The sequence below is a fragment of the Gymnoscopelus microlampas genome (assembly GCF_963454915.1).
Source record: "Gymnoscopelus microlampas genome assembly, chromosome: 5".
In the NCBI taxonomy this organism is placed as follows: domain Eukaryota; kingdom Metazoa; phylum Chordata; class Actinopteri; order Myctophiformes; family Myctophidae; genus Gymnoscopelus; species Gymnoscopelus microlampas.
Window position 1 is genome coordinate 17,872,197 of NC_139942.1, and position 141,441 is coordinate 18,013,637.

Here is a 141,441-nt window from a genome sequence, read left to right on the forward strand (position 1 = left end):
GTCAGAACCGAGTATCTACTGGGTGCCTAGACAGAGGGGAGTATGGGGGGTGGGTCTGGTCTAGAGTATAGTGGGCCTAGGGTTCCCCTCAGGTGGGTAGAGGGGAGTATGGGGGTTACTGTATTGCTCCCGAGGCACTTGGAGAGCGTAGATGAGCAAAGTTAGGAGGCAAGGAGACCGTGAGCTTCTGATCTCCCCCATGTCCCACGTGCAAAACCTCCAACCTCCATTGTGTCCCTATGTATGCTGGTCCCAAATGGACCTCCTGGCGGGTCGGGATATGTCCGAGATAGGCGCTCGTGAGTTGGCACAGGTAGTGAGGAGGGTCGCCCCCTCCCATAGTGGTGGTTGTAAGACCTCCACGTGGTGGTGCATGACTGTGTGTCAGGCAGACAAGGGTGTCTATGTCGGACTGGCTCACAGGAGAGTCGGTGGTAGCTGACCATTAATATTCCCAGGGGCTCCCAGTGACTTATCATTATGGCTCAGAGCGTCCTCTCCCCTCTCCAGAACAGCTCCAGAACAAAAAAAATGGTGTATGCCGAAAGCAATGCTTGTTTGTTGGCCCCTTATGGGCGTGGAGGTCGGTTAGATTGGGATTCTATGGGGAGACTGGAGCCCAGGGCGTGATGGGCTGTCCCCTATACGTACTTTCTTGCTTTTAAAATTATCCAGAAAAAGAGATCAGGGTTCAAGCTTATTGCCAGCAGTACCAATCACAAAATAAGGACATGTGAAATTAATTTTGCACTAAAACCTCACACAACTACTAGTCTCAGGAATAAGGAGATCTGGCAAATCTGAACCTTATCCATGCGACACTCCTCCACCACCCCTGCCCAGACACCCACTAGATACATGTTGTGATAGCTATGTGATGACTTGTACACCCTCTCTTGGCCCATAAGGGGCAATTTCTCTCCACTGTAGAGTCCATCTTCCCCATAGACCAGACAAGTGGCCATTTCTTTCCTACTGAGTGTAGTGTTCTCAGCTTGTACTATTTTCACAATGTTTTCCTCTTTCTTACCTAATATTTGAGATAATATTGAGTCTTAAGAGTATTTAAATTGTAACTTTAGAAATGTGCAGATACCCTGTATACACTTATACTGTATGTTGGTTTGTTTACTGTTGAGTGAGAAAACCATGTTGCACATAAAGCTATCTATCTGGGGACCCCCAAAATCATTTGGGGGACCCCGGTTTGGGAACGGGACACCTTTACAAACACATTGGTGAAGACATTTCTCTGTAAGGAATGTCTTCCAAGATTTGTGTAATATTCCCAGTCAATCACTTGGCAGCCATGTTTTTACAAATGTCACAGTACCACCCAGTAATAATGAATTTATTCCTTATTGGTATCCAAATACATTTTTAAAGTTTCAACAGATGTGAATTACATATAGGTATAGGTATAGGTGATTAATTCACCAATCCCGGGCATTATAGTATGTAGAAAAGGGAGAAATGTCCAATAACATTGCTAAATATGCTTATAACCAATTGCTTTGATATATAATTGTACTTATAATCACTTGCCCATTTATATATGCTAATTGGATTCCTAGATCACCAAAACATGGGGCTAGGCACCAAAATGACTTTTGTAGGGCAAATATTGAAGGAGTAATGGTCTTTTAAGGAACTGGTGGCGGCCATATTGGAAATTTGACATTTCTAATGATCAGATTTTGGTAAACTTTTGATATGTTATTGGGTACACCTGATACTACAATAAACCATTGAGAAACCTTTTGTTCAAATTAATTTTGGGTCAAACCATATTTTCAGCCGCCTATAGCTAGAACTAGCTTTTGAATCTTGCATGGTACAAAGTCTATGGAGCTCTCTCTGGTTAAGCGGAACCTATGGCAAGTTCACACTTGTTGCGTGTGACGTGCGTGATAGACGTGATAGTTATAATCGGATATCACACCCACATACTGTACATATTTGCAAACGCTGATGAATTGACTTCCTATGTTTGTGCCTTTTGCCTTGGAACCCAGCACCCAATACTCTGCAGACTTTTGAGTTCCTTTTGTTTCTTGCTAAAAACTAGATCAGATCAGGAGAGATACAGAGATAAAAGAAAGAATAAAAAAGACACTTTCTTCTATGGCAATCAGGCAGGTGCTCAGGCACCATGTGTGCACTATATATGCACACATGCCTGCTTAAAGAGCTGGAGAGACCCCTGTTGCTGAACAAACACATTCTAATAGCAATCCTTACTATCAGAAGATAGTGCTTTAACCTTTTAACTAAATGCGTTTATTTGTCTTTCTTTCTTTCTTTCTTTCTTTCTTTCTTTCTTTCTTTCTGTCTTTCTTTCTTTCTTTCTGTTTTTCTTTCTTTCTTTCTGTCTTTCTTTCAGTCAAGACAACCTGTGATGGGTTACAGCCCTTTTCAAAGGCGGGGTCATGCTTATGTTCCCTCAGCCCTATGTTCCCTCAGTCCTGTGTTCCCCAATCCCAAATTAGACCCTATGTTCCCTCAGCTTTATGTTCCCTCAGCCCTATGTTCCTTCAGGATCACATATAGCCCTTTATTGATCATGAAATAAAACATATGTCACATGTAACATACATCTGAACCACCATAATCTGTGGTCATAGAAGTGGTAAATTTCATCATCAACTTTATGTAGACATTTGTGGACCAGTAAATCATATCTCACACTAGATATACCGTAAATGGTACTACATAGCAGTACAAGTGGTTGTGTGTGTGTGTGTGTGTGTGTGTGTGTGTGTGTGTGTGTGTGTGTGTGTGTGTGTGTGTGTGTGTGTGTGTGTGTGTGTGTGTGTGTGTGTGTGTGTGTGTGTGTGTGTGTGTGTGTGTGTGTGTGTGCGCGCGCGTATGCAGAAACAGGAAGATACGTACAGTAGAAGGAGGCATGGCTGGTACAGTATTAAAAGTGCAGCAAATGTGTTGCAAATATTCAGATGTATTAAGTATTTGTGACAACAACTGCAGACTAGAAACAAATGTATGAACATTTTCCACTGTAAAAAGAATACATTCATATTCTTTTTATGATTATTATTGTATGATAAATGGACTGCATTTAAAGGTTTGTTTTTGTCTGTCTGGCCATTCAAATGTGCCTTATAATGTAACATTATAACTACAACAACCGTGTAACCTGTGTAGCATGCAGTGTAACCTGTGTGGCATGCAGTGTAACCTGTGTGGCATGCAGTGTAACCTGTGTGGCATGCAGTGTAACCTGTGTGGCATGCAGTGTAACCTGTGTAGCATGCAGTGTAACCTGTGTGGCATGCAGTGTAACCTGTGTAGCATGCAGTGTAACCTGTGTGGCATGCAGTGTAACCTGTGTAGCATGCAGTGTAACCTGTGTGGCATGCAGTGTAACCTGTGTGGCATGCAGTGTAACCTGTGTGGCATGCAGTGTAACCTGTGTGGCATGCAGTGTAACCTGTGTAGCATGCAGTGTAACCTGTGTGGCATGCAGTGTAACCTGTGTAGCATGCAGTGTAACCTGTGTGGCATGCAGTGTAACCTGTGTAGCATGCAGTGTAACCTGTGTGGCATGCAGTGTAACCTGTGTAGCATGCAGTGTAACCTGTGTAGCATGCAGTGTAACCTGTGTGGCATGCAGTGTAACCTGTGTGGCATACAGTGTAACCTGTGTAGCATGCAGTGTAACCTGTGTGGCATGCAGTGAAACATGGGGGTTACGGGACGTCAGAATAATGGGCTGTCTGAATAATGACATGGCACCGTCAGCACTCGCTATGCAACACTTTTAATAACACACAGCAGCAGAAGGAAATGGACACATGTATCAGACATGTGGGTGTGAACTTTGGTTTACAATATAGGACATTATTCGAGTCACGCTCAAAAGTGTGGACTTGGTACTGCAGTAGGTTCTGCTGACAGGCTTTTTAATGGATTAAACTGTAAAAAAAATGCTTAGGGCTTATCAATAAATCATTATCATTCATTTTTGTAACTTATAAAGTATGTAATGGACTGGGTATATTGTTTAACTTTTCTGTTTTCAAAATGTTGTACTTTTTGTGACATGACATTGCCACACCCTCTTTTAATCCTATCCTATTATATTATTTATTAAGGAAACCTCGGTCAGTCAATCAGTCAGTCAGTCGATCTGTTCTGCATGTTTCTCCTCAGTGGGTTGAGCCATTGATCTGAACTTGCACACAGGCATTGATCATTAGTGTATGCTCACAAAACGCATCGCATTGTGAGCTTGTAGATCTGCTATTTTCAAACATTTTAGTACTTTTACTTATGGTACTTTAATTTGATACCAATATTTTTGTACTTTTACTCAAGTCAATTTTGAATTCCGGACTTCTGCTTGTAACGGAGTACTTCTACATTGCAGTATTGATACTTTTACTTAAGTAAAACATTTTAGTACTTTTTCCACCACTGGTTGTTGCAAGCAGTGGCATTGGTGCGGTCTGGCCTTCAGGCGGCCCCCACTGAATAATTCACAGGAAATGATTTACAATGTTGGAAAATGGGGACGTGGCGTGCTGCCCACGTCTGCTTTCTAAACCGTCACAGAGTGGGAGAGGGTTAGAGGGGGGGAAAACACTAGATGATTTTGTGTCAAAACAAAATGTCATGTTAAGGATCAAAGAGTACATGTCAGTTTGAAACTGATATGTGTAAGATGCAAAAATGTAACTGCTTTGTAGTATGTGTGTGGGGGGTCTACAGGCTACAAGCTTGTACATCTAGACCAGTTCTATATGTCCAAAAAAGAAGGTTCGTTAAAATTTTCGGGGGATTATGAAAACTATACATTTTTGGAAACTTCAGAGTATAACAAATCAGAAAATACATGATTCCATTTGCGCAGAAGCCAATATGGTGGCCATCTTGGATTTTGAAAAATGGCGACCTTTGAATATTCGTTTTTCAATATCTCGACTTCTAGATTACATAGGATCTGGATTCTAGTGGCTAAATCTACATTTGTAAGGTCAGGAAATCCAATGGTGCTAATTAAAAATATTTACAAATGATCAATGGCACAGATGTGGGTCATAATCCTTGATTTTGGGGTAGTAGAGGCCCTAGGAGGGGTCCACGCGCGACTGCTTATTTTTTTTTCTAGTTTTGATTTTTGGCATCCATAGGACCTCTAATATTGGGATTTTGATGATCCCAAGAAAAAAAGTGGTCCCAAGGGTGTTTTTTTCAATGTTTTATTAACCCTATGAGACCTGCGGGATGGCTGGCTGGAACGCCGGCGAGACTGTCTTTCGGAGACTGTGGAACACTCAAATTTAGACGCAGCCCAAAGATAGAGATACCATTTGATTCCAGACAACCTCAGGTTTCCAATGGGACCAACCTTGTCATGCTACCGTGTCGGGAAGGGGGCTAAATACCTAATGATTCAAAGTTAAGACAACATTTTGGCCTACAGATGCAGTAGAGGGGTCTACAGATGCACTAGAGTGGTCTACAGATGCACTCGAGTGATCTACAGATGCACTCGAGTGGTCTACAGATGCACTAGAGTGGTCTACAGATGCACTAGAGTGGTCTACAGATGCACTAGAGTGGTCTACAGATGCACTAGAGTGATCTACAGATGCACTAGAGGGGTCTACAGATGCACTAGAGTGGTCTACAGATGCACTAGAGGGGTCTACAGATGCACTAGAGGGGTCTACAGATGCACTAGAGTGGTCTACAGATGCAGTAGAGGGGTCTACAGATGCACTAGAGTGGTCTACAGATGCAGTAGAGGGGTCTACAGATGCACTAGAGTGGTCTACAGATGCACTAGAGTGATCTACAGATGCACTCGAGTGGTCTACAGATGCACTAGAGTGGTCTACAGATGCACTAGAGTGGTCTACAGATGCACTAGAGTGGTCTACAGATGCACTAGAGTGATCTACAGATGCACTAGAGGGGTCTACAGATGCACTAGAGGGGTCTACAGATGCACTAGAGGGGTCTACAGATGCACTAGAGTGGTCTACAGATGCACTAGAGTGGTCTACAGATGCACTAGAGTGGTCTACAGATGCACTAGAGTGATCTACAGATGCACTAGAGTGGTCTACAGACACACTATAGGGGTCTACAGATCACGACAGTGGTCTACAGATGCACTACATGGTCTACAGATGCACTACAGTGGTCTATCGATACAGTACAGCAGTCTATAGATACAGTAGCTAGTCTATAGATGCAGTACAGTGGTCTTTAGAGGCAGTACAATGGTCTATATATGCAGTACAGTGGTTTATAGATTCAGTACAGTGGGATATAGATGCAGCGCAGTGGTCTAGGTGCAATACAGTGGTCTCATACAGCTATACTGTAGATGCAGTACAGTAGTCTCATGTAGCAATAGATGCAGTACAGTGGTATATATACAATACAGTGGTCTCTAGATACAGTAAAGTGGTCTCATATAGCAATAGATACAGTATGGTGGTCTAGATACAGTACAGTGGTTTCTAGATACAGTACAGTGGTCTCATACAGCTATAGATGCAGTCTCCTCTCCTAGAAGTGGTCTACTTTTTACAATAGGCAAAAATTACATATTTGTACTGCATGCAAAACACTGCATGGTTCTTGCCCAAAACTGCATGAGATAGGCATAAATGTGGCATGTCTGTACAGGGGAGGCTTGTAGGTATCCATGTAACCCATTTCCATTCACATATATTGAGGTGACAGCTCAAGGGACCATTTGGAAAATGGTGATGGTCGTTTTTCCCTGGCCAAAATGTTGTCTTAACTTTGAATCATTAGGTATTTAGCCCCCTTCCCGACACGGTAGCATGACAAGGTTGGTCCCATTGGAAACCTGAGGTTGTCTGGAATCAAATGGTATCTCTATCTTTGAGCTACGTCTAAATTTGAGCGTTCCACAGTCTCCGAAAGACAGTCTCGCCGGCGTTCCAGCCAGCCATCCCGCAGGTCTCATAGGGTTAATAGAACATTGAAAAAAACACACTTGGGACCACTTTTTTTCTTGGGATCATCAAAATCCCAATATTAGAGGTCCTATGGATGCCAAAAATCAAAACTAAAAAAAAAAATAAGCAGTCGCGCGTGGACCCCTCCTAGGGCCTCTACTACCCCAAAATCAAGGATTATGACCCACATCTGTGCCATTGATCATTTGTAAATATTTTTAATTAGCACCATTGGATTTCCTGACCTTACAAATGTAGATTTAGCCACTAGAATCCAGATCCTATGTAATCTATTTATTTATTTATTTATTTATTTATTTAACAGGGACAATGCACATTGATCAACATGTCAGTTATTCACGTCCATGTAAATGAGCCAGAGTTAGCCAGAGTTGGCTAATTTTCATCTGTAGTCCCTGAGCAGGCTATTAAAGTGGCATAGTTATCTATACAAAAAGAGACATCATCGTCGACAATACAAAACAAGTAGACATAGTATAGAAGACAAAACAAATACAGTAAAATATGAGAAGACACAGTGATTAATGGAGCTGATATTTACCCGTGATTACAAATTTGGTTAGCTTTAAGCCATCTTTTAAGGTTGAATTTAAAGGTTAGATAGTTGGTAGTCTCTCTTACTTCGGTAGGGAGACTGTTCCAGTGATGGGAGGCTCTAACAGAGAAGACTGTTTTACCAAAGACACTCTGTCTGAATGGCACCTCACAGTCTCCTCTGGTAGTTGCCCTTGTTGTTCTGTCACCACTTTCTCTTCGCTCTATGAACTGTTTTAGTGGTGGAGGTGCAAGCCCATTTAAAACCTTAAAAATGAGACAAGCGTCTGCAAAATGTTTAAAGCCATCAAAATTAAATAAGTTATACTTTTGAACTATATGGCAATGGTGGTACCGGTTGGGTTTTTGATCAAGTGTTTTTAATGCCTGTTTGTAAAGTGATTCTATGGGTTTGGATTCTAGAAGTCGAGATATTGAAAAACGAATATTCAAAGGTCGCCATTTTGCAAAATCCAAGATAGCCACCATATTGGCTTCTGCGCAAATGGAATCATGGATTTTCTGATTTGTTATACTCTGAAGTTTCCAAAAATGTATAGTTTTCATAATCCCCCGAAAATTAGAACGAAATTACATATAGAACTGGACTAATCTGCTATTTTTGAAATAATTTGGAAAATGTTTGGAAAATCTTTTTGTTTTTACACATATCTTCTCTTCTGGGGGTCCCTGGCACAAAACGTTTTTCAGATGGGGCTCCGCGGCCAAAACACACATCAATTTGGGGGTCCTTGACACGAAAACGTTTCTGAACCACTGCCCTGAACGGACCCCTGGGCTTCCCTAGACCCCACTTTGAGAACCAGTGCTCTGTATATTTGGGCCTGTGTGAAGGAGAGCACACAGAAACACACATCTATTCTATATGATTTCACAGCTTCAGAGTGAAGTGTAGTTATTCATAGATTATGTACAGAGATAAAGATGTGGGTCAAGCATCATGCATATCGTTGCTGTCGGGCAGAAACCTCTTATCTCCATATTTTTTTTCTTCGTAAATTAATGACTTGTGATGATCATACTGCAGCGTCACACAAAACCATCAATAGTAGCAGATATACAAGCTGGAAACGCGGCTCGAAAACGTGGCGCGAAGCTGCGCGTTTTGAGCCTGTAGATCTGCTACTTTTGCTATTTTTGAATTTGAATCCTGAAAAGTAACAGTTTTGGACATATTTCCACCCGACAGAGACAATATTGTACTTTTGACTCCACCACCCAACCACAAAAACACACAAAAAGTGACAATATACAATAACATAATCTAAAAAAAACTAACTATAGTGTGTTAAACTTGTCTCTTTTCCTTCTGCACATGGAGACATGTTTTCTTAAATTTAGCTTTTGGATGATGAGTCTTCATGAGGGAAGAGTTCCAGGGAGAATCAAATCATCCCGACTATCCAATGAGTTAATTGATTTTGCTCCTCCGTTTGCTCCCCAGACGTGGCCTGCTGAAATAATTGCATTGACTTCTACGAACATGGGAGTCAGGGAACAAATTTGGCCTGCTAAATATAATTCCACATTCTATACCATGGCCAATCACACGTCAACCTAGCACTTGTGCCCACGAGGCAGGCTATAATTGTAACTTAACCCAGAGGCAAGGCAAGTTTATTTGTATAGCATATTTCACACAACCAGGCAAGTACTTTACACAAAACGTTAAGGAGTATTAAGAAAAGGTGCAAGAGAAACACATTATAAAAGGACTTATTGAATACAGAACAGTAAAGAGGATTTTTTTTTTAACTTTTAACTTAACAACTATTGTGTATATGGTAAGCTTATAAATGTATATCACACACCATAATACTGTAACTTACCAGCAAAAATCATAATCATAATCATAATAAAATCACGGCAGTTATTGTCCCCAACCCCAGGTGTTGATGCAGGCGTTGTTCTGCAGGTCGGGCCAGTACTTGAGCAGCTCACTGGGTTGAAACCCGTGGGACGTGATCAGGTTGCTGTACATGCACCTGGAGTAGGGCAGCGGTTGAACAGGAACTTTTTGGGCGGCAGTGTGGGCTCGATCCATAGCTCGGCCAGGCAGATCCCCACGTACACATCCTCCAAATGCAGGCGGCGAATGCTCAGAGAGGCTCGGTAGATTTTCGCTGCCAAGTCTCCAGAGAACACGTAACCCATCCCGGAGCAGAAGGTGGGGTACTTCTCATCTGGGTACAGCTCCGGGGACACGTACCACTTATTGTTTTTGTCTCGGATCGGTACTTTGAACATGGTATTTCCTGTGAAGTAGTTTTTCTTGGGATTCAGTTCGGGTTTGAGTAGCTTGTGGATGAGGTAATCGGTGTTGACAAACATGTCACTGTCAGTTTTCATTACATAGCTGGCTTGTGGACAATGCATGGCCACCCAGTTCATCCCCATCAGTGTCTTTATAGTCAGGTTGTTGTATGTAGGTATCCAAGAAGTCCTGCTGAAGGATATCGTGGTGCCTCTGGCTCTCGGACTCCAAGTTCATCTGATGTAGGCGCCCCAGCTCGCCTTTAATCTTCCCCAGCAGGAACAACCGGATGATTCCTAGGCCTGGAGCGAGGCTCTCATTACCCCACGTCTGCCGTATGGCGTCCCGTGCCTCTACCTCAGAGACACGGGTGGTTATCAGCAACACCAGGAATGGTTGAGCTTTTCCCTCTGGGCATTTCTTTGCCTTGTTAATGATGTAGGGGTACGGCCCGGGGGACAGCATGCCACTTGGACCGCCCTCTTCACTTTGGCTGGCTTTAGCTGCCAGAGAGTTCTCCAGACCTGCTGTTGCTGGTGGACCAGAAAGACCACGACCCCCAGGAGCGAGAGGATATACAGGAGTCCAGCGATGCGCGGACGGCAGTGGCGTGTCCTCCACTGCATGGCGTCCAGCGGCTCCGTGGGACCTTTAATCCACTTGGACCGCAGTCACATTGGTCAGGGAAGTCGCAAGCAGCTTCTCACAGCATAAAGCGTGGAGGTAATGTGACGGTAGTTCTCCCGATGGACTCTCGGAGCCAGTGTTTGTTCTCTGGGTGCTATCAGAAAATACAAAGCACTGGCAGGATTTCCTTATTGAATTATAAATTAACACCATAATTGATCATACTACATCACCAGACCTGAGGGAGCGGGAGGGGGCCTGGTTGTTGAGGGCCTTGTAGGTGGCGATCAGTATCCTGAAACCACACCACACGCTTCTGAAGAAACTAGCTAAAGCCTGTAGAATCAAGGTGGCAAAACACACTGGAACTTTAGTTCCAACCATTTCAGTCATGTAAATCAGTGGTGTTCAAACCTTTTCATGTCAAGGACCCCTAAGGGAGCAGTCGAAATTTACAGAAGGGGTCCCCTGGAGGAAAATAGGGGAGGGTCATGCCTTTCTAATTTTAGTCCAAGGGAGGGTCAGCTAATTTTACTTTGAATCCAAGGGAGGGTCATGCAATTTTGAATTGATAAAATAGTCAGTTTTTTATATACCTTTTTAGTACAGCAGAACAGTGGTCAATGACCAAGGATTCAAATCAAGTAACACCTTGGTCTATTTAGAATCAATGACGGTCGTTAACAAGCCATCAACGCACAGCGAATGTGAACGACCCAGTCAAATCTATTCAGCGTCTTTAGGCTGGGGGCCGCCCACCAAGCCAAGATTTAAGTTTTTTTTATTAATAGAAAAATATACATATTTGGGCCTGATTCACTAAGTTGTGCCTAAATAAAGTGACTAAAAGGGTGCGTATTTTCGATAAACACAAACGGACATGCGTGCCAACCACGTGTAAATATCTTATATGTGTGTATCGCCGGTCTTCCTCATTTTTGTCTGACAGTCAGAGGCGCGCTCACGTGGAGATTCATTTGCATTGCTCTGCTCCATGTCCCATTTAAGACCATAAAAGGCAACCGGAAACTGACGGAATACATCACCACTCTTCAAAAGGGACAGATCTACAAGCTGACAAAGCGGCGTGACACACTGCATGACAAATTGTAGATCAGCGCAAGCGAGTCCCTCACGCGACGATTAAACGTTTATAAAGTAAATAGCCGACTCTCACGTGTAATGAAGAGGATAATAATTTTGTTTACAGTTTAACCTCACGAGATAAAACTTGGAATAGATATTATATTGTTACGTCCCCGTCTAGGGGAAAAAGAGATGCAAAATTAGGTGGGAGTGAAACCCGTTTTTATTTAGAACTTAATATATATTTACATGAACTTAAATTGACTTTAACGCGTGTGTGCGGGCAAGGGTGATGGCCTCCATAAGATGAATTTGAGGGAGGAACACACACGTGTTGCATGATGAACTACATGTAAAAACGTCAGAGGCTTGACATGTTTTAGCTGCATACATCCCTAGGTATGTGCAGAAACCGGTTTATAATTTCATGGTACAGAAAGTATATGACGAGAACATATGTGCAAAATGTACATGCAACGGCCACGTAAATGGCAATGACGTGCCATACAACACGTTAAGTTAGATTTCTTTGATAAGACTTTCAGAGGTCCTCTCTCTCTCTCTCTCTCTCTCTCTCTCTCTCTCTCTCTCTCTCTCTCTCTCTCTCTCTCTCTCTCTCTCTCTCTTCCAGGAGATAATAAAACACCTTTCTATCTACTCAGATAACGCCCAATACAAATTCATTAATATAAATATATAATAGTTTTGTTTTAAATGTTCTAGCCTTGACGACCATGCAGTGTTATGCAAAGGTAAAATGTAAATTAGATGTGTATAGTTTCAATGTACATAATGCATTTATTTTTTTGATATTATTATGTTTAGACTGATGATAGGTTATTGATTTATCTATGATCCTAGATTACTGAGTTTATCTTGCTTACTGTAAATCAAGTCTGCTAAATGCCAAAATTGTAAATTGTAATTTGGCTTTTGTAATGTACACGGTGTCCTAGTTATTTGTGTTTATGAAATAGACTTATTTATTATTAAATAATAGGCTCTTCAATCTGACCAGGATTCAATGGGTTTCCCATATCTAAGTTGAGAACACTATCCATTCTGCTACCACTACTACAGATACTACACTGTGCATTTAGCAAGACTGACTAGAGTAATGTTCTAATCAATGTGGAAAGCAAAACATCGGACAGGGATGATGGGGAGGGTTAGGGGTGTCAAGATACACTAATTTCACAATACAATACATGCTGTTGGGCATATGATATCGATATGATACATTATTAATGTTCTTTTCTCATGTATCATCAACATTGGCCATCATCTTTAGTTTAAACTAACTTTATAAAGCACTTTAAAAAACAATTACAAAGTACTTTGTACACACAAATAAATACATTTGTGCAAGCTTAAGGGAGAAGTGAAGTTCTCACTAACTATAAGCCCATTGTTTCAGAGGACAGATAGACACTAATATAACAAATATAATATAATATAACACTGCATGACTATAAATTCCACAAACCTCATATTTTTGTCATCTGGACTTTACCAACCAAGTGCAGCCTAGTTATTTCCAACAGCTCAAAAAAATCTATAATATCAGATACAGTATAATACCATGTAAAGTAAACCATCTTAGATTAGATGTAGGCCTATTTGAGAGTGCAGGGGCATAATTGCTCTGATGCATGTCACATTAACGAGCGTCAACGAGCATCAGCTGACACACAACACCTCTCTGCAGTGCTTTAAACTGAAAGTGACTGGAGTCTGTTTCATTTCTCTCCAAAATACCTTGAATATGATGGAAGACATGATTAATAATTACTGTGATTATGATAAGCTTTACATTTCATATCATACACCATACAGTAAGAACTCCTATAACTTTCACCGGCAAAAAAGAAAAGGTTTATTAAAATGATTTAAAAAATCACACCAGTGTGAAGAGAGTGGTGCCTTTGATGAGCCCCATATTGATGTTGTCATCAATGTTTGTTTATTGGACAGACATACATACATACATACGGACGGACACACGGACAGAGTCAGATATAGGAGTGGTTGGCACCACTCAAAAATATTACGATACAGTATGACATCATGACAATACCTGTAGTCACATTTTAATACCATGATAGGCTATATCGTGGGACAATATATCGTGACACTCTAGGCGGGGAGGGTTCATCTTTTTTTTTTAATCACTTGGGGAGGGTCATTAATTTTTTTTTTTAGTCAAAGGGAGGGTCATGGCATTTTAGATCAGGGCACATACATTTTCTCCAGGGGTACCCTTCTTTAAAAATCGACCTGTCGCAGTGTCACAATAATTTTAACCATATTTTATACTTATAGCATAAGTATATGATGTATGATGTATATATGATGTATGATGTATATGATGTAGCACAAGATCAGAAATGTATTTGGGCCCTAAACCATTCCATGCTACTGATACTGACATGATACTAACCATGATACTGACCATGATACTAACCATGATACTGACCATGATACTGACCATGATACTGACCATGATACTGACCATGATACTGACCATGATACTGACATGATACTAACCATGATACTGACCATGATACTGACCATGATACTGACATGATAGCCTACAAGTCATCAACAAATACAAAACACTGGAAACCGGTTCAAATCCAAAGTAGAAGAGGAAAGTTACATAGTGATGCTTTAACTAAACAACAACTATTGTGTATATGGTAAGCTTAGAAATGTATATCACACACCATATCCTGTAACTTACCCTCAAAAGTCATAATCATAATCATAATACAATCACGGGGTGAAGCAGTTATTGTCCCCAACCCTAGGTGTTGATGCAGGTGTTGTTCTGCAGGTCGTGCCAGTACTTGAGCAGCTTACTGGGTTGAAACCCGTGGGACGTGATCAGGTTGCTGTACATGCACCTGGAGTAGGGCACTGTCCAGCGGTTGAACAGGAACTCTCTGGGCGGCAGTGTGGGCTCGATCCATAGCTCGGCCAGGCAGATCCCCACGTAAACATCCTCCAAATGCAGGAGGCGAATGCTCAGAGAGGCTCGGTAGATTTTCGCCGCCAAGTCTCCGGAGAACACGTAACCCGTCCCGGAGCAGAAGGTGGGGTACTTCTCATCTGGGTACAGCTCCGGGGACACGTACCACTTACTGTTTTTTTCTCGGATCGGTTCTTTGAACATGGTATCTCCTGTGAAGTAGTTTTTCTTGGGATTCAGTTCGGGTCTGAGCAGCTTGTGGATGAGGTAATCGGTGTTGACAAACATGTCACTGTCAGTTTTCATTACATAGCTGGCCTGTGGACAATGCATGGCCACCCAGTTCATCCCCATCAGTGTCTTTATAGTCAGGTTGTTGTAGGTATCCAAGAAGTCCTGCTGAAGGATATCGTGGTGCCTCTGTCTCTCGGACTCCAAGTTCATCTGATGTAGGCGCCCCAGCTCGCCTTTAATCTTCCCCAGCAGGAACAGCCGGATGATTCCTAGGCCTGGAGCGAGGCTCTCATTGCCCCACGTCTGCCGTATGGCGTCCCGTGCCTCTACTTGACGAGCCTCGGTGGCTATCAGCAACACCAGGAATGGTTGAGCTTTTCCCTCTGGGCATTTGTTTGCCTCGTTAATGATGTAGCGATATGGCCCGGGGGACAGCATTCCACTTGGGCCGCCCTCTTCACTTTGACTGGCTCTAGCTGTCAGAGAGTTCTCCAGACCTGCCTCCCCCGGAGGAGAGGAGTCATCTGCATCTTTCCAGAATCTGATGTTATTATGCTGTTGCTGGTGGTTCTGGTTTCCTGTTGCCTTATTGGTGGAGTGTGGCCCGCTGCCTCCATAGCCCACGGGAAGCTTTCTCCACCAGGGCGAAGCCGCGAGGCCCGGCAACCAGTCCCGATAGACCAGAAAGACCACGACCCCCAGGAGCGAGAGGAGATACAGGAGTCCAGCGATGCGCGGACGACAGAGGCGTGTCCTCCACTGCATGGTGTCCAGCGGCTCCGTGGGACCTTTAATCCACTTGGACCGCAGTCACATTGGTCAGGGAAGTCGCAAGCAGCTTCTCACAGCATACAGCGTGGAGGTAACGTGACAGCAGTTCTCCCGATGGACTCTCTTATCGTACAGTACCGTACTGGTTCAACCTGCTTTCCAACCCTACAGGCACAAACCACTTAAGCCTATAGAATCAATCAACACACTGGAACTTTAGTTCCAACCATTTCAGTCATGTACATCAGTGGTGTTCAAACCTTTTCATGTCAAGGACCCATAAATTAAAATCTATTTGGACCCCCATACAAGATTTGTGTTGTTAAAATGATTAAAAATGTTTAACATTTTGTCAAGATTTTTTTTTTAATAACTTTTGATGCAACTGTATATTAACACATTTTTTGTGTGGGCCCCCGGGAAGTCCCTCAGAGACCCCTGGGGGTCCCCGGGACCCCACTTTGAGAACCACTGATGTGAATAATTAGACTTATCGTATCCCTGGGCCTCATCCACTTGTGAAAAAACATTTGCATGCATAGCCTATATACCATACATATGAACATATTATGTACGGTATCGGTATGTGTGTACTCCACTACATCTCAGAGGCAAATATTGTACTTTTACTTCACTACAATTATTTGAAAACTTTAGTTACTAGTTACTTTGTATATTTTGATTATTATTACAAAACATTATCCACTTCAGCCCTATATACATTTTGGTGTGAGCTTGTAGATCTGCTATTTTCAAAAGATGTTTATACATTTGAAAACTTGAAATGGGACATTCTGCATAATGAGTACTTCTACTTTTGGTACTTTTAGTACATTTTGATGCCCAATACTTTTGTACTTTTACTGAAGTACATTTTGAATTCCGGACTTTTACTTGTATACAGAGTATTTCTACATTAGTAAGTATTGATACTTTTACTTAAGTAACAAATGTGAGTACTTTTTCCACTACTGATTGTATGTAGTATAGTATTACTATACTTATGGGGGCCAAATGTCCCTAAAAAGTATAGTAGAATTTGATAAGTATACATTGTGAGGACAATTTCCCTAGTCCTCAGAATAGAAATGGTTGTTTTATGGTTATAAAAAAAGTTAGATTTAGGCTTGATTTGTACTTGTTGTGCAATGCTGTCACATCACACCCAAAATAGCAGATCTACAAGCTCACAACACGTTGTGCTCTGCTTGGGTCCAAGACACTGGCGTGTAATTAAACTCAGGCTTTAGGGCATTGCTTATCAAAGTGGGGTCACTATCATTTTAACCACTTTAACCTTAAAATCCTACAATTAACCCTAACATTTTGTGCAAATCTTTGAATATAGGCCTATATATATATATATATATATATATATATATATATATATATATATATAATTATTTTATTTTTTTGCTTCGCACCAAATTATTTTTGAGAGGGTGGTCCGCAGCCAAATAAATATCATTTTGGTGGTCCTTTACATGAAAAGGTCAAGGACCCCCACTGCTTTAGGGTTAGTATTAAAAATGGCAAAAAATGGGTATGAATCAAATGAGTTAATGTATGTAGGCTACTAAGGCTAGTTACTTTACACCACTGATGGCTCATCAGGGCCTTGTACTGTAAAGTACTTTTTCTTCTTTTATTTCCCAAATTTCATACTTTTAATGTCCCAACTTTCTCACAGAATACAATCTTAAAGTGGAAAATGCAGAAATTGTAAAAAAAAAAAAAAGAAGTCAAAAGCTGACAAAACTAAAAGGAAACTCCCCAGATACGCAAACAATACAATTGTTTGCAACTGTCTTTTTGTTTGCAAATGGACATCCTGTTTGAAGAACTGTCCACCACATCCTGCACATTTAATAAGTCACATATATCTTCCCTGCAAATAAAGCAAGAACATGAGTGCATCACTATGTATGTATACTAAATACTCGGGCCATGTATGTTATGAACGATGCAAAATGCCTTTTCAGGTCTGGATACCAATTTTATCCAATCAGGAGAGAGAACTTACAGGATAAACAAGTGAAGTTGGAAGTGATGACAAAAATGTATCAGACAAAATTGGAATTGGAACAAAATCAAATTGAAACTGATTAATGGGCACTTTTCTCCTGATTAGCTGCAACCCACACAAATATATTTTCTGTTTATTAAAGAGCTGGAAAGACGCCGCTGTTTTTTCAACAATCACTCTGCAAAAATGAAGCATATGGCATTTCTATAGAGGAGCCACTAGGGGGTGATGTGCACCCAAGTAAATCCTTTCAAATGCAGGGTTTACCAAACCTTAACCCAAAGTTATAAAAATACATGAATTAGGGCCAATCTACAAGCTCATGTGTCGTCTTGTGTGATCTAATATTTTCAACATTTAAACATTGAAAATGTTGACATTTATATCTTTTCAAATGACCAATCTAGGCAACAAACTTATGACCCATGAAAAGCGGTCCACAACCCATAATTTGGGAAACTACGATACAGGGTAGTTGTGCATCTTTCTACTAGGTCTAATGCCTTCCCAGTGCATAACCATGCTTAGATCATAAGCTAGGATAACACATCAAAATGGTGCTTTGTGGAATTAAGGTATCAGTTTATAGGGCCTCACGTTAACCAAAGGGAACCCAGGAGATGTATAAGGCAAAGACTTAGTGCAGCAGCTCGCCACTGCAATTAAAAGCAGTGGTGGACAGTAACGGAGTAAATGTACTTGAGTACTGTACTTGAGTACAGATTCTGAGGATCTGTACTTTACTTGAGCATTAGATTTTTTTGATACTTATTACTCTTACTTGAGTACATTTCCAAGACAAATATTTTACTTTTACTCGAGTACATTTCTAGGAAGGCTATAAAGTACTGAGTACTTTTAAGAACACTCCATATCCACAACAATGTTTCGCCATGCAAATCCTTGCAACATGACTTGCAACTACTTGCAACCATTAACCCTAATGGCAGTTGCAAGGAGTTGCATTGGTGTGGTTGACCTTAAAACAGTTTTGTTGCAAGGAGTTGCGACTAGTTGCATTGGTGTGATTTGGCCTTTAGGTTGGCAGTTTTTTTTTCTTCCCTAAAATGCAATTGGCGTAACTTCTGCTCTCACACTAGCCATGTTTCTGGCTTCCCCCTCCGCTCGCCACTTTTTTTTACATCTTGTATGGGTGTATAGGAGTAAAAGCATTTAGTTCTGGTTCCTCAGTAATTTCTATGTTTTTATAGGTGTTTCTGAAGGCTTTGTATAACGTCTACAAGCAAGCACATCAGTGCATGCAGTGCAGGTGGTTACAGAGAGTTACAGTACTTTTCTGAAATGAGTTACAAGGTCCTATAAATTCATTGTGAAAACATTACAGCAATTCATTGATATCAAAATTAAGAAGGAATGTACTTGTACTTTTACTTTTACTTGTACTTGTACTTTAAGTATTTTTCAAAGCATGTACTTTGGAATACTTAAGTATATTTAAAAGCAATAACTTTTTTACTCTTACTTGAGTAACATTTTGACTGAGCTACTATTACTTATAGTGGAGTAAATCTGACCAAGGATTATCTGTACTTGACTTGAGACTTCCAACAGCAATTTTGTTTTTTATTAAGACAGTCATACAATTCTGGGAGGAGTACATCTGAATAGAATGGGAGATAGCAATATACTTTTGATGGAGGTGGGGGGGGGGGGGGGTAAAACCACATCAGAAAAACAGGGGCAAACCAGCAAGTAAACTCTTTGAGAAAGCAAGTGGGAGAAAAGAAAATCATGGTACATTTAAAATTGGTTTGAAGCAGTTATTGTCCCCAACCCTAGGTGTTGATGCAGGTGTTGTTCTGCAGATCGTGCCAGTACTTGAGCAGCTCACTGGGTTGAAACCCGTGGGACGTGATCAGGTTGCTGTACTCGCACCTGGAGTAGGGCACTGGCCAGCGGTTGAACAGGAACTCTCTGGGCGGCGGTGTGGGCTCGATCCGTAGCTTGGCCAGGCAGATCCCCACGTACACATCCTCCAAATGCAGGCGGCGAATGCTCAGAGAGGCTCGGTAGATTTTCGCCGCCAAGTCTCCGGAGAACACGTAACCCGTCCCGGAGCAGAAGGTGGGGTACTTCTCATCTGGGTACAGCTCCGGGGACATGTACCACTTACTGTTTTTGTCTCGGATCGGTTCTTTGAACATGGTATCTCCTGTGAAGTAGTTTTTCTTGGGATTCAGTTCGGGTCTGAGCAGCTTGTGGATGAGGTAATCGGTGTTGACAAACATGTCACTGTCAGTTTTCATTACATAGCTGGCCTGTGGACAATGCATGGCCACCCAGTTCATCCCCATCAGTGTCTTTATAGTCAGGTTGTTGTAGGTATCCAAGAAGTCCTGCTGAAGGATATCGTGGTGCCTCTGGCTCTCGGACTCCAAGTTCATCTGATGTAGGCGCCCCAGCTCGCCTTCACTCGCCCCCAGCAGGAACAGCCGGATGATTCCTAGGCCTGGAGCGAGGCTCTCATTGCCCCACGTCTGCCGTATGGCGTCCCGTGCCTCTACTTGACGAGCCTCGGTGGTTATCAGCAACACCAGGAATGGTTGTACTTTTCCCTCTGGACATTTGTTTGCCTCGTTAATGATGTAGGGGTACGGCCCGGGGGACAGCATGCCACTTGGGCCGCCCTCTTCACTTTGGCTGGCTTTAGCTGCCAGAGAGTTCTCCAGACCTGCCTCCCCCCGACGAGAGGAGTCATCTGCATCTTTCCAGAATCTGATATTATTATGCTGTTGCTGGTGGTTCTGGTTTCCTGTTGCCTTATTGGTGGAGTGTGGCCCGCTGCCTCCATAGCCCACGGGAAGTTTTCTCCACCAGGGCGAAGCCACGAGGCCCGGCAACCAGTCCCGATAGACCAGAAAGACCACGACCCCCAGGAGCGAGAGGAGATACAGGAGTCCAGCGATGTGCGGACGGCAGTGGCGTGTCCTCCACTGCATGGCGTCCAGCGGCTCCGTGGAACCTTTAATCCACTTGGACCGCAGTCACATTGGTCAGGGAAGTCGCAAGCAGCTTCTCACAGCATACAGCGTGGAGGTAACGTGACGGGAGTTCTCCCGATGGACTCTCGGAGCCAGTGTTTGAAATCTATGATGAATTTATGTACATACAGTACCGTACTGGTTCAACCTGCTTTCCAACCCTACAGGCACAAACCACAGCACACGCTTCTGAAGAAACTGAAACTTTTTGTTTGAAGAACTGTCACCTTCCACCACATCCTTCACATCCACCACATCCTGCACAAGTCACATATACTTATGGTACAGTCACTGCTATAGTCCCTGCAAATAAAGCAAGAACATGAGTGCATCACTATGTATGTATACTAAATACTCGGAACGATGCAAAATGCCTTTTCAGGTCTAGATACCAATTTTATCCAATCAGGAGAGAGAACTTACAGGATAAACAAGTGAAGTTGGAAGTGATGACAAGAATTGATCAGACAAAATTGGAATTGGAACAAAATCAAATTGAAACTGATTAATGGGCTCTTTTCTCCTGATTAGCTGCAACCCACACAAATATATTTTCGGTTTATTGAAGAGCTGGAAAGACAGCGGTTTCTCAACAATCACTCTTTAGCAATGACTATAACAACTATCTTTTCAACCAAGAAGTTGAACCCCCAAAAATATCACATTAACAGAAAAAAACTGATTCATTGTCATACGGTGTCATGCACCAAAAATAGCCAACCTACAAGCTCACAATGCATTGGAAGCATTCTGAGTGTTTATCTCCAACTAAATGTTGTACCTACAAGGAGCAAAAATGAAGCATATGGCATTTCTATATAGGAGCCACTAGGGGGTGCTGTGCACCCAAGTAAATCCTTTCAAATGAAGGGTTTACCAAACCTTAACCCAAAGTTATAAAAATACATGAATTAGGGCCAATCTACAAGCTCATGTGACGTCTTGTGTGAGATCTAATATTTTCAATATTTGAACATGTTGACATTTATATCTTTTGAAATGACCTAGGGAACAAACTTGTGACCCATGAAAAGCGGTCCACAACCCATAACTTCGGAAACTACGATACAGGGTAGTTGTGCATCTTTCTACTAGGTCTAATGCCTTCCCAGTGCATAACCATGCTTGGATCATAAGCTAGGATAACACATCAAAATGGTGCTTTGTGGAATTAAGGTATCAGTTTATAAGGCCTCACGTTAACAAAGGGAACCCAGGAGATGTATAAGGCATAGACTTAGTGCAGCAGCTCGCCACTGCAATTAAAATAAACAAGACTTGACTTCCAACAGCAATTTTGGTTTTTATTAAGACAGTCATACAATTCTGGGAGGAGTACATCTGAATAGAAGGGGAGATAGCAATATACTCTTGATAGGGGGGGGGGGGTAAAACCACATCAGAAAAACAGGGGCAAACCAGCGAGTAAACTCTTTGAGAAAGCAAGTGGGATACAAGAAAATCATGGTACATTTAAATGAACACATTCATAATATAAGAAAAGCAAAGTGAATACAGTTATTACAATGACAAGTGCCTCTAGCAGACTCACGATACAATCGCACATATGTTAGCATAACATAATTTGCAGACTTTATACAGCACTTATACTTTTTAGTCCACAAGTAAATGACCAAACGGTGAAGAACATCTAATACACGCATCATGACTGAACGCTGAAAGAAACGCCTGATGAGGACCTTATGAATGTCTACAGACCCCATGGCTTTGTAGCTCCAACCAAGACGATTTGTCACGAGGTTAGAATCTACAACTGTCCGAGAGGGACCAGCATTTGAGTCGCCTCAATTTTTTTTTAACACATACCGGATAATTCTGATCCAAGATTTTAGCATTTGAGAAGAGACTTTTTTTTCCTCTCTCCCCCTCGTATAATATAAGCACGATGCAAAGTGAACGATCGCTATCAAAAAAATATATCTCGAAATATCTCTCAAATCAGGTCAGCCACATTCATGGGCATCTCCTCCACGGTCGTATTGTAAAACGTCTCGATGTCCCGAAGAATCCTCTTGTCCTCCTCGGTGACAAAGTTGATAGCAACTCCTTTTCTGCCAAATCGGCCACCACGGCCGATTCTAAAAAAAAAAAAGAAAAGTTATTAACCACTTAAAAAAAACTAAAAGTTTACATTTTGAAATATTTTTCAATTATGACATGCCCAAAATAGGGATGCCAGGGTTAAATTGCTTAAATCTGCAATCCATTAAGAATACAACATTTTGTCCCATCTGTATGGTAGTTTGTTAATACAATATCATTGCCGTCGGGTAGAAACCTCATGTCCAAAACTGATAGTTTTCAGGATTCAATAATGGCAAAAGTAGCAAGCTCAAAACGCATTTCAACTTGTGGATCCGCTACTTTTGAGTGATGCTGTAGCATGATCAAGTAGGGCATTCATTTATCCCAAAAAAAAAGATGTAGTTGGTCTCCCCATTCTTCTATTTAGACATTTTGATTGTATGGTTAGGTAGCACCACTACTGGTTGACAAGTGGTATTGCATGAGGGTCAAATAACAATTTATCCACTGCCAAAATGGCCTTTCTGTCATAGCTCAACAGTAGCAATGTCAGCAGCAGCCACACAAAGGACCTGGTGTTCAAATCCTGGGTAGGCCGTTAAGATTATGGATGGCAGCTTTCAAGATTGGATATTCACGATCAATATACTATCCAATAGCTGCTGTCTGACCTCTGTCTCCATACTTTGATCATGAATAACGACCTATAATATACATCAAAGCAGCAGATCCACAAGCTTGAAACGCAATGCGTTTAGAGCTTGTAGATCTGGTACTTTTGAGATAGATAGATCTATCCATCTAAGCAATAGTCGACACATAACTCACCTATGAATATAATTCTCTCTGTTTGTAGGCAAGTCATAGTTTATGACCAGAGAAACCTGCTGCACGTCAATCCCACGAGCCTGGATGGGGCAGAGAGAAAAAAAAAAGGCATTAAGTTTAATACCGAGCACCGACTGAAAATGTCCTTTATGTCACTCGAGAATGCAAAAAACGATTTCTAGAAACCCCAAAATGTGCTGTGCTTCTGAGAAGTTGCAACACCAGCCATTTGACCTCCCATTAATACAACTTGAAATTTAAGTTGCGACAGTCATGCAAAGGAGCATAATGTCTGTCGGGTTAATATGTTTAAAACCGTGAGCGAACATGTGATCAGCAAAAAGAAAGTTTATCAGCACTGCAAAATCAGTCCCGAAAGATGGTATGCCATCATTTCACATGTTCCTCTAACAATGGCTATAAGGGAGAAAACCAGTGGTGTGCATAGTATCTGGTGCTTTATATTACAGTGATCATACCGTCTGTCGGGTGGAAACCTCATACTCTTAAAATTCAAAAATGGTATAAGTAGCAGATCTTTAAAGTTCAAAACGCAGCACAAAGCTTGTGGATCTGCTACTTTTGAGTAGGGCGTTAATTTACGAGAGAAAAAAAACACAGAATATGGAGATAGAGGTTTTCTGCCCGACAGCAACGATAAATTAGGCTTTATACAGCTGAATGATTATTTGATAACGGAACATCACCACCAAATACTAACCAGAAGGTCGGTGGTGATCAACACTCTGCTAGAACCAGATCGGAACTCTCTCATAATCACATCACGTTCTTTTTGGTCCATATCACCGTGCTGGGGGGGATAACACAACAACTTCAGAGTGGGAATAATATGAGGCATTTGCCAAGAACAGCTGATCTACAAATTCGCAGAACAGCCGTTTTTGGAGAAGAGATTTAGTGTAGAAATTATTACTTCATAATGGATACGACAGCCAGTCAGGGATTCCATGTGTCAAGGAGAGCAGAAGATGTGATCAGCAATAATAAAGCTGTCAGCATTGCTATAGCTCAGCCGAAAGATGGTAAATGAAACATCATGTCACATCACACGCTTCCTTGACAAGTTATGTGTAACTTTCTATTCCTGCAATTCATTTAGGCTTCAATTATTAGGTTGTAAGTGGGAGATCAAGTGGTACCAGAGCGGAGACGGTGAAGTCCCTGCCGTGCATCTTCTCAGTCAACCAGTCTACTTTTCTCCTGGTGTTGAGGAAGATCACAGCCTGGGTGATGGTCAGAGTTTCATAAAGGTCACACAGCGTGTCCAGTTTCCACTCCTGGAGAGAAAAAAAAAGACAAGGCAGTTTCCGTTTAAAGGTGTCCTGCATGTAGGGATGGAGCTCGAAAACCGGGTCCATTATATACCCGGGCATGAATTTATCGAGACCCGGTTTTCGATAAGCTTTAGGCTTGTCGAGCCTGTTATCGAGTGTAGCGGCCCATGACGTCATGTCTAAACTATCAAAACAAGAGGCGATCAAGAAATAAATCTAATCACCCACGCTGGCACAAACATGTTGGTCTAAAAGTGTATTGATAGCTGCAAGTGGTGCCAAACAGCGCTGTCCGTCCCTCAGTCTATCGTTGCCGAAAATGGCAGATCTACAAGCTCACAACGTGGTGCGAACAGACGCAGTGTGAGCTTGGAGATCGGCCATGTTTGGTGCGTGACACCGTCGTACGATGAAGTATACATTGCGCTTTTAAAGTGACAGTACACACATTAACCGTTTCTTCAATATTATTTTCCAAAAGTAAAAAGGTCACTTGCCTTCTGTCTGTTAGAAAAGTACTGTATTTGAATGCCCTAGTAAAATGTAGTGCACGTGATATATTTTGGTTAAAACAAAGAAAAAAGAATAGAAAAAATAACTATGCATTTTTTGTTTATAAAACGTTGAAGAGACATGGAGATTTTATAGTAATTATTACAGTACTATTCATAATATAAAGCCATTTAACACTTATTGCACATTATATGAATGGTTGTTTTAATGATAGGCAAAAATATTTTTTACTTTTGTCATCTTCATTTAATTTTAGATAGTGGTCAGCCACAAACTCACTGTCACAACTGGCCAATAAAAAAAGATACCGGTTCTGTTCAGAATTTTTCGCCTCACGTCTTTTTTCTTAATAATAGAAAAAGATCGATAGTGGGCTCGATAAAAGCTCGGTTCGATAAGCAGGTTCGATAAGGTGCTCATTATCAATAAAAATTAACGAGCTCCATCCCTACCTGCATGACGAAAAAATATCTTGAACTTGAAGCATATGTTAATACAGAGAGTAAAGGACTGCTGGTGTGTCACTACATGCACTAAAAATGAAATACAGCACTAGCGGAATCCTACAATAAGTCATGATGATGTCAAAGAAGCAATTAGGTTGTATATTGTAGGATATGCTGCCCTATGTTCTGGTCATTAAACAGTCATCAGTACAAAATAGGTCAACTTCTCCATTTTTCCATTATCTAGAGTAGGCAATTATTTTCTTTAATAACTTCTTTTCTCACAATTTAGTCCTCCCCACCTTTCAACACGGCTACAGAGAACCCGTAGAATAAGATGTAACACAGGATCTTGAGACGAAGGACACTGGACATTAAGAAAGAGGTCCCTCCTGGTCTCGTTTCCGACACAGTGTCTTATGATCTGCCTTCTTTGGTGGACCCATGCTTACACGGCCGCACAAGCTGAGCCCTAAGGCTCGGCTGATGCAGTTTCAACAGGGTTCTTTAGAAAGAAGGGGCATTTGTGGCGCTACAACAGCAGAGTTAGCGCTATTAGAAATAGCAGAGTTCTCAATCTAAGATTGGGCAGTTTGTTAGAATGAGGAGTTTGTTTAATAGAAAGAGCAGAGTTTTGCTCTACCTTGCAGAATTGTCAATTAGCTAGTCCCAGAACTGTGAGCATGCAGACAGAGCAGCATGTCTTGATAAGCGCTGCACCCACCTCACGCTCCACGTTTATGTAAAACTGCTTGATACCCTCCAGGGTAAGCTCCTCCTTCTTAACCAGGATGCGAATGGGTTCTCGCATGAACTTTTTGGTCACCTCCAGCACGTCTGCAGGCATGGTGGCAGAGAGCAGGACCACCTGAGGGGAGAAAGAGAGGAAACCATGAGACCCCTGAGAAGCAGTTATAACATTCGTTCGCTGTCGGACAGAAACTTCTTAATCTCCATATTTTAACTTTTTTTTTCTTAAATGAATGCCCTACTTGATCATACTACAGCATCACACAAAAGTATTAAGAGTAGATACGCAAGCTCGAAATGGCGCATTTTGAGCTTGTAGATCTGCTACTTTTGAATTTGATACGTTTCCACCCAAAGATACAAACACATCATACTTCAAGTGGTATATCGAAATAAGAACTGTGGCAATGGGCCTCGAGACGGAGGCCACCGAACATTAAGAAAGAGGTTCGACCTCATCTCATTTGCGGCACATTGCCCGATAATCTCCTTCTGCTGGCATACTCTGCTGGCATTATTGTATGAAACAAGAAAACCTGGATCAAACAATTTTAGCAGAGTTCTTTTAAAGCAGAAGTGGATTTTAAAGACACTGAAAAACATTTCACCTTCCAACAGATTAAATCCTTCCCATCGGGGAAAGGTAGGGGAAAAAAATGCTTACTTGAATGTTTGTGCTCAACTTCTGGAAGATTTCGTAGATCTGATCTTTGAACCCTCTGCTCAACATCTCGTCAGCTTCATCCAGAACAAACATCTTGATAAACTTTGGGGCTAAAATGAAGTCATATGTCATCGAGTGTCACAGACCACCACATATACACACGATAGATCCAAAGCACAAAAGCCTGCTCACTAGGGCTATAACCATATATGATTTTCTTAGCAGATGATGTGATCAGCAATAATAAAGCGATCAGCATTGCTATAGCTCAGCCGAAAGATGGTATGTATGTGACATCATGTCACATCACCTGCTTCCTTGACAAGTTGGTGTCACTTTCTGTTACGGAATCCATTTAGGCTTAATAAAACTTTATAATGCATCTACATTTTATAAAACAAATCGATTAACCACTTGAGCTTTATTTTATAGTTCCATAATGGTGTCGGGTACCAATAGTGAAAATAGCCGATCTACAGGCCAATAGAGCTTGTAGATCGGGACTGATCATTTCATACATTTCTTATAATTTCATAAATCGATCAGTTGAATCAACTGTTGCAGCACTTCTACTGTACATACAGTACTTACACAGGTATCTCCTGTTGAGCATGTCAAACACGCGCCCCGGGGTGCCCACCACTATGTGAGGCGCCTCCGCTTGGAGCTTCTGCATCTCATTACGGACGTTGGTCCCCCCGATGCAGGCATGGCAGGCTGCCCCCATGTAGTCGCCCAGAGCCAGGATCACTTTCTGGATCTAAAAAGGGAGGAGGAGGTGACAACGAAAACCACAACGTGTCATTTAGACATGGCAGAGGTTAAGACTAACAATCCCAACACTCGTGCATAGAAGATAAATCAGTGGTTCTCAAACTAAACCAAATTTATATGCATTTTCGCACGGACCCTCATTTGAAAATGTCTGTCCAGGGACCTCCAGAAGAAGATTTTTTTGGGGGAACGAAATGTCAATATTTTAAAAAAAATGTTCCAAAATGGCAATGTACAAGCATTTTTGAATAGCCAACATAAAATACGGATAAGGGGTTGAAATTAACACATTTTGCTGTGGAACCCCTTCAAGGACCCCCGGACCCCATTTTGAGAACCACTGAGATAAATGACGTAAGGGTTGTGAGTGATCAGTGAAAATTGTATAAAACTTTCTCCATTGCAGGGTCAGTCCCGAAAGATGGTATGCCATCATGTCACTCAGTTTTGCACAGAATAGAAATCATGAAATCAAAGCATTAATAAAAAGAACATTTGGTATTGAATAAAGCCAGTTCACCTTTCAGACCAATGCAGTCATGGACAGGGACTACACCAATCCTACGAGGGTCAATCACTGTTCTTTAGACTTTTTTTGTTTCTACAGATAGAAGTGGAAATAGTACCTTTTTGTATTTGAGCCACTGTCCCAATATGCCGCCTTGGTCTGAGACACAGTTAAGTTTAAGGTTGACCACAGGAACAGCATACCTGCTGAGCCAGTTCTCTGGTGGGGGCCAGAACCAGAGCTTGCGTCTCCTTCTGCTCTATATCCAGCTGCTGCAAGATAGAGATGGCAAAAGTGGCCGTCTTACCAGTGCCAGACTGGGCCTGGGCAATGACATCATAACCTGGTGGAGAGTAGAGAGATTGGGATCAAAACGGGAGCTCGTCCAACTCAGTTTTTGGGGCCAGACTAATCGATTCAACACAAGATTGGCATCCATAAAGCTAGCTCAGCATATCACAAGAGGTCCGAGGGGTCCCGGACCCCCGTTGAAGACTAGAGTTGTTCCGTTACCAGTATCGGAAAAGCTGTCGAGACTACCTAAAATGGCGACTATGCCAAGACCACGTAATTTAGCAACTTGTAGCTGCACTTTTAATTATTAATGTATACGTTTACATTTCAAGGACCCCCATAACTCAAGAGTACAAATGTAACTATAGGGTCCATTTGGAACCCCCTCAAGGAACCCTGAGAGTCCCTGGACCCCACTTTGAGAACCAATGTTCTAGACTTTTTTTTAAATTACACACTGGTATCAGATTGGTACTATGCATCGACTGATGCGCAAGTTATGGCTATTAGTATTGGAAAGGAAAGAAAGGGTATACAGCTATATTGAAGACCCCTGACATAGGGCATATTTTACCCACTATATTACTGATCGTCACACCAGAATAGGCTCTATGCACAGCAGCCATTTTGGAGAAAGATTGGGCCTCTTCTGACTTCCTTCACAGGTGTTACCAATGATACTAATGAAGGCTCTGTTCCATTCTGGTCAAACAGAGTCACGGTGCTGATATTGTGCATGTTGGCTCACTAGAAATACTAATGGGTCTCAAAGTGTGGTCCAAGGACCCTCACGGTTCCTTGAGAGGGTGTAACTCTGAGAGTGTACAAATGGAACCAAATGGACCCGGGAATGGACCCTCCCGGGTCCATTTGGTTCCATTTGTACACTCTCAGAGTTATGGGGGTCCTTGAAATTAAAAAAAGTTTGAGAACCACTGTGCTACACTAAATGGAACAGAGCCTTCATTAGTGTCATTGGTAACACCTGTGAAGGAAGCAAGGAAGGGGCCCAATTTCTGTCCAATATGGCTGCTGTGCATAAAGCCTATTGGATTTCAGTTGACGTTTGGTTACGTTTCCCTTTAACACAGTTACTGCTCGTGTGCCAAAGGCCGGCTTCATTTCCCCCACATAAATACAAAAACACAGATCCCCATCACGTGAGCGAACATGTGATCAGCAAAAAGAAAGTTTATCAGCACTGCAAAATCAGTCCCGAAAGATGGTATGCCATCATTTCACATGTGCTCCGTCTACGCAAAGCATGCTCAGCAAATGTGCCAGAGAAAGAACCCTACCAACCACCCCTGCAGAGGGAAATGTTACTTTTCTCACCTTTGATGCAAGGAATGATTGCCCTCTGCTGAATGGCAGATGGCTTTTCAAAACCATATGCGTAGATTCCCCTCAGAAGGGTTTCTTTCAGGGCCATGTCATCAAAGTTATCTGTAATCTCGGTCCAGTTGCTCTGCAAGAGAGACGGGCACTAGTGATTAACCAGACGTGTACAGTGGTAGTTCCCAAACATTTTCAAGTCAAGGACCCCTAAATTGATAACCCATTTGGCAACAGACCAGTCGTCCCCCAACTAAATACAAGAACACATCCCTATCATGTGAGCGAACATGTGATCAGCAAAAAGAAAGTTTATCAGCACTGCAAAATCAGTCCCGAAAGATGGTATGCCATCATTTCACATGCATCTCTAAAGTGCCCAATGGCTATAAGGGAGAAAACCAGTGGTGTGCACAGCATCTGGTGCTTTGGATTACAGTGATCATATCGTGTTGTCTGTCCGACAGCAACATCATGTATGGGTTAAACAGTTATTCAAATGTACTACTATCTTAATAAAAATCATAATCACCTCGATGACACCATCAGGCTCCATTCCCTCTGGCCCCCCATGGTCCCCATGGTCTCTCTCTCTTGAGCTAGGAAATAAAGAAAGGCAAGCTTGTCAACATGGCAACTGCCTTAGTTTTTCTGCCTGAAAAAAATATGAGAAACAAATACGCTGACTAATCACTCAGTAATTCCATGTGTCAAGAAGAGCAGATGATGTGATCAGTAATATTAAAGCTGTCAGCATTGCTATAGCTCAGCCGAAAGATGGTATAAAGAACATCATGTCACATCACATGCTTCCTTGACAAGTTTAAAACCTAGAGTCACGTACCATTCCGCATCCATGTAGCATTAGTTTACAGGGAGGAAATACATTTATTTAAGGGCATTTCTTTTTGGCTACGCCCCAGACATGGATGGGTCTCCTGTTTTTAGAGGGGCCACACGTGTCAAATAAATTCCACACACACACAGCCAAGCCTTAGCGACTCCCCTTAAGAATGTTATGCAACCACGGCATGGGTCTTAATTCAACCCTCCTGCTTTTATCCGATCATACGGATAATTAGCCGTTATTAAAACGGCATCATCTTTCCGGACTGGAATGATCTCAACATGGAGAGCAGACAGCGTTGCCATGTCGGCTTATTATAAGCGACTTTGGGCTTGTTTTTCTGTAAAGTTGATTGTAAATATTGGTGTTACGGACCCGTAGTAGTGTTTTTTCAAGGCGTTTTATTGTTGAAGGTTTCCTGCCCAATTGGCAGGTCCTTTTAGACTTTTTGACTCTGTAAATGTGTTGTGCCAGGGACCCCTGTACCAGATTTGTGTTAAATGTTTAATAAAATCAAAAGATGTTCTTTTGAATACAGGTCTGCAAAACTACAACGCGCTTGTAGATCTGCCATTTTTAAATTGCCGATGCACGTTGGTTTAAAGTGCTCATGCGGCTTTATTTTGGCCTCGGTTTTCACAAACCAGGTTGATCATTTCTATCGCAGAATCTGGCAACGCTGCATGGAGATCTGCAGCAAAAAGGCAGCCAACATGTCCGACCACCAGAGGAAAAAAACACTCCAGGCCGCAAACAGATGCAAGCCTTAACCAAGGACCTGCTGCAGGGCCTTGGGACGTGCAATACATCCTGCAGGGCCTTTTAAAACAGACACAGAACAGCCATCAGCGGATACAACAGGATTTTAAAAACGAATAAATAAGTGCCACATGATCAAATTGGCCGTTAAAGCTTTTAAAAGGTACGTTTCGGGTCCGTTTTAATCACGGGGTATGCTAGCTAGCTCGCAGCGTGGCTAACGTCAAAAAAAAAAAAAAAAAAGCTAATGAAGAGCAGATCTACAAGACCACCACGCGTCTCGGACGAGACGCGTGGTGGTCTTGTAGCTCTGCTCTTCTCACTAGCCTCCCCACAGCCACGGGCCTTCCTTTCGTGGCTTTGGAGTAAAACCTAAAAACGCGCCCAAAACCGATCAAACAACGCGCGCTACGAGTCCGTAAACACACACCGGGTCGTTTTAAACGTCATAAGGTGTTAATTACGTACATTATATAGATTAAATTGACTTTATATCACTTGTTTACCTGTTGTAATCAGCAGAATCGCTAGACATGATCCGTTCCCACCTTCGACATGCGACTAAAAAGATGGTTGATGACGAGCCGTGTGCCTTTATGATGATGAGGCCGCCCAGGACTACTTTCTTACACACACACTGGATCAATGCTCTCTGCAGTGGTGGGAAAAGTACTCACATGTTTTTACTTTAAGTAAAAGTATCAATTCTGCAATGTAGAACACTCTGTTACACTTTTCTTGAGTTAAAGTGCAAAAGTATTGGTATCAGAATGTACTTAAAGTACCCAAAGTAAAAGTACTCATTATGCAGAATGTCCCATTTCACAAGTGTTCAAAATGTATACAAATCTTTTGAAAATAGCAGGCCTACAAGCTCGCAATGCGCGTGCGGACTACTTTCTTTGGCGGAAGGATATTGCAGTATGCCCAGTGGGTGATTAGGCCCCTACGGGGACTCGGACGGGTCAGACCCCAGACCAGAAGCACTACATTTTCATACAAACTTTGGGGGTAAATGTAGTTCTAGAAACATTCCATCACTTGCCCCCAAATTCCAACAAGGTGCAACAGTATTAGAAGTAAAATTGTTATTGTAATGTCATTAAAGATGCAATTTATTCACAAAGAATGCAGTAGCATAATTTGTTTATTGAAGTGGTTCTCAACTTGGGGGCAGGGGGGGGGGCTCTAGCTAGATGATTTAAAGTTAAACTTCACCATTAATATAAATACATAGAGAACGTACACGAATGACTATTTACATTTCAGGTTAATTCGCTGTTATGTAGCATAGATTAGACAGTAAAGGACAAAAAGTAACATTTTCAGATGGGGGTCTGTGGCCAAATATGGTCCTTGACATGAAAAAGTTTGAGAACCACTAATTTAGAATATGCAGCCTATGACGTATAACAGTTGTGCATGTCTTCTAAATAGTTGTTAAATGTTGTTTGATGTCCTAATTCATGAGTCTTCAACAGGGGGTCCGTGACCCCTCGGGCTGGAGGTCCTCAGAGTTACTACAGTGGGGCCGCCAAATCCAAGTGTGATTTTCACATTAACCACTTCAACCGGTGGTGAGCTTGCAGATCGGCTATTTTCTGTGAAGAGGTGTAGACTGTAGAGGGACAAAAGAGCAGACCAGTCAGTCACCAAGTAGAGCCAAAGTTCAAGTTTACTAATTATTATTGAGGGTTTAAGTGGTTAAATGTCTGAAAATACACATTAACATGAATATATAACATATTAACAGGAAAGATGATGAGTAAACAAACATTAATTGACACAACACTGACGATAACTGTCAAACAAGTCTATGAAGCTATCTATGAAATCTGTGAAAAAGTTGAATTTGATACAATATGTAGCGGGGGTCCCTGCTTCATCTCTCTCTCAGCTAAGGGGTCCTCCTTGGCCTGAAAAACGTTGAAGACCCCTGTATTCTTTTATTTATTTGTTTTTACAATATTTAACATATATATCTTTTTGGAACACGGTTGAACTTTATGAATTTCTTTGGCGTCTCCACAACACTGATGAGAGCAGAGAACACGCGGTCATAATGCGCATGAGCGGAAAAAAGAGAAGAGTGATTTGCTTTGCTTTGGTAGTTCTGATGAGCGTCAGTTACTCACCAATCTACTTCCGGTTTATTTTTTACAATAAAAGCATATTTATGTAGGCTACATGCAATTTGAATTCTGTATAGGCCTACTCTATATTCTATAACTGGCTGCAATATACATTATCCTAAGTAAGTAGCTATTCCAGGGAAGGTGGAACTCCAAATTTGAATTGTATATGCTAGTCCATGGTTACTATCTATCTATAATTGTGGAATGCCCTACCACCAGCCATCCAAATGGACCCTTACAGGTCCATTTGGTTCCATTTGTACACTCAGAGTTACACACCCGTAAGGTGCCATTTGGAACACCCCTCAAGGAACCATGTTTCCAGTGAGCCAACATTCACAATATCATCACCCAACAGAGCCTTCATTAGTATCATTGGTAACACCTGTGAAGGAAGTAAGAAGAGAGAATTTCTTTCCAATATGGCTGCTGTGCATAGAGCCCATTTGTAACTGGACCTAGACAAGTCTTCTAGCTAGTAAAAAGAAATGACCCCCTACTGTTTTTCTGTAAATATACTTTTATTGTTCCTAGTATTGATGAGTTATTGTATAGTATTGTATGTCTTTATTTGATTCATTTAATACATAGGACCACAATGGAAGCATAGCCCTCAGGGTTTTTCTTCTTATTCTTTTGGCATTATTGTATAACTGTGCCTCTGTACTTTATGCAAACTGTAAAGTATTCAATCAATCAAACCATGTCCTTATATATTGATGCTGCTTTTTCCACACACACCTACCAGGTTATTAGAAATGTCTACACTTTATTACTTATTACCACTTAGTAGCTACCTACTTGCATTATAACTTGTATTACCCTACTTGCCTAGTACAGCCTAGTGGAGTCTCTACACCAATATTTCACTGCACATGGAGCATGTCATGAATAAAACCTCTTCTCTTCTTGAATCCTGAACCAACCATAGACTTGAAGAAGTGACATTAGTGAGTCATTATGGTTAGTTAGTGCTATCTGGTGTAAAGTAGGCCTACATTTTATCTATTATCATCATTATCATAATAAAAATAAGCAAACCAGTATCTTCAATGTCCCAGTGTGTGTGTGTGTGTGTGTGTGTGTGTGTGTGTGTGTGTGTGTGTGTGTGTGTGTGTGTGTGTGTGTGTGTGTGTGTGTGTGTGTGTGTGTGTGTGTGTGTGTGCGTGCGTACGTGCGTACGTGCGTGTGTGTGTGTGTGTGCGCGTGTGTGTGTGTGTGTGTTATTATTATTCCATATTATTACACACACACACACACACACACACACACACACACACACACACACACACACACACACACACACACACACACACACACACACACACACACTACTTGTTACTACTATACTTGTGAGGACATCAAAATTGTAGGATGGCATAGGATTTGTGAGCTGTATATTGGCTGACATTGCCGCACAAGTATAAAATAGCTAAATCTCCACTCCAACCACTGAACCTAAAGTATTTTTTTTCTGAAAGTTGATTATTTTAAGGCTCAATCAAGGCATCTGCCATTTACAGGCAGTGGTGTAAAGTAACTAAACTAAGTACATTTACTTAAGTACTGTACTATAGTGGAGTATTTTCCAATTTTCAATACTTTTACTTCTACTCCACTACATCTCTGAGAAAAACATTGTATTTTTTACTCCACCACAATTATTTGAAAACTTTAGTTACACACTTTAGTTACATACTGATTATTATTACAAAACACATTATAACCACTTCAGCCGTATACATATATTTCGGCCATTTGAAAATAGCAGATCTACAAGCTGACAATTTGTACTTTAAGTATATTTTGATACCGATACTTTTGTACTTTTACTCAAGTGCCTTTTGAATACGGGACTTCCACTCGTAACAGAGTATTATGTAGGCTACATTTCAGTATTGGGTAATAGACTTTTATTGTGAAAGAAAAAATACTGATACCGGAAACGCTCATGTCCATCCACCCTGACACTTTGACACACAGGTTAACCAGCTGGATGGAAAAAAGGGAGTCGAGCAATTATTACAAACATGGTGAGAAACATCTCTATGTAGTGTTATATACAGGCTCCACGCACACACACAGTGCACAATGTATTGATCTAACACTCACACATAGTCACTATGGGCAAAAACTAGCGTTGATGGCCTTTTAAACCCGCTAAACAATACAAAAACAAATGTAGCTGTCCTACCAACATTAGCCGACAAGCTAACCGTAAAAAAAAAATAGCCAGCTAGCCTTGCCACTGCAGGCAGACGTTATTGGAAATCAGTCGAAATCAGTTTGCTAGTTGCATGTTTACCTGTAAGTTTATAACATTGTGATTTAAAGTGCTGATCGTGGAGATCAGCACAGAGTCAGGTGCTTAATGTGGGATGTGGTTAATGTAAGCTCCTCATCAGGACACCCATGTGTTCTACAGTGGAAGGAGACTAGACATAAGCACATTATTTCTGAACTATTTGCTAGGCTGATACTTCAATAACTGTTACTGGATGCAATTTGGAGGCTAAAGGGTTTTAGGCAGCCAGACAGTGCTTTAGCTTGAGAGAGAAAGACACAGAGAGAAAGACAGGGTTGAAACAGCTAATCAAACTAAATATTTGGTTTATAATAATAACTGAAATCAATATCAAAGTGTTGAAAAATAGCAAAAATAGATACATTATTTGTGTGACACTATTGTGCAACACCGGTGTCTGCCAAGGTATAATGACATTTTGTGTGGATTTCTATAAAACAGAAAAACACTTCTCGATTGTTTGATTAATCGAAAAAGTTATCAATAGAATAATTGCTAAGTAAATAAGTGATAGTTGCAGCCTTAGACAGATGACCATCTTTAAAATGGTTCAAGAAAAGGGATGTAAGGCGTACAGAAAGCAGTAGATCAATCTTCCTCAGGACCACTAAACCTAAGCAACTCATTTATGACACTTCTCTGAAGCTGTATTCACTGTAGACCTAGACCCGCTTTGATTTGTTTTTTTTTCGTAAATGAATGCCCTACTTGATCATAGTCATAGATCATACTAGTGTCACACAAAACTATCAGAAATAGCAGATCTACAAGCTCGAAACGCAGCACGAAGCTTGTCGATCTGCTATTTTTGAATTTTAATCCTGCAACGTAACCGTTTTGGACATGAGATTTCCACACGATATATATATATATAAAAAAAGACTAAACGACAAAAAACATGATCATTGACACATACTTAAAACAGTTGGAAGAAGTAAAGACTTTGTATCCCACACCCATTACAACCTGAAAGTAAACAAGGTAATGATATTGTGCCACTAACTCCTTTGCCTTTTTGTGCAGAACAAGCTGAAATCCTCACAGAAGGATAAAGTTCGTCAGTTCATGATCTTCACGCAATCCAACGAGAAGACCGCGTTAGCCTGCTTATCACAGAATGACTGGAAGCTAGACGTGGCCACAGACAACTTCTTCCAAAACCCAGAGCTCTACGTGTCCAACCTAAAGGGGTCGTTTGACAAGAAGAAGCTCGAGCAGCTCTACAACAGATACAGAGGTAGGTGTAGTAGAGCCTCCTTCACGCGCACAAATTGGTTGTGGTTCTCAAAACCTTTTCGTGGCATGGACCCCCAAATTGATATATATTTGGCCATGGACCCCTCATCTGAAAATGTTTTGTGCCAGCGACCCCCCAGAAGAGAAGTTGTGTAAAAAAAAAAATCTAAATTATTCCCAAATTTCTAAACATTATTGATATTTTTCCATTTTGTTTTGTTGCTATTTTTGAATAACCAACGTTTAAAATATGGTTAAAGTGGTCAAAATGATTGTGACGCTGTATTAACTAATTTTGCTGGGGACCCCCTCATGGACCGGGCCCCACTTTGAGAAGCAATGCACAATGACTGCTTGGACTTTATTCTTATAGAGTCGGTGGTTCTCAAACATTTTCATGTCAAGGGCCCCCAAATTGATATGTTTTTGGCCGCAGACCTCGATCTGAACATGTTTTGTGCCAGGGACTTCCATAAGAGAAGATTTGTGTAAAAGAAATGCAGGGATCTCCATAAAAGAAGATTTTTATTTAAGAAATGGATTCAAATTTGTACTGGTAATTTTCAAGTTTCTTCGAACGTGTTCAAAAATAGCAGATCTACAAGCTTGCAACACATCGTGACGTGATGAGTTGTGAGCTTGTAGATCAGCATTTCTTTTTTAGTACAAAATAGGGTCAAAGTGGTTTAACTTATTTTAATGTTACCCCCCCCGTAATGCTCTGTATAAAGCAGACAGTATGGCACTGAAAAAATTAGCCTCATTTACCCATTAAGACCAGGGACGCATCTGTGTCATTTTAAGATTTCTTTTGCTATTCAAAAATAGCAGATCTACAAGCTCATAGCGCGGCACCGAGAGTGCCGCGCTATGAACTTGTAGATCTGCTATTTTTGAAAAATCGTGAAAATGAGTGCAAATCTTTGAATATATTTAAAGTGAACATTTGTAACTCAAATCTTTGCTTCTGGGGGTCCCTGGAACAACATGTTTTGAGATGGGGCGGTCCGCGGCCAAATACATATAATTTTGGGGGTCCTTGACATGAAAAAGATTGAGAACCACTGACATAGAAACATAGGTTTATCAGAAAACTGTTAGGATTTAGAAGACATTTTTTAGAATCGCCTTCGGGTCTTAATGGGTTAACAAAAGTGTTCTCTTCTTCTCCTGTTATTATTAACCCGTCGCAATGTGGTACTCTCAGATCCTCAAGATGACAATAAGATCGGTATTGACGGGATCCAGCAGTTCTGTGATGACCTGGGTCTGGATCCGGCCAGTATAAGTGTTCTCCTCATCGCCTGGAAGTTCCGGGCGGCAACGCAGTGCGAGTTCTCAAAGCAGGAGTTCATGGACGGCATGACAGAACAAGGGTGAGAATTGGGACCCCCTAGTAGTCGCAGCCAACTTGCAGCCAGATGAAGCAGGGACCCCCACTACATCTTGGATTCATGTTAAACGTGTGTTTTCAGACTTTTAACGACTTAAACCCTCAATGCTTTGAGAAGTTGACCATTTGCCTGGTACTTCTTCTGCTCTTTTTCCCCTGTACAACACCACACCTCTTAGTCGAAAATAGCCGATCTGCAAGCTCGCAACGTGTCGCAGACGCGTTGTTAGCTTGTAGATCTGCTATTTTCGGCTAATGTTCCCCCCAGAATAGGGACGCGAGGGTTCAAGTGGTTAATGTAAAATTTTAAAAATTAAGTTCCTATCACACAAAGATTTGGCGGCCCCCCCTGCAGTATCTCTGAGGATTGAGGACCCCCTGCTGAAGACCTCTGACTTAGAGGCTACAGTAGCTGCGTTTTAACACCTTCATTGACAGCCCCATTCATGAAAAAGAAAAGTCCTATCTGATTGTATTAAACAACAATAAACTTGCCAATATTGCACCTCTACGGACAGCTTGGGCTATATGTCTCTGTCAAGGCTTTGTTTAAAAAGAAAGTCCACATTGTCATGTTAGGAGCGACTCTGTCAATAAACTTTAAGGCATGATTCTTTTTAAGTGTTTGAGTTGGGAGGAGCTAATTTGAAATCACTCAACGTCCTGCATACTGTATGTGTAGTTTCAAAACAGGTGGGTATGCACAACGAAAATGAACGCTTCCCAACTCAAACACTAGGAAAGAATCATGGCTGCACACAGTTTAGAAAGTTGCTCACAACCTAACAACGGTAGTAAATAGTGGGTTAATAGTGGACTCTTAAAAGTTAAAACAAATATTTGGATCTACAAAATAGCTTGTTCTTCTTTAAACACGTAAACTCCAGCATCCGTATTGTGGGCAAACCTTTTGCTGAAAATAGCAGATCAACGCGACACCACGAGTCGTGTTGTGAGCACAATAACAGAAAACGGAAAACACACTAACATAGAGCCCTGAGGGACTCCGCTCCAACCATATGGGGTTTAAGTAACAATTGTATTTCTACTAAATGCTCCTGTTTGTTTCTTCAGGTGTGACAGTATAGACAAACTAAAAGCTCAGCTACCAAAAATGGAGCAAGAGCTGAAAGACCAAGGAAGATTTAAGGACTTTTACCAGTTTACATTTAACTTTGCCAAGAATCCTGGACAAAAAGGTTTGGGTAAGTATAATTTGTGTCATTTCTCTTTTGTCTTTTGTTGAATATACATGGAGTTCTTCTTGTTGTTTGTTTTTGACATTACTGCTGCGTTCTCTCGTTTTTTTCTTCTAGATCTAGAAATGGCAATTGCATATTGGAATTTAGTACTGGCTGGAAGATTCAAGTTCCTGGATCTTTGGAACAAATTTTTAGTTGTAAGTCGATCATTATTACATTCCATATACGCAGTGGTTCCCTACCTTTTTATGGATCCGGCCCACCCACCTGATCACTTAACACGGCAGCCGAACAGCTGCCGTGTTAAAGGAGGAGTTCACCCAAAAAATGACTTATTTTCTATCAATTACACACCCAATGAAGCCTTGATTTCATGGATTTATTTTTGTTTTTGTGGCATTCCTAAGACAATAATTTGATGACCGTGTGTATTTCCGGTAGGAGACACAAATAATCTACTTTGTGTCTCCTACTGGATACATTAGCCGGTAGGAGACGGGAATCAAATTATTAGCTTAGGAATGCGACAAAAACAAAAAAGAATGTGCAATTGGGTGTGCAATTGATAGAAAATAAGTCATTTTTTGGGTGAACTCCTCCTTTAAGTGGTCAGATGGGTGGGCCACGTGTACAATCGATGGTGTTCCCGCCTTGGATCAATGGAACTAACATAGTATATTTTTATTCCTATTTATCGGTATCACGATGAAAAATCGTTTTCCAAAGTTGTAAAGAAAAAAAATAAGTGATAGTTGCCATGTTTTATACAGTATATTATCATTAAAATGCAAGTTTGGGAACCACTGCCATACAGTACATTTGCAAAAATATTGTACTCATCATCAACGCCTTTTGTTTATGATGCTGCGGTGTTGTTTTCCTGTCATTTTGTCGCGTAGGAGCATCATAAAAGATCAATCCCCAAGGACACATGGAACCTCTTGTTAGACTTCAGCACAATGATCACAGACGACATGTCCAATTATGATGAGGAAGGTGGGTGTTTTCTTTAGCTTTTAACATCTTTTTGACAAAAATGTAAAAGAAACACGCTTCTCTGTGACCTCTCTTGCACACTAGTCTCACGTAGCCAGACAACTATTCCACAATCTCAACTCTCTTCCATATAGAGTCTGGAACTACACCTCCCCGAAATCCGAGAACGGAAACTGTCATCTGTTCGTCATTTCCATTCAAGAAAATACATTTTGAAATATCTTTACATTTCATTTTAGAATTTCCGAATTTCTGATAAGCAGCAAGCTCTATAGTGCGTAGCAAAAACATCCTGAAGGGGGTGTCAACAAGTGTCACTTGGTAGCGGCGGACATCAGATTTAACGACGGCGTGTCGTTAAATCTGTTCATGCGTCTTTTTCAGAAACTGATTGACCAATAAGAGGATGCAAGGGTCTTAAGTCTAATAAACAGGGTCCCCACGGTCATGAAATTCCTGGAAATATTTTGAAATAAAATTTAAAAAAATCCAGTACTGGAAAAGGTTTGGAATTGATTAAAGATCCTGGAATTTATCAAGGGTCCTGGAAAAATATTTGGCTATGCATTGTTTTTGGCTATTGATTTTGTTAATACAAAACATTTTCATAAACATGTATAACATTACACGAAATATGTAACATAAGTAGTTTTTCGCCAAACGGGCTGTGTGATGGCAGCCTAATGTATGTCTCAATAGGGTGCCAGGTTGGTGTCACGTGATAAGAAGAACAGATCTACAAGCTCACAACGTGCTGCAGCGTGATGAGTGGTTAGTGTAGCTTGTAGAGCTGTTCGTTTGTCACGTGACACCAACCTGGCAACTTGAGCAGGTTGTGTGTTTGCTGTCCCAACAAACAATTGCGAGCAACTTAATAGGAAAAACATAGGAAAACCAACAACAAAAGTGTAATTTAAAACATCCTTGCATCCTTCATTACTTAAATTCATAAATGGGGCAAATGCAAGGCAATATTATTTAAAAAAAAAAAAGTCATACGGATGCCATAATGAGTCTTCCAGTGAGCTATGCCCTAATTTTGCACGAAATGTTGAATGAAATTGTACTATTCTATATTCTATGCTTTATTTTTGCTACACTGCCTATCTTTGGGCATTGTACATAGGAGTAAGAGACACATTATTGCGCTGAATGATTGTTATATAGGCCTGGAAATTGGGCTAAATATTCTGGAAACGTTTTGGAAATTCATTGCTAAAAATGTGTGGGGACCCTGAATAAACCATTCTGCGTACTTGTGGTCCTATAACCAGGTGCCTGCCCCTTTTTAGCAGACAAGAAGCAGGTCGAGAATGTATTAGTTACAATGAGAAAAGTGAAGTTTTCACATTTTTCACAAGAATATTTGGGACATTCAAATTGTGTTTTTCTTTTATTTGACAGACAAATCAGGCGGAAAGTATCTTTGCTCAATACCCGCCTGTGTCAGCAACAAACTCTCGCAAGATCTAGCAACATATATCTATATGCTTTTGTGTGACGCTGTAGTATGATCAAGTAGGGCGTTAATTTACGGGAAAAAAACGCAAGTTAGAATATGGAAATAAGAGGTTTCCGCCCGACAACAGCGACGACGACACGAAGGATATTTGCTCTAACCGCAAGTTGTTTGTCGTCTCTGTCTCTTAAGGGGCGTGGCCGGTCCTCATCGACGACTTTGTGGAGTTTGCGCGGCCGCACATCGGGACCAAAAGCACGGCCGTTTAACGAACAAGACGTCCACAACGTTGTTGATAACAGAAAAGAAAACCACACCAACAAGGTGGCGAACCGACAGCGGGGGGGCTGCACTGACATGAGATCTACGTTGCCTTTACAACCCTCAGGACTGAGATGTTTTACACAACAGAGACTTTATATATATATGTATATATATATATTATATGTATATATATATATACATATATATTATATGTATATACATATATATAGAAAGGCGTATCTCCTCATCGGTCGACTTGTGGTGGTTTGGGGCTTTTATCTTAACAATGGGGGCTTTTTTGTGTATACTCGATCCAACCGGAGATGAGTCACATTTTGGACCTCGTAAATAATTCCTATGGCCAGTGTTTAGGTGATACGGTGGATTAGGTCAGTCAGTGGCTCTCAAACTTTTTAATTTCAAGAACCCCGCTGTGACTCTGAGAGTGTACAAATGGAACCTACACTCTTAAGAGTTACAGACCTCTAAAGGGTCCATTTGGAATCCCCCTCAAGGAACCTTGAGGCGGGGGTCCCGCCTGGACCCCCCACTTTGAGAACCACTGGGTTTTTAGGGTTTCCTCACAGGGAGCTAATAGCACCCACATTGACATACTGCTAAACCCTAATCTAAACACAATGGCTCCATGAGGGAATGTCATCCTTTTCAAATATTGAATCAACTTTTAGTACTTTGTGTGCATTCCTGCTATGGATTTTGTTTTTTTTGCTTTTTTGTTTTATGAAACATTTGTGTGACAGATGAGTACAAAACATTGATTGTAATATTTTTTGTTTTAAGCATAATGCTATTCCACACACAAATGTCTAAGATAATAAATGTTTCAATTTGATATCTTTAATGTTTCCATGCCTCTTCATGTTTTTCTTTTTTTCTTTTTTGTTCCTCTTTGGGACTGTTTTGTTTTATATACTGGTATTTGTATATTTTTAGGCTATCTTAATGTGCGATGATTTTCATCATGATTGCTTTATGGATAATTTAGACAACAGAATTACGCTCAATCTCATCCACTGGTTGTTGAATAATTTATTATAAAAACAATACCTGCTGGATTTCCCCTTTGCATCCCGAAGACTGAGCCCAGTGATCAATCAATTCCTACAGATGCCTTTTCCAACCAGGAGCCCAGGAGTTAAACACGTTTGAGTGGATCAGATTTGGACATTTGATTAATCAAACTTGTATTTCTTATTGACAATGTTTACTGAGATAATTCTATGATCACAGATCAAATATCAGAAGTTGATACCAATCCTGTTTTATTTGGGGTTTGTTTTTACCATACAAAACCCAAATCCACAATCCACTTGGATAGAGATTAGCGGTTTTGAACTTGGATTCTTGTCATTCTCAATCAGAATTATTAGTTTTGTTATGTTTACATAACAAGTCATTTGTCTTGGTAAGGCTGAAGCAACAGTACAGAAACATTTAAACTATTTACTCAAAATATAAAAGGCAAAACAGTTAGAAACTATATCATCAATATACAGTGTACACAATTGACTATAGGGGCTGAGGAACCAGAACAAGATGTAACGATTAAAAACCCCCTCAGTATAGCAGTATACTGTAGGTCTATGAATTGACATGATTTAACACTAAGCACTTGGAATGTAGGAGTTTGTGGAATTACATTTTCGGTTCCACAGATTAATATTGTGAAAAAAGCAGATCTACAAGCTCACAACGCCTCACATTTTCACAATATTTACCTCTTTCATATATCATTATACAATTTGGCCAATGTTTGACCAGTTTTCATAGTATAGTTTGTTTACTTTTGATTACTTTTGATGCAGTATGTAATGGTCTTTTTGCTTTTTTTTTTAGGTATTAAAAAGGTCCTAGAAGTCCTTAAATTGTCACTTCACTGTCATCTGGGGACCCCCCCCCCCAAAAAAAATCAGGTGGCACACACATGTTAAGAACCACTGCAATAGACCACCAGGGGGAAGCTGCTCTTCATGTTTCCTCATGTCAGCAGTGTTACCTGACAACCAACCAGCCAATCAAAAAAAGCGAGCGCTGCACCGCGCTGCCCTCTAGCGGCACGTTCAGCTGACTTGGTTGCTATAGCAGCAACACACAAACAAATGTACTGTACGCTTCTCTGGAGTAAGTGAGTAAGACCACGTTAAAAGCAGGTAGGTGGCATTGTTATTCTAAAGTGTATTATTACAAAATGACAAATGAATGAGTTTTATAACTGTTTAAACGTTTGATTTTAGCAGCGCAGGAGACATGTCAAGCATCCTTTTGGCTGAGGTAGGCTGGGGTGAGGGCTTTGCACTCCCCATGGCAAATGCTGAAAACACTGCTTTGGAAGATGAGGTGAGTGGATCCAGTGTTGGAAAGTAACTAGGTACATTTACTCAAGTACTGTACTTAAGTACAATTTTGAGGTACTTTTGCTTTACTGGAGTATTTCCAATTTTCAATACTTTTACTTCTACTCCACTACATCTCAGAGGCAAATATTGTACTTTTACTCCACTACAATTACTTGAAAACTTTAGTTACTAGTAGTTACTTTGTAGAGTTTGATTGTTTTTACAAAACATACAGTAACCACTTCAGCCGTATACTGTATATACATTTCGGCCTTTTGAAAATAGCAGATCTACAAGCTCACAATGCATCACGATGCGACGCATTGTGAGCTTGTAGATCTGCTATTTTCAAACGATTCTTTTTTTTTTTTAAACTTGTGAAATGGGACATTCTGCATAATGAGTACTTTTTCTTTTTAAGTACATTTACACTGAATGTTACCAACAGATTCAGCGGAAGGAAAAGGAGAGGACACTGCTGGAGTATAAAGTGGGAGAGTGTAAGGACAGAATACAAGCCATGTCTGAACACCTGAAAAACGTCAACCAAGAGCTGGCACACACTCAGGTAGGTGGCACCTGATTTAACAAATAATAATTTAACAAATATTAAATGTGTGGGCCCCTTCTCTGTATTTTGCAGCAGTGATTCTTGCTGGGTTTGAGGGGGCCCTTCCATATATGATGGAATATGATTAAGGATTTATTTCATATCATACACACCATACCTGTAACTTTCACTAGCCCCCCCAAAAATAACTTTTTTGCAAAAAAAAGTTATTAATCTGTTAAAAAATATAAAAAAAATAGCAGATGTACAAGTTGTACATCTGCTATTTTTGAACATTTTTGAAAGATCTTGAAAGCGTGAGAACTACTGCCTTAGAAAGGCATTTGTAGAATCGGCCTCAGGTCTTAATGGGCCAGTAAAAATCAGAGTACTTCCACCGCTGAATATGAGATGTGTTCCCTATCCACAGGCTCTGCGCATGGCCCGGGAGAGAGAGACGGACTCAGAGAAGCACCTCAAGGCCGTGGCAGAGAGAGAAGCGGGTCGACTGAGACAGGAGAGCGGACGCCTACAGACCGAGCTGGGAGCTCTGAGGGAGAAGAAAAACACCCAAGAGGTCCTATTGTTATTCCTTTAACTCTGAGAGCGTACAAATGTACACACATGCAAACCATTTGTCCTCACCAACACAGGTGTATGTCCTTATCCCAAATGACCAGACTCACATATGTATAGCAGGGGTCTTCAACGTGAGCTTGTAGATCTGCTATTTTTGGCTTAAGTTCTCTTCAGAATAGGGATAATAGGGTTCAAGTGGTTAATGTAAAAAAAGGACCTGAGGACCCCCTAGGGGTCCCGGACTCCCTGTTGAAGACCCCTGCTGTATAGCCTATACACAGAAACAATAATGGTTCTTTACAAGGCTATATGGTTCCATGAAGAACCATCACCTACTGTATTAAAGACGTGTTTTATTCTGTGAACGATGCAATGTTCCTCATATAGTTCTAGAGGACCTTTGAGGAACCAGTGATAGTTCAACCCCAAAATGTATTTTTTTTTCTTAAAATCGATTACAGATTATCTTTTATAATCGATTACATCGATTAGTTTGATTTACTGTTGCACCCCTAGTTGGGCATATTGTTCAAACCTTATATCTGTGCATTGTAGAAGAAAGAGAGAAAGGAGCACATCTGTTTGGCAAGTAAAAATACCCATCAAGGTGCTCTTTGTGCAAATCGGTGACTAAATGAAATGACAAAAAAGGGAAGAGACCAAGGCATTCTTGTGGAAAATTTAAAAGCCTTCAATAGTACGACTAATGCATGTTCGTTAATGTATTCTTGCCATGCATTAGCCGTACTATTAAAGGCTTTTACATTTTTGCCTTATATGTGTGCAGTGCTGAAGTAGTGTGTCTGTCCTCCAGAATGACATCTTCAAGGCCAACCAAAAGCTGGAGGAGCTCAGGGACCGTCTGAACTGGGACCAGCAGACCCTGGACGCTTGGCTGGAGGAGTCGGCGCGCAAAGACGACGACACCATGGCCATCGTCAAGTACGCCCAGCAGGACGAGAGCAAGATCAAGGTGAGACTCATTTAATGCGCCGTCGACAAACTATGAATCGAATGAGTGGCACTGATCAGTGTATCAGTGTACTGATATCAGTGTATAGTAGCCATTTAAACAGTATCAGAGACTAATCCCTAATTCTTTAGCGTTTTCACCCAACTTGAAGATGCTTTAAATGTTTGTACTATATGATTCCGTTTCTCTTTTTTAGTTTATCAAAATCCAAATGGTATCAGATGTATTTGACATTGTTCATGCAGGAAAATATGTCTATTTTTGCCTACAGTCTACAAAGCTAATAACAGTTAATTGTATCACATTGTGATACTTGCGTTCTACAACTGACTGTTTACAAATACAAGTATATATCAGGAATTTAAAAAGCAAGTTCTGTTCTTCCAACAGAATTCCTGTGAATTCCCTTCATGTCTGTGGGTTTAGTCAAAGCGTGTTATTGCACTCATAACCTCTGATTTTGATGTCCATTTGAAGACATTATTCTACCTCTACTTCAGTTCGGCTTTCTTTGGTCCTAAATTTGATGTCAATGTTCACTTCCAATGGGGTCTCAGTCTCAGTTATGTTGTGAATCTAACATCCATAATTGTGTCCCGTTTCAGTCCCTCACAGTAGCTATAGAGAAGAAGACCATAGAGGCTAATAAAATGCACAAAACACTGGACAACGCAGTGACAGAGACCATGCTGGCACAGGTAACAACATTACACATCACTCTGTCATTCACTTCTTCATCCTGCCTCTCCTCAGTGTTGGACCGGTTTGCAGTGATGTAAAGTAACTAAGTACATATACTCAAGTACTGTACTTATATAATTTTGAGGTACTTTTACTTAGCTGGAGTATTTCCAATGTTTAATACTTTTACTTCTACTCCACTACATCTCAAAGGCAAATATTGTACTTTTACTCCACTGCAATTATTTGAAAACTTTAGTTACTTTGCAGATATAAATGATTACATTATAAAACATACATTATTAAACACTTTAACCCTGTTTTATATATAGGATGCGACGCGTTGTGAGCTTGTAGATCGGCTATTTTCAAACGTTTTAGTACTTTTACTTTTGCTACTTTAAGTATATTTTCATGCGAATACCTTTGTACTTTTACTCAAGTAACATTTTGAACACGGGCCTTTTACCTGTGACAGAGTATTTCTACATGGCAGTATTGATACTTTTACTTAAAGTAGAAAATGTGTGTACTTTTTCCACCACTGGCCGGTGTGTGATCCTCCTCTACTCTGTCCACAGATCAGTTTGGACAAGACGGCAGAGACCTTCCGGCAGGCCCACGTGGAGAGGCAGGAGCTGATCCATCAGTGGGAGAACACCATCGCACAGATGAGGACACGAGATGCTGAGATGCAGCAGTGTTCACTGGTAACCACCAGAGGGCACTCTGCCCACCATCAACTGATATGCTGCACCATCTTCAGCATCTCGGTTGATGGAGAACCAGATTAGTTAGAGAATCTAGACCAGGGGTCTTCAACAGAGGGTCTGGGACCCCCTGGGGAGTACTCTGAGTTGTTACAGGGGGGCGGACAAATCTTTGTGTGACACGACTTTTATTTTTTTTTACATTAACCACTTGAACCCCAGCACCCCTATTCTGAGGAGAACTTTAGCCAAAAACAGCATATCTACAAGCTCACAACGCCTCGTCGCAGCACGAGGCGTTGTGAGCTTGTAGATCGGAAGAGGTTTGGTGTAGAGGGAAAAAAGAGCAGACTAAGTACAGAATGAAAGGTCAGGTTGAATACAGGTTAAGTATTGACGGTTTAAGTGGTTAAATGTCTGAAAATAGACAGTAACGTCAATCCAACACTGACGATGGGTCTGTCAAACAAGTCTATGAAGCTATCTGTGAAACCTATGAAAAAGTTTAATCTGCAACACAATTTTATACAATATGTAGTGGGGGTCCCTGCTTCATCTCTCTCTCAGCTAAGGGGTCCTTGGCCTGAAAAGCGTTAAAGACCCCATGTTCGTTTGTACTGTCTCATCCACCCCAGCAACTAGCAGAGGCGAACCAGCAGAACAGGGAGAGGAGCACTACGGTCAAAGAGAAGAAGGGTTTTCTGGAGAACGAGGTAGAGAACAACAAGGAACACGAGAGGAAGATCACCACGGCCAACCAGCAGGCTGCTAAACTCAGACAAGAACACCAGGAGCTGGAGAAGAACCGTGCCAGGCTCAGAGACGAGGTCAGTACCATCGAAGGCAGGGCAACGGATCATTCTGAATGCTGGATATTCAAATACTGTGAAGAAAAAACTAAGCAAAACATATGAAACTTAACCCATTAAGACCTGAAGCCGATTCTACAAATGTCTTCTAAATCCCAACAGTATTCTGAAAAAACGTATGTTTCTATATCAGTGGTGCTCAAACTTTTTCATGCCAAGGACCCCTAAATTATATGTTATTTGACTGCGGACCCCCATCTCAAAATATTTTGTTCCAGGGACCGCCAGAAGCAAAGATTTGAGTTACAAATGTTTGCTCCTAAACTCCCTATAAACAAATACAAGTTGTATTTGTTTATAGGGATTAATGTAATTAATATACTGTACTGTACAGTGAATTCAACCTTTCACTGACTTCCAGACTAGAGCATAGCAAATAGATCAGATTTTTTAAATGTATATAGGGCTTAAATTGTGTCATGTCTGTTTGATGATTTCTCTGCTGTTAAGCGACAAAACAACAACATGTGATTTGCTTTACAGTTGGAGAGCCTGAAGCGCACGGTGGACAGAACGGCCACAGACGTGGAGTCTGTGAGGTCACAGATATCCAGCCAGAAGAGAAGCATCCAGGACAAAACCAACAAGTTAGTTTCCCAGTCTGGGGCTCCAGCCTTTGTGGCAAAACTTCAAACATGTTGCACAAAATCACAACGTGCTTTCCAGCCACTTTCAACCTGGTATCCCTATTTTGGACTTGTCATTATATTGTAAAACAAATTGTCCAAAATATTCAACATTTGCCACAATCACCTCTACACGATCTACAATCATGACACGTTCTGATCATGTAGAGTGGCTAGTTTAGCTATTTGTTGTACAAGGGGGGTCAAGGTTTTGTCCGACGTAAGGACAGAAGAAAAGGTTGGGAACCACTAAAGTTAGTCCAACCCTGCAGCAGAGAACCGTACAATGTGTGTGTTCATGCATGTAGCGTGTTTTTGGTATTTTCGGTGTGTGTGCATCTGTGTGTGATTGTAAATGTTTCTCTCTCTCTGTGTGTGTGTGTGTGTGTGTGTGTGTGTGTGTGTGTGTGTGTGTGCGCGTGCGCACGTGCGCGTGTGTGTGTGTGTGTGTTGCAGGCTGACGGAGGCCCAGCTCCGCAGTGCTGCGTTGGAGCAGAAGCTGCAGACGGTGCAGCAGACGGCTCTGAGCACGGAGGAGAGGGCCGCTCAGATGGAACAGCTGCTGCGAGATGAAGAGGAGGCCATGAAGGTGTGTGTGTGAGGAGCCTGGGAACCTGTTTAGTCAGTAGGGATGCATTCATCACCAGTCATCATATCTATATCGACAATATCTGTTTTAAAAATGCGGTATGGTATGGAACCGACCGAAATAATCGGTATTAGCCCTACTGGGCTTACTACTGAATCATACAGCGCCACACAAAAGCATCAAAAGTAGCAGAACTACAAGCTCGAAACGCAGCGCGAAGCGACGCACTTTGAGCTTGTCGATCTGCTACTTTTGATATTTTTGAATTTGAATCTTGAAAAGTAACAGTGTTGGTTTCCATACGACAGAGACGATATATTATTTTATAATATTTACATATGTGAAGCTGAAAAGGCCTTTTGTGGGGAAGCTTTCAAAAGCTTTCAAAAGCTTTCAAAAGTAAAAATGCTACATTCAGTCCCACCTCACTTCAAAGCCACCCCCACCGTGTTCAAAGCCTCCCTCAAAACCCACCTTTTCAGACTAATTCAAATATCCATTTCTGCCTTTTAGTCTTAGTCTGAGACTGAGAGTCTGAGATTAGGAGAGAAGACTAGCCTTAGTCTTCTATCCTAATAAAGTTCTTTATTTTGATACATTTTGTAAAGCGACTTTGGGTACTAAGAAAAGCACTACCTAAGTGTGATGCGTTATTATTATGATTATTATTACATTGAAGTTGTTCGAACTGAATGTACATCAGTTGGCCTTATAAACCAGGTAATAAGAGTGCACTGTTTTCCAGAATCACAGTTACTGTGTAACAAGTCTATGGTAAACCCTACTGGAAACTTGTATTGCAATATCAGTATCAGTATTGGAATCGTTTGATTTCACCCTGCATTTAATCAGTAATCGGATAACAGACAAAATGTCAATATATACGCATCCCTGCTATTTAGGCATTTAACACAACCTGTAAGATCAGATTCAGAGGAACGTGGCATGAACCCGCATCAACAAATGACATGTTCAAGTACTGTAAATAGAGAGCAAAGAAAAACAATTCATGCTTCAAGTAAGGATGCAAGGTAAACATCAGACCTAGCATCTGTCTGAACAACATACCAACATAATATGTAACCAGTTACATGCCCCATTTTAGTACCTTTTTCAAGTGAATCCAAGCATGCTGCCTACATACATAGGATCTCTCATGCTTATTTTTTTGTGTTAGATCTAACCTTTATTTAACAACAAGGCAAAACAAGTGACGAAACAGATTCACATTTACAATCCTGATGGGCCATGTCAGAACTCAGGGTGTATATGGAATAATACCGGAACAAGTGTCCAGTGGTGTAAAGTAACTACTGTAAGTACATTTACTCAAGTACTGTACTACTAGGTATTTTTACTTTACTTCCAATTTTCAATACTTTTACTTCTACTCCACAGGAAAATATTGTACTTTTACTCCACTACCTTTAGTTACTAGTTACTTTGTAGATCTAGATTTGTATTACTCATCATAGGCCTCCGTCGGTCAGGGTTGACCATGGTTTTGCACATCCTACGGGTCTGGTCTGGAGCAGCGTCTCTTATGACTGAAGAGCCCTATGCGGGAGTGGCAGTCTCGGTCACAGAGATCGCATATGTATGTGGTTGTTGGTCTGTCTTCGTTGTTCCGCTCTTTTCGTCGGGCCCTCTTGTCTTTCGCTGCGTCTGACAGGTTTTTTTCTCCTGTCATGAGGTGTTGGTATATGGTACTTCTCCACTTTGTGCGGTCAGATGCAAGAGTTTCCCAGGACTTGGTGTTGATGTCAAGGGCCTTCATGTCTCTCTTACAGACATCTCTGTAGCGCAGGTGGGGACGACCTGTTGTTCTCCTCCCACATGCCAGTTCTCCATAGAGGAGGTCTTTGGGAATGCGCCCGTCCTCCATACGATGCACATGGCCCAGCTGAGCTGTGTGTACATGCTGGGGAGACCAGCACGTGTCAAAACATCAGTGTTGCACACTTTGTCTTGCCAGGATATGCCCAGGATGCGGCGGAGGCTTCTCATATGGAAGGAGTTGAGTCGTCTCTCCTGCCTGGCATAGGTTGTCCACGTCTCACTGCCATACAGTAGCGTGCTGACAACGCAGGCGTTGTACACTGCCATTTTGGTTTTAACTGTCAGCTTTGTGTTTTCCCACACTCGTTTGGTGAGACGGGAGAGTGTTGTTGCTGCTTTCCCAATCCTCTTGTCGATTTCAATGTCCAGGGTGAGGTTGTCACTGATAGTTGACCCGAGGTAGGTGAACTGATGGACAGCATCTAGTTCATAGTTGTCGATGGTGATGACTGGTGGGGCCTCAGTGTTCTGTCCTAGAACATTTGTCTTTTTCAGGCTGATGGTCAGTCCAAAGTCTTTGCAGGCCTGGGAAAAGTGGTCCATCAGCTTCTGAAGCTCGTGCTGAGTGTGGGTCGCAACAGCTGCGTCATCTGCGAACAGCATGTCTCTGATTAGAGCTGTGCGGACTTTGGTCTTTGCTCTGAGACGGTTGATATTAAAAAGGCTGCCATCTGATCTTGTGTGGATGTAGACACCCTCTGTTGCAGAACCAAAGGCATTGAAAGAATGTCTAGCATGTCGTTGTAGAGCATATATGGCGCAGCAAGGGCTGCATGTCGTGCCGAAGGGGAGTACACGCCATTCATAGACGGTGGGAATAGCATCTTTCACTTCTCTCCATATGAAACGCAGCAGTGCAGTGTCTGAAGGCAGCAGGCGTATCTGGTGGAACATGGACTTTATGTCTCCGCTGATGGCCGTAGAATGCTGCCGGAACCGGATGAGGACCCCAAGCAAGGAGGGACCCAGGGTTGGCCCAGGAAGCAGACAGTCATTTAGGCTTTGTCCAGCAACCCGGAAGGAGCAATTGAAGACAAGACGGTTCTTTCCACCGTGCTGTCGGACGATATGATGAGGAAGATGCCAGCTCTCACTCTGAGAATTCTCCCCATCACCTGCCGGCACCACCTCGGATACATATCCTGCCTTCACCAGCTTCTGGATCTCGGGTGGTTGGGAACTCTCAACAGTGGGGTTGCGTACCGTTGGACTTCCTCACTCTCAGGGATGATGGTGGTGCACTTGTCCAGAAGGTCCATGGCATAGGTGTCATGCTTGGATCGTGTTACCTCCTTGGGGTTCCGATGTGGGAACGTGTCCATTTTCCAGAGTGACTCCACATTCCGAAGGAGCTCAGCGGAGAGGTTAGGGGATGGAGCTGGGCTGCTCCTTGTGAAGAGTGTCCATGCTTGCTGTGCCCCATGGGCATGAGTGAAGGGATGGGCTGGACCTTGTACTGCCCAGCCCAAGGATGTGTGGATGGCGACAGGCTCGATCGGGGTAATGAGACGTGGGTAGTCAGACCCGATAAGGAGGAGAGGCTTCACGTTGACCAGGTTAGGCAGTGGGAGTCCCTCAAGGTGGGCATAGTGCTTCTGCAGGGCACTCCCTTGACAGGTGTGTTCAGCAAGATCGAGTTCTTTAGCAGTGAAGGCATTTTCAATCGGATACACCAGGTCAGGTCGACCGGTAGGGGAAATGGAGAAGGCTACTGTTGTGCCCTTCACCTGAAGCACATCTTGTCTCACCGTCCTTAGGTTAAGGGTCTCTGGCGTCCCCTTCAGGTTAAGCTGCTGGACTGCAGCCGGGAGAATGATGGTCCTTTCAGATCCATCATCTAGGACGGCAAACGCATCTGTGCTTCGTTGTCCATTCCTTAAGGTGACCTTCACCACCTTTAACATGACCTTAGCTGAACAGCTGGGTTGGTCAACGTACAACTTCTTTGTTGCTGCTCCCACCATATACATGCTCTGCTCCTTTTGGAAGTGAGGTATGATATCGTGCAGAATGGTTAGGTGGATCTCCTTGCATCGGTTGCAAGGTCTCTTTAAGGTGCAGGTCTCCACCTTATGGGTCCGGGCACACTTGTAGCATCGGTCACCGGCGGTGATCCAAGCGGTTAGCTGGGGCTGAGTGAGCTTTTGGACTTTGGGACAGGAGCCCAGGAAGTGGGCTCCTGTGGCATTGCAGTAAGGGCAATAGGGCTGGAATTTGGGGCTCTGGAATTTGGGGCTCTTGCTCTTCTGAGGAGAAGCGTTCTTCCCATCCTCAGAGCTGAAGTACATGGTTGTGGGGTTAGGCTTTCGGGGAGGAGCTTTCCTGTCTTCAGACTCCTTCCTCACCGCCGCAGTAGTGGCTGAAGCGGTGGCCTGTTGGGCAATGATCTTGGCTTTGGCTTTAACTTCCAGCCAATTGGCCAGATCTTTAAGGACATATGTACGGCTTGAGCCCTCCTTCAGAATGCTTCGTTTCAAACAATGTTCAATAAAGTTGTCTCGGAGGTAAGGGGGAAGCTTGCAGAGCAGTTTGTCAACATGGGAACCACATTTAAGTTCATTGCAGTTTCCTCCCTCGACGGACTCCAGCATGGAAGTCAGGGACCGGACTGCTAAGGCAAAGTTCTGGAAAGCAGTAGCGTCCCCTGCTCTGACAGCCGGTCCTTCAAATATCCTATTGAGCTCATTTTGGACCAGCTGACGGGGCTCCCCGTATCTCGCCTTCAGGGCTTGGAGGGCTGATGTATATGGAGTTGGGGAGTGCATGTAGGATTTGGCCAGGGTGTAGGCACTAGGAAGATGGAGATGATCCAGCAGTACCTGGTATTTATATTGTTCAGAGAGATGACTGTGGATCCCGAGCAAGCTCTTCAGGGCCATCTCCAGCAGAATGAAGTCACTTTCCTTCCCACTCTCGAAGTAAGGGAGTTTGGGCCGGGGGACTCCATACGCTGAGGCCACCAGCAGTTCCATAAGTCCGGGTGCCTGTCCATCTTGGGCAAACTGTAAAGCAGCAACAGGTGAGGGGTTGTTCTGCACCACGTTGGTGCGTCCATGTTCACGGGATAGCTGATCTGCTGGTACATTGGAGAGACCAGATTCTGGTCGAGGGAGCCTCTGAACGGTAGGTGGTGGTAGTTGCCGATAAGGAGACAGACTGGATTCCTCTTCATGCATAGATGGCGTAGGAGTTCTGAGCATCCCATCCGAGATGATGAGTCGGTGCGGCTCCTCTCTCCCATCCTCTCTTGACGACTCCGCATTGAAGGGTCCAACGCCAGGCGCCGCTCTCCCGCTCTCCTGTCTGTCTCTGACGTTCTGTTGGTCGACGGACACTTGTTGGTCTGCGTAGGCCTGCGGGTCGACGGATGCCTGCTGTTGATTGACATCCTCCTGATGGTTGATGTCCTCCGGCAGTTGGTTGACGCCCTCAGGTTGGTTGCCCTCCTCCGGTCCCAGATCCTCTTGTTCGTTCCTCTCCAGGAAGGATGAGACAAGCCGGGCCTCTTCCAGTTTCTGTTTGGCATATCTCAGACGCCGCTGTTGAGTCAGGTGCTTGGCGATGTACTCCCGCTCCTGCAGGTCCCTCCGAGTCCGCTCCTCCAGGATGCGACATCTCTCGTCCGCAGCTCGGTCCTCTTCGATTTGACATTCGATCTCTTGTAACGCCATTAGTCGCTTCCTTTCCTTTAGTGCAGCAACTTGGGTTTCGAATAGGGCCAATGACCGACCGCTGTGGTGACTTCTCTGGCTGGAGGCTCCCGAGCGGTGGCCGGAACTTGCCCGGCTGGCGGCTACTTCCACCACCTGTATGTTGGGTGCAGGTGGCCCTTGTTCTGGCACGAACGCTGCAGGTGCCGGTTCTGGCCGCTCCATCCTCCGGTGGTGGTGAGGCAACCCTTCAACCAATAAGGAGGGTGCTTGTTGACTCATCTGGTGTCTGGTTGACTTGGCTATAGTGGAAACTGAAGCCTTTCCCTGGAGTTGCTTCTTCTCCTTCAGCTTAGTTCCTGGCTCTTTCACCTCCACTTGAACCTCTTTCTCCTCCTTCCCTCCATTCTCCTCTTCAGCTTCAAGCAAGGGTATGTCTCTGCTCGCCTCTTGACCTGCCATTGGTTCAGTCAGATCCGGTTCGAAGGACCATTGAAAGAATGTCTATGGGGTTATTGTTCAGGTGGAGTGACTGACAGGGGTGAGCAGGTAATGGCCACCGGCCAGGCTGACCATATATGGAAATGAGAGGAGGCAGAGACAGAGAGCTCGAGTTAACCCCGGTGGGGTATTTTTACTGAAGGTAGTTGTGTGCTGTACAAAAAGTAAACAGAAATACAATATTGGTATTAATAATTATATCCAATAAATAAATCATAATTAGCAATTCAATTAATCTTCAATACTACAATAAGGAATAATGATCAATATTCATAATGAACTTGGTCCATAATCATCAAGTCAATTAGTAATAAGGAATTAAAGGATCAAATAATATATATATATATATATAATAAGCAGTTCAAGCAGGTAAACAATTCATTATATATTCAATGCATAGTAAACTAAAAGGCAATAAACATAACTCAAATGCACTGCTTATAAACTCAGGTGAAAACAAATAAACAGGTGTGAATTACAGGTGGTGCAGTCAAATCCAACATAATGTGTAGTCCAGTCCATAATAATGCTCTTGTTAGCCCATATGATGGCCCATTGATGGCCCCACTCATCTTCAATGGCATTAGGACTTACGTTTGTTTGGTAGACGCACACATGGACCGGTTTGGAGAATGGTGGATTGGTGAAGAACAGGAGGTTTACTGTTTGTGGTGAGGATCTGAACCAGAATGAGTGGAGTAGGTGTGGTTAAATAGTCCCCAGCAGCTGGGTGCGGCCGGAGAGCAAGCTGCCATTCAATCCTGATTGATTGAGGTGATTTGAGATGACATCATGCATGATTTCTCCTTGAGTCTTTTAACAGGCATGCTTCAGGAGCAGAGCGAAGAGGATGCCAAAGAGTGTGGGAGCCAGGACGCAGCCTTGCTTGACACCGCTATGTATGCCAAAGGGCTCGGAGGAGCTACCGTTGAACTGCACTGTCCCCTTCATGTTGTTGTGGAAGGATGTGATCAGGCTGCGCAGTTTTGGTGGGCATCCTATCTTTGGGAGAATCTGGAAAAGTCCTTCCCTGCTAACCAGATCGAAAGCCTTAGTTAGGTCAATGAAAGCGATAAACAGGGGCATCTGCTGTTCTCTGCACTTCTCCTGAAGTTGCCTAAGGGAGAAGATCATGTCTGCTGTTGACCTTCCAGCCCGGAAGCCACACTGTGACTCTGGATAGACACGTTCGGCCAGCTTTTGTAGGCGAGACAAGATGACTCTGGCGTAGACTTTGCCAACGATGTTGAGGAGGGAGATGCCTCTGTAGTTGTTGCAGTCACTTCGCTCACCCTTGTTCTTATATAGGGTGATGATTTTTGCATCTCTCATATCCTGTGGTACACCTCCTTCTTGCCAGCACTGACACAGGACCTCATACAGTGGAGGCAGTAGGGTGGTTTTGCAGCGCTTTATCAAGTCCGGGGGGATTCCGTCGCTGCCTGGAGCCTTCCCTGCGGCCAAGCTGTCTACGGCCTTACTGAGCTCCTCTAGGGTTGGTTCTGTGTCTAGTTCCTCCATAGTTGGTAGGCATGTAATGGCATCGAGGGCGGAGGGAGACACGACTGTTTGTCTGGAGTAGAGGTTGGAGTAGTGCTCCACCCATCTCTCCATCTGCTGGCCCTCGTCTGTGAGTGTCTCTCCTGTGGAGGATTTGAGGGGAGCTGTCTTGCACTGGGCTGGTCCAAGTGCTTTCTTGATGCCATCGTACATCCCCCTGATATTGCCTGATAAGGCAGCTGCTTGAATGTCTTCGCTGAGCTGTGTCCAGTATTCATTGGCACAGCGTCTGGCAGTCTGCTGGACCTTACTCCTTGCAGCCCTGAGAGATTGCAGGTTCTTCTCACTTGGTGACCGCTTATATTCCATGAGAGCGGTGCGCTTGGCTGTAATAACAGGGGTCATCTCAGACGACTTGGACTCAAACCAGTCATTGGTCTTTGTGGTCATCTTCCCAAAGGTGACCAAGGCTGTGCGGTGCATGATGTCCCGCAGAGTTTCCCATTTTGCAGTGGCAGTCTCACTGAATGGTGAGGCCCCAACTTCTCTTTCAAAGTTCTCTGCAAACTGCTCTACAAGGTCTGGTTGAGTCATCTTGCCGGTGTTAATGCGAGGGTTTCCCTTTGCCTTGGCTCGGTGGAATTTCTTAGGTGATAGCCGGATCTTGCAGCACACCAAGGAGTGGTCCGTGTCACAGTCTGCGCTGTGGTAGGAGCGTGTGAGAAGCACATTTCTGAGGGAGGATCGCCTGACGAGGATCAGGTCCAGCTGGTGCCAGTGCTTTGAGCGGGGGTGTCTCCAGGAAACCTTGTGCTGGGGCTTGGTCTGGAAGAACGAGTTGGTGATGCATAGGTGGTGATACGCACAGAACTCCAGTAGTCTTTGACCATTTTCATTCACCTTGCCCACACCAAACTGTCCTAGGCATGATGGCCATGAGTCATGATCTGCGCCCACTCTGGCGTTGAAGTCGCCAAGGAGGATGAGTTGTTCCTGGCTGGGAACGCCCCTGATGGTGACTGCGAGGCTCTCATAAAACTCGTCCTTTACCTCAGATGTAGCAGACAGGGTGGGGGCATAGGCGCTGACAAGGGTGATGGGGCCTTCAGAGGTGTTGAGGCGGAGAGTAAGGAGACGTGCTGAGCCGTTGCTGGCTGGTTCGATCATCTTCAGCAGGGTGTTTCTCACTGCAAAGCCTACTCCATGTTCTCTGTGCTCAGCGGAGCTCTTCCCCTGCCAGAAGAATGTGTAATCGTTCTCCCTCAGTGAACCAGAGTCTGCCAGACGTGTTTCCTGAAGGGTGGCTATATCCACCTTGAGTCTCTTTAGCTCTAACCCTACTAAGAAAAGCACTACCTAAGTGTGATGCGTTATTATTATGATTATTATTACATTGAAGTTGTTCGAACTGAATGTACATCAGTTGGCCTTATAAACCAGGTAATAAGAGTGCACTGTTTTCCAGAATCACAGTTACTGTGTAACAAGTCTATGGTAAACCCTACTGGAAACTTGTATTGCAATATCAGTATCAGTATTGGAATCGTTTGATTTCACCCTGCATTTAATCAGTAATCGGATAACAGACAAAATGTCAATATATACGCATCCCTGCTATTTAGGCATTTAACACAACCTGTAAGATCAGATTCAGAGGAACGTGGCATGAACCCGCATCAACAAATGACATGTTCAAGTATTGTAAATAGAGAGCAAAGAAAAACAATTCATGCTTCAAGTAAGGATGCAAGGTAAACATCAGACCTAGCATCTGTCTGAACAACATACCAACATAATATGTAACCAGTTACATGCCCCATTTTAGTACCTTTTTCAAGTGAATCCAAGCATGCTGCCTACATACATAGGATCTCTCATGCTTATTTTTTTGTGTTAGATCTAACCTTTATTTAACAACAAGGCAAAACAAGTGACGAAACAGATTCACATTTACAATCCTGATGGGCCATGTCAGAACTCAGGGTGTATATGGAATAATACCGGAACAAGTGTCCAGTGGTGTAAAGTAACTAAGTACATTTACTCAAGTACTGTACTACTAGGTATTTTTACTTTACTTCCAATTTTCAATACTTTTACTTCTACTCCACAGGAAAATATTGTACTTTTACTCCACTACCTTTAGTTACTAGTTACTTTGTAGATCTAGATTTGTATTACTAAACATACATTAACCACTTATGCTCTGTATATATTTCGGCTATTTGAAAATAGCAGATCTACAAGCTCACAACGCGTCGCATGGCGACGCGTTGTGAGCTTGTAGATCGGCTATTTTCAAAAGATTTTTTTATACATTTTGAACAAACAAACAAATCAAATAGCTCTTCTCATGTTGCAGGAGTTGGACGTGCAGCTCCAGCGCCAGCGGGAGGCGCTGTTCCGTGAGAAACAGGAGCTGCAGGCCCTGAGGACCAAAGAGAAGGACGCGGTGGCCATGTTGACGGGGAGCAGGGCCACGCTGGCTGGTCTGGACAGTCACCTGAACAAACTGGACCACAACCTGCTCAAGCAGCAGGAGATCATGTACAACCAGGTATATAGGATCACCAGGCACAGCAGTCAGCACCAGCTCCTTGCCACGGCAATAAGGTTCCCCAGGGCAAGTGGTCGTCGATTGTTTTCATCTCAAGGCCCCCCAAAATTGAGATATATTTGGCTGCGGACCCCCATCTGAAAATATGTTGTGCCAGGGACCCCCATATTTGAAGGTTTGTGGTAAAAAAATGTTTGTTTTTTTAAATCAAAAACGTTTGAGAAAAAATAGCAGATGTACAAGCTCGCAGAGTGGCCCAAAGTGACGCGCTGTGAGCTTGTACATCTGCTATCTTTGAATATCCAACATATAAATGGATAATATGAACAAAAAAGGGTTTCAAAGAAGTACTGCTTAACTTCCAAATGGTATGGAGTTGTGGACTGCAACCCTCATATGGTAGCCTTGCTCAAAATCAAGGGCGTCAATTGGGAAAAATAGCAGATCTACAAGCTCACAACGCCTCGCAGCGCGAGGCGTTGTGAGCTTGTAGATTGGCTATTTTCCCCCTCCCATACATGGGAGGGTATGGCAGGTGCCATACCTTGGCTCCAGAAAAAATAAAAATACATTCATTTTGTATTTTTAAAATAATCATGTATTGTAGCCTAATGCAGGTGTAAGACCATTGTGTTTGTATTGTGTTATAGGTATAATGCATAGTTTTCTATGCATTTCGGGGGTTTTGGGTGGTTTGACCCCCCCAAAACAATAAGGGACACCTATCAATCTCTGGGAGTTGGCAACCCTAACCCTGCCATACCTTAGCTTTTGCTGAACTGACGCCACTGCTCAAAATAAATCCGTAATATATTATTTGGCTTGGATTGTCTTTTCTTTGCAAGTCTGCAGTCCACACCATTAGAGACTTATAAGCAGTACTTCTTTGAAAAGCTTTTTTGTTCATATGTTCCTACCTCTGTCACCAAAGAGCACCTGTCTATTGGAGCCACTGATCCCTGTAGCGCTTCTTTTTTCTCTTTTTAATATAAATGGATAAAGTGGTTAAAATGATTGTGACGTTATATTAGCTGCTTTAGCTGGGGACCCCCCCCTGGAACACCCCCAAGAACCCCTGGGGGTCCCCTGACCTCCACGTTGAGAACCACTGCCCCAGGGAACCTCCTTTACACCCAATCTGTGTTCGCCGAAAATAGCCCGTCTACAAGCTCACAGCATTAGTAGAGCTGCTATTTTCTCTCGATGTTTACCTGTTATAACATAGGGACAATAGGGTTCAAGTGGTTAAAGCAGGGGTCTTCAACGTTTTCAGGCCAAGGACCCCCTAGCTGAGAGAGAGATGAAGCAGGGACCCCCCTCTATATAGTATAACATTTTGTTTCAGATTAAACTTTCTTTGTTTACTTGGGTCTGCTCTTTTTTCCCTCTACACCTATAACTCGTTGCCAAAAAATAGCCGATCTGCTATTTTTGTCCAAAGTTCTCCTCAGAAAAGGGATGTTAGGGTTCAAGTGGTTAAGGTAAAAAATAAAATCATATCACACAAAGATTTGGTGGACCCCCTGTAGTAGCTCTGAGGACCCCCTAGGGGTCCCGGACCCCCTGTTGAAGACCCCTGGGTTAAAGCAATTGACGCCATAACTACTTATACTTCATTGAGCGTGGTCCGTACTTGGTTCCCTGCTATTATTATTATTATTATTATTATTATTATTATTATTATTATTATTATTACCCTTATTATTATTATTTACATTTGAAACTATAGGATACCAGGTAAACAAAATGAGCCTACAGCAGCATCTGTGTAAACAACATGCTATCTACACAGTATATGGCATTGAGGAATAAGTTATATGGCTGCTTATATCTAACCTCTATATTATACCATCACTTATAATACTTCTACAATACATTATGATATTTGATAGCTTGTAAGAGCCTAGATGTCTCCACTAGGCCCAGAGACAACAATAGCTATTGTTTTGGTACAGTAGATCTTGTTATGGTTCAGTTTGTCCTTCAGGCAGCTACAGTATAACTATGATCTCTGCCCTGTGCTCGAGGCAGAACTACAGTACCACTGTCATGAGTGTTAATGTACTTCCGACCATGATATCATGTAACATAAAGCATAACCACCTCCACCTAGAATCTTGTCTCGACTCCAATGTGCCTCATCGATTGCTGATTGAATTCCACGACAGCATTCTTCACATTTGTGGTTGAGAAAAACAAATCCATGACACAAAAAACTTGAGAACATGTGACCAATATAGTATGTCTGCGTAGGAGCCATATCTTGGTCAATCCCTAGCACAGGTGGAATTCGAATTGATATGATTGATTGATTGAAATTTTTATTAGGCAAAAGAATGTAAAACAACACAGTTACATTTATAATGCTTTTGTCTAAAAGGTCCGGCCAAAAAAGTCCTTGCGGGCTTGTTTCCGTTGGGGTCCTTGAATTAATTTCATAGCATATATAGTAGCAACCAAACAGTTCAAAATCAACATAAGAATACAGAGGAAAAAATATATACCATTATGTACAAAAAAGGCATGAGAAAATAAAAAATCACACCCAGTGTGAAGTGGGTGGTGTGGTCACATTGGTCATTACAGTGACTCACTTTTAAAAAAGGATAAATGACTTTTTTAAAAGTCCATACTGCTATTCATAGGGCTGCACATGTGTCATGTGTTTCGCTAGCCAATCACAGTCCTGAATTTGCAAAGTCAGCCAATCACATTACAGTTAGTGGTGATGACACTAGCTGTAATGTGATTGGCTGATATTACAGCTAGTGTCATGCGAATCAAAAAGTATCGATTTGCATTAACAATGGCAGAGTTTTACTGTGTACAGAATTCTCGGTGTATACAAATTGCAAAAGTATCGATTTGCATTAACAATGGCAGGGTTTTGCAGGGTACATAATTGGCCAATCACGGTGCAGGATTGGGCGGTGTACATAATTGCCAAAAGCCACTTATAGAGGAGGGTGGTTACACCACCCTAATTATATACAAAAAAAACATTATAAAATAAAATAAAAAGTATGTACCAAAAAAAGGGGAGGGGGGGGGGTCGTCTGTCTACAGGGAAACTGGTACTAGCTCCTCTTTAGGCCTCCAGAAAGATGAGTTTTTATGAAGTCTCTTCCGAAGAATTCGGGTTCTCCTCCCAGAGCCACTCTCAGATCTGATCAGATCTGATCAGATCACTGTCCCCTCTTCTGTTCCCCTGTTCTCGCGCAGGACTTCCAGATCCAGCAGTTGGAGAGGAAGCTGGCTCGGCTGCAAGGCGAGGTCAGCACGGAGGAGAAGGAGACGTTGGAGAAGAAGACCAGCGAGCTGTCCGACGCCGTCGACCAGAAGAAGAAGACGCACAAAGTGCTGAAGGCTGAGCTCAAGCAGCTGGAGGTACAGATGTCAACATTTTAGTTCACGATTAGTTTTACTAATAATTGCAATGAATGATTGAATTAAGTGGCATGACATTTTAAACAAATAGCAGAAATAGACAATCTACAAGCTCACAACGTGTCACATCGCGATGCGTCGCAAGCTTTTAGATTGGCTATTTCAGCTATTTTTCAACAGATAAATATATACAGATGAATAGAAACTATTCTGACTATTATGCAAAAATAATTGTGATTATCTCAAATAATTTACGATGAGGCGATTATGTAATAATTGTGACGAAGCCTAAAAAACGCTCTTCATTGAGACTTACCGCTGTTGGAAGTTGTTTGACGTTACAATCTTTTCACACGCGTCGCTCACACACGCAACCTTTCACTCGCTCGCCCGCTCTTCCGGCAGGACGACATCCTCTGCATGAGGAAAGCATCGGAGAAGACGGGAGCGGAGAAGAGAGATCTGACCACGAAGATCGAGGAGCTGCAGCTGTTCAACGACACCACAGACAAGGAGCTGAAGAGGCTCAAACTCAAGAAACAGGTAACTGCAAAGACCGCCCGCTGCCAGGGATCAGTATGAAAAGTGTATGCTATTCCTGCTGAAAATGTATGTTTACATAGGACATTTTGATATATCGGCCACATATCGGTATTGGACAGTATTTGCCTCGTTGACAGCTATCGGCGTATTGGAACAGTTAACAACCAAAACCAAATCAGTATCGACAATCGGACAAATTGTTATTTTAAACATTATCAGTGCATCGGTGCATCCCTAAAACCTGTTCTGTCCACCACGGTATGACAACGTGGACGACACACTTGTCATTGTGTGCCTCGCGACTGCCTTGTTGTGAAATTATTTAAAGATCACAGGCGATGGGGCTGCGGTTTGCATAATTTACCAACGGGAATAGCATACCGGCACACACTTATCAAACGGATTTAAGGGTTGGTTGACTGTTCACCAATGGACCGTCCTGTAAAGGTTGTATTAGCTAGACACAACACAATATATCCCAATAACTCAGAGTTACAGACTGGTTCCATTTGGTTCCTAGCTATCCATCATTTAGCTGGGGACCCCCTGGAACCAGTGTTGATTTTGACAGCAATTTTTTGTTTAGTTTTAGTCTTAGTCTTTTGAATAACATTTAATTTAGTTTTAGTCACATTTTAGTCACCTGAAATGTTTTAGTTTTTGTCTAGTTTTAGTCGACTAAATATCATAACATTTAAGTCGACTAAAACTACAGTTGATTTTGTAGACAAAAATATATTTTGGCGGTGCCAAAATATATTTTTGGCGGTAATGGCTGATTTTACACTTGGTTGCATGCTGAAAATAGCAGATCTACAAGCTCACAACGCGTCGCGCTGCGACGCGTTGTGAGCTTGTTTATCTGCTATTTTAAGAGTGCAACACCCGAGCGCAACCAAGCATAAAATGACTTGTCTTAGTTCTACTTGATCTCTTTTCCACTCGTCCCTCACTAACATTTTAGTCTCGTTTTTATTTGTTGACAAAATTGTCAATTTAGCCTTAGTTTTAGTCATCATAGCTTAGTTTTTATTTAGTTCTCATTTAGTTTTCGTCAGTGAAAAAAGGTAGTCGACAAAAAAAATGTCATAGTTTTAGTCGACGAAATCAACACTGCCTGGAACCCCCTCAAGGATGCCTTGGGGGGGGTCCCCCAGTTTAGAAACCAGTGGTACATGCCTTGTTCTTGACCCCATCAGGACACCATGGTGGAAGAGAAGATCCTGAGGCTGCAGGTGAAGCGCCAGAGAGACCGGCTGTACGAGCACGCCGACGGCGTCCTGTCCCAGGAGAAGAGGAGGCTGCAGATGCAGGAGGCGATGAAGGAGAGACAGGAGGAGATCAGGGAGCACAGGGAGGTGCTCAGCATGCACATCAAGATCAACGACCAGGAGAGACAGGGGATCAGGTACAGGAACACCTGCTTTTTTCACGCAGACGTGCCAGAGCTTGGATCTAGAGCCTTGGACAAGACTGACATATTTTGACAGTGCTTAGTGAACTAATGTTTAGTTGACCAGGGTAGGCTATGTACTTGGTCCACTATTGTTTTGTCCTCTACACCAAATCTCTTTGCCGAAAATAGCCGATCTACAAGTTCACAAGTCGTCGCAATTTTAGATCTGCTATTTCCGCCGAATTTTCCCGTTTATGTCAAAATCGATTAAAAGAATTTCACATTTCATTTTTTTTTTAAATAGCAGATCTATTGTACAAGCTCTCAAGGCATTGCGATAATTTTTGATCTTGTAGTAGAGCAGATTTTAGAGTTTTGTTGTACGACAGGCCTTAATTGGTTTAAATTTTAAATTGAAAAACAATTTGATTTAATAGAGTGTGTTTTCAGTGCGGTCTTCTAATGATGCTTTTGTGTGGTTGTATTAAATTTGAGTATTCATAAAAAATGATACATATTTAACATCCCCCCCAAACAAACATGTTATACACACGTTTTCAGTGCGGAGGTGCATGAGAGACTGTCCAAGATCGACATCATGAGGAAACGCTACGAGATTCTGACCTTTTCAATGGCCGCTCCTGAAGGTGAAGAGGAGATGTCACAGGCTTATTATGTCATAAAGGTAAAGATTTTACTTTCTACTGCAGGTCAAGTATCATTTGTACCTTTCTACCCAGCGCCCCTATTTTGGGCATGTGATTATAGGCGAGCATTTAAAAAAAATGTTCAACAAGTTCCAAAAACGCATACAAAACATTGCTGATCTACAAGTTCTGTGGTGTTGCATATAGAAAATGCCCTTTTCAGGTCGGGATACCAACTTTAGTCATCAGGAGAGAGAACTCATACAGGATAAACAAGTGAAATTGGAAGTGATGACACAAAGAAATGAGCAGACAAAATTGAAACTGGAACACTAAACTTTTTAATCTGATAAATGGGTACTCTCTCCTGATTGGATGAAATTTGCAAACCCAACTGAAAATGTATTTTCTGTTTATTAAAGAGCTGGAGAGACAGGAGATCTCTGTTATTGAGCAAAAAAAACCTATCAGATGACTACTATCAGAATAAAGGGCGTTTAACTTTTTAATAAACAAACAAAGAAAAATGCTTTAACCAAAAGGATATCACTAACTTTAAGTGGTTTAGAGTATGCTATAACACGTTGACTGGCTGGTCACCAGGCTGCCCAAGAGAGGGAGGAGCTGAAGCGGAAGGGAGACAGCCTGGACGGCGAAATACGCAAGATGGAGAAGGAGATTACGGCGTTCGAGAACACACTGCAGCTCATCAACAGCTGTAACGCATCCTACCGCAAAGCCTTCACCAAAGTACCTGAGTCTAGTACGTGCTGTATAACTCCTACTCAATTCCTACTGCAAAGCCTTCACCATAGTACCTGAGTCTAGTACTTACTGGACGAAGGAAGCACAGCTAATTTCATGATTCAATTCCTACCCGGTGATTCAACCTATCATTCTAACAATAAATCAAATATGAAGACGTTGGTATGATACATATCAATGTCTTCGTATTTGATTGATTCCAAGGACCGCCCAAAAGGAAGAATAAATACAATAGCATCCTCATTCTTCAAAGTAGAATGTTCAAGTAAATTGTAAAGTGTTAAAGCTGCATTTCATAAGCAAGGCTTATTTTTTGTTCAGTGTATGTTTGGATTGTTTTCAATGGAATCCCCACGTCATTTATGCTATGCTAGGAACACCATGAAGTGGTACTAATAGTCTAATTCTGCACTCTACGTTCACATCTGGCGTCACTATCTGGTCTCAGACAGCTGGATTTTTCTCTATTTTGTGTGTTTGGATGAGCATTTTGAACGCTTTGATGCACACAGCCTTAGTGAATAAAATGTTCTGTTAATGTTATGTTACTACTACAGTATTACAACAACTAACACAACTGTGGTGGCTGTAGTTGGTATCCTTGACTAAAGGTATTTCATGAAGCTTAAAACACAATCCTCCGCCTAAATGGGTTTTCTTTATTAGGTCACTAGTTGACATTCTGGTGCTCGTGCTGGGGACCTGGGTTTGTGTCCGAGTGTACAAATGGACCCAAATGGACCCACTACAGTATGTTCGTGTGTGTGTGTTCTTTTAGGTGCAGAATACCAGAAGAAGCTGAAGTTGGAGGAGCAGGAGAGAGCAGCTGAGGAGAAACTCAAATACAAGAAACGACAGATCAGAGAATTGCAGGAAGACATACAGGTCATTATGACAGGGTTCTGGGCCCATTTTGGGTTACGGACCCTCTTTTATGGGTTGGGAGTAGATATCCCGTTTTTAAAACTTTCCTACAAAAAAATAACAAAATGGCAGATCTACAAGCTCACAACGTGTCACGTTGTGAGCTTGTAGATCGGCTATCTTTGCTTTTTTTAAAATAGGGTTTAAATGGGTATTTCACTTCTGAACACATCTGATGTCATCTACTCAGCCTATTGTGTGCACCCCAGACTGCACCCCAGACAGCTTTTAAGTTGCTTGTATAAATATTGAGATGTTGCATATTCATTTGATTAGACACGCCCCCCTCCTATAGTATACAGTATAAGCCTATTTAACATCAAACTACATATTAACCATGTTAGACTCATTGACAACACACATCCTTGGTTCTGTGGCGCTCTCGTTGTCCTCCTAATGCGTGAGGAGACCCACATCTTTCATTTGATCAGTCCGATATAAGACCATTCAACTTCATAAAAAAATGAACCCAGAAGTGTTACTCTTTAAGTAGATTATTCAAAAATATTTGTGTTATTTTTGGGTACCGGGAATTTCTCTTTTGGGTCTTGAACTGAAACCTTTTGGAAAACCCTGGTCTTTGAGTAAGAGTGTGTGAGTCAGTTTTGCTTTATTATGAAAAATGGAAGGTCAATGCTTCTAAACTAATAACGGTGCTCTAAATGTGTTTTTCTTTTGTTTGTTTGTCTGGCCTTCCTTCCCGTAATTCTTACCCGGCCTCTCACGTGTGCTGCCCTGCACTAGAATGTCCTCTACCCTCATTTTATCTTTTGTCTTTAGTTACATAGCTTGTAATGATAACCCTGCTGTGCTATCGTTTACATTCTCCATTCTCCTGTGAAATGAGAGGGCAGGCTGACAATAGACTGGTTCAACAACTCCCCCCTCCCACTTACATGCTTCACGTGTGTGTGTGTGTGTGTGTGTGTGTGTGGGTGTGTGGGTGTGGGGGTGTGGGGGTGTGTGGGGGTGTGGGGGTGTGTGGGTGGGTGGGTGGGGGTGTGTGTGTGTGTGTGTGTGTGTGTGTGTTGGTCCACCTTCCTCCACATCCAGGAGACAGTGGTGTAAAGTAGCCAAGTACATTTACTCAAGTACTGTACTTAAGTACACTTTTGAGGACTATTTACTTTACTGGAGTATTACCCATTTTCAATACTTTTACTTCTGCTTTTACTCCACTACAATTATTTGAAAACTTTAGTTACTAGTTAGTGCAGATATAAATTATTGTATTATAAAACACACATTAACCACTTTTGCCCTATTTTATACATAGGCTATTTTCAAACATTTTAGTACTTTTACTTTTGGTACTTTAAGTATATTTTGATGCCAATACTTTTGTACTTTTACTCAAGTAGCATTTTGAACGCAGGCCTTCTTACTTGTAACAGAGTACCTCTACATTGGTGGTATTGATACTTTTACTCAGTGGTGAGCTGTGGATTTTTGAACTAAGGGTACTGTATTTTATGACGTCACGCGCGCGCACGTGCGCGCACATAGCCACTCAGCTCAGTGCTAGTTGAAATACTGTATTCAACATGTGATTATTAATGTAATCATATGTATTATTATTTTGTTGTATTGTTGCATTGTTAATTTGTTGTTTTTATTTTTGTTTCAAATTAATTATTTTATTTTCCTTTTAATTTTATATAAAAGCCCTTTACATAGACTCACCCACACATAAGTAGGCCTACTTAAAATAATCAGACAACTTGTCTTTGTCTTGTCTCAGAGAACTGGGTCCTCTGCTAAGCGATCCCCTTCACACCTTGCAGTGCAGAGATGTTGTCTGTCATTGTGAGAGGAATGTAACACATTCAATTCAAGTCTGTGTCTTTTCTCGAGTAGCCTAATGTTATGCAAAGCAGCCAGGTAGACGCTATTGAGAACGGCTCGCCACTGACGGCGCGAACCTTGAGAGGCTATTGTTTAAACTTTAAGGCGTTAAAGACCGCCGCTGACGGTGCGTGCACGCGCGCCCCCAGCTCCCACGGTGTCAGAACTAAGGGTACGCCGTACCCCCTACAGCTCAACCCTGCTTTTACTTAAGTAAAACATGTCATATACTTTTCCCTCCATATCCAGGAGATGAACAGCACACTGGACGGTGTGGTTCAGGAGGAAGTGAACGTGCAGAGTGAGCAGGTAGAGCAGACGCAGGCCCACATTGTTCAGCTCAACAAAGAGCTGGCCTCCCAGAGGGACAAACTCAACCGGGTCACTAAACAGGTTTGATGCTGCTCGGCACACACATGCACGTCGCTCATCACCGCATCAAGTGTCACACTAAAGTCTCTACAGTACGTGCTACTGTACTTAAGGGGGGGGAATTCCCCTTTAGGCTAGTGGATAAGATGTTTAGCTTTAGTGTCCCTTCCTGCGCGGGAGGCCTGGGTTCAAATTCCCAGCATTACACTACAGCAGTCTAGAGTAGACCTTACTTTACTGACTTAAAGGGATAGTTCACCCCAAAAAACACTTTTTTTCTATCGATTAGTGACCCCATGGAGACTTGAATTCATGTATATATTTTTTTTGTTTTTGTCGCATTCCTAAGCCAATAATATGATGACCGGCAGCGGTTCCGGTAGGAGACACAAAGAGTCTCCTACCGGAACCGCTGCCTACCGGTCCGCTGGTCATCAAATTATTGGCTTAGGAATGCGACAAAAACTAAAAAAATATCGATGAATTCAAGTCTCCATGGGGTCACTAATCGATAGAAAAAAAGTCATTTTGGGGGTGAACTATCTCTTTAATGCCCTTTACGCCGACTGGCATGTTGGCCAACAGCATTCCACTCCTGTCTGTTGTAGGTCAGTGTCTTTATAGTGCCTCAGGGGTGATCATACAGGGTCTTCAGCTCCCCCTCCACGGTCCTACGTCAGGTGTTCGTGGGCGTTCTTGGGTCGGCCCCTTTTACGTGTACCGCCTGGTGTTCCAGTGAAGGGCAGTGACCATAATGGCTCAGTAAAGAGTGTGGATTCAGTGCCATTAGCAGGGCTGTCACGATTACACATTTAAGTTGATGATTAATTGAGACACAAATAATTGCGATTAGTGATTTAATTGTGTTTTTGGCATTGCACATATCAATACAAATTCATTTCTGTTTGCCTTTTAGGCTTTAACTATCCAAAACAAATATAAAGGGCAGATATGACAAATAGCTTATATATACAAAGAAATGACTGACATATTTAATCATTTTGTACTTAAAAAAGTAAAACACATTGTGAGCTTGTTGATCTGCTATTTCTGGTATTTTGGGAAAATGTTTCAACATGTATGAACGTTTTTCAACGATTATGACGATTCTGCAAAATAATTGCGATTATCTGAAATAATTGCGATTAGGCGATTATGTAATAATTGTGACAGGCCTGGCAGAGTCGTGTTCAGATAACACATGATGTCAGAGAAAAACCCCTCATCTGTGGACTGTGTACACTAAACACCCAACACTCTTCATTGTTTCATGTGTCAACACAGAATGACAATATACTGTAGGTTATCACAGTTCTAACTTCTTGAACCCTAGCGTCCCTATTATGAGGGCGAAAGTTCAGTGAAAATAGCACATCTACAAACTCACAATAACTTGTAGATCAGCTATTTTTGGTGAAGAGATTTGGTGTAAGAGTGATTGGTGTTGGGGGTTGCTGATCAGTATATAGCGTTTACGGTTTTTTTTTGGTTTACAATGCACACACCCCAGTTATTTACAATCAATAGACATTTTAAAACATTTATAAAATATGAATAAAGTAAGCAAATGAATTCCTTCATTGAGCCAGTGCAAAAGTGCATTTATTGTGACAATCGACATGTATATATTTCTTCAGTGGTGTAAAGTAACTAAGTACATTTACTTAAGTACTGTACTTAAGTAGAATTTTGAGGTATTTATTTTGTACTTTACTTGAGTATTACCAATTTCCAATACTTTTACTTCTACATCTTGGATCCAAGTATTGTACTTTTACTCCACTACAATTATTTTAAAACTTTAGTTACTAGTTACTTTGTAGTATTTGGATTATTATTACAAAACATACATTAACCCCTTCAGCCCTATTTAAACTTTGGCTATTTGAAAATAGCCGATCTACAAGCTCACAATGCGTCGCATCGCGACGCATTGTGAGCTTGCAGATCTGCTATTTTCAAAATATATATTTTTTTGGAAAACTTTTGAAATGGGACCTTCTGCATAATGAGTGTACTTTCTACTTTAGCTACTTTAAGTACATTTTGATACCAATACTTTTGTACTTTCACTCAAGTACATTTTGAATTCCTGACTTTTAATTGTAACAGCGTATGTCTACATTGCAGTATCGATACTTTTACTCGAGTAAAAAATGGGAGTACTTTTTCCCACCACTGCATGTCTTCGCAGTGCTCCAGGCTGACCAAGGAGGTGCGCTCGGCCAGTAAGAGCAGAGAGGAGACGCGTGTAGAGCGGGACATTAGACTGAGAGAGACCAGAGACTTCAACAAGACGCTCAACAGAATGCTGCTGGACGCCATGGAGGAAAGCCCCGATCTGAAGACGCAGCTAGAGAAGTGTTTTCTCCAGGTATCATAGCGTAGATAAACATCCCTGGATTAACCCATTTTGGGCGGGAAACCCTATTTGTAACTATACCTTTCAGGTCGCAAACCCCTTTTGGGGTTCCTGTTGCAGTACAGTATATAGCAACATACATTTGTTGTAATTTTTGAATAAATATTTAAAGTTTTTCAGAAAACTTAGGTCAGGATTTAGAGGGCTTTTTAGAATCGGCCTCGGGTCTAAATGGGTTAAACTTAAACGGCCACTTCACCCATTTTCAACCTTCATATAATTGGTCCTCCCTAATGCTCATTATAAGATGGCACCATTCTTGTCTTACTCACTCTGTGTCTGGAGCCGTGCTCTGTGGACAGTCCAGAAAACCTGCCTACCAGTGACATCATCGGTAGGCAGGTTTGGTCATTTCAAACAAGATTTCAAACTTTTTTCTTTCTTTTTTTTTTTTTACTATTATTAATGCAAGGAACAATGGCTCATATTTCAGCATGCTAACCTTTAGGCCTGTCAAAAAAAATCGATTCATGAATAAATCGCGATTCTTAATGCCACGATTTTAAAAATCGAATCAAAATATTAAAATCGATTTTTTATTTAAAAAAAAAAAGTTTTTATTTATTTTTTTTTTTTATAAGTTAGTACCTTTTTCACTGGCACTTTGTCTGAAATCAATGTCAGAAAGACTGACTGACATGATCTGGCTGCATTGAAGTGTATGATTCAACTTTTCATGGTTTATATTATATTAAAATGTTCTAGTATAATTAAAGCAACGTGATTTGGGGTAGAAAATCGCAATAAATCGCAGAATCGAATATCAATTAATCGCAGAATCGCAATTTTAATCGAATCGGCACCCTAGAAAATCGCAATAAATCGCAGAATCGAATCGAATATCAATTAATCGCAGAATCGCAATTTTAATCGAAACGGCACCCTAGGAATCGATTTTGAATCGAATCGTGAGGTAAGTGAATCGTGACACCCCTACTAACCTTCCAGGAAGAGAAAGGCTGTAGTTTCTATTAGACACATGATATTCTATGTACTGGGTTTTCTCGTAATGCTTTCAGAGTCAAGTCAAAGCCATGGTTGTAAGCATTAGATTTCATTTGCTGTTTTTGTCTGCCAGGCCAACTTGACTCTTCCATCACCTCCATCATCCACCCCCAGCAGCAGACTGAGCTCCAAGACCAGCTCCCCTCGCAGCTCTGCCTCGCCCGGGTTAGTGTCTCAGCCCAAACCAACAGGGTTGCTACGTCCCTTACAGGATCCAAATACAACCGTTGATGTAATATGCTGTCTAGAATAGAACTCGATATCAGAATACCCCCACTTAACGCCAAAATTACTCTGAGATTTCCTCCACGAGCCTCCAGGTTTCTAAACAAGTGCCCGCTTTGGTTGAAAGTCTAAATATTGATATTATATAATCCGAAAATCAGGCATTGATGCTCTTTTATCACAATACTTCCGGGTGTTTGTATAAATATCACTGAACGGATTAAATTTGAGGTTAAAGGGACTAATGGAGACCTGAATTCATGGATATATATATTTTTTGTCACATTCCTAAGCCAATAATTTGATGGCCGGCAGCAGTTCCGGTAGGAGACACAAAGTCTCTTTAGTGTCTCCTACCGGAACCGCTGCCTACCGGTCCGCTGGTCATCAAATTATTGTCTTAGGAATGCGACAAAAACAATTGTAGTCATTTTTTGGGTGAACTATCCCTTTAAGTGTAAGATAAGATAGTCACCAAAGGCAGCATAGCAGTTAAGATACAGTTACAGCCAGGGCAAGAAAAGTACTGTAGATACAGCAGGGTAAAAGATATCACTGCACAGAAGAAACACTATCAATAACAATGAACTGCATCTGCGACATGCAAATAATGTCTTGCTTTAAGGGACACTTCAACCTGACTTTGAACCGGAATCCCATTGTTTTGATGTGAAAAAATGTATTATGTATTCTGTGTATTTAGAGAGAGCTTGCCTAATATGCCGCATAATGCACACACACAATGCATAAGGTATTCTCACAAGCTCTTTTTATGCATTTATTGTTTTATATTATTATTATCTTTAACCACATGTGTAGGCCTACCTAACCAATGTGATCTCCTCACATCACAACAATAGGATTCAGGTTCAGAATCAGCAATGTTTCCTTTAGGAGCATCTCAGTGGTTGTATTGGGAGTGGATAGAGTTTCTCATTCACTTTCTCCAAACAGACAGACACAGTATTTTGTTAAGGATTATTTTTCCTCACACCACATCATCATCTCACTATTTTCTTTTGTTTGTGTGTGTGTGTGTGTGTGTGTGTGTGTGTGTGTGTGTGTGTGTGTGTGTGTGTGTGTGTGTGTGTGTGTGTGTGTGTGTGTGTGTGTGTGTGTGTGTGTGTGTTGTAGGTCTTCCAGGTCTTCAGCCAGCAGCAGCCCCAGAGCATCTACCTCGCGGACCCCCACAACCAGAGCAGTGGACCTGGGTCTGGGTCTCTCTGTGACCTCCCCTCCACTGACCACCCTGCCTCATCCATCCAGTGCATCCAGCAGTAGGAGCAGCAGCAGCAGCAGCAGGCGCATGCAGCGCTAGGCTGGGGTCACACAGACCAAATCAAACAGCACAAACTATATTTTTGAACCAAATATACCTCTCTCGATATTGTGACGATATTGTGGGGATGATTACTGGTGCTTTCACAATATTTACACAATGAGATTTTTGATAATATAATCACCAATCATGCCTATATAATAATAACTAAGTGTGTAAAGACAAATATACAGAATAGCTATGGTAGAATGACTATTTTGGGTATGTCATAATAGGCGAACATCCTGCAAGAATAGTCGATCTTAGTGAGCTTGTAGATCGCCTATTTTTGGCAATGATATTTGGTGTTGAGGGAAAAAAGCCGTTGACCAAGTAATAGCCCAGACAGCTGAATTATGTAGGGTTTAAGTGGTTAAGATGTTCTGATCTGGCCATTCACATCATTACTATAACTATAACCTTTACAGTTTAGAACAGTAGTTTTGTCCATTAAACTGTTTGCTGTGATTCACTGGACTCACAGACCATTTCCATGATTGCATGATGCTGAGGTTTTAAGTTATTAATATAAGCGTTGGTTTGGATAACTTGTGTCTACACATGTTCTGACCTTTGAGAATTATGATCAGATAAATGACTTGCAGCCTATGTTCATTTGATTGTATATAATATTGATTCAAATGCTCAAATGTTTACCTCTTTTTTTCTCTTTGCTCCAAATAGTAACTTTAAAATCATACTTTTGCGAGACTTTTTCCAGCCAATGAGGAAAAAGTGACTACAGGCTGGAGTGTAGATAGAGACCAGGTTTGGCAACCTGGTAAAAAGCTCGCTTGTAGATCTATTTTCGATTGTGAAGTTGTATACAAAGTTTTAATATAGGCCTATAATAACATGCCCAAAATGGGATGGCAGGGTTACCTAGAAACAGCAGCAGATGCCACTCATATCATGTTTTTATGTAATTATCTTTGATTGGAAAGCACTTTGGATACTCCTGTTGATTTTAAATGTGCTAAATAAAAATGACATGACTTGATAGATGTGCAATACAATTGCAATGCTACTGCTACCATCCTCTGTCAAGTTATAATAGAGGTTAATAAAACAGGTTTGGACCCAAAGCTTATGCATATGAGGAAATGCTCATATTTCCCCCAAATAAAACCAAACCAAAGTTCCTCATATTCTTTGTAAGACATAGAAGGAAATAGAAGGTGTGAGTCTGCTGAGTCATAACTTTCAGGCTCGTCCGACCGTCAAAAGTGCATCCAATTGTTCTCCAGCAGCCAACACCCCTTTAGGCTATAAGATAGTGAAGACACACATACACATACACCTTCATGCAGGTGGAAACAGACGCACTGTGGGAACACTAGCATACAACATGCTGCTCCTGCTCATATCTGCTGCTTTTCTGTCTCTGTCTACAGGACAAACGACAGGTAAGGAAATTCTGTCCACTTTATATCATTTATACTAGACGGTGTCGGTGGCTAAAAAGAACGTAGCCTAGTTAGACTGCCTACTTTGTGTTTGGCACCGTGGTGAAGTTGGTTTCAGGTTGGATATTGGATATTCGTTTTAACATTTTAGGGACCGTCTAGATTGAAATGCAGTATATCCTAGACAAAAGCACAGAAACAGACCAAAATACATCATGATGTTCTTTACCCATGCCTATACGATGCACACCCTTTATTTTGCCCATTTCCCGTTTTTAATGAATTTCTGAAATCTAAGAAATTCAATAACGTTTTGGTCACATGACTTTGACAAACAAATAAGGCAAGCAACACCCTTAGGAGACAGAGTAGGCTTTTGATTGTTTAGCTACACAATGAGCAATTTAGATATAAGAGAGAGATCTCTAAGGGCATGATAGCAAAAAAGTGGAATAACTTTTCCAACATTTTGCTGCTTGTAGGCAGTATGAGTGAGTGACGAATAAACCAAACTTGATTCTTGATAACTTATGGGAAAATATCCTATTTAGCTCACAAAGAAACTGTTGTTCATGTAGCCTAGTTATTTAAACAATGAATTCAAATGTTTTTTAAAAGGTTAATGTCCAGCTTTGTTCATTTGTGTGTGTAAACTGATTTACAGTGAGAGACGGGCTGTTAAATAACAATGGGCTATTCTTTTCTACCCACAAACAGACCCTGTAACCATGGCATCATCATTGATTTCAACAATGATCTCACCTGATCTAAGTGGTAAATTACATAGCTACATAATTATCCTTGAACCTTAGATTAGAATATGTATTCAACAATCTTATTTAAATGTGAATAATGATATGTTCAATAATGAGTAGCCGCATTATCTTACTTGTTCCCAGCACTGGCGATACTCCAGGCTACTGTTCAGTCTAACCAGGAACTAAATGCAACCTCTATGATGCCAGTCCTGAAGAAGGTACCCCCCCCCCCCCACACACACAATCAATCAATCAATCAATCAATCAATCAATCAATCAATCAACCAACCAATCAATCAAAAATGGGTCATCCAGTTTGATATGTGTTTTATATAACACTAAATGAATGATTTTGCATAATGGATTAAGCTGGTGAGTTATAACAACGATGCCAATATTGCTGTGTTTCAGATCTCTGAGATCATTGAGTCTCAAACAGGTGCCCGCTTCAGTCTACGTCTTAAGAAAATCACGAGCCTCCAGGCTCCAGACCAGTCAGGACCACCACTGACCACAGGACCACCACAGGACTCATGGCCCACCAGCCACCCCAGTGGTGTGAACTAGTTTTGTTTTTTTGGAGGATACGATAATCATTCCCTGCACGACATGCGTGTTTCAATGGATGAAATGATTAGTAGAGGGCTACGCTTGGCTACGAACATTTTCTGCAGGTCACAGTCACACTACGTATAGCGTAACACGGTGGAACACACCACTGCCCCCAGTGACAGTACACTGAGTGGACATGCTTCAGCAGGCTAAAACAGTGGTTCTCAAACCTTTTTGTGCCAAGGACCCCCAAATTGATAAATATTTGGCTGCGGACCCCATTCTGAAAAAGTGTTGTGCCAGGGACGCAGAGAAGAGAAGATTTGTGTTAAAAATTTGAAAATTATTCACAATTTTCCAAACGTTTGCAATATTTTTCAAATGGTTTAAAAAATAGCCGATGTACAAGCTTGCAGCGCGGCACAAAGCACAATACCGCCCCATTTGGCGGAGTCAGGTTAATGTAAACCTACTTATTATTGTCCCCAATAATGTCCCCCATCTGAAAATGTTTTGTGCCAGGGACCCCCAGAAAAAAATCTTCAAATACTTTCAAGATTTTCTAAAAATGTTCAAAAATAGCAGATTTACAAACTCACAGCATGGCACGAAGTGTCATGCTGTGAGCTTGTATATCTGGTCATTTAGATTTTTTTTTTAAATGAGGGTCCCCGGATCGGGTGGTGAAGGTATAGATGTTTGAATGCTATGCTAGTGGTTGTGTTTTGTTTTTTATCAGTTCAACCATTTCTAAGCCCTGTCAAATGTAGGTCTGAGAAGAAATGTCTTGCAATTTTACATTGGATTGTGTGTTTACTTGTAAATTGCTTCTTTTGTTTGTAATGTGAGTTTTTAATCATGGACTCTTTAGACCCTGGTGGTGGCCTCTTTATTTTATTTGGCTACCTCCAAATAAAGAAGAAATTGGCAGTGATATTTAAGGCGTTCAGCCGTGCATTCATTGTTTTTCATTCTGCTTCATTTTTAAATCTAGCTGGGGTTTGTTTCACACAGACATTACCAAATATCACATTAGCATCACTGTAGAAGAAAATTAAAAGAAAACCAGTCTGGCTGTAAAAGGGGGAACAAGTTAACAACTCAGCCACCACCTCCTCTTTATAATTTAGCACCCTCTCCTGGACAACTGTTGTAGAAAGAGCAGCCTGAAATATCTCCCACACCATGAAGTGAGTATAAAAGCCTGGAGATCGAGGCTATAAAGTGAGTGAACAATCTACACATCTTTAAACATTTTGTGAAGCCTGCACGCTGGTTCAGGCAGACAACTCCTGATACATTCTTCTCAGTAACTGCAACACATTAAAAGAAATATCTTTAAAATGATAATACAGATGTCAAAAGTCAGACTTCAAGTGGTTACTGTAAGTGATGCAGATAGACTTAAATGTCTTTATGGTGACTTCATAAAGAATGCTTGGGATAAGGCGATAAGCGAACAAAGAGAACATAATACAGTATTGTGACACTTATTTTGGCTTGGTTACAAATGTTATTTCAATATTTTCTTTTGCGAATTGTGATTATCGTGCAGCTCTCATTTCATATTGAGTAACGTTGTATAATTATGTTCTTGGTGTCTTATTATCCCAAGACAAGACACAAAAATAAACATGAATTCATTCATTCGAACAAGATCAGATAGCAACCATTGCTGCAACAGTTATTAATGCTCCACACAATTCACCCCAGCATCACCTGTAGGCTCATCAACCCCTCCTCCACCCAGCATTCACCTGTGTCACATACGCTCATCTACAATAGTAAGTATTAAGTAACTCATTCAGTTCAGTTCAGTCATGAACTGTCATTCATAGAGGTGACGTTAATGAAACAGACAAAACAAAAGTTATCATACTTTAATGCAGATGTTAACACTCGTAAATAATAAAGCATATACAGAATTATATGTATATCATCAATTAACCTGTGGTCCCCCGACCTACTGGTTGGGAATCTCTGATGTATTGTTCTAGCCTCACTCCAGAGAGAGGCTTTTCTCTCAGCCGATGGTGCAGTTAGGAGCGTGGGATTCCACACAGATATATTCGTTGGTGAAATGTTTGTATCCGTCTACCTTTGACAGTCCACTTCCTGTATGAAAAACAAAATGGTTGTTCAACCTGTGTCGTGTCGTGTGATTCAAATGTGAACAGATCCCCTAAAATGCCATTTTTACCTTAACCCCCAACCCTAAACCCCTGACCCTAAATCTAACCCTTAAATGCTTAATCCTAACCCTGATACCGATCTGATTTTTATTTTTTACTTAAATAACCCTAGGTCTAAAAATCTTCCTTAGCCATGAAAATGACCAGAGGACCAGGACAGTGTCCCTATAGACGGAATTCCTGGCCACACACCCCTACTTCCGCTCTGGTATGCGATAACTGACCATGACTTCCTGTAGCAGTCTGATAGATTCTTGTTTTAGCAAAGCAGACGTGTGTTTGTAACAGTTGTTATTAATGCGAGAGAACCGCCGAAACAACGTTTGTCTGGTTATATTATCTTTGAGAGGACATGTGTATAGTAATACAAACACACACACCACACGCACGCACGCACGCACGCACGCACGCACGCACGCACGCACACACACACACACACACACACACACACACACACACACACACACACACACACACACACACACACACACACACACACACAGATTCCTCATCATGTCGGAATACTCACCATCTATCAGGTTCTGGAGGCTGCAGTAGTTGATGTCACTGTCCAGTGGGTCAACAAAGATCCCTGATATTGAATCCCCCTGGAAAAAGAAAGTCAATTAAATCAATGACCCAATACATTAGACTTAATTATTCTGTTCCTTAAAAAGTATTTTTTTGGTCATGTTTTTACATTTTTTACAGTGGACTTACCACGAAGAATACCACCGTCAGAATCATCTTTATCATCTTTATGTAAAACAGTGGGTAAAATAGTTTTTCACTACCTGTATGGGCCATCCTCCTCCATGGTAACAGATTGGCACGGTTCCCTGATTGGACCTCACCTCTCTGAGTTCTACTACAGTATATAATACAGTATGTGTGTCTGTCTGTCTACTGACTCAGATACCTATCGAAGGCCAGTGCGACCGAAACGTTGTATTTTCTGCATTAAATAGTTGTGTACGGGATTCTTTTTTTGTCTTCTCATGCGTTGGCTGTCTACTCCTACGCATCTGTCCTTTGAAGTAATAGTTGTGCAAAATGACTTTTCTTTTGCTAAGTTGATACAATTAATAAAATGCAAGTTGGAAAACATATCACCATAGGTAAATGTACTGAAAGGTGACCTATTTGCCAGTTAGTTGACAAAGGTAGTTGACAAAGGATGTACTTACGGTGACTCTACACATGGTGTCCTCCTCTGCTGGATTGAAGATGATCTGAAATGTATTGCTGAACTTGCTTCTTGGAGAGGTGTGCTTTGCTTTGATCATGTATGGACTGCTGGACACCAACTGGGACAGAATTGAAAGCTTTGATTAGATATAGATGATTAACCACGTGAACCATACCATCAGTATTCTGGCCATGTCATAATAGATGGACATCTGGCAAAAATCGGCAAACATTTGGTTAATGTGGTTAATCAAGTGTTTATTGAAGCATTCAGTAATTATTTCAGATAAAGTTTTACCTCATACAGACAGCTTTGACCTCCAGCTATGCAGCTGTCTACGTTCCTCCAATTCTTGATCTGAGACACCAAAGGGACGTACACGTCACGACACGGGATGCCAAAGATCCTAAAGTACACATGTAGTGTAATAATTATAACAACAATAACTATGATCATTAATAATAATAGTTATACATTATTTCAAAGATAGCAGATCTACAAGCTCACAATGCATCGCGACGTGACAAGATGTACAGTAAGCCTGTAGATCATCTATTTTAGAAATAATTCAAAACTATTTTGTCTTTAAGTGATACAATATGACAGTAGAATTCTCAGTACTTATGTACAGTGGTCAAGTTACTGTCCACCGCTGAGCGTGTCCAACATGACAAGTATGAGAATAGATTAAAGTCACAAGGGCCTTGTCTAACATGCATGTGACCCCATTCACACAGTGATAACACAGGATATCATATCATCTAAATGGTACACAGGCCAGCGTCTGTGCTTATACACCAGTAGAGGTGAAGCTTTTCGAATCATTAGCTTCAATTAAATATTTGCATTATTATTAATTCAGTGAATAGAACAAAGAATAGAGTGAGCTGATTATGAAACAGTCGCAAACTTTTAATGAATAAAACGTAAGAAATATTGAGTATGTTACTACAAGATAACTAGCACATCTGCGTTGGTTGGAGGTGGTCTCCCTACTCTTCCATTGAGACATTTAGACCCTGGTGTCGGGTAGGTCAACTAGGCCTACTGGTTGACAAGTAGTACTGCCTGAAGTACAATATCTCCCTTGACCAAGGAGTGGTAGAATTGTGGTCTCCAAAGCGGGCGACCAGGGTTCGAAAGCTGCATGGGTAGGCCCTGAAACTTATGGATTGCAGCTTTAACATCTACAAACTCAGTACTTATACGACTTATGTCCAACAGGTGTGGATAGATGGGTTGTTTTCCCCCCAAACCTTAAAAACACTATACTCATACTGTCAAATGAACCCCCCCCCCCCACACAAATAATCACAAATCACACACAAATACGTTTAAACAGTTCAAAATGTCTTACATACCAGATAAGTTTGCACTGTGCAGAGAAGGCCATGGTTGCTCCCAGAACCAGGATCGTTGCTACCAGCAAGGACTTGGTGTACATGGTGGAGGCTGTGTGGTATAGCTGTGTGGTAGCTTGAACGTTTTTTTGTCTGTGCGGGACTCCTTCCAATATCTGTTACAGTGGCTCCTCAGCGCACCAAGGCACATTATACGGGGACAGAACACCGGTCATGTGAGCAGGTGCATCATTGATTGACATGCTCCAGAAAATGTGAGAGATCAGATCTTCATGAAAGAGACACATTTAAGTTTTAAAGAAATAAATAGCCCATGACATTTTTGTAGCGTTCATTTTTAATGTTATGTTATATTATGTATTCAAAAACCCTGAGGAAGACAGTAATTGTCGAAACGTTGGTTTCTTATCATTAAAACTTTCTGCATCGTGGCTAAGAGTGCGGCCTCATCCTTATCAACATGTTATATTCTCATTAAAATCTCAGTGTTTTGCTAATTATTTTGGGGCCCACTTGCAATATCCTCACAGCCTATCAGTGGGCCCCGGCCCACATATTGGGAATCCCTGCCCTATACTGTATAACAAACAATATAATAAGCAAACTTGTGCTATTTTGTACACGGCAGGCAGTATTTCACCATACAGTATGACTAAGAAGGTCAAAGCATTCTGTTTGGACAAGTGACCACACTGCAATTAAAACAGGTTTCTTTACCATGGGGTTGGTCTGGTGTTGCCAGACGATCATAAATCATTTAGACACTGACTTGTGAGTCTAATGGAGTTGTGCAACATGTCCCCTCAATACTAACACATATATAAGACACTATTCCCCAAACAATGGGTCAGGATTATAATTGTTTTCACAACGCGTCACATTCGTGACTCGATGTGAGCTTATAGATCTGCTATTTACTGAGCATGACACCGGCACACAACTAAGTACTGTATGACTGAGGCTCAAAATCTGAGCTCTGATATTGTTCTGAGCTATCACATTGTTCTGAGCTATCACATTGTTCTGAGCTGTCTCATTCTCCCTCTCATGCTTGTCCATGACCTGGCCTGTGGGCTGCATGATTGGTGAAAAATATACAATTGTGATTTTTCAGACTAATATTGTGATCAGGATTCAATTCACGATGTAATCCTTATTAAGTTAATCTTCAATTCTGTTTTCTGGTAACAGTATAATTACCACAACATTAATACATTGACATTTAAAGGACCATACCAGTGTTATTGCATGTTTAGCCCATTGAAAACAGTTTGTATTCAGTATAGGCTACTGAATGAATGGAGACCAATGGCTGCTTTAAATGTCAATAAAACTGTAAATTGTCAGCAGTAAAGTATACAGTATATGACTTCTAGACAGTGAGCTAAACATAAAAAATACAAATAAAACATACATTATGTTCCTTTTCACACCTTTTGACAATGGTGACATATAGCACATGGCCAACATTCTATATCAAGGGTTCCCAAACTGTCTCATTTTGATACCCAAAAGATACATTTGGTGTCTATCCGGGACCCAAACTTCCATACATTATTGTAAAACACATTATGAATTAGCCGCTTAAGCTCTACTGTATTTAGGAGTGAAAAATAGAAGCAATGTGTGTTTGTTTGTGGAAGGCAGTAACAAACAGGCAGTGCAGTATAAACATACAGGCATGTGGAAATAACTCGCCGGAAGCCTGCTGGTCTTGGCCTTGAGGCTGTGAAACCGTGTGCCAGATGGTAGAGGTTAAGTACCCAATCTGTTCTGGCGTTTTGTTTTTAGTTTTTTCCAGACAAACAGGTTCCCCCAATAGGAAACTACATACTTGAGGTATTGTGGGAAGAATTTAAGCCAAACTAGAAGAAGCCAATCAGCATAGTAGGTTCTGTCAGTACGTTCACAAAGGTCCTATACTGAAAATAATTATGATGATTGCTTCACGAGGAAAGTTTCCGTCACTTCAATCAAAACCCACAAGAAAATCGGTGATGCTACATTCATCAATTATGCCATGAATGAATCTGTGGAATGCATTACCTCAAGAAATCAGGGAGGCAAGCACAGTCAATCTTTTCAAGTGTCAAACCCATCTCTTCAACATAGCCTTTTATTACATCTTCTTTTGTATTGAACAAATATGTCTTTGTTCTCATTTAAATGTATTGCTCCTCTGCTATTTGCACTGACTGACTTGTTCAGCACTTTGCTGTTGTTGTTGCTTTTTGATTTTTAATGCTGTACTGTACAGGAATTTGAGCTGCATTTTTACAGTATGTATGAAAAGTGCTATAACATAAAAGTGCATTATCATTATCACTTCCAATTAGAATGCTATTATAAAATAATTAAAATTAAACTAAATTCACCCAAATGTACATAATCTGAAGTTTGCACCTCAAATGAATAGATTTGTGTTTGTGTGTAGGTTTTTCTCCTGCTCCTCACCAACCTTCCTTCACCATCATGGTTATGATGACTTCTCTATTTCATGTGTACCAGATATGCCAATATCAACCCACCTGCCACAGCTGACCCTATTAAAACTTTCTGTTGAGTATGCTTTAGTCTACAGTACGTATTGCAGCTTTAATAAAAGACAAAAGAATGTTCACTGAAAACAAGTCTTGGTTGTGTTTATATCCAACCTTTTCCCACAAAGTCTGCATTTGTTACTGTATTCTCGCAGGCTTCTTCAGCTGTGCTGGGTGGGTGAGTAGCTACACAAATATGTTACAATCAAAGCACAGAAACACTGTGAAAGCAATACGAAATTCACTGGACCACTGGTTCCTAGGGGTCTTCAGTTAAATGATTGATAAACAGGAAGCAAATGGACACTTATGGGTCTGTAACTCCAACAGTGTTCACTGTCAGAGTAAAATGAACACTGAATATGATTGGGGTCCCAGAGATTTAACAAGAATCATATCAAATGATGGTCTGTGATTTAATGCATCTCAAACTCTGAGGTTTTTTTTAATGAAAAAGTTTGAGAAACACTGTCCTAGTGCATGGAAATCGATGAGTGGAGGAACTTGCACCAGCAGAAAACATCAGTCGGTACACAGGTTTTGGAAAGGAACACGCCCTGATGGGTTAACAAAAGTCACACATCTGGTTTGCAGAGATTATATATTTGCCTCCTGGGTCCCACCCCTAGACAGACAGGCTTTGACGTCAATGGTTTTAGGATAGCCTACACTAACTGCTACTGCAGGTGTCAGACTGGGATGTTTTTGCTATTGCTTACTTTGTTCAGAAGATTTGACAAACATGATTTGGAAGCTTGTTGTGCTGGCGGTGGGTTTTGCCATAGGAATATCAGCTTGGGGAAGTACTTGGATTAACACAGATATCAATGAAGGCGGGTCCCAGGAGAAATGGTGGAAAGTAAGTACTTTTACTGTCACATTTTGAGGAAATTAAAAGGTCTTTTTTTATGCTTTTACTGTGGCCTCATGGCTTGAAAGCTCTGGAGATATATGGATATATTTAAGAACCACCTAAAACACTGTTTCAACAAGCATTTGGGGAATGTCATTGAGCTTCTCGGTGTGGAATGTTTGCTGTTTTGTTTTCCTGAGACGCATTGTACAGTTTGTGTTTTTGTTGTTGTCTCCGCCAGGCCGAAAGGCATAGGCGAGGCTATGTTTTGCACCCTGTCCGTCCGTCCATCCATGTGTGTGTCTGTGTGTGTCTGTCTGTCTGTGAGCAGCTAATCTCCGGCACTGTTGGCCCGGTCGCTGCGAAACAGTGCACACACACTCCCTGGATGCCAAAGCTAAACCTATGCCTCGAATATTTCAGATTGGCCCGTTAGAGCGCCACCAGGAGGCCGATTTTTGGAAAACACATTTTTACTCCTACAGATTTTGTCCAAACATCACACAAATCGGTACACAGTATCTCTATAGTCATGTGATCAACACGGATCTGTCCGATTTTCCATATTCCATCCTGATAGGCTAAGATTGGCTTCCAAAGTTTACAGGATTGGTTTGTTTAGAACAAAATGCCTCAAATCATGAACACAGCATGCGATTTCCGTGACATTTTGCACACACACATTCCAACTAGGCCGAGGAAGAAATGCCACCCTTTTCACATTGGCCTGTATTAACACCACCAGCAGGTCTAATTTAGCAAGACACATTTTTGGAACAAAATGCCTCAAATCATGAATGCAGAGTCAGATTGCCGTGAAAGGCCCAAGAAGAAATGGAACCCTTTTCATGTAAAGCACTGTGTGAGTTCTCTCTGTGAAAAGTGCTATACAAATAACATTTACTTACTTAATTACTCCACTACATCTTAGAGGCAAATATTGTACTTTATACTCCACTACAATTATTTGAAAAAGTTACTGGTTACTTTGCAGATTACATTATCCACTATCCATTAGCCCTATTTTGTACTTTGGCTATTCAAAAATATCTGATCTACAAACTGTGTCACAATGCAATGCGTTCCAGGTGCGCCCTGGTAGCAGATCTACAAGCTCAAAATGCATCACTATGCACTGCGTTTCGAGCTTGTGGATCTGATACTTTTGATGCTTTTGTGCGACGCTGTAGTATGATCAAGTATGGCGCTCATTTAGGAAAAAACACAAAGTGTTGGAATATGGAGATAAGAGGTTTCTGCCCGCCAACAGCGATAAGTAAAGATCTGAGTACTTGTTCCTCCACTTCCCAGGCGGCCTTGCACTTTGCCGTGGACAAGTACAACCAAGAATCCAACCACACCTACCTCAGCCAAGTGTCCAGAGTGATCGGGGTCCAGAATCAAACTCAGGTTGGGATCTTTTGGAATGATGGATTTGTTCATATTCTCATGTTGAATGACTTAAAAGCAAGTCATATTTAAACTATAACATGCTTTTAGAATGATACGAAAATGATATTTTCAACCGGGCTAAGTTGCATGTGATAATGGGTCTATTATGGTTATTTGGAACCCCTATTTTTAAACCCCTTTTAAAAAAGAATCTTTATCTTGAATGATTTTATATTTTATCTTGCGCTGTTGGAAGTCCAAGCATTAACAGCAATGTTTGCTGCTGGATGTATTATTGTGGATTTCTTTATTATGTTTTTGTTTTTGTTTTTTTTGGGGGGGGGGGTATTTTGCCCTTGGGTTTAAGTGCACCCCTAAAACCCCACCATCAGTTTGAATCCATAACTCACCCTCTTCTCCCTTTCAGGACGTGAATGGCGTGAACTACAAATTCACTGTGGAAATGGGAAAGAACACATGTTTAAATGGCACTACAGGGCAACGCATTGAAGGCATAGACTGTGTGGTACTTGCTGACCTACAACTGGTTCAGGTAATAGCTCAATCTATCGTCTGTGTCGGGTGGAAACCACATATGTCCAAAACGGTTACTTTTCAGGATTCTACTTAAAAAATAGCAAAAGCAGCAGATCTACAAGCTCCAAACGAGCTAGATTTGCTACTTTTGATGCTTTTGTGTGACACTGTAGTGATCAAGTAGGGCATTAATTCACGAAAAAACACAAAAAGTTAAAATATGTAGATAGGAGGTTTCTGCCCGACGGTTAACAAGAAATGTGTGTTTATAGATTACGTATGTTTGTCTGATGTAACAATGCTTTGTGGCAATAACTTTTATACCAATGGAAAGCCTGTTATTTCCCTTTATAAGGATCATTGTGGGATGACAATCACAGCTGAATATGCAGAATTAGCTGTTTGGCATTGGCAGAGATTTGGCAACTTTTTCATGTGCTCAACCCACAACTTTGCATGTTCCTTACAAATGGGGCACCTTTTAAAAGGGAAATAAACAGGCTTTCCAACGGCATAGATTGTATTGCAAGAAGCAATGTTAAAACCATCTTTTTGTTATATTTATCTATCTACAGTAAATAGACTAATGTGAAAAATGGAGAGAAGTTATATTCAATATAAAGTGAGGCTCATACAGTTAAATCATCCAAACACGTGGCACATTGTCAAGCTAATGTACAATAATAAATTCTTAAATTATGTTGAAGGCATACAAGCCATGTTGGTTTTATTTTGTATGTCAATATTACATTTACCTCACAAAGCAGCTTGTTTTAAGTTTTGCTTTGTCCCTCTCCATACAGTACTTCTTGGATATAGATTTATTATTAAAATATGACATCATTTCAAAACATAAATGCCCATCGTGAGTTTTTATTTATTTATTGTTTTGTACCCCCCAGTTTTACATGTGCCGATTTACTGTGTGGAGCCAGCCATCGGCAAATCTTACTGACCTGACAAGCCAATCCTGCGATGAGGCGAAGCAAGTGAATCTTTAAGGTTCTCAAACATTTTCATGTCAAGGACAGCCAGATGCGGAACCCTATAAGAAAATATGTTGTGCCTGGGACCCATATACCCCCACATTTGTGTTGTTAAAATGTTTCAGAAATATTCAACAACAAAAAAATCAACATACAAGCAGATCTACAAGGTCACATATTAACACTTTTTGCTGGGGACTCACTGGAACACCGTCAAGGACCAGCAGATATTATTTCTCTGTAGAATTTCTAAGTATTCTTAACTGCTTGTTCCTTATGTTGTCTCATTCTCAAGATGTGAAAGAAAGGCTATTTTTATTTCATTTTATTTTAATTAAATATTTGTAGAGATGTTTTTTTTCTGTTTTCTTTTTACACCTGGTTAGATTTGTTTGACATTGTTGATGTTGACAGTCTAGGGGAAAGAATTCTGCGAGAGCAGTGCTCCTTTTGGCACCTTAAAGGGATAGTTCACCCAAAAAGTTACTTATTTTCTATCAATTACACACACGTGAAGCCTTGAATTCCTGGAGTTGTTTTTGTTTTTTCCTACGCCAATAATTTGACGGAGACTCAATAGAGACTCTTGGGGTGAATAATCGATAGAAAAAAAGGCATTTTGGGGGTGAACTATCCCTAAAGCAGTAGTATATATATATTTTTGTATACAGTATATATTTGGCCGCGGGCCCCCATCTGAAAAAGTGTTGTGCCAGGGACGCAGAGAAGAGAAGATTTGTTAAAAAAAAAAATCAAAATTATTCACAATTTTCCAAACGTTTGCGATATTTTTCAAATGGTTTAAAAAATGTTCAAGTTCGCAGCGCGGCACAAAGCACAATTCCGCCCCATCGGGCGGAGTCAGCTTAATGTAAACCTACTTATTATTGTCATTTGGGTGCCTTCGTGATGTGTTTTCCACAGCAATGGATGTTTAGCATTTCAGTCTGCAGTGACTTAATGTTTAGTAGCTAAAGCAATACCTTGTTGCTTAGGGCTACTGAGACAAAAACATTGTTTTTCTCAAATCAGCTTGACCTATGTGCCATGAAGTAGGCTAGTAGACCTATTGCCAAATGTTCTTGTCATATTGTGTGCATTAGATAAAGGACACATAAAGCATGAATTATAATATCTAAATTGGGTGAATACATGAGTGGGACACTTTCTGATCAATTAAATGTTGCATTGTTTTGTCAAAAAGTTTTATTTTAATGAATGTATATAAATGTACCAGGCTCAAATGTTGGACAGGCGACAGCCAAGGTATACCAAGTGCTTGCCATACCTTGGTTTATCATGGTAGATAGCCACAAGGAAACAAACAAGATTAAATACCCAGCCTGTCATGACATAGTCTGTCTCTTCCTGAATGTTTCTGGGAGTGATTAATTAGACTTGGGCCATCCCCATACCACAATACACATAAATACATGAGAAAATGTAAGTGTCCCACTTTACCTGTATCACCATTATGTACAAATGTATTTATTAATAACTATGTTGAAATTCACAAATATACATGTATATTCTTGACAAGTTTGTCGTGTCAATTCAGGTAAAGCTAAGGTGTGGCAAAGAGCCCTGTAGCATCAACATAAATGGCCAGGAAACACTCATTTCAGTAGGCTATAGATAGTAAAGTCATCATCATTGAAGCAAGCCCTGTTCCAGTTGCAACGCTCATTTCAGTTGAAATGAATTAAACATTGCAACGTTCCAGCCATAGTATGCAACAATTTGAATAAGCCAGACCACAGTAATAACATCTAACTAATAACGTCTAACTGATGACTTAAAAACTCATCAGCCTGGATCAACCAGCGCACGGTGACACAGGTCTTACAGTTTTTCGGGTTGTCTTCTGAGGGCCTCTCTCTGCATTTTTAGAGCATGCCATGCCAGAGGTCTTCCTGTCATCTTCCAAATAACATTTATGTGTCTAGTATGCAACAATATTGAAAATAATATCACTAACTGAAACAAGACTTCTGAAGGATAGGATATCTTCTGAAAGATACATTTACTCTTTGCAAAATCTAAGAATAAAGAACATTGAGCATGATTTATACTTTGTCATACAATGATGGTAAAAAGCTTATAGCTCCCTCTAGTGCTGAGGTGTAACATTTTATATCATGGCAGTTGAGATGATGAACTTGAACTTCAGTATCTCACACTGTGTTTCACTCACCTGGCTGTAACACAACACATCCAGATGACTGAAAGTCATACTTTGTAGCATTCATTTTAGTGGTCTTATTTGGCAACACTCCGTGTCAGCTCTGTGTCATTTCAGTGTTGTTATACATAAGGAGTGCTCAAAAACGAATTACTATAGGATTAGGGTATTATGTTTTTACAGAAACTGTATTTGAATTATTGTTAAAATAGATAAATAAATACATTTCCAGGGAATTTCCAGTGTCATTCCTCCAGTCTCAAAACACACCATGAGTGCTGATTGAATAAGTGATTGTATGCTATAGGGGTGTGTACTGAAACATTTGGTAATCCAAAGAATTTGATTTAGTTCAAAATCTTCTTGGCGTTTCTGAAAATAAAGTTATGTCCCAGTAGTTTGTATTGTATAATAATACAAACTCTTTTTTTTTTAAATAAAGCTGAGATCTTATGCACCGTGTTCAGATTCAAAGGTCATTCATACAAGGCAGGCTTATGCCAAAAATAATTTAACCAACTGAAGCAAAGATTCTTCTAAAATATCAATAGAGATATATTAATTTATTTACTTCACATACTTTGAAAAAACACTTCATTGGAAAACACTGTAGAAGAAATATTAAAATGCGCAAAAACAAAATGCCATTATTTGTTTGAGTTTCATATCTAAAAGGAAATACTTAAACAAAGAAATAATTATTTTAAACAAAAATATTCAAATACAGTAGATTAATAAAGTCTCTATAAAATTAGTAAACATTTAAAGCATTAAAATATGTATAATATGTAATATAATGTATTTAAAACCACAAGTTTTTAAAGTTATTTGTGTGCTTTTATCGTTTGTGTTTTCTTTTGTATATATATTTATACAACCCTACTATATTATAATGAACATTTTTAATATAAAAAAAGAAAAAGCTTTTTGTACTACACAAGTTAATACGCTAGAATTAGTTAACTGTAAAGCACGTTGACTTGCATTGTATGTATGAAAGGTGCTATACACTGTAAATAAAGATGATTATCATTAAAACCCACAAGGCCATAACTGGGTTTTGTGTGTGTGTGTGTGTGTGTGTGTGTGTGTGTGTGTGTGTGTGTGTGTGTGTGTGTGTGTGTGTGTGCGCGCGCGTGCGTGCGTGCGTGCGTGCGTGCGTGCGTGCGTGTTTGTCTCTTACATTTATATGGTTACGTACAGAATATAATTGCTACCCGGCATTTATTGTTGAAGATTTTACTTTATCCACATGTCATGTCAGGTTGTCCTATGCATCTATCTAAGGAGCTGAAACAAAGATAAAATCGACATGTTAGTCTAGGGATCAAAATAAAATCATACAGACCTAATCTTTATAACATTTTCTCTTTCATGAGAAAGCCTTTGAATGAGGTGGTGACAGTGACACTAGCACACAGTAAACAAACTGCCCTGTGAACAGAGCAATTGACAGAGGGCCACGCACGCTTAACCCACTGAGAACTATGCTCAGGATATAACATTTCAAACAAAGCAAGTGACACATTTGGACCTAAAACAAATTAATCTTTAACAAGTAGATATAGTACCATTTTCATAGTCATCTGAGTGCTGGATTACGCCATAGATGCTTGCGTTGCCTAAAAGTAAATAAATAAGCATTAATGTGGTGCTTATTTTTGTTATTTCAAACATAATTTCAATTCGGTTAAATACTCTGCTTAGGAAAACAAATGCAAAAGGAATTGACAGACTATGATGTACTTCCAAATGCGATACGCAGACTTCACTATAGTATGATAATACAATAGTAGCATTGGTAGGATGAATACATATTTATTTTGAATTAACATTCTGAATTGATTGAACTTTGTATGTTCGTCAATACGCCCTGAGAGCATCGGAGTGCACCTGGGGTGATCTCATAGTCGTTTGGAAATTATGAGTGGTCGAAGACTTCAAAACCAGCTAGCACTCTGAATCGGAGCAGATTCTCAGAGTATATTTCTGAACGCACCCCTTGTCAGAAGAACTTGTCAGAATTGTCCTTAACCAACATTATTAGTTCAAAGACTTACCATGCTGCAGTGGGCAGTACACATCATCAGGTGCCCCTGCACTCTGATTGGTTCCCTGAGACTGAATGGGTCTGTAATTAAAGGATATATATATTAAGCAGAAATTAAGTAGAAAACAAGGAATGTACTGCTGTCATGTTGAATAGAAAGAGATCAATCGTACATACCTGACACTACATGGATCTGTAAATGAAAAAAATAAGTTGTACCATAAATATTTGGACCTTTAAGAGAACTTGTTCAGTGATTATAATCTACATATGATCATCTAATGTAGTAGTAGTCAGTAGTAGTGTGGTGTTGAGTTACTCTACCTCGCCTGCTCCCATCTTCACTCTGTCTGTCTGTCCTACAGCCTGCAGCAGAGAAACACTCAATTTGACAATATATTTAGTTTAGTTATATTTAATGGCAACTAAGGCAATGTTTATTAAGCAATGGAAATGGCAAAATGATCAGGTCAGCCGGGGGTGGTGAGGGGGTAATGGCGGTATGGGGGTGGGGTGTGTGGAGTGGGGGTTGGAGGATATGGGGGGGGCCTTTCAGGATTGAGCAAAACACCCAAAGGCCGCTTTTTTCTAGTCCAAGGAATTGGATTTGGTACATTGTAAGTATAGGGTCAGATTAATTTTGAGGAGTATGATCAGTGTGAACAGTACTGGAAATGCATATGCTGTGATGAAATAAGACATGTGTTATATAAAATCGCACAAGTATGTAGCATGTATAGATATAAGTCAAACCCCCAGAGTTGGAGTCGAACCGGGAACTCTGGAACATCAGTGGCTGTGGTACGCTCCCTTACCACTAGGTTATTGGGCGCCTAAAATTAAGCTCTTTATTTCTACCTGCACAGAGGTGCTTGTCCCAAAAAGCACAAGGAACTGTACTTTACATCCTGTAAGCATCCGATTGTACTCATTACATATGTTAATAAAGACCAATCTGAATGTGAATCACATCATGTGTAATCTTGCAGCTTCTCAAAATGTCTGTGTTAACATCATTGACAGACATACCTCTGCATTTCTTCCAGAGACACAGCCCCAGAATCAGCAGAAAGATGGAGATTCCAGCACACGTCAGAGGGTAGAAATATGGAGGCAGAGAGGAAGAGTTGGGGTCTGATTCTAGAGTTACTGTAAATGAGACACATAATCCTCTTTAACACGTTTTACAAGCTGTGAATCTTTTAAATGTCAAACATGTCAATTCGGTCTCAGCAGAAATGTGCAGGTTTCCATTTTGACCAAGAGTAGTAGGGTACAGAAGCACAAATGCAAAGCGAGAGTGTTGGACTCTAAGGATTGACAATGTCAATCGGATAAGTGGTACAAACCACTTTGTGGCATGTAGCAAAGCAGCACAGTCTCTGGGCTTTTAAACTCTAGGCTGTGTCCAGTGTCCACCAAAGCAGGTTTTTTTCTTGGCTGAAAACACTTCTAAAACACTCATCCAAACACCCAAAGTTGAACATTTTTCAACTCGCGACAACCAGATAAAAATGTCAGACGCATGCACTGCGCAGGGCAGAATAGAGGCCCAGCACACTGCTGATGTTTCTAATCTAGCATAGCATAAATACGGGGCACTTCCATTGAAAACAAAAACCTTTTGTCTTGTAATTAATCTATTGATTCAGCATTATTGTATGCCTTTTTATAGTTGTTTGTTTATAGTTTGAATATACAGTATACAGTGTGTGTGTGTGTGTGTGTGTGTGTGTGTGTGTGTGTGTGTGTGTGTGTGTGTGTGTGTGTGTGTGTGTGTGTGTGTGTGTGTGTGTGTGTGTGTGTGTGTGTGTGTGTGTGTGTGTGTGTGTGTGTGTGTGCGTGTGTGTGTGCGTGTGTGTGTGTGTGTGTGTGCGTGCGTGCGTTGCATGACTATCTCACCTCTCACATCCATCCAGCTCTGTTGTGACTCTCCAAGTTCAGAGATGTTACAGTTGTAGAACCCTTCATCAGACTTGTAAACATTGTGGATGGTCATCTGTCCTGTAGACTCAGTCCTGATGAGGGATCCATCTTTATAGAAATCCGCTGCGAGGTCAGACGATATTTTCCCTGTTGCCTTGCTTTTGTACCAGCAGCGGATCACAACATCACTTCCTTCCATTACAGGAAGTACAGGGATCTGCAGGATCACAGCTCGATCTAGAACCAACAGCAGGTTGAGTTATGAACATGTGATGACATAGTATCATGTCAATCAATATATAGATTATGTTGAGGTAGTTGTGTTGATTGTACCGTAGACTGCAATGTTGATGGGCTGGCTGAGTTCTCCTGATTCAGACTGGCACCAATAAACTCCACTATCCCAAGGAAACATTCGCATTAAACAGGACAATCCTACACAGAAAAGAAAGAGAGATTAAATGTTATACAATCTATCCGTCCGGTCTGTCTGTCTGTCTGTCTGTCTGTCTGTCTGTCTGTCTGTCTGTCTGTCTGTCTACATACCTTCAGTGGTTCCCCATTCATAGTTGCAGGTTCCATTTCCCCTCAGACTGGTCTGTCTTTTCACGGACCACCCCAGCATTGGGTTCCCTTCTTCCTCACAACTAAGTAAGATGGACTCAAATCTAAAAAGCTGATATCTTTCAGGACTGATGCTCAGAGACACTGGAAGAAGAGATAGGGTGTGCGTGGGGTCATGAACAGGATACATAACTGCACAGACTGGTGTATGGTTGAAATGCATTTCATCACACACTGAGAAACCTTTCACCAGAAAATATCACTTACAACCACTTTAACATGAACAGATATATACCTTTACTATTCTCATATCTTGTTTATTGTGTTGTGATTGTGTCATGAATTTTAAAGGTAGGGTAAGTGATATTTTTTGGCTAAAACAAAAAGTATTTTGTTAAAAGGTTAAAATACTATATTCTGATAGTAATCATTGCTATAGAGTGTTTTTTGTGTCTCCCTGTCTCTCCAGCTCTTTAATAAACAGAAGAAAAAAAAATCGGTAGGTGTCAAAATCTCAACCAATCAGGAGAAAGTACCCATTTTTAAGCTTAATTTGTATAGTGTTCCAGTTCCAATTTTGTCTGCTCATTTCTTAGTGTCATCACTTCCAATTTCACTTGTTTAATCTATATCCTGATTGAGTTCTCTGTCCTGGTTGGATAAAATTGGAAATTAAACTAAAACTGAAACGAAAATGCATTTTCTGTTTAATAAAGAGGTGGAGAGACAAGGAGACTCCTACTGAACAAACACTCTATAGCAATGAGTACTATCAGAATATAGAGCTATTTAACACTTATTTTAACCAACGCAAATCACTTACCCTACCTTTAAATATGTACAATAAATGTCCAACATGGACTGATACATTTCATCCACCTCCATGAGGATAAAAACATGAGGGAATTGGAAAGGGGCTCTCAGTCTTGCCCAGTGGTGGACAAAGTACACCAGTAGTTGAGTCAAAGATACTGGTCAATTAACTACAAGTGAAAGTTGCTCAGTCAAATTTGTACTTGAGTTAAAGTAATGCAGTGCACTGATTGTTGTCTCACCATCTGTTTGAGCAAGTCCACAGCAGTTGAGGAGATACAGCACTGTGTGGAGAGACAGTTCAATAGTTAATTTAATTTTAAGTGTGATTCAAGTTCATTTCAATAATCTTTCACTTTGCAATAAAGCATATTATCAACTCTATACATTCTCCTGCACCCCACAGAGAACAAATATCTATACACATTTAATCCTCTAAAATGGGAGTAGAACTAATCAAGCAATCTACTCATTATGGATAGTAATCCAAAAAAAGAAAAAGAAAACCAAACTAAGGAGCCAGGCACTTCCTCATTGACCACATGTACTGTACACCACAAAACATGCCATAAAATGGTGTGTTGCTTAAAGATTCAAATTTAAGAGTCAAATGATAAATAATACACACAGCAAACACCAACAAAACAAACAACAATTTCAAGACAGAATACAATGGTTGGATGGACAAAGAAATAAGAAAGGGTATAATTGATACACTGTACACAGCTTTACTACGGTTTACCTGCGTGTGTGTGTGTGTGTGGGGGGGGGGGGGGGGTCGTCGGTCTGTCTGTCAATCGGTTTTCCTCTCTGACTTCCTGTTTCTCTCAATGTCTCACACTAATTTTTTTCTCTTTTTTTTCTCTGAATACATTCTCGCTATATTTTCGATTTAGAATTAAATAATTATAAATATAGTTAAAGATGTATTTGTCACTGCTAATACAACACTAGCAGCAAAAGGGTCCCGCTGATTGTGCTACATATAACCAAAAATACATTAAAGCAAGTAAATAACATATTATAACAAATAACATATTATTCCATAGCTTTACTATATTCCATTACAGATCGATTCATTTTTGAATAATTTCTACCTGTCTGAGTCCTTAATAGTGATTACGTCCTTTCCCCAAGCCTTTTTAGTAGGCTGGTATCAGAATATTATTATTGTTATTAAATAATAATAATAATAATAATAAGGGTAATAATAATAAGGGTAATAATAATAATAATAATAATAATAATAATATACATACACACTACAATCATAGCAAAGGGCATTAAATGAATAAATAATAATAGTTTATATCCAACACATACAATCTGGCTTTCAAATACGTCTCCAAACTTTGTTAACCATCAATTAGCCAACTTTTAGAAACTGGGACCTGACAGGCTGGCAGACATTTTGGCCTCTCCACAGCAGGGGTGATAGGGAATGTTAGCTGTGATCACCCTTCTATGATATGGGTAGACCTTTATCCAGGTTTTAACTTTACATTTCATAATTTCTTTAATTGCAGCGCGAGAATCTCGGGTTATCTAAACCTCAGAACCTTTTTTGTAGTTTAGCCATTTTCAGCCTGGGCTTCCATTTGCGCCAGACTCTTACCTTATTAAGAATATAGGGATTTCTCTCATTAAATAAATGTACATGACAATTAGTGCAAAGCGGTGTTAGTGAAAAGAGCAAGCATTCTATGATGATCTGATTTGACTAAATACTTTTTTCATTGTTAAATTCAACTAAAATAGAATTGAAATAAAGTACTCACATGATATAATATAGGTTGATACCAATTCCATCCTGACAAACTGACAAACTGACTGACTGACTGACTGACTGACTGACTGACTGACTGACTGACTGACTGACTGACTGACTGACTGACTGAAAGCTAAGATGTTTGACAAATGCCACCCTGCTTCTTGTGGACAGGAGGTAAGATCCTCCCCACAACCACACACGCGCACGCACGCACACACACGCACACACACACACACACACACACACACACACACACACACACACACACACACACACACACACACACACACACACACACACACACACACACACACACACACACACACACACACACACACACACACACACACACACACACACACACACACACACACACACAGAGGTACTATATAGAGAGCACTCAAACTGAACACATGCAGAATAAACCAGATGTGAAAACCATGGATTTATAACACATTGCATGGAGTTAAACAAAAATAACAGACACAACTTGCACTACAAAATTGAGGCTGATCAATTTGTGGGGTTGTCTCTCCTGATTGGATAAAAGTTGAAAACAGGGAAACTCCTGTTACTGTACAAACACTCGCAATGATTACTCACAATATACGTAGATCTTTGGCTTTGTTTTAATTTATTGTGTTGTGATTGTGGGATGAATGTTATGAATTTTATACAATATTTCTTCCACCTCCATGAGGATAAATACATGAGGGAGTAATGAGGGAGTACTCAGTGCATTTCCCCGCTGTCAATCTTGCCCAAATATTAGGTGCAACCATGCGGAACTACATTTTTGTCAATACATGAGTATTTGGAGGCCAACATAGCCTGGCAGGACAGTGGATCTGAGATTAGTTGTTTGACATTCAGAAAACCCCACTGCTTCGAGAAAGCAGAACCACTTCCTGTTTGGTAAGACGCTCAGTCACCCACCATCGCACCCATCCTCGCATCCACCCTGTACAGTAAATCTTCAACTGTGTGTGTGTGTGTGTGTGTGTGTGTGTGTGTGTGTGTGTGTGTGTGTGTGTGTGTGTGTGTGTGTGTGTGTGTGTGTGTGTGTGTGTGTGTGTGTGTGTGCATTCCTGCTTGTGTGTGTGTCGGCCACACACACTCATAACGGAAATGTGAGTGAGATAGAAACAATAGGTAAAGACTAGAAAGGGGTGATCCAGAGAGCACATATCTCTGCCAGGCTCGATGGCCTGTGTGTAAGTCTTCAGTTGCAGCCGTCAGGACCAGAGGAACCTGCAGGGGGAAATAGGATATTTATGACATACATATTTTACTTAAACAAATTTAATTTTGGTGTGAGGTCCATCCATCCATCTTCAAACGCTTATCCGGAATCGGGTTGCAGGGCTAACAGCTCCAGCAGAGAGCTCCAGACTTCCCTTTCCAAAGCAACATTAGCAACTTCCTCCTGGGTGATCCTGAGGCGTTCCAAGGCCAGTGTGGATAATCCCCCCCCATCTAGTCCCCACTCTGTATTCCTCTTTTCTTTACACAAAGCACCCTCATTATAAACATTTGAGCGTGTGGAGGGAGTACTTTACAAATTCAATAATGGTTTGATTCTTTCTTTAGACAGTCATGTGGTTTGTTCATTGGTGGATCTATGGGAGAATGCATGCCAAAAAGTTCCATTCCTTAGCATATTTCACATTTTTCATTTTCAGATCTGTCATGTTCTCTGGAAGGAAATTATTAATAAAGATTAGCAATAACTTTAGAAAGGGACCTTTAGCATCCAATACAACATGGCATCTGAGCAAGCACACTACGAGCCATTACCAGTGATCCAGCCGTGTAACATGTCATAATTGTCGTCACTTTAAAACTTCACTGAGCGAGTAATGTTCCCATTTATCAAATCAAACCCACTTGAGTCCTCCGTCCTCACTTCCTATCCTCACCTTCTTTCTCGGGGAATGGGAAGGGCATACATACAACAAGGATTATATATAAAAAAATATAAAGTAAAATGGCACTTTTCTGACCTCACTGGATGGACCACCACCCCTTTTTTTTTTTACTCCTCTCCAGCTTAGCTGAGAGTGTGGCGTGGTAGAGGAGGTCTCCCCAAACACGTGCGTATGTCAAAAGTGCTGACACGAAATTGTTATCATCTACTCAGGCCTTTGTGATCCCCCCAGACAGTTTTTAAGTTGCTTGATTAATTATTTAGATATTTGATATTCATTTTATCAGACACGCCCCCTTCCTATACATTGTGTTTTCTCAATTACTTTTTTCATTTATTTAATTTAAATGTTTTATTGTATTTTATTTTTTTGATTTTCCAAAAAAAATATTAAAAATAAATGAAAAAAGTAATTGAAAAAACACGGCCCCCTCACGCATTTGACTAAAGTGTGATTAGTATGAATGTTTAGCAAAATGTCATGATTCCCAAATCATACCCCATCAAGCAAGACAGTTAATAATGGAAAATTATATTAAATTGAGCATTGGAACACCGAACACACATTTTATTTTATTTTTAATATGTATATTAATATTGTGTGTCTTGTGACGATCGGGTCCAATATTTAGTTCAGTGACCATGGAGCTAAAGGGTGCGTTGGAATGTGCACCACGCATTAAAACCATAGAGTTATGATTAAAACGTGCAATGGTTCAGAAGCTGTGTTCACGTTCACTCTTAGCCTGACACTCAGCCTGAATTTTCATTTCGTTTCACTCCATTATTCAATGAATACCTGAAAGCGCCTGAATGCCCCCTGAATGCGAGGCAAGCGATTCAGGGGGTAACCTCGGTCCCACCTCACTCATCTGCGAAGAGGAGAGCCTGTCCTAGAGACAACCAACGTCCCAGGTCTTGCCCAGGGTGTTCAGGGGGTGGAGCCCGGCTAGTTCACGGCATCGCAGTGGTGTGGTGTTGTAGAGGAGTCTCCGTGAACGTGTGCGTATGTTCAAAGTGTTGCCTCGCGGAGCCGTCTCCTGTGCAGCGCCCACTATTGTCTGAAAGCGGCACCTTTTGGCACTTTTCTAACCTCTGACCTCACTGGAAGGCCCGCCACATTTTGTTTGAGCCCCGTCCGGCTTAGCGGAGAGTGTGGTATGTTCAAAGTGTTGCCTCGCGGAGCCGTCTCCTGTCCAGTGTCCAATTTGTATAGGTTATGCACTCCTTTGAACAGCATTTATCCATTTAGATAAATTATTAATGTTTTAAATCCCTTTTTGTTACACAGAAACATAATATGTGTTGTATAGAAACATAATAATATGTCGTTTAAATGCTGAATGTATAGTTTTAATGTGCAAATTAACCGTTTTTCAATGGCTCCTTTTTGCTCTGGAGGGTACTCTTATTCTGAAGAGATCGTCCATCGGAAGTTTTATTGTTGCTCTGTTATCGTTGCTGGCGGAGCCGTCTCCTGTGCAGCGCCCACTATTGTCTGAAAGCGGCACTTTTTGGCACTTTTCTGACCTCTGACCTCACTGGATGGCCCGCCACACTTTTTTTTACACCTCTCCCGCTTAGCGGAGAGTGTGGTATTGTAGAGGAGGTCTCCCTGAACGCGTGCGTATGTCCAAAGTGTTGCCTCGCGGAGCCGTCTCCTGTGCAGCGCCCACTATTGTCTGAAAGCGGCACTTTTTGCCACTTTTCTGACCTCTGACCTCACTGGACGGCCCGGCACACTTTTTTTTACACCTTGCCTCGCGGAGCCGTCTCCTGTGCAGTGTCCAATTTGTATAGGCTATGCACTCCTTTGAAGAGCATTTATCCATTTATATAAATTATTAATGTTTTAAATCCCTTTTTGTTACACAGAAACATAATATGTGTTGTATAGAAACATAATATGTCGTTTAAATGCTTAATTTATAGTTTTAATGTGCAAATTAACCGTTTTTCAATGGCTCCTTTTTGCTCTAGAGGGTACTCTTATTCTGAAGAGATCGTCCACCGGAAGTCTTATTGTTGCCACCTTATCGTTGCTGACGGAACACAGCTCGGAACGGAGCTATGCAATGAATAGACTCCAACCTGCATCCCGTCTCCTACAAAGGTGTCCTCCTGCAGAAACGGGAAGTAAACGTGCAGCGTGCTAAATTAAGTTACGGTGAGTGTGGTGTGTTATGTTGTGATATTATAGTGTTGTCATTAAATTTAAGTGACAACAATGCTGTCTACTCTACTGCTTTTGACAGCGGCAGCGCCGTTAGCAATGCTAACGAACAGGTGGCTCTGGACTAGCCGCGAGCGTCATGGAGCAACTTTTAACTGGTTTTGACACTTTCTCCATTTACAACCCGTACATCTACATAAACGTTTATATTTCAAATATAAAGTGCTGACCCCACGGCCATGGAGGTAACAAGTTGAAACGCTTGGGTCTAAGTACCCGTCTCTTCCGTATTGTTCAATAAAAAGTGTTTAAATCCGATCGGCGGCCATTTTCTCATATAGTTATTATAATGTATCAGAGTGCAATACACCTTCCAACCGATAAGGTCACGTAGTTGAAAGCTTGAAGGACATTTTGAGAAAATGGCCACCGATCGGATTAAAATGCTTTTTATTGAACAATACGGAAGATACGGGTACTATGACCCGAGTGTTTCAACGCGTTACTTACATCCATGGCCGTGGGGTCAGCATTTTATATTTGAAATCTGAACGTTTATGTAGATGTACAGTACATACGTACAGGTGTAATGGAGTGCCAAAACTAGGTGGAAACTAAGCCAGCTGATTTGTGGTTGTGGTTGCGTTGAGCTGCTATCGCTGATTTGTGGTTGTGTGTTTTACTTAACCATCCCTACAACTATAGTTGTACGTCTCGCGTCACCAGACTTTCCACCGCGGAGGAAAGTTGTACGATGTCGCGCGGAGAACATAGCCGATCTACACGTTCTTTTTTAAATGGATGTGAATGAATGAGAATAACTGTTTTGATCCATATACTGCCACCTATGTAAGATCATCGGTAGTGTTACAGCTACATTAGGGGTGTATTTTCTCAGAAATCTCATCATCTCTTGACAATTGACATCCATCTCAAGTATTTGAGACACTCATCATGATTTGTGTGCGTGCACGGGAACTCATTTGAAACAAGCTCAGTGCTTTTATGAGTCTTCCAGTTTAGTAGACCTCGTATTGTGAATTTGTACTTCCATGTACTGTTGTTCTCATGTCTTACTAAATAAAGTACATCAATCAATCAATCAATGTCAGTAGTAGTGCCATTGCCCAAAGTGAAATATGATTATATTTTCTATTTAAATGGAATTACATTTTTAAATGGCAACCAACCATCAAACCTTAGTTGACAAACATCCCAACCTTTTCAATGAGTTCAAGGCAGGTGATGGTTGACTGGTTGATTCTTTTGTTGTGTTCATGAAATAAATACAGAGCATGAGAAGTCTCTCCACAGTTGTATGTGTAGTCAGTGGGACTGGTAACTGGTGCGCTTAGCGACGCCGCCCCTTTAAGAGCACTATAAGAGTCAGCTGGCCAGGCAGAGTGTCAGACTGCGTTTGTCCAGGTTCCCCGCCCACTCCATTGTTCACGGCGGGTCGTTTGGTTGTGCTCATAGCGTCGAGACGTGCGCCAACTAGAGCCCTGTTAGAGTGTGTGTGTGTGTGTGTGTGTGTGTGTGTGTGTGTGTGTGTGTGTGTGTGTGTGTGTGTGTGTGTGTGTGTGTGTGTGTGTGTGTGTGTGTGTGTGTGTGTGTGTGTGTGTGTGTGTGTGTGTGTGTGTGTGTGTGTGTGTGTGTGTGTGTGTGTGTGTGTGTGTGTGTGTGTGTGTGTGTGTGTGTGTGTGTGTGTTCACACACGGGTCTAGAGGCGGTGCTAGGACAAAGCTGGCCGTTTTCACTGTGTTGCACCAACAACAACCTGGGGATTCCCTCACATGTTAACAGGACTGTGCCTGTTGTACTGTTGACCGCTGTTCTTTTAACCTTTGTTTTTATGCTTTATGTTGCTACCTTTTTTATTATTATTTGTGCACTGCTAGTAAGAGTGCTACAGCCCCTGCGGCTATAAACGTCACAACAAGCTGTCTAACCAACCACAGGTTTAATTCGGCTACGGCCTGAGACAGAGAAGATACTTGGCTAATAGTTATACTGCAGATTGGCACTTAATTGATTGCTGTCTCTTTTTGTGGTGTTCATGGCTTTTGGCCTTTTTGAGTGTACATTTGCAGTGATCTTTAATGCCAAATTACACATGGCTCTGAGTGTTTATATCTTGCTGATTTGCAGTGTTTAACTAGTGTGTGTGCAGACTTCAATGAGTAGGCCTACATTTCAGTACAGCTATTTGGCCAAGCTTTTTGTCTCTCTAGTAGCCCTATGCACTTTAGTACTGGTTGACATGTGGAAAGAGTTTTAATCATTAAATCTACTAATACATTGTACTTTATCAATTGTGAATAAATACATTTTTGCATTCCAAACCGACCATTATTTGTTCACTCAAACTGAACACTTACCTTTGGGGAAGTTAACTGGATATAATAACATGTACCTCGGGTCTCCCACCCTGTAATTGGGAGTGGCGTAGTCACACTGTGTATAAAGGAGTACTTGGTGACTCCATTTGGTTACATATGCATACAATAATAGGGTTGCATAATGGCTATAATGCCTATGCTAGTTGTTCCATATACTACTATTCTACTTCCAGTATGCCATTGCTTTATTTTGTTTCTACTGTAAACATTGTATTTTTTTTCTTATTAGCACTGCTTCATATAGTAGGTCTGATTATCACTGACAGGCTTTTAGGCTACTCTGAGTTAGCCGCAAGCAACCCTTAGATCCTATTTTTAATATCTGCAATCTAGAGTTGCAATGGACAACCCTTGACAGCCCATACATCGTTAAACTCACCAACATTGCAGCTGTACGGAAAGCTTGGATTATCCTCTTTGTATCTGCCAAGTTTTTGTTTCATAAAAATCCACGTAGACATGTTATGAGCTACTTTCTGTCAACAAATTCCATGCAGGTGATGTTGTGTTGGAGTTTGGAAGCGCTCGTTGGAAATCACAACGGCCCTGCGTACCACCTTTGGTGCCCATAATGCAGGAGGCAGTTGCTGAGTCACTTGAACACAGCTCATGTGTATTCAAGGTTTCTTTATTGTTACATCTTGTGAACGGGTACATAAAAGTAAACTTATTTTGTTGTGGTTCCTCAGACATTGTAGGTGCATAAATAATAATAATAAACATACATACACAACAAGGGTGAAAAAAGGATTAATCAAAGCAGCAGTCAAATAGCAGCAGTATTAAGACAGTTTGTCCATTGGTTCTAGCTCTGGTGCTTGAAGATGATGTGTAACTTACTCCTAAGTTATCAACAGCTAGTGTGTCTATTGTGTGCCAGTGTTCTTGGCACTGATTTAACACTGCCTCTGACCTAGGGCTGTTACAATATTAAGATAATAGTGTTTTTAGCATTGGACTTTGGTATACAGTATATTTCTTTTTGCCATAATATTAATATTTCTTTATTGGTCCACACCCCTTTGCGGTATTTGTCACTATATATTTGCATATACAGTGAAATGTAGTCATCTGCATTTAACCCATCCAAAGTATCAGGAGCACTACGACACACGCACACGCACACGCACACACACACACACACACACACACACACACACACACACACACACACACACACACACACACACACACACACACAGTGTAGTTACATGCATAGTAGATAAACCATAGAGTTATGATATATCTAGACTGCCCCGCCCCCAGCTATTCATTTGAATGAAAGTTCCTCACCAGCATTTGAAGCACCCGGAAGAACGCTCTATTTCTGCATTTTTCTTGATTTTAGCACCACATTTTTGTGCCCAAATGCGGAAGACTTGAGCACCAAGCAGGCGCACTAGGGTTTCAAATAGTAGAAGCATCCGCATTGGCGTTTTAAATGCGGAAGTATTGCAATCCGAGATTTGACCACTAGGCGACGGCAGCTTCACTGTTCTACCGTGGTTCTGGGGGCTTGAGATTTACCGACATGAAAACGCCTCTCCCTCTGGTGCTCGGGTGGCGCAGTGGTAAAGTCCCGGCCCACCACCACGGAGGTTGTGTGGGTTCGAATCCACCGTGGTGCATCCGGCTTTGACGGTCGTCTATGCGAACACAATTGGCCTGTGTAGGGGGAGGGAAGCCGGGGGGGTGATATTGGTCATTGCATGTACTGTACTCCTATGGGCTGGGGCTGCACCTGTCAACGGGGAGTGTTGGGTGGGAGGAGTTGGACGAAGGCTCTATGTCCTCCCGGTGGGGGCTCCTCACTGGCAGGTGAGTCAGCTGGGTACAACAGCAGTGACAACACAGAAATGTGTGTGGAGGAATCAATTGGCACAACGACTACATTGGGGAGAAAAAGGGGAAAAAACTATTGATTACTCTAAATTAAAAAATAAAAAATAAAACGCTTCTCTGTTTGACTTGACATTAGTGTTATATTAACTCTCTGTCTTCACTCTTTTTTGCTTTCTATCATACTAGGTGTTAGGAGTGGCCATCATGGGAGTGTTCTAGCCAAGCAGGAGTGGTGAGGGATGACATCAGCCAATTGGATGGGATATATCGCTCAGATTTCATTACTGGTGCTATCTACTATTGCTGCTGCAATTACCATCGATGACCCAATATATAGTGGTGAGTCAATCACTTTTCACCACTTTAAATTAGTTTAACTGAGGGAATGATGCCCGTTGGGAAAGAGTGTCAGAGTACCCGTCGTGCCGATTAGTACGATACACACGGAAAGTTTGAAGTCAATCAGTCTGAGTCAGACAATTCTCGAGTTATGTGGGCGACACAAACACACACACACAAGACAGAGATTTTGTGCATTTATAAATGGATGTGTGCTTCATGGGTGGCTACATATTTGGGCTCTATTACACTGTCATTATTTTTGTGCCCACTAGAGCTAGTATAGTCTAGTAACTAATGTTTGCTTTATGTTTGAAATCTAAAACTTTAATTTCATAATGAAAGTCAATGGATTTCTGATCCATCCACAGTGCCGTCTCCATCCACAGTGCCGTTGACATCCACAGTGCCTTCGCCAACCAATGTCACACTGCAGTGCCACAACTTCCGGGTCACACTCTACTGGAACTACAGTCAGCCCTCCTTACAGCCCCAATTCCAGATAAAAATAAGCAAGACAAAAGGGTAAGGGTAGATTTTGCTGTGTGTTTTTTGTGTCTGTAGAACAATAGGAATGTGTTATGTTTACTGTAAGTGTGCATGTGCATCCATGGTTTCTCACCAAGTTTCTCCTCTCTCCAGCCCTGAAGAACACAAAAATGTTACAGCACCAAACCGCCGGTTTGACTTATCGTCACTCAATGATCCAAGTAATGACTACACTGTGACTGTGATGGCTGTGGTCCAAGGGAGGAAGTCTGAGCCTGAGCCTGTCGATGGACTTACCTTCACCCACAACATCCAACATCTATACCAAGTCCATGATAAACATTCCACCCAACCCATCATCTGTGAGTTGGACGGTCGATTTACCTGAGTTCGATTTCTTATCAACCCCTAACATTGTGAGCTAAGCACACACCGCTCCAGAGTTTGGGATTCGATTCCAAACTGCATGCTCATGATGTCATTTTTGTTCCCCCAAGGCAAACTGGACCTCCCACCCGTCAATGTCACTGTCCAAAATGGTAGCATTTTGTTCAGGTTCTTCCACCCCTCAACTTTCTACGAGGAGGCCCTGAAAGGGAAGAGCAGGCAGAAGAAACACCTGGAAGAAACACCTGGGTCCAACCCGTTTTCCTACCTCGTCCAAACCAAAGGCCAGGTCAGACTGCACCTTGCTGGCTCACATAAATCCAAATGTAAAATTTTCTATGATGAACTGTGCATGGGTGTGATCTGTGAGTTCATAGAGGCATCACAATCTGCACCATTATGTGGCCCCTCTTTTTAAATAAAATGATGTTGTTATTTTTGTATTCTGAATATTTGGAAGAGTGAAACCAAACTAGAGACGAGAAATGGCATTTGTGGTTGCCCCGACGCAAGTCATGGGTTGTGGCCGTTGGGACCTGAGGAATCCTCTGAGAGAAATAGTTGCGTTATTATTCTGATTTATTCTATTGATTAATATTTTCGAATAATTGAGAAGCAGGTTTTTGTGTAATGGCTCTGTTCAATACGATATTTTGGTTTCACGGTTTGATACTTTTTTGATATAGAAAACAAAAATGAAATGCCAGAGAAATTTACGTAGATTTTTTTGTTGTTGATTTTTTTTACTATGATGTTTTTAATTGCTAACATCATAAACATAACATGGTATGGCGTGTAAAAACGACGCTTCACCGGCGCGTTTTAGCGGTCCTTCAGCAGCCACCGCTTCTAAATTTCGCCGCTTTTCGGCGATAGTTCAGTCTTCTTTCACTTTCTCCCCGCCGTTTGGTGCCCCCCCCTCCCCCAAGGTTGGTGCCCTGTGCTTCAGCACCTAAAGCCCTTCCGTTAATCCTGCACTGTGTGTGTGTGTGCAAATTAAATATGTATTCATTAATATTCATTCATCCCACAATGTATATATAATTGTACTCTCTTTATACTTACTGTATATACATAATGGGGATATTTTATAGTCTTGTCCTCTAATCTGACATTATCATAAAGTATGCATGGGATGGAGAGCATTTCATGTCTGAGCCATTCAAAAACAGCAGGTACTGTACAAAGCACTGATGTCAGCTTTAGCATACTGATACTGACATTAGCTATATGTTTTTCAAACAAATAAGACACAAATCCTTTGGGGATATTGGAAGTGACTATTTCAACTAATGTATATGTGGGAAGATGATCCTTCCATACACACACGTTGCTGTGTGTAACTGTAAATAAATGAAAAAATATGACTCAGGCAGATTATTAACAGATTGAAGTTCTTGAAATTATGTAAGTAACAATGATATTGTGTTGGTGGTCATGCTTTATGTAGTAGTAAAGATTGAGATTGAAAATCACTACTACATGTAATATCAGTATTAAAACCTCATGCACTCCTGTACATGTACAGGTGATTTATTGTTTCAAATTTTCAGTTAATTAAAACTCTAGCGTGTGGTGTACATTGCAGAACAAAGAGAAGCAGTTCAACTGCAACACCAAAGTGTGCACTGGTACGGTTGAAGTGCTCGGAGACCCAGTGAACTACTGTGTGAAGATCAAGAAGGGAGTGTGGAAGAAGGGAGTATGGAATCTCATTGCAGTCGAGGCTACTAAGGAGTACTACTGCACATTACGTAAGTAACAGTGAGGTTAAACTTTACAGCTTAAAGTAGAGCAAGACATGAAAACAAAAAAAGAACAATGGACCACCAACTAGAGAGAAAAACTGGTTTATTGCGGGAGGATTTTTCAGGGCCTGCAGGTTATATTTTGCCGACCGCAGGTACGGTATTTAAACACCGCCCACGCCCACAAGATTTGTGTTGGGACCTGTGGGTAGCACGGGTGCAGGGCTCTACCACCAACATCTGACTGACAACGTTTTTCTTCCTTTTAATAGTGGTATAAGTTTTGATTGTGCCAGAGTTCGATTTCTTATCAACCCCTAACATTGTGACTTTGAGCTAAGCATACACCGCTTCAGAGTGTTGATTTCGATTCCAAACTGCATGTTCATCATGATGCTATTTTTGTTCCCCCAAGGCAAACTGGACCTCCCACCTGTCAATGTCACCCTCCAAAAAGGTGGTGTTATGAACTTCAGCTTCTTCCACCCCTCAACAGTCTACGCCAAGATGGAGGCCCTGAACTTGGAGAGCAGTCACAAGAAACACCTGGGTCCTCAGAACCAGTTTGTCTACTCCGTCCAAACCAAAGGCCAGGTCAGACTGCACCTCTATGATGAACTGTGTGTGGGTGTGACCTGCGAGTGCATAGTTGGAGGCATCACAATGTTGCTGGCAACAGTGCTGTATATTTCTGATTATTTGGAGAAACGGAAACGAAATGAATTTGGCAACTAGTATTCACAGATCGCTGCATCTAGTCACAGCTAACAATAATGTAGCAATAAGAGAATCCAAATATTTGTATTGGTTAGCTACGTTCACATAATGTATGAGGAATTTGACTGGGCGTTTTGCTCTCACATCGAAGGAAAAAGATGGATATGTAGAACAGATGAGAGAATAAAGTATATAATCGTACGGTATAAAAACGTATGTAACTATTGTAGCGCACCAATGGGTAAATGTATAGTGCGGTAACTATATAGTTGGAATGTTCCCCGTGTTCCAGCCGTTCCGGCTGGAACACATGGCTTACCCTCAGCTTCCCGTCTCGTTCTACATTCTCTTATCTAAAACGAGCTGAAAACCGCTTAAAACATACAAAAGTAACAAGTAAAAATGGGAATAATAATCATTATCTATTGCACAGACATGTTATAAATATAGCAATAATATTGCACAATTTGTGTTATGGGTATATTGTATATTGTACTGTACATATTAGATATTGTACATATTGACACTGCAGTGCACTCTCAAGAACAGGAGTGGTAGTGATATTAATGTACAACAATGGTAAAGGTTGAGGTAGAAAATCACTACTACTGTGCTGTACTGTAATATCAGTATAAAACCTCAGATGCTACATGTAGGTGATTTATTGTTTCACAATTTCAGTTAATTAAAACTATAGTGTGTGGTGTGCATTGCAGTACAAAGATGCGGCTCACCAGTTCAACTGCAGCAACGAAGTGTGCACTGGTACGGTCGAAGTGCTCGGAGACCCAGAGAGCGAGTGTGTGAAGATCAAGGGAGTATGGAATCACGCTGCTGTCGAGACTACACAGGAGTACTGCTGTGACCTGCTAAGGCCGCCCGTTCCCACAGGCACAAGACGTAAGTAACATTGTGGTTAAATATTACAGTGTGCTGAGGCCTCCAGACAGTGACCTTTAAAAAAAATAAAATCTTTATTTAAGGACATCCATAGTCATGTTACATTGTTTTTCAATTTACATTTCTTTGGTTGTCCTCGTTCTTAGGTTTTTATAAAAATAAATCAAACAAAACAACAAATAACAAAATATATCAATTGGGAGAGATAAAAAGTGTGTACATTAAGTAACATTAGGTAAAATACAATATAATACACATAAAAAGACATGGGAGAGTACATCAAGTTTTGAGCATTAATTAAAATGTGTGACATGATTAAGACAGTCATTTTAGTCACTCCTTGCCTCTACAAAATCTGGTCGCAAAGGCATTACATATTTAACCCAATTAGACCAAAACTTAATAAAATTCTCCTTCTGTAGCCAGAGAGAGAAAGTGAAATGTATGGATATCATCTATCCATACTTTTATGGTGGGGGCTCGGGAAGCAACCAGTGCCTTGTAAAGACTTTTCTACAGGCAGATATCAGAACATCAAATAGGTATTCATCAGATATCCCTGTCTGGAAATGTACATGACCCATAATAATATAGTAAACTCCAAGGGCAAATCTGCACCAAATATTTTATTTATTGATCTATGAAATTCTTCCCAGAAGGTCCTAATCACTGGACACTCCCAAAATGTATGGCAATGGTTAGCCTCCCGAGATCCACACTGTCTCCAACCAGTGACCATTTTTTGAGTGAGTTAAAATGTTGTGGTCTGGGGCTTCCTGGAGCTCAGCTGGTAAGAGTGCATACCATGTAGTAAATAAGGCTAAAGTCCTTCCTGCAGCTGGCCTTGGTTCAGTTGAGCTTAAAAAAATGTACAAATAGAATAAATCACATCCTTGCATTCCTGTGAGTGAGTTTCACGTTCTCCAAAGTCACAGGACACATTTTAAAATGTGAGTTAAAATGAGTGTTGAATAGCTTGCTCTGTATTGTTTGTTCAATAGCGGGAGTCTCCCTGTCTCTTCAGCTCTTTAGTAAACAGAAAATACATTTTCAGGTCGGTATACCAATTTCATCCAATCATGAGAAAGAACTCCTACAGGACACAGGATAAAACAAGTGAAATTGTAAGTGATGAAACAAATAAATGAGCTGACAAAATTGGAACCAGAACACAATGAATTGATAAATGATCTTTGTGGAGTTCTCTCTCCTGATTGGATGAAATGTGTAACCCACCAGAAAATGTATTCTCTTTACTAAAGAGCTGGCGACACAGGGAGTCACAGGTTTCTTAACACTATAGCAATCGTCACGGCCCTTTTTAAGAATAACGACCATCAATCACTCTCGTGGTCAGAAAAGGTGCAGAACACTTTTCTCTCAGTCTCACATGCTCTTCAAAAGAAATAGGCAATGACACTGTATATCAAAAGCAAAATGATGATAAATGAAGTGTGACTTTACTTCACTGAAACCACCAAAACCAAAGTTAATGTAAACTGTCCCCAAAATTATTATAAACCTCTCTGTCTTGTGCAAGTTAATTAATAATGAATTCATTATTATTAATTATTATTCTTATTATTCTCTTATTATTATTCTCTATTCTATGCTGGCGAAATATGCTTTGGGGAGCCTTTTATTTTCACATTGCGATATACAGTACATTTCTTTACCATCTATGGTGTGCTTGCTTGATGTGTTTTCTCTTTATCTATCCTCTAGACCACTTTGTCTTGATTGCTGTGGGGGTGGTGCTCCTCTTAGTCTTCTTCCTCATCTGGAAGTGGATGGATATCCATCCAGCACCAGGACCTTCTTCTGAGACAAATGAGGTACGTTCCCCCTGTTTTGAAGAGTGATGGTTACCCTTTTCCCCTAATGAAAGAACAGGTTCACATTCAGTTCCTGGGATGCAACAGCAGCTGTTATATTCTTTACCTATGACCAATCACCACCACCTCCGTCGTCCTCCATTTGTGTTTTCTAGAAAGACTCAATGATGGAAGAAGCAGGTGACCAGAGGAGAGGAGAGGACTGCCAGTCGTGTCCCTCTCAGGTTAACACGTTTACTGTGGCATTGTGAGCCGTACCGGATGAGAGGGTGTCCAACGAGCTAGGGGATGGACGAGGAGAAAGTGAAATGACATCTTTTAAACCATCTTTTTGAAGTTGTAGCCGACATAATCAGCTTTTATTTACTGTTTCATGGTGCTACGGTCACTTGCCTTCAACTTGTGAACACATTATTCATTATTACAGTCATTAATCCTGTACTGCTGTGACGTGACCAGCACATTGAATGATCATTTATTGCTCCCCATTTCATGTTGGCCGCCCCATTTTTAAATCCATTAATTTCTCAAAATCTAGCAGGGAATTTCTGTTTGCACTGATCAATTTAGGTGTGTGTGTGTGTGTGTGTGTGTGTGTGTGTGTAAACTTTAGGTACATATTGTATTGTACATTTGTTGTTTTGTTTACTCGATAGCCTTATTATTATTATTATTATTATTATTTCTTTATTGTTATTCCCCCTAATGTGAAGCCTGTAAGCAGCAACTGTCATTCCGAAGCTGCAACGGCTTTGTGATTGCTGCTCAACACAAAGGATGGAGCACACACCTGTGTTGATGAGGTGCTGACCACGGCAGGTAACAATGTTGACAAGGATGAGGCTGCACAGCTCTTAGCCCCGATGGCTGTGGGATTTACATTTCATAACAATTTATGTTCACAGATTTACATTGTGTTTTGTAATTAAAGTTTTATCCTGAATCAATAGTTTAGCTTTGCAGCAGTCAAAAAACGTACACAGTTTGATGACCGACACATGCTACTTTATCCTGCTACATTATGAACAAATCTGTGCTGAAATCATTGTAGCGGACGTAGATCATTTCTTTCTTATTTACGTAAGACGCATTTCAACGAGTAAAATACTTTGACATAACACTCTGTTCGGTTGATGACGGCCGACGGGGACACAGGTTTCAATGTAACGGCGATCGTCCACTCCGTGCCATGATTCAGACCATTTCAACATGCATGAATATAGTTATAACCATTGGCGATCAGAGAGAGAAACATTTTATTTGAATTTTATTTGAATGTATTCATTTTATAGCATTCTCCTTATTAGTATTACTTTTTAATTGCAATGTACAACGTGTTTATTTGTTACGATTACAAATTTAAGTTGACGATTAATTGTGATTAACGATTTAATTGTGATTGGCATTGAACATTGGAACATATGAAGCCTTTTAGGCTTCGTAATCAAAAGTTGCACAGGACAGATATGACAGATAACTTAAATATACAAAGAAATTATTGACATATTAAATAATTGTATACATATGCATGCAGAAATAGCTGCTCTACAAGCTTGCGATTATCCTCCTATAATTCTACAAACCTCCTGTTGTGAGGCCAAAATCGTGGTGAGACCAAAATCTCTTCTGCCCGGTTCTCCTCACTGCCTGGAGCAATTGATCGGAATTTGCACACAGCCATTGACCATTACCATGTGCACGGAACAGCGAAGCCCGTTTCACCAAACGTCAGCTGTTTATTAGCGTTTTTGGGAGGGTTTTTTGTAAAAGAATGTCGCCATGGTTACGGCTGCCCAGCTGTGGGATGGCCGGCTCCCGGGTTGCCAGATCATGTGCGCATATCCCCCCACGGGTATGGACTAGTCTCAAATAATTGCGATTAGAGGATTATGTAATAATAGTGACAGGCCTACATCCAGTAGTTTTATTCTTGTTGTGTTGCTGTCAGCCTAGTCTTGCAGACCTTGCCACCAGTGTTTGGCAGTAAAGTAAAAGTAATGCGATGCTGTAATATATTACTTTTTCCAGTAACAAGTAATATAACAACTTACTATAATGTTTTGAGAAATAATGTTAGTTACCATTTCCTAAAGTAACTTGTTACAATTTTCACAAGCCTTGATGGAACTGCAGGTTGCGACATAATGTGTGTAGTATTATTTGCGTTTTATCATGATTCAGGCAACAGCGCAGTCAGTTGGACTCCAGTCTAACTCCCTTGCCTCCCCAAGGAGTTACAATGTCCCTTACGTGTTCTAAAGTCCATTAGTTTCACTTCATAATTGTATCACAAATCATGTGGTTGTATGTGTTCTGCAAAAACACATTGTTTTGTAATGAAAATCCCACGGCCCAGAATTGGGCAACAATCATGAAGCATAAGCTTGAATTCTTCTTTTTCTTATTTTTTTTTAAGCTGGCTTCAATCACTCAAGCTGGGCGACTATACAGTATTGGTCTTACACTGCGCCGATCAGAGCAATAGTCACCAAGTTATGGCCATTTTCACTACTACTACTTTATTGTGTGTTAAAATGGATGTGTAAGGTTTTGTACAGTATGAATGTATATTTTATGAAACGGATGTATTGTATAAGCTATCGTTCTGAATTTGTCCTGCTAACAAATGTTCCCATCTGCACTTTACTGTCAAACTGCCCAAGTACTTATTTAACTGAACAGGAAACGCAAATGTATTGTTTCCTGTTCAAATCTGCTGCCATGCCAATAAAATTAAGCTATGGGAAAATGATCAGGTACAGGAAACTTGTATGCTGTATGTGAATATATGTGCCTTTCAACCATGCAGCATGTGAAGATGTTATACCTTCATCAATGGCCATGCACATGTACAGTATAAAGATGCTGCTTTTTTGTATATGTCTCTTCCTCTCTTTTCTATTCTGTATAATAAATAATTACAAAAAATGAAATGCCATGTCCATTTTTTAACTCTTTAACTATTTTGACTATGTCTAAAACCCAGTGGATCCCTACCAGCAGATGTCATGGCACCCCTGTGGAGCATGGTGGCTCACATTGTTAAGATGCTCTCTTCATGTTCCCAAGCTCCTAAATTCAAATCCCACCAAGGGTGGCCTACACGTTACTGCAGAGGATCTTTTGAAGACTAACATCCATAGTAACACTTAAAGCACAAGGGGAAAAAGTGGTGAAACAAGGAGCATGGTGGCTCGCTGTGTGTGTAAGCTGTACACAAGGTCCTTTAAATCTCACCAAGGGTGACCTCGGGTTAGGTTCCAGGCATAGGCATGCCATGACTGCCCCACCAAACCAACAGTCAAACATCTAATTCCAAAAATAACTATTTGAAACACTACAACTGCCGCACCAAACCGACACTGCTTCATCCCAAAATTCAGAAATACCTACCTGTCTGAATTACCACCCAACTCACTCCAAATCCAACTCACTCCATGAAGACTTAAGAAACATTCGGCCAACTCACTCCAGGGCTCGGACAACTCCCTCCAGGACCAAAGACCAACTCCCTCCAGGACCAAAGACCAACTCCCTCCAGGACCAAAGCCAACTCACTCCAGGACCAAAGCCAACTCACTCCAGGACCAAAGCCAACTCACTCCATGCAATGTCACCAGTGTAATATTGGTTCAATGTGTCAGTGGTGTAAAGTAACTAAGTACATTTAAACTTAAGTACTGTACTTAAGTACAATGTTGGGTATTTGTGCGTTATTTGATTATTCCCAACTTCCAATGCTTTTACCTCTACTCCACTACATATTGGATCCAAATATTGTTTTTTTTACTCCACTAAATTTATTTGTTTTACTAGTTACTTTGCAGCTATAAATTATGATATTATAAAACATGCATTAAACACTTTAGCCCTGTGTGTGTGTGTGTGTGTGTGTGTGTGTGTGTGTGTGTGTGTGTGTGTGTGTGTGTGTGTGTGTGTGTGTGTGTGTGTTTTTCCCCCATTTCATGCCATTTACATTATTCTTGGAATAATGAATTGACTTCATACAAATGACCCATTCACATCAACACCTTATCTGCATATAGCCTATCACCTGGTCATTGCATAATGCAGGCACATGACCCATTAATCAACACCTCATTGTAATGGATGTTTCATTGAATAGGAGTAAGTGCTCATCTTCTGAGCTTGTAGATCGGCTACTTTCAAAATGTATGTCTCATTTTATAAAAAAAAAAAAAAAAAAGAGGGACATTTTGAACATACCGGGAGGTTAAAGTAAAAAACAAAAGTTGTGTAGAGCAATGTGCCTCAAATTTGTGGAGTGAGTTGTCCTCTGCTGTGGAGGGAGTTGGGCCAAATTTGTGGAGTGAGTTGGGCTCTGCTGTGGAGGGAGATGTCTGGAGTGAGTTGGGCTCGATTTGGAGTGAGTTGTCATCATGGACAGACTGGAAAACTGCTGTTTGGACGCCATCTAGTGTCCATCATCAGACACTACATGTGTATGGAGCTTATTATGGATCTATAAATCAGTTCTCAAACTTCTTCATGTCAAGGATCCCCACAATAATGTATGCATTTGGCCACGGACCCCCATCTGAGAATATGTTGTGCCAGGGACCCCAGAAGAGAAGATTTATGTTAAGAAATTCAACATTATTCAAACTTTTCCTAACATTTTCGAGATTTTTCAAAACATTTCAAAAATTGCAGATCTACAAGCTCACGGCAGGCCACGAAGTGACGCTGTGAGCTTGTAGATCTGCTATTTTTGAAAAGCCAAAGTATAAAATGTGGAGCTTTCTGACTCCACACAGGTGTAAATGGTTAAGTGTTGATGATGACTGATAGCAGTCTGGGGATCAACATCCGGTCGGAAAACGGAAACGGAAATGGTTCGTCGATGTCTTGTTCAGCGCACCGGATCCAGTAGGCGGGTCTTTGGACCGGATGTGATACGGGTTATATTGGACGCAGGCCCACAACGCCTTCTTGATTCGAAAAGTTTGGTGTGAACCGTGCCACTGTGTACTCTCTAGAAGGTATACTAATGTTTGATTTATATCAACATGACACGTTTTTATCCACTAATATTTAACACAATTATTATTTAAGCATTCGAGGTGTTGTAGGACTGTGAATTATTATGACACCAAACATGGACAAATATAAGAAATATTGTGTTTTATAACCGAGGGAGAAAATGCATCAAACTAGTCATTTTTATCCGGTCTTGACTTTTACTTCATAGATATAATATGCAAATGTCTAAATCGAGGAATTCATCTATTATAGTCTTGATTGATTCAAGGCTATAGCATCAAACATACATATTTGTTCCAAATGATCACAACTAAATTGTCACCTAAAGTTTAAACGTTAAACCACACTCACTGTGAGGTTTGTTGATCTAACCCCGCCATATATACATTAATGTGCGTTTATAATCTATTTTAGCCTTGGAACAAGACGGTCAGGGATTTTATTGATGGTGATCGAGTCTGATGTTTGTTAGTAGTTTTGAACGGCTCATAAATCCCCATAAATGAACCCAATCCAACACATAAAGTGTTTAAACAAAGACACGGATGTAACTCGTCCATACGGCTCTGTTGTGTTCCGTAATATTACGTAAAGTTGAATAAAGACGCGTTTTAATCCCGTGTGTCGGAACGCAGTTCAATTTCCACACTTACATGGAGTGTAATACCTGCGTTCACCTTCCCCACTTTACCAAATATTTTGTGGTTCTGTGTTTAAGGCTCGTGCGTCTACATTTATGTATGCATTGTAAATATAAAGTGAATATCTGAAAGCCACAGATGTTATCCTTACATACGGGGTGTTAGTGTTCAGTTAATATTCAGTATAGTTTAATAAAGAAGTGTTTTAATCCCTTATGTGGATGAACGTCATTGTATTTCCTGGATTACATGGGGTGTAATACCGGCGTTCACCTGCTGCAACAGTGACACTTACACCCATTGAATGATACAGTGATGTTCAGACAGACCAGATTGAAACATTTATTCATTGAATATTACTGAACATAAAGGGTCCGTATGGTGGGATAACATCTGTGCCTTTGAGATAAACACTTTATATTTAGAATTGATACATTTATGGAGATGTTTGAGACTTTAACATGGAACTAACTACAAACACCATTTTGGAGAGTTCAAGAATGTCATAGATGAGATCATAATAATACTACTAATAATAATAATAATAATAATGTTTTATTTGTGCAGCCCTTTTCACATTTCATACTTGTCATAAAATGTCTAGAACAAAACAAATGTAAAAGCCTAAGGATAGGATAGATAACGGAGCTAAGGTGTAACATAACACTCAGGCAGGAGAATAAGTAATCTAAACTAAATATTGATATCAAACTCGATAAGAAGAAATCTGAGTCTTGATCCAATGCTAAAATGAAACTATAATATAGTCTTTATCGGCAGGAAACCTCAGAATGTCCAAAACTGTTACTTTTCAGGATTCAAAAATGGCAAAAGTAGCAGATCTACAAGCTCAAACCGTGTTTTGTGCGTTTCAAGCTTGTAGATCTGCTACTGTTGATGCTTTTATGCGATGCTGTAGTATGATCAAGTAGGACGAGAGGTTGAACCACTTTAACCATTATCTTATGCTTTGGGCTATTCAAAAAATAGCAGATCTACAAGCTCGTAGCGTGGCACTCGGTGCCGCGCTATGAGCTTGTAGATCTGCTATTTAAAAAAAAAATCATGAACATTTTTGCACATTTTTCAAAATATGTTTTAAAGATTTACATTTTTAACTCTAATATTTGCTTCTGGGGGGATTCTACAAATGTCTTCTAAATCATAACAGTTTTTTGAAAAGAACTTATGTTGCTATAATCAAACTTTTTCATGTCAAGGACAAGGACCACCCAAAATGATATGTATTTGGCCGTGGACCCCCATCTCAAAATGTTGTTCCAGGGACCCCCAGAAGCAAAGATTTGAATAAAATAAATATGCACATTTTCACGATTTTTCAAAAAATTGCAGATCTACAGGCTCATAGCGCGGCACTCGGTGCCTCGCTATGAGCTTGTAGATCTGCTATTTTTGAATGGCCAAAGTGTAAGATAATGGTTAAAGTGGTTACACTGATGCGTTCCCGGTCTTAAAGGGTTAACACTATAGCATACATGGGCAACTGGCGGCCCGGGGGCCCGGGGGCCACATGCGGCCCTCACCTTCACTTAGTGCGGCCGCAGGTTAATAGTGATATATTATTGATTTCAGCTGTTCAAATTCCAAACATGCAATCATGACCCGCTTTAATTACTTCAGTCTGATATTATTAGTTTAATGACTGTCCAATGTATTTGTATTTAAGTTCATAAAGTAAACTTAAGTATAACTAAATGTATTTGAAATTAAATTAAAAGATATACGTTTCAGGATTCCAATTAAAAGATACCAAAAAATAATTAAGGATTCCGAAATAGCAAAAATAGCAGATCTACAAGCTCTGAGCTTGTAGATCAGCTATTTTTTTTTCTGTCCGACAGTAACAATATGCAATGTGTCCCTCTTGAGTGAGTGTGGAAATATAGTGGCCCTCTAGTCTACATCATCAAAGCTGCACTATAGCCTACTTAAAAACTTGATTTTCTATTATTGTTTTTATTATTATAAAGTATATTAAATGTAATGTTGGTGTATATCTGTGTCTTGCAGGTTAATCATGTGGTGACCTTCTGCAGAGTGGACTAAATCTACTTCATACAGTGAGTTGAAAACGCTGAGTCATGGCTTCTAGCTATGACTCAGCGTTTGACTCGCTGTATGAATGCTTCAGGGAAGGTTCAAAGGATGGATGGAGTCATCAGGAGATAGCTGGTAATAGAGTGTCTGTAACTCAGGACAAGGGGCAGGAAGATGGAACCTCGACAACGCAGCAACGAGCCCTGAGAGCTGAAACGTATAACGGTGCCAACGAACGCTCTCGGTTGGAGATACAAGGCGTACGGTGCTCGGGACGTGGTGCCATACAACCTACGCGGCTCTATTAATACCAGCTATCTTCAACCACGCGGCGGGAGACCCCACACGGTATGTACCTGGATCACACCTAGCCAGCAGTGGTGGAAAGTAACTAGGTGCATTTACTTGAGTACTGTATTAAGTACAATTTCAAGGGATGTGTACTTTACTTGAGTATTTCCAAATTTCAATACTTTTACTCCACTACATCTCGGATCCAAATATTGTACTTTTTACTTCACTACATTTATTTGAAAACTTTAGTTACCAGTTACTTTGTAGATTTTAATTATAATTACAAAAAATGTATTAACCACTTCAGCCCTATATACATTTCGGCCATTTGAAAATAGCCGATCTACAAGCTCACAATGTGTTGCGATGCGACACATTGTGAGCTTGTAGATCTGCTATTTTCAAAAGATTTTAATATATTTTGAAATTTGTGAAACAGGATATTCTACATAATGAGTACTTTTATTTTTGGTACTTTAAGTACATTTTGATACCAGTGCCTTTGTACTTTCACTCAAGTGAAAGTCCACCACTGCTGACCATTATAAACTAGGGCTGTGTCACCATTATGTTATTATTATTATATATTATTAAATATAAGTTGACGATTCATTGTCACATAAATGATTGCGAACAAAGATTTAATTGTGTTTGACGTTGAGCATTGGAACATTATGAATACAAATGTAATTTATTTTAGGCTTTTAGGGCTTCGTAAATAAAAGTTGCACAAGGCAGATATGACAAATAATATACATTATTTAAATACAAAAAAATACATTCATAGTGGGATTAGCAGAGTGGAAATAGCCAATCTACAAGCTCCAAACGTGTCGCATCGCAACACGTTTTGAGCTGGTAGTTCTGCTATTTCCACAAAATGTTTGAAAATATTTGAACATTTTTAACATGGTAATGATTATGACGATTATGCAAAACATAATTGCAAATTCAAATAATTGCAATTAGGCTATTATGTAATAATTGTGACAGGTCTAGTATAAACCCTAGGGTTTATACTCATGGTAACTGATGACTGGTATCAGACCACACTTTGAGAGCCACTGGTCTAGCGGCTCAGAGCTGAACCAAGACGCCTGTGGTTTTATTTTCAAGCCGAATCCCAACCCTCAACATTCTGCCTCCACCAGTGTTATGGAGAAATTGGTGACCTGACAAAAGATGTGTCCATCTTGTGGACTTCACATGTCAAACATCCAAAGTCAATCGCTGTTAGTTTATGAACGGAGTTGCTCTGTTCATAAACAAACAAACGGTTGTTATTTACATTTGGACATGGTGATGTTTTTGTGAAGTCCACGAGATGGTCTCATGTTTTCTGAAGGTCACCAATTTCACCGTAACACAACACCTTGCTGGAGGTAGGAGGCACAAACTGGAGTTTTGGAATCAGCGGCCATATTGGAAATAAATTGGGCCTCTTCCTCACTTCCCTTCACAGGTGTTACCAATGGTGCTAATGAAGGCTCTGTTCCAAACGGACCCTTACGGGTGTGTAACTCTTGAGTGTACAGATGTAAACAAATCACAGGTCCATTTGGTTCCATTTGTACACTCAGAGTTATGGGTGTCCTTTGAGAACCACTGTGCTGCACTAAATAGAACATTAGTATCATTGGTAACACATGTGAAGGAAGTAAGGAAGAGGCCCAATCCTTGGCCAAATGCATATTCATTTGGGGGTCCTTGATATGAAACTTTTGAGAGCCACCGTCTTTAGTTGTTTCTGGAACTTGATGAAATGATAAGCATTGTAGACTTTACTTGGTGTTTGATACAGGAATAGACGGCACCACTTTGCTAAATTGGCAATGTTTCTCCCAAAATGTAAAACAAATGACGAATTTGCAAAATGTTCTTAAAGCAGGGGTCTTCAACAGGGGGTCCGGGACCCAGAGTTACTACAGGGGGTCCGCCAAATCTTTTTTACATTAACCACTTGAACCCTAGCATCCCTTTGCTGAGGAGAACTTAAGCCAAAAATAGCAGATCTACAAGCTCACAACGCCTCGGGCTGCAAGGCGTAGTGAGCTTGTAGATCGGCTATTTTTAGCAAAGAGTTATAGGTGTAGAGGGAAAAAAGAGCAGCAAAAGTTTATCTCAAACACAATTTTATACAATATAGAGGGGGTCCCTGCTTCATCTCTCTCTCAGCTAGGGGGTCCTTGGCCTGAAAACGTTGAAGACCCCTGTCTTAAAGGGATAGTTTAAAACACTTATTCCTATGGATTAGTCACCCCATGGAGACTTGAATTCATGGATATGTTTTTGTCTGATTCCTAAACCAATAATTTGATGACCGGCAGCGGTTCATAATTCAAGGCTCCATGGGGTGACTAATCGATAGAAAAGAAGTACGTTTTTGGTTGAACTATCCCTTTTTAAGTAATGTAAAGTATACATGATGTGAACATGTACGGGTGAGTACATCATTATCAGACCTAAAACGTATTGTTTTATGCCCACAGTGGCTGTAGGCCAGTCAAGCATCTTCAAATCATGTACTTAAAGCAGTAGTTCACCCAAAAAAATACTTATTTTCTATAAATTGCAGACCCCATGAAGCCTTGAATTCATGATTTTGTTTTAGTTTGTCTCATTACTAAGCCAATAATTTGATGACCGGGTGGATTTCCGGTAGGAGACACAAATAATTTACTTTGTGTCTCCTACCGGATACATTAGCCGGTAGGAGACGGGAATATAATTATTGGCATAGGAATGCGACAAAAACAAATCCATGAATTCAAGGCTTCATGGCGTGTGCAATTGATAGAAAATAAGTCATTTTGTGGGTGAACTACTCCTTTAAGTTACTTAATTACTTACTTTGAGGAATAGAAATGGCCAATTACACATTGAAGTGCCCACTTGTCCCGGGTGCCCACTCTTCTGGTTACAAAAATGTAAATTTATTTTCAAACATGTTCAATGTTCATGTACAATACAATTAAATCCTTAATCGCAATTATTTGTGACAATTACGCAAGTAAAATGCCATAATGGTGGCACAGCCCTGTCAGTGACCAGCTTATGGCTCTACAGACCATGTTGGCTTCCAAAATGTCACCCTGTAAGGCCTGCTCAACTCAACGTTTTTGTTTTCTTTTTTGTGTCTTTACAGAACACGAAGAAGACGTCCGTAAGTGAAGATGGCAGGAAGGTAGGAACCTTTTGATTGCAGCTGCTGCTTGTTAAGGGGGCTACATGCTACCATACCATGTATGTGGTCATTTGCGTTGTCTATCGTTTCACGCCATTTGCATCGCGTCATTTGTGGGTAAAGCTTCATCACGTCGGTCCACATCACATAGGACCATATGGATTTATGTGATTTTATTTATTGTTTCACTTAATTTGCGCCCAAAGCTTTGATCACATCGGTCCACATCACATACGACCATATGTGGTCGTAACTTCTCCTCTTTTTCTCTATTCTTTGCTTTAATAAAGCAATAACAAAATTATTTGTTTTTATTTACTTTTGTGTCCGAGTTATTTGATCGATTTTTTGTTTTTGTCTTTCTTTCTTTTCACAAACACATTTCTTTCTTCTTGTCTGTCTGTTGCACTAGTTCTTCACTAGTAGTTTGTGTGTACAAATGTATGTGATGTGGAGCTATGTGATTTATGTCTGGTATCATTATGGTAGCATGTAGCTCCATTAACACCGTGTTTACAGTCATCTATGCTGTAGGTCTGTGCAAACTAAAAGAGAAAGCAAATGATGTGCTTTGTGTCATTTGCTTCTTTCTTAGTGTTTTTTAATTTCATTTGCTGTTTGAGTCGTGGCTGCTGTTCAAGGTAAGTGATAGTAGTGACACGGTCTATCATTGGTTGTCGGGCAGAAACCTTGTGTGTGTGTGTGTATATATATATATATATATATATATATATATATATATATATATATATATATATATATATATATATATATATATATATATATATATATATATATTATATATTTATTTTTTTGTCGTAAATACATTTCTTTACTTGGTCATACCGTGTGACAGTGTCACACACTAAAGCAGTACAAACAGCTGATCTACAGGTTATTTTGTGTCCATTTTAAAAAGTAACAATTTTTGACATACACGGTTTCTGCCTGACCTCCATACTTTAACTTCCCCTCTTTTCTCTTCATTATTTGCTTGAATAAAGTTATAACTTTTTTCTTTTCGTGTGTCTTGTGGTTTTTGTGTGTACAAATGGAACCAAATGGACCCGTCAGTGGTCCATTTGGTTCCATTTGTAGTACTGACAGTATACGTATACCAGGCTGTTTATGTAATGACAGGGTACAGTATATGTAGGCCTACGCTAAGCTGTATAATATAGTGACAGGGTACAGTATATGTATACTAGGTTGTATAATATAGTGACAGGGTATAGTATATGTGGCTCTTGGTCACATGGCAAACTCACATAGTTAAACCTATTTGTGCTTTATCTATTTTTGATAAAGTTAAAAATATAGCTTTTTTTGCCCTGTCATAGTATCAACTAAACATTTTTTTAGCTTTAACCGTAAAATTTGCACTATCAGCACCGTTCGCGTTGCGCCGCTTGCGTTGCGTCATTTAACGGGTGGCGGGCCAGCGGTTTGCGTCGTTTGCGTTCAATGCCCGTCATTCGTGAAGAATAAGTAAGAAGGGACTGGACCAGTGTTTTTTATTATTGGGTCACGGCCAGCGTTTGTGTGATTTATGTCTCGTAGCATTTTGCGTTAAGTAATTTGATTTGCGTCGCGTCTCAGGATTTCACGTCACCGTGCAGGTAAGTCTTCATCACGTCAGCCCACATCACATAAGTCCATGGTGTAGTGTAGTGTAGTATGTGATGTGGATTGATGTGATGTATGTGTTGTCATTTCACAACACATGCGGGTAAAAATTACTTTTGATTTCACGTCGCTTCCGTCATATGCAGGTAAGTCTTCATCACGTCAGCCCACATCACATTTGACCGTACAGGGGGGCCGTATGTGATGTGCATTGATGTGATGTATGTGTTGTGTTGTGTCATTTCACAACATATGCGGGTAAAACATCATCACGTTAGTCCACGTCACATATGAACATATGTGGAGGTATGTGATGCATGTCGTCCTTTACGTCGTGTGTCGTTTCGTGTAATTTGATTGGCGTTGTACCGTTTCAGGCTATTTGCGAGTAAAGCTTCATCACGTCAATCCACATCACATAATAATAATAATAATAATAATAATAATAATAATAATAACACATTACTGGTCGTATGTGAATTACTGGTCGTATGTGATGTGGATTTATGTGATTTTGTGATTATTTCACGACATTTGTGGATAGCTCGTCATTCACATCGGTCGGCAATTTTTTCTTTTAGGCGAGGTACACGCTGTTGTTTACAGTAGGTCAGAACAGGGAGAGATGTAGGGCCATCATTCATATCATATGCATTTAACCTATTAAGACCTGGAACTGTGTCATTTTTAGATTTGAGCTAAAAAGCTTTATTTTACACTTTGGCTATTCAAAAATAGCAGATATACAAGCTCATAGCGCAGCACCGAGTGCCGCGCTATGAGCTTGTAGATCTGTTATTTTTGAAAATTCGTGAAAGTGTGTGCAAATCTTTGAAAGCAAATATTTTTTTAACTCAAATCTTTGCTTCTGGGGGGGTCCGTGGAACAAAATATTTTGATGGGTGTCCGCGACCAAATACATATCATTTTGGGGGTCCTTGACATGAAAAAGTTTGAGAACCACTGATATAGAAACTTATGTTTTTCACAAAACTGTTGGGATTTAGGAGACATGTAGAATCGGCTTCAGGTCTTAAAGGGTTAATGACTTTGGTTATTCCTGTTGCTTGTATTGTATGTTGTGTATTAATGTTATTCATAGTGTTGTATGTTGTTTACTAATGTCATTCATAGTGTTGTATGTTGTGTACTAATGTCATTCATGCTGTTGCTGTATTGCTGACAATTATTGGCACAATTGATTTTGCGTTGCGTCATTTGCGTTAAAGCTTAATCACGCCAATCCACATCACATATGACCAGTATGTGATGTGAAGGTGTGTGACGGATGTCGGCATGTGCATCACGTATAGTTGCTCGTTATTTGTGCCGTCATTTGCGAGTAAAGCTTCATCACGTCAATCCACATCACATAATAATAATAATAATATAATATAAACGATACATACAACCATATGACCAGTATGTGATGTGGACTTCGTTTCACGTTGTTTGCGTACAATGCTCGTCATTTGGCAGGAGAATAATGAAGAAAATGGACTGATGCTGGACTGAGACTGATGCAGAGAACATGAAGCAAAGAATGCTGCTGCCATTGCGTCATATGCGCCTCGTATAATTTATGTCAATCGTCCAAAAATGATATAAATTATACGAGTCTCTATCTCTCTCTGTCTCTATCCCTCTCATCTCTCTATCTCTCCCCCTGGTGAGTAGGTTGGCGAATGTAATGCACATTACAAAGTGCTTTGGTTAAAGGTACTATAGATAAATGCACCATTTAAATTGTAAACTTTGAATTGTACTCATAGGCATCAGCTAGCAGCCACTGTGACACTGTGTAAGAGGCAGTTACTGTAGACTGTATTACTTCTGGAAAATAAAATAAACATTAGTCATAACTGTGATTGCATTATAAATATTAGTCATAACTGTGTGATTGCATTCTAAACATGTCATAACTGTGTGATTGCATTCTAAACATCACAGTCATAACTGTGATTGCAATATAAATATTACAGTCATAACTGTGATTGCATTATAAATATTACAATCATAACTGTGTGATTGCATTCTAAACATGTGTCATAACTGTGTGTTGCATTCTAAACATTACAGTCATAACTGATGTCAATCAAAATGTTTAAGCTCTATATTTAACTGCTACCAGGCATTGAGCCACTGCAGAGGTTCCCAAACCTTTTAACTCAGGACCCAAACTAGTGAAAATAGTAGATTTGCAAGCTCACAACAAGCTTGTAAATCTATTTTCACAAACTCTTTTTTTTTGTTTATAATTTATTGCTTAGATTTCTTTTGTTTTCATGAAATAGCACATGTTCTAGTTTTTTCTTTCTTTTAATTCATTTTAATTGTACTATAGACACAAAAGAGACGTGATGTCTCTCTGGGACCTAGTGAAAATAGCAGATCTACAAGTTTGGCTTGTAGATCTGCTATTTTCACTACTCTTTTAATATTTTAAACAGAATTTATTTGATTTGTTTTTAAATCTATGGGGTTCTTTTGAAAAGCTTTGTTTACTCAAAATTGTTTTATAACAATTTTATAACCCTAACCTTTTATTTAAAATAAATTGTAGCAAACTAAAATGGAAAAGAGGAATATTTACTGACTGTAGCTGGTCTCAAAAACAAAGCAAAACTGGCAGAAATAAAGACTCACTTCACAAAAAACTTAAGGAAAACTCCTTAGATGGAGACCAAGAAAATATTTTTTTATTTTATTTCATGTTCATAAAGTGCTCCAAGTGCTCTAAGTGAAAAGTGCAGCAACACACATTTAGGTCATAGGACCATCGTCCGTGCTATATCAGATCTAATCATTTGCGGTTAAAGCTTCATTACGTCAGTCCACATCACATATGACCATAGTGTGTAGTGTAGTGTAGTGTAGTATGTGATGTGGACTTATGTCTCGTATCATTTTGCGTAATTTCATTTGCGTCTCGACTTATCATTTCACGTCACTTAAGTAATTTGCAGGTAAGTCTTCATCACGTCAGTCCACATCACATATGACCATAGGCGCTGGATGTGATGTGGATTTATGTGTTGTCATTTGTGGGTAAAGCTTGATTATTCACGGCGGTCAGTAGGCGAGGCACTGACGATGGTCCTTTGACCCAAACGTTTGTTGCTGCACTTTTCACTTTTAGCACTTGGAGCTCTTTATGAGCATGACAAAATAAAACACTAATATATTTTTTAGTCTGTCTAAGGTGTTTTTCTTAAGGTTTTTGTGCAGTGAGTCTTTTCTTCAACCGGTTTTCCTTTTGTATAAAGATGTTAACATGGCTACCCATTTATGGTCTGTAAATGATTAAATTATTACAATTAAAAAAAAATGTTCGGAGGAGTCAAGATTTTATTTCACACTTGTAAGTTCTGTGGACATTTTTGTCTTTTGATAAAAAATATGATCTATATATTGTTTACCCGATTAAAAGCATTATCAGGTTTTTATTAAAACAATGTCCACCGAGCTTTAAAAAAAGTGTTGAATAAAATATAGTTCCTCTAAAAATGATCTTAATTGTGAAAGTTAATTAAATGTTCATGTACAGAGCGTTAACCGATAGGGTTATGTTTTCATCTGCCATAGTTGTAGATCTTTGAAATGTGTAAATCAGTGGTTCTCAGCCTTATTCTGGATCTGACCACTTAACATGGCAGCTGTGTTAAGTGGTCAGATGGGTGGGCCTTTTCAGAGCATGCTTTAAAGACTAAAACCAATCAATCCATTGGAACCAACTTAGTATACTAAGTTATTTGGTATAACTTTTTTTTATATTAAATCTTAATGTTTTTGCCAATTATTTAGGTGGAGAACCACTGGTTTAAATTTCAACTAAATGCAAGTTGTATGTTAAACAAATGCTTACCCTACTTTATGGAATTGCTTTTCTTTCTTTTTTATTTACTTTATGAAATTTGTTTGAGCTTGTGAACTTGTAGATCTTCACTCTTGTAGATTTTTATTATTTTCTCTTGATGGAATTTTTTTATTTAGCATTTTCTTAAATTACATTTTGAATGTTTTTGATTATTTTTGTGACATTGATCTTGTAGATTGTCTATATTCACTTTTTATAATGTTTTTTGGACATCAACAATATTCCAATATGTCTTATCTGCTCCATGCAGAACAAACCGATGTAATTTTCAAATGTATTTAATACATTACAATGTTCAATGGACTGTAATCCACGGGCCAATCACCTGCTGGAAGCTTTGATTGAACACTTAATTAACAAGTTTGGGGGGTGGGGGATTTATTTACTCATGACCCAAGAAAGTCCCGACCCATAACTTGGGAAACAGTGGACCAGGGTCCATTTGGTTCCATTTGTTGCCTTAAATGTATGAGGGTCCTTAGAAAAATAAACGTTTTATTTCTGTAAATATATATTTTTTTAATTGTAGGAAACTAAAAGGAAAAAGAGGAATATTTAATGACTATAGCTGGTCTCAAAAACAAAGCAAAACTGGCAGGAAAAAAAGACTCCCTCCACAAACTCCTTAGACGGAGACAAAGAAAATCTATTTTTGTTTTATTTGTTTCATGTTCATAAAGTGCTTCAAGTGTTCAAAGTGAAAAGTGCAGCAGCAAACATTTAGGTCATAGGACCATCGTCAGTGCTATATCATCAGATCTAATCATTTGCGGTTAAAGCTTCATCACGTCAGTCCACATCACATACTGTATGGCCATAGTGTGTAGTGTAGTATGTGATGTGGACTTATGTCTCGTATCATTTCGTATAATTTGATTTGCGTCTCGTCTTATCATTTCACGTCACTTAAGTCATGTGCAGGTAAGTCTTCATCACGTCAGTCCACATCACATATGACCATAGGCGCTGTATGTGATGTGGATTTATGTGTTGTCATTTGTGGGTAAAGCTTGATTATTAACGGCGGTCAGTAGGCGAGGCACTGACGATGGTCCTTTGACCCAAACGTTTTCTGCTGCACTTTTCACTTTTAGCACTTGGAGCTCTTTATGAGCATGACAAAATAAAACACTAATATATTTTCTTAGTCTCTGTCTAAGGAGTTTTCCTTAAGGTTTTTGTGGAGTGAGTCTTTTTTTCTACCGGTTTTCCTTTTGTATAAAGATGTTAACATGGCTAACCATTTATGGTCTGTAAATGATTAAATTATTACAATGTTTTAAAAAAATATTCCGAGGAGTCAAGATTTTATTTCACACTTGTAAGTTTTGTGGACATTTTTGATTAAAAAATATGATCTATATATTGTTTACCCGATTAAAAGCATCAGGTTTTTATTAAAACAAAGTAACAATGTCCACCGAGCTTTAAAAAGTCTCTTGTAGATTTTTGTTATTTTCTTTTCTTTATGGATTTTTTTATTTAGCATTTTCTTAAATTACATTATTTTGAATGTTTTTGATTATTTTTGTGACATTGATCTTGTAGATTGTCTATTTCAACTTTTTATAATGTTTTTTGGACATCAACAATATTCCAATATGTCTTATCTGCTCCATGCAGAACAAACCGATGTAATTTTCAAATGTATTTAATACATTACAATGTTCAATGAACTGTAATCCACGGGCCAATCACCTGCTGGAAGCTTTGATTGAATACTTAATTAACAAGTTTTGGGGGGGGGGTTTATTTACTCATGACCCAAGAAAATGTGTCCACGACCCACTATTGAGTCCCGACCCATAACTTGGGAAACAGTGGACCAGGGTCCATTTGGTTCCATTTGTTGCCTTAAATGTATGAGGTTCCTTAGAAAAATAAACTTTTTATTTCTGTAAATATGTTTTTTTTTTAATTGTAGGAAGCTAAAAGGAAAAAGAGGAATATTTACTGACTGTAGCTAGTCTCAAAAACAAAGCAAAACTGGCAGAAAAAAAGACTCCCTCCACAAACTCCTTAGACGGAGACCAAGAAAATACATTTTGTTTTATTTGTTTCATGTTCATAAAGTGCTCCAAGTGTTCAAAGTGAAAAGTGCAGCAGCAAACATTTAGGTCATAGGACCATCGTCAGTGCTATATCAGATCTAATCATTTGCGGTTAAAGCTTCATCACGTCAGTCCACATCACATATGACCATAGTGTGTGGGGTGTAGTGTAGTGTAGTGTAGTATGTGATGTGGACTTATGTCTCGTATCATTTCGTATAATTTGATTTGCGTCGTCTTATCATTTCACGTCACTTAAGTCATGTGCAGGTAAGTCTTCATCACGTCAGTCCACATCACATATGACCATAGGTGCTGTATGTGATGTGGATTTATGTGTTGTCATTTGTGGGTAAAGCTTGATTATTCACGGCGGTCAGTAGGCGAGGCACTGACGATGGTCCTTTGACCCAAACGTTTGCTGCTGCACTTTTCACTTTTAGCACTTGGAGCTCTTTATGAGCATGACAAAATAAAACACTTAATATATTTTCTTAGTCTCTGTCTAAGGAGTTTTCCTTAAAGGGATACTAGGGAGTTCAGAGGTAAATAAGCACCAGCAGTACTTTTCCCCGACCACCAGGGGGTGACGTAGGAGGGACCTCCATAGAGAGGTTCTTTTGAAGGCATGGTGCCCGAAAACAGGTTGCTTTATTGGGATACAATATGCGGAAATTCCCGCCCTGCTGGTTCTCTGAATTTTTATTTTTAAATAGGCTCTTTCATGATAAATTGACCACATATATGAAGTTAAACAACTAAATTCTATCCACACGCTATCTTAAAATTAAATTCTGTGCCTCAAAAACGAAGTTTGAGAGCGTTTTAAAACCGAAAGTAAACGTTCATACGGACACGGACGCGCACGGACGCGCACATGCGTGCGTTAATTTACGTCCCGGTAGTAAACATAGAACACATAAACATTAGGGAAAATACGGATTTCAGAAGGAGGACTGTGTTTAAATGCATATAAACACCCCAGCATCATTATATAGTGGCTGATAGAGGGGAAAAAATGCAAAATATATATATATATATATATTTTAAATTTAGGCTTAATGTTCCCTACAATACCTTTAAGGTTTTTGTGGAGTGAAAACATGGCTACCTATTTATGGTCTGTTCATGAATTTTCCATGGCCAGTCATTTGGGATCAATATAAGTAGGAAAAAAAGGCCGTTATTCTAGTCCGGACTTGTCCTTTAACATGGCAGCCTTAAGTGGATATAAACTAAATTGGTAAATGGATGAACTGTGACGGGATAGATGGAGGTCAGCAAGAGTTTTTTTTTGTACAAATATTAATTTGAATATCTGTTAGTTTATTGTATCTATTATCTGTATTTTGTTAGTTTTTCTCCTTTTATTGTTGTACTGTTAATTATTGACATGTATTTTGTGCTATTGTTTTCCTGTTTTCTTCTTGGTCATCATGACTTCATAGACCTGTCAAAATTACATAATAGCATTAGTCTTTGATGGATAATATCATTGGAAATTATGTAATATCCACAAAAAAAAATCAGTTGTAATGTATGTTTTGTTTTAACTTCCATTTACTGGATTTTAATGTTATGTTTTTTTTTGTTGTATTTATTGTATTTCTTTAAAAAAAAAAAAAAAGGCGCTATATCGCTAAACATTATCGTATCTAATCTCAGTAGGCTCATTATCTGTAACTGTACAGCTGTGCTGCTTCAGGAATTCTATGTGACCAACAGCGTAAATCATCATTGTTGTAATGTGAAGACTCTCCTCTTCAGACTCCACCTCAGCCTGTAGCACTTAGACGCATTTTGAGCTTGTAGATCTAAGTTTAAATAGGGTTAATGTTTGTGTGTGTATATTTTGTAGTAATCAAAATCTACAAAGTAACTAAAGGTTTCAAATAATCGTGTGGAGTAAAAGTACAATATTTGCCTCTGAGATGTGGTGAAGTAAAAGTACTGCAAATTGGAAATACTCCAGTAAAGTAACAAATACCTCAGATGCTGGGTTAATTTGTTGACCTGGTTAGTTGACCTATAGTTTCTATGTACAGATTATTAATTTACTATACTGTTTATTAATTTATTATACTGTTTAGACTGATGCTATCTTCTTGGTTTACCTGTGATCCTAGTTTACTGAGACACTGCACCGTCTCTGCATTCTATGTATGTGTTTACTTTGTTTATTGTAAGTCACTCTGGATAAAGAGATTAGATGAATATGTACATTGTAAATTGTAAAATGACTTTACTGTTGAAATGTAAATATGTGAATGGTACCATGTGATTGTGAATGACAACAAAAAAAAACAAAGGCTCTGGTGTGGTTCTCCTGGTTTACCGGGACGGGGTTCAATTCCCTGCAGTGCCCTACTCGTAGTGTTGTATTTACCCTTTATATGGTCTGTTTTATTTATGTTCATAGTGTTGTATTTACCCTTTATATGGTTTATGTTTTATTCTTTACGCTCATTGTGTTGTATTTACCCTTACATGGTTTGTTTTATTCTGTGTTCATAGTGTTTTATTTACCCTTTCGTGGTTTGTTTTATTCTTTATGTTCAGAGTGTTGTATTTACCCTTACATGGTTTGTTGTATTCTGTATATTCATTGTGTGGTATTTAGCCTTACATGGTTTGTTTTATTTTTATATTCATTGTTGTATTTACCTGGTTTATTCTTTATGTTCATTGTGTTGTATTTACCCTTACATGGTTTATGTTTTAGGTTTATGTTTTATTTTTATATTCATTGTGTTGTATTTACCTGGTTTATTCTTTATGTTCATTGTGTTGTATTTACCCTTACATGGTTTATGTTTTAGTTTTATGTTTTATTTTTATATTCATTGTGTTGTATTTACCCGGTTTATTCTTTTTGTTCATTGTGTAGGGTTGGGATCCTTCATTATCATTATAATTGTTGATGACCAAATGGACCATTACAGGTCTAACTATGGTGGTCTTTGAAATGTAAAAGTTTGAGGACCACTGGTATTGTAATGTTTTATCTGACGTGAAGTCCACACACCAGCTCTGACAGTGTGATGGATACGGTTCCCAATGCTAACGCAGCTACAAACACCCTGCAGCTCTTAGCCTGTCTCAAAGTGGGGTCCGGGGTCCTTGGGGGGATTTCAGGGGGTTCCCAGCTAAAGTAGTTAATATAGCATCATAAACATTTTAACCACTTTATCCATTTATATGTTTGCTATTCAAAAATAGCAGATCTACAAGCTCACAGCGCGTCACTTCGTGCCGCGCTGCGAGCTTGGACATCTGCTATTTTGAACATTTTCGAAGGCCCGCTCTTGTCCTCCGACGGCCAGGACGCGCTCGCCTCTTTCGCCGTCTCCATGCTATGATCCCTGCCGAGACAAAGGGAAGATCTCCCACCACCCAGCCGGTGGAGGGTTATCCGCGAAAAAGTCCGGAATTCTGTGTGCGATCGCTGTGCTGATGTCCAGAAGTGCTTGTCTGTCATAACTCCTTAGACACCTGACGGTGTAGGAAAAAAATGAAAGGCTTAAAAATACTAAAAAGAAGGAAAAACGTTGCGACGCTGAGGAGCGTGTACGGAAGCAGCCTTCCCCCTCCATTGGCGCTCCCATATAATGGGAATTCAATACCCATATAACAATGAATTCAATACCCATAATTATAGCTTAACATGTGTACTTTTTATAGAATGTCATATCAGAAGACGAGCTTCGCAGTGTAAAGAATAGTCATACCCTTCCAGTCAGAGCTCTTATGTCTTGAAGGACCCTATGTCCGTCCCGAATAGAGCGAGCTCTGAAAGCAGAGATGCCTCCTCTGACCAAAAGGAGCCTTGCCTTTAGGGAAGTGTGTTGTTAGGATTCTGTTCTAACATTAATAGAGAGTTGATTCCAAGTCCTTGGAATCTATAAGCGAATAATAGTTGCCCCTTCCTACCGGCGTCTATAAGGTATATGTTGCATTCTGACTTTGACTCTTGCCTTGAAGACGACTGTGTCCGCCGGGATATGACTCTTGTCTGGAAGGAGTTAGTGGGTTAGGGTTAATGAAAACATAGTCGCACCAACCGGAAGTGATGCGCTGAAGGCAGAAACAAACCCCGGTTTCCTTGCGCACTGGTGTTCCGTTTGCTTCCTGCCAGACCCAACAGACATAGAACAAACGGCAGAGGTCGCTGTTTTTCATTTTCAGTTGGGTCTGGCTACGCGAGACTACCTTTGGAGTTACATCATGATGGTAAAGTAACTACACAACCCAAACCTCGACCAAAGTGGTCTTGCAAATGTGGGGTTATTGCGCGTCAACCTTCTCTCCCCCCACCCCACCCCCCCTCCGTGCGTCCCGGCGCGCGTCCCGTCACGGCCCCAGTCGCGGTCACAACCCCCCCCCCCCCCCCCGCCACCCCGTGCGTCCCGTCCCCGGGCGTCCCGTTGCCTACCCGACCCCCGTCCCGTCCCGTCGCAAACACACACACACACAGACACACACACACACACACTGTGCCACGCTTTCTCCCTGGATCTATTTATTGCGGTCGCGTTTCCTTTATTGCTTTATACATTTTACTTCCTTGTATGATTCCATGAGCTGCTGCAGTGCTGCTGTTCAGCCACAGAGAGTTCTGCCGCTCTGGTTTTAGGCTCCATGATTGGTCAAGTTCAAGGATTCTGCTATCGACTTTCATGGTCTTTTATAGAAATACGTGAAGCCTGGCTTCATTATCCTGGCTCGACACAGCCTGGCTTGACAAGGTCTAGCTCGACAAAGTCGCTCCTTTTCAGCCTGGCTTGGCGTTCGAGGAACGGAATAAACGAGGCTTATATGGACCCGACTTTGTCAAGCCTGGATTTGGCTTCAGGCCAGGCTTATTTAATTAACCTTTTGAGGAACAGGCCCCTGTATCTCAATCACTGCACCACTGTAATTCATCCTAATTCTGTTCACTTGCATATTCTTCATTGAAAGGTTAGATAAAGGTGAAACAGCCACGTAAAAGTTGGAAAATATTCCTGGTTGGTTTTGAACTCAGAACCTTCTGTGTGCAAGGCCTGTATCCTATCCGCTGCTCCATCATGGTTCATACTTTCTCTGGTCTCATGCACGATCTTCAGTGAAAGATCAGATAAAGGAGCAAGAGTCAGATAAAAGTTGGAATACTCTCCTGGTTGGATTTGAACCGGTAACCTTCTGGTTGCAAGTCCTGTATCTAAACAACTGCACCACAGAGGTACTTGCTTGATCTGTTAACTAAGCCTGCTAAGGGTTGTACTTTTCCCCCTCTAAATGTCCATTGCCATTGACAATATCCATTGCCATTGACAATGTATTGGGCGCTTAAAGTTAAATATTTAGTAATTAACCATGAGGAGTAATTTTTTTTTTCACCATTGTGTCACTACCGAAACGTTTTTGTGTCACTACCGAAACGAAAGTTAAATCCGAAAAAATCACTAAGTGTGGAGGCCAAAATGGTCCCCCCAAAAACCTGTTAGGAGTACGTTTCAGGCAATTTAGAGTTGATTGATAGTACTGGTAGTCACTATTGTGTTTCAGGCAATTTAGAGTTGATTGGTAGTACTTTGTAGTGGAGTCATTTTTTTTTTCACCATTGTGTCACTACCGAAACGTTTTTTTTGTAACTACCGAAACGAAAGTTAAATCCGAAAAAATCACTAAGTGCGGAGGCCAAAATCGTCCCCCCAAAAACCTGTTAGGAGTACGTTTCAGGCAATTTAGAGTTGATTGGTAGTACTTTGTAGTGGAGTAATTTTCTTTTTCACCATTGTGTCACTACCGAAACGAAAGTTAAATCCGAAAAAATCACTAAGTGCGGAGGCCAAAATCGTCCCCCCAAAAACCTGTTAGGAGTACGTTTCAGGCAATTTAGAGTTGATTGGTAGTACTTTGTAGTGGAGTAATTTTCTTTTTCACCATTGTGTCACTACCGAAACCTTTTTGTGTCACTACCGAAACGAAAGTTAAATCCGAAAAAATCACTAGTGTACAAATGGAACCAAATGGACCCGTAAGGGTCCATTTGGTTCCATTCGTACACTGTTTTTTTGTACACTTTGTCACCATTGTGTCACTACAGAAACGTTTTTGTGTCACTACCGAAACGAAAGTTAAATCCGAAAAAATCACTAAGTGTGGAAGCCAAAATCGTCCCCCCAAAAACCTGTTAGGAGTACGTTTCAGGCAATTTAGAGTTGATTGGTAGTACTTTGTAGTGGAGTAATTATTTTTTTTTCACCATTGTGTCACTACCGAAACGTTTTTGTGTCACTACCGAAACGAAAGTTAAATCCGAAAAAATCACTAAGTGTTGAGGCCAAAATCGTCCCCCCAAAAACCTAGTGTACAAATGGTTCCATTTGTACACTAGTGATTTTTTCGGATCACTTTGTCACCATTGTGTCTAGGGTTGCCAACAGTCCCGTATTAGCCGGGACGCCCCGTATTTGAGCCAAAAGGGGCGTGTCCCGTACGGGACTTTGTTTGTCCCGAACTCCGGTGCAAAGGGAAAAATAAAAAATATATTTCTGTTTGCGCACACTGCAGTGTGTCTGGCTGCGTGTTTGTGTGCTGTATGCGAAGGGCGCTAGGACCGCTCAGTTGACAGGGCAGGCACAGTGCTCGCACGAGTGCTTGTGTGTGTGTGTGTGTGTGTGTGTGTGTGTGTGTGTGTGTGAGATTTTCTCCGGTGGGAACGGCATCATTGTTTGTGTGGCATGTCAGCCTGTTCCCAACCCTAACCCTAACTTTAAAACCAAAATAAAGTAACAAAAAAAGTAACTTTACCTGCGGCAAACCCGAAAAAAATCGCGAAGATGTAGTGTCAGAGCCCCCCATGAAAAAGATTTATATTTATGCTGTAACACATTTTTTTTAAGTTATTTGTCTTGTTTGTTGTTCAAGTCAAAGCACCAGGAAGGCTGTACTTGTCAGCCATCTGTTAGCTCAATGGGTTGAGATGCAGTATTCATGATCCAGAGGCCATGAGTTCAAATCCCATTGATGTCTTTCCTATGATTCTTTCCTTTGCAGACTGGCTTCCAGAAGATCAACTGAAAACTACCAGGAAGGCTATATTTGTCATCCAACTGTTAGCTCAATGGGTTCAGACGCAGTATACATGATCCAGAGGCCATGAGTTCAAATCCCATTGATATCTTTCCTATGATTCTTTCCTTTGCAAACTGGCTTCCAGAAGATCAACTGAAAACTACCAGGAAGGCTGTACTTGTCAGCCATCTGTTAGCTCAATGGGTTGAGACGCAGTATTCATGATCCAGAGGCCATGAGTTCAAATCCCATTGATGTCTTTCCTATGATTCTTTCCTTTGCAGACTGGCTTCCAGAAGATCAACTGAAAACTACAAGGAAGGCTATATTTGTCATCCAACTGTTAGCTCAATGGGTTAAAACCACCAGGAAACCTGTAACTCTCAGCCAACAGCATAGCTCAACTGGTAGAGCGTCTGTCCAATAACATGACTTGACTTGACTTGAGTGGGTTCGATTCCCACTTGAGTCAAGTGTCCCCGGTAACTTGGGGCAACGGATAAATTGACTGATATCCGTAGAATAACTTGTAGGAGTGTGCTGGTTCAAATCCAGTTCAACCCAGTGGGAATCGAACCCACTCAAGTCAAGTCAAGTCATGTTATTGGACAGACGCTCTACCAGTCGAGCTATGCTGTTGGCTGAGAGTTACAGGTTTCCTGGTGGTTTTAACTTGTTTTCTAGAAGTTAGTCTGCAAAGGGAAGCATCACTAAGGTTATCAGTCAATTTATCCGTTGCCCCAAGATACCGGGGACACATGACTCGAGTGGGAATCGAACCCACTCAAGTCAAGTCAAGTCATGTTATTGGACAGACGCTCTACCAGTCGAGCTAAGCTGTTGGCTGAGAGTTACAGGTTTCCTGGTGGTTTTAACTTGTTTTTCTAGAAGTTAATCTGCAAAGGGAAGCATCACTAAGGATATCAGTCAATTTATCCGTTGCCCCAAGTTACCGGGGACACTTGACTCGAGTGGAAATCGCACCCACTCAAGTCAAGTCAAGTCATGTTATTGGACAGACGCTCTACCAGTCGAGCTAAGCTGTTGGCTGAGAGTTACAGGTTTCCTGGTGGTTTTAACTTGTTTTTCTAGAAGTTAGTCTGCAAAGGGAAGCATCACTAAGGATATCAGTCAATTTATCCGTTGCCCCAAGTTACCGGGGACACTTGACTCGAGTGGGAATCGAACCCACTCAAGTCAAGTCATGTTATTGGACAGACGCTCTACCAGCTGAGCTAAGCTGTTTGCTGAAAGTTACAGGTTTCCTGGTGGTTTTAACTTGTTTTTGTAGAAGTCAGTCTGCAAAGGGAAGCATCACAGTAAAGACACCAGTGGGATTTGAACTCAAGACCTCTGGATCATGAATACTGCGTCTCAACCCATTGAGCTAACTGTTGGCCAAGAAATACAGCCTTCCTGGTGCTTTGACTTGAACAACAAACAAGACAAATACATTTATTTTTTCACCATTGTGTCACTACCGAAACGAAAGTTTGTCACTACACAATTACTAGACAATTTAGAGTTGATTGGTAATTTTCGTTTCGGTAAAATTTATTTTACCGAAAGGTAAATATATCTGTTTACATGTACGTGATTTTCAGTGATGGAGACAAACCGCACAGACGTTCACTGTACTTTAGTACATTTTGTAAACTTATGACTCTGAGTAGAGCATAGCCTGACTTAAACAAACAAATAACAACTTAATATAGTCAGACTTTTTTTTACACAACTTACATTTTATAAAGCTTGACTCTGACTCAGTATAGTCAGACTTTTGTTTCCTTTCATTTTCTGACATGATGTTAATCAGAGTGCCATAGCAGACTGGTTAGTGGGCCTGCCTGGTGAACCAGAGGTCCTGGATGTCCTGGGTACGATTCCAGGTCAAGTCAACAATGTGGCAATCTTAGAGTGATTCGAGGCTGTTAGTTGTTAAAGTGCAGAGGACACATTTCACGTATGTGCCTAACAGTATATACTTAGCGAGCACACTGACATTATATTACGATATAAAATGCAATTCCAATTGGTATTAATGAAGGGGGGCCCCCTTCATTAATACCAATTGGAATTGCATTTTATATCGTTGGAATTTATTTTACAATATAGACACCTATATCATCATCATCATCATAGCCTTTATTTCAGCTTGGAGTACAGTTGAGGGGAAGGCCATCATTTTCAATGTAGCCGAGATACAGAACACAGTAATCAACAGGAATGGACATTCATTTCACATACAGCAACATAAAAAATATGAATAATGAATCAGAATACAGAAGCACTCAAAAAACGAAAAGAGAGAACTAGAACAGATATACCAAAATTAAATAAAGCAGTTACAATTCTGAACAAAAATATTGGAAACCATTTCCCTGAAATAACCTATAAAGATTGAAGTGATTTGATTTTCAAGGACCTCTGGAGC

The 141,441-nt window shown here is 40.6% G+C and overlaps 10 protein-coding genes and 1 pseudogene across 11 annotated transcripts; 5 read left to right on the forward strand and 6 right to left on the reverse strand.

Moving 5' to 3' along the window:
* Positions 1-9,405: 9,405 nt before the first annotated feature.
* Positions 9,406-10,800, reverse strand: LOC311044968 (beta-1,3-galactosyltransferase 2-like; annotated as a pseudogene). The gene is made up of 2 exons: positions 10,655-10,800; positions 9,406-10,438 (listed from the first exon to the last, which is right to left on the reverse strand). The product of its transcript is annotated as a beta-1,3-galactosyltransferase 2-like (transcript).
* A 3,508-nt stretch (positions 10,801-14,308) lies between these two features.
* Positions 14,309-15,472, reverse strand: LOC311044969 (beta-1,3-galactosyltransferase 2-like; the record flags this gene model as incomplete). The annotated part of the gene is made up of 1 exon (XM_084056777.1): positions 14,309-15,472. The coding sequence occupies one exon, from the start codon at positions 15,470-15,472 to the stop codon at positions 14,309-14,311; it is 1,164 nt and encodes a 387-aa protein (XP_083912903.1).
* Positions 15,473-19,300: 3,828 nt separating this feature from the next.
* On the reverse strand, positions 19,301-20,505 carry LOC311044970 (beta-1,3-galactosyltransferase 2-like; the record flags this gene model as incomplete). Its single annotated transcript, XM_084056778.1, has 1 exon — positions 19,301-20,505. Exon 1 carries the CDS (start codon positions 20,462-20,464, stop codon positions 19,301-19,303), a length of 1,164 nt encoding a protein of 387 aa, XP_083912904.1. The 5' UTR covers positions 20,465-20,505.
* Positions 20,506-21,793: 1,288 nt separating this feature from the next.
* eif4a2 (eukaryotic translation initiation factor 4A2) lies at positions 21,794-32,143 on the reverse strand. The gene is made up of 11 exons (XM_084057045.1): positions 32,072-32,143; positions 30,492-30,558; positions 29,960-30,092; positions 28,534-28,673; positions 27,640-27,808; positions 27,049-27,158; positions 26,359-26,502; positions 24,541-24,678; positions 24,102-24,191; positions 23,381-23,460; positions 21,794-22,605 (listed from the first exon to the last, which is right to left on the reverse strand). Exons 1-11 carry the CDS (start codon positions 32,098-32,100, stop codon positions 22,461-22,463), a joined length of 1,245 nt encoding a protein of 414 aa, XP_083913171.1. The 5' UTR covers positions 32,101-32,143; the 3' UTR covers positions 21,794-22,460.
* Positions 32,144-35,670: 3,527 nt separating this feature from the next.
* dcun1d1 (DCN1, defective in cullin neddylation 1, domain containing 1) lies at positions 35,671-43,412 on the forward strand. The gene is made up of 7 exons (XM_084057544.1): positions 35,671-35,733; positions 37,029-37,242; positions 38,449-38,617; positions 39,709-39,839; positions 39,951-40,033; positions 40,736-40,832; positions 42,484-43,412. Exons 1-7 carry the CDS (start codon positions 35,731-35,733, stop codon positions 42,558-42,560), a joined length of 774 nt encoding a protein of 257 aa, XP_083913670.1. The 5' UTR covers positions 35,671-35,730; the 3' UTR covers positions 42,561-43,412.
* Positions 43,413-44,422: 1,010 nt separating this feature from the next.
* On the forward strand, positions 44,423-75,984 carry ccdc39 (coiled-coil domain 39 molecular ruler complex subunit). Its single transcript, XM_084057879.1, has 20 exons — positions 44,423-44,913; positions 45,361-45,480; positions 45,893-46,039; positions 46,856-47,014; positions 47,620-47,712; positions 48,277-48,405; positions 49,041-49,232; positions 49,758-49,861; positions 50,357-50,489; positions 60,342-60,536; positions 63,759-63,923; positions 64,329-64,466; positions 65,666-65,874; positions 66,424-66,547; positions 67,113-67,272; positions 68,053-68,159; positions 70,293-70,436; positions 72,610-72,789; positions 73,916-74,007; positions 75,202-75,984. Exons 1-20 carry the CDS (start codon positions 44,824-44,826, stop codon positions 75,383-75,385), a joined length of 2,865 nt encoding a protein of 954 aa, XP_083914005.1. The 5' UTR covers positions 44,423-44,823; the 3' UTR covers positions 75,386-75,984.
* Positions 75,985-76,530: 546 nt separating this feature from the next.
* Positions 76,531-79,037, forward strand: LOC311045639 (uncharacterized protein). Its single transcript, XM_084057594.1, has 4 exons — positions 76,531-76,791; positions 77,509-77,565; positions 77,691-77,767; positions 77,961-79,037. Exons 1-4 carry the CDS (start codon positions 76,734-76,736, stop codon positions 78,114-78,116), a joined length of 348 nt encoding a protein of 115 aa, XP_083913720.1. The 5' UTR covers positions 76,531-76,733; the 3' UTR covers positions 78,117-79,037.
* Positions 79,038-79,715: 678 nt separating this feature from the next.
* Positions 79,716-82,926, reverse strand: LOC311044972 (uncharacterized protein; the record flags this gene model as incomplete). Its single annotated transcript, XM_084056780.1, has 5 exons — positions 79,716-80,216; positions 80,823-80,901; positions 81,481-81,600; positions 81,780-81,888; positions 82,844-82,926. 5 exons carry the CDS (start codon positions 82,924-82,926, stop codon positions 80,125-80,127), a joined length of 483 nt encoding a protein of 160 aa, XP_083912906.1. The 3' UTR covers positions 79,716-80,124.
* Positions 82,927-86,076: 3,150 nt separating this feature from the next.
* On the forward strand, positions 86,077-90,762 carry LOC311045638 (cystatin-like). Its single transcript, XM_084057593.1, has 4 exons — positions 86,077-86,242; positions 87,548-87,646; positions 88,056-88,181; positions 89,068-90,762. The coding sequence occupies exons 1-4, from the start codon at positions 86,126-86,128 to the stop codon at positions 89,164-89,166; spliced, it is 441 nt and encodes a 146-aa protein (XP_083913719.1). The 5' UTR covers positions 86,077-86,125; the 3' UTR covers positions 89,167-90,762.
* A 1,825-nt stretch (positions 90,763-92,587) lies between these two features.
* LOC311045488 (low affinity immunoglobulin gamma Fc region receptor II-like) lies at positions 92,588-96,948 on the reverse strand. Its single transcript, XM_084057374.1, has 9 exons — positions 96,929-96,948; positions 95,856-96,017; positions 95,643-95,744; positions 95,286-95,546; positions 94,413-94,517; positions 93,561-93,576; positions 93,394-93,464; positions 92,905-92,955; positions 92,588-92,623 (listed from the first exon to the last, which is right to left on the reverse strand). The coding sequence occupies exons 2-9, from the start codon at positions 95,932-95,934 to the stop codon at positions 92,616-92,618; spliced, it is 693 nt and encodes a 230-aa protein (XP_083913500.1). The 5' UTR covers positions 95,935-96,017; positions 96,929-96,948; the 3' UTR covers positions 92,588-92,615.
* Positions 96,949-102,437: 5,489 nt separating this feature from the next.
* On the forward strand, positions 102,438-116,006 carry LOC311045453 (uncharacterized protein). Its single transcript, XM_084057331.1, has 10 exons — positions 102,438-102,551; positions 106,985-107,137; positions 107,509-107,662; positions 107,780-107,988; positions 108,124-108,302; positions 109,602-109,767; positions 110,177-110,355; positions 111,195-111,378; positions 113,104-113,213; positions 113,369-116,006. Exons 2-10 carry the CDS (start codon positions 107,038-107,040, stop codon positions 113,462-113,464), a joined length of 1,377 nt encoding a protein of 458 aa, XP_083913457.1. The 5' UTR covers positions 102,438-102,551; positions 106,985-107,037; the 3' UTR covers positions 113,465-116,006.
* Positions 116,007-141,441: the final 25,435 nt, after the last annotated feature.

Coding starts and splice junctions, on each gene's coding strand:
- LOC311045488 (XM_084057374.1), bottom strand. CDS start 95,934: ATGCTGGGGTGGTCCGTGAAAAGACAGACCAGTCTGAGGGGAAATGGA. Junction 94,518..95,285: donor GAGCTGGATGGATGTGAGAG/GTGAGATAGTCA, acceptor CTCTAGAATCAG/ACCCCAACTCTTCCTCTCTG. Junction 92,956..93,393: donor GTACTGCCCACTGCAGCATG/GTAAGTCTTTGA, acceptor ATTTACTTTTAG/GCAACGCAAGCATCTATGGC.
- eif4a2 (XM_084057045.1), bottom strand. CDS start 32,100: ATGTCTAGCGATTCTGCTGATTACAACAG. Junction 27,159..27,639: donor GCTCAACAGGAGATACCTGT/GTAAGTACTGTA, acceptor ACTTCATTTTAG/CCCCAAAGTTTATCAAGATG. Junction 24,192..24,540: donor ACTTCACCGTCTCCGCTCTG/GTACCACTTGAT, acceptor TATCCCCCCCAG/CACGGTGATATGGACCAAAA.
- dcun1d1 (XM_084057544.1), top strand. Junction 37,243..38,448: donor GCTCTACAACAGATACAGAG/GTAGGTGTAGTA, acceptor TGGTACTCTCAG/ATCCTCAAGATGACAATAAG. Junction 38,618..39,708: donor GACGGCATGACAGAACAAGG/GTGAGAATTGGG, acceptor TTGTTTCTTCAG/GTGTGACAGTATAGACAAAC.
- LOC311045453 (XM_084057331.1), top strand. CDS start 107,038: ATGACATCAGCCAATTGGATGGGATATATCGCTCAGATTTCATTACTG. Junction 107,663..107,779: donor AAAATAAGCAAGACAAAAGG/GTAAGGGTAGAT, acceptor TCCTCTCTCCAG/CCCTGAAGAACACAAAAATG. Junction 113,214..113,368: donor CTTCTTCTGAGACAAATGAG/GTACGTTCCCCC, acceptor TGTGTTTTCTAG/AAAGACTCAATGATGGAAGA.
- LOC311045639 (XM_084057594.1), top strand. CDS start 76,734: ATGCTGCTCCTGCTCATATCTGCTGCTTTTCTGTCTCTGTCTACAGGA. Junction 76,792..77,508: donor GTCTACAGGACAAACGACAG/GTAAGGAAATTC, acceptor ACCCACAAACAG/ACCCTGTAACCATGGCATCA. Junction 77,566..77,690: donor GATCTCACCTGATCTAAGTG/GTAAATTACATA, acceptor ACTTGTTCCCAG/CACTGGCGATACTCCAGGCT.
- LOC311045638 (XM_084057593.1), top strand. CDS start 86,126: ATGATTTGGAAGCTTGTTGTGCTGGCGGTGGGTTTTGCCATAGGAATA. Junction 86,243..87,547: donor CCCAGGAGAAATGGTGGAAA/GTAAGTACTTTT, acceptor TCCACTTCCCAG/GCGGCCTTGCACTTTGCCGT. Junction 88,182..89,067: donor CTGACCTACAACTGGTTCAG/GTAATAGCTCAA, acceptor TGTACCCCCCAG/TTTTACATGTGCCGATTTAC.
- ccdc39 (XM_084057879.1), top strand. CDS start 44,824: ATGTCAAGCATCCTTTTGGCTGAGGTAGGCTGGGGTGAGGGCTTTGCA. Junction 50,490..60,341: donor ATGAAGAGGAGGCCATGAAG/GTGTGTGTGTGA, acceptor CTCATGTTGCAG/GAGTTGGACGTGCAGCTCCA. Junction 70,437..72,609: donor TCAACCGGGTCACTAAACAG/GTTTGATGCTGC, acceptor ATGTCTTCGCAG/TGCTCCAGGCTGACCAAGGA.